The 144,179-nt window shown below is 36.7% G+C and overlaps 1 protein-coding gene across 2 annotated transcripts; it reads left to right on the plus strand.

Annotated features, from left to right (window-relative positions):
* Nucleotides 1–29,317: 29,317 nt before the first annotated feature.
* Nucleotides 29,318–117,487, plus strand: Gabrg2 (gamma-aminobutyric acid type A receptor subunit gamma2). 2 transcript variants are annotated; one of them, XM_052758482.1, is made up of 10 exons: nucleotides 29,319–29,741; nucleotides 54,637–54,788; nucleotides 56,407–56,474; nucleotides 59,314–59,534; nucleotides 61,926–62,008; nucleotides 64,435–64,572; nucleotides 105,836–105,988; nucleotides 111,274–111,479; nucleotides 113,678–113,701; nucleotides 115,071–117,487. In XM_052758482.1, exons 1-10 carry the CDS (start codon nucleotides 29,638–29,640, stop codon nucleotides 115,344–115,346), a joined length of 1,425 nt encoding a protein of 474 aa, XP_052614442.1. In that variant the 5' UTR covers nucleotides 29,319–29,637; the 3' UTR covers nucleotides 115,347–117,487. The 2 variants fall into 2 exon arrangements, with proteins under 2 accessions (XP_052614443.1, XP_052614442.1); XM_052758483.1 differs by lacking the exon at nucleotides 113,678–113,701 and having other exon boundaries at nucleotides 29,318–29,741.
* Nucleotides 117,488–144,179: the final 26,692 nt, after the last annotated feature.

Genomic DNA, 144,179 nt, shown 5'->3' on the forward strand with positions numbered 1-144,179 from the left:
ATGAGGATAGTTCAAAATGACAAAATAGAAGTCCTGTCTAACAATTTTGCTTGCATTTCTCTATCGGTTCATGTTAGTTTTGTCATCTGATGTTGTCACATAGGTTGTGGCTCTATTTTTCTTTTATAAATATTGCGTAGAAAAAGTTCAGTGTTCGATCCTGGATGCAGGCAAAAGTATAGCCTTAGCTAATCATTTCTAGGAGCTATTCAGAAAACAAGTGGAAGCAAGGGAGGGATCCCAGTGGTATGTACATTGTCGCTATACAAGTTGTTTTACTATTTTTTTTATAGAATACATTCAAAATTCAGACTCTTCATCACATTACCCAACCCATCTGGGAAGGTTAACTGCCACCCACCTTCAGAGACTGCACATACTATTTACCGCAAAATGTGTCAGTTTCAATCAGTTCCACCATTGGGACTGATTTGAATGATGTGAAATGTCTCTTGTGGCCCTTTCTTCCAGAATGTGCTAAGAGGAACGTTTTTTGATATAAACACAGTACGTGGATTAAATTAAGTCTTCAAAATGTGAACTTTTGATTTTAAGGGCACTTTAAGGATATAATGAATTCTTATGCAATGACATGTGCACACACACCTGCCAGATTCCTCCTTGGGCCTGGGATTTTCTCAAGAGGCATCAAACATCATTTCAGCTGTCATCATGTCATTTCCCAATGAAAGAGTCTAATTTTGGCAGTCATCTGTTAATAGGGGTCTAAATTAAATTTGGGTGACTACATTCTGTCATTGACTCCTCAAGGTTCAGTGGATTTGAGGCTGTCCTCAAGAGGGTCAACAATATGTTTAAAACACATTCCCATCTTTTATTTTTGTCCTAATTAAATGCAAATTCTATGTGTTACAAATGAGCTTGGATCTTTACATTTTTTTTCATTCCCTCTTTTCAGAAATCATTATATAAAAACTTATCATACCAAGTGTTTCCTGAGGAGAGTAACATGCTATTAATTTTATTAGTGTGTGTGTGTGTGTGTGTGTGTGTGTGTGTGTGTGTGTGTGTGTGTGTGTGTGGTGTGTGGTGTGTACTCGGTGTTTCCATTGTGTACTTATAAGAGAAAATCTAAATGCCAAGTCTGCTGTACTCTACATTCCCTCTAATTAGTTCAGTAGAAGGACTCAAACATAGTGAAGGAGAAGGTAGAAACAGGAGCAAATGATAAATAAAACCGTTAGTGGGATCTTTCATTGCACATTGGTTGGCAATAGGCAGAGGTGGTGGGCTGTCTCTCTACCTCAAATAGTGAACATCTGACCTCGCCGGGGTTCTTGCTTGAGACAGATTGTTCAGTCTGTGCCCTTTCATAGTTGATTTGCAGCAGTTTTCGAAGTACTGTGATTGGAGCGATTTATAAATACCATAGAGCAACGCATAAATAATTTGAAACATGTTTGAATTTAGAGATTCTCTGAGACATTCCACATTTCTATTAATATATATAACCAAGAAGGACACAGTTGGTAGATGCTATTATCTATTCTCATTTTTAATGCTTTCTGCAATATTTGGTTGTAGAGTTAAGTAATAGTGCCGTTTGAGGGACTGAAGATTAGCTCAGTGTTTAAAGAGGACTCTTTTCTCTTTCAGAAAATCTAAGGTTGTTTCCCAGCACTCAAGATAGTTTGTAACAACCAATAAATCTAGTTCCAGGTTGTCTGACATCCTCACAGGAGCCAGGCACAAATATGGTCCACATCCATATATGTAGGCAAGACAGATATACATATAAAATAAATAAATCTAAAAAAAATAAAAATTGTATTGTTTCAGAAGAAAAGTTACTTAACGTTTTAAATTAAAAGTTCAAATTTCTTAGAATGTAATTGTATTTCTCATGGATTCAGTTTTAACTCCAAAGAAATGAAAATATGTTATTCAGCTCAAGCACCTAAAGAGAACTGGGAAAAAAGAAAAGCACATGCAAAATGTATGTAGAGGGAAACCTTATAGTTGAATGTCACAGAGCAGTAGAATTCTGAACTTAATCCAGCTCCTATCCCTATCTGTACTCTACATTGATTTGTCAAGTGTTAAAAATAGTTGTCATTTGTGTTTACCAGCAACGTACTCATGAAGCCTGCTGCAAAGAAATGTCCTTGACCTGTCACTCACCTTCAGTGAGCTTATTCTGAGATGCAATAAATTGTACTAACTTGAGATAAAATTATATTCATTGGTGGAATTGTCCTGTGTATACTCATGTGGGAGAGGATTTGAAATAGTCCTGAAATTTGTTGAATAAAATGTCTCTAAAAAGAAAACAGTTAAGGCCTCCCTAGGCATGTTGGTAACTCCTTGCCTTTTACTAATGTAACAACTTTAAAATCTGAACTTGGACATGTGAAATTAAATTGTAAAGAACAGCCTGAAAACTTCCATTTCACATTTGTAGCAGGAGACAATGAACAGATATATTCACTTTAGGAAGGAGAAGTCACATGAATTCATGATCAAAATATTAAAATGTACCTTTTATTGAATGTGGTAGTTAATCTTTTTTTTTAATACACATGATCTTTATGTATTTATTATCTTCTCAATCCATTTTTTAAAACATTGAGATGCTGTGGGAAAATATCAAACAAAGGACCAAGTAATGAAAATGGAGTTGTATACCTGGTCAGAAGTTATACTTTCTAAAATGTACTTATTGCCATCTTATTCCAGGGTAGAACTTAAAAAAAAGTTTATTTATTTAGTATATATCCTGGCCAAAGTTTCCTCTCCCTCTCCTCCCAGTCCCTCCTCTCCACAATCCCCTATGTTCCCACCCCCAAATCCACTTCAGCTCTGTTTCTGCTTAGGAAAGGGCAGGTCTCCCATGAGTATCAACAAAACATGGCCTATCAAGTTGCAGTAAGACTAAGTACTTCCCGATGTATTAAGGCTGGGCAAGGGTCCCATCAGAGACAGCCTCTGTTTTCACTGTTAGGAGTCCCTCAAGAGGAGCAGACTGCTGTGGGATGTTCTGTATGGCAAATGTGTTGCTCTGATTTGTCAATAAATAAAATACTGATTGGCCAGTGGCTAGGCAGGAAGTATAGGCGGGACTAACAGAGAGGAGAAAAGAAAGAACAGGAAAGCAGAAGGAGTCACTGCCAGCCGCCACCAGGACAAGCAGCATGTGAAGATGCCGGTAAGCCACGAGCCACGTGGCAAGGTATAGATTTATAGAAATGGATTAATTTAAGATATCAGAACAGTTAGCACGAGGCCTGCCATAGCCATACAGTTTGTAAGCAATATAAGTCTCTGTGATTACTTGGTTGGGTCTGAGCGGCTGTGGGACTGGCGGGTGACAAAGATTTGTCCTGACTGTGGGCAAGGCAGGAAAACTCTAGCTACAGCAGACTACATAACTGTAACATATATGCAGACGGCCTAGGTCAGTCCCATGTAGGCTCCCTGATTGTTGGTTCAGTCTCTGTGAGCCCCTGTGAGTTTTCTTGTGGTGTCCTTGACCCCTCTGACTCCTTCAATCCTCTCTTCCCCTCTTCTACAACCAAGATTCTTAAAATAATGGATACATAACCTGAACTGTCCATCTCCTGTGGCCAGATTAGTGCCTAGCTCAATTGTGATAATTAATCTTGAGAGTCTTGAGAATCATCATGGAAACAGACTTCTGGGCCTGTCTGTGAAGGAGAATCTACACTGTGTTTTGTGAGGTGGGAAGATCTCTGGTTAGTCCTATCTGCAAGGCTGGGGTCTTGGACTGAATGAAACAGGAAAGGGAGCTGAGTGTTAATGCTCATCTTTCTGATTTCTGGCTGCAAGATGCACTGTGATGAGCTGCCTCTCCCTCCTGCAACTGTGTCTCCCTACTGTGACAGACTGTACCTTCCAATGGGGCCAGATAATCCCACCATCCCACAAAATATCTGTTTGTGTCAGATATTTTATCACAGCACCAAGAAAAGTAACCATTCCATGCAGCAATCTTTTAAAAATGTCAAATATTTCACAGAGGTGATTTGTTTTATTTTTTCCAAAGAATCATAAAAATGTTATCTGAATTTGAATGAAATGAAAAGGGGCCAGATATGGTCAGGTGGCTTATTACAATTTTCAAAGTTAGCCACTGTCAAGACAATACTTTGTGCTAGGTGTCTCTGGATCTGAAATTAATGATCTCATTACTTTTGCCATTTTGTATACAAGTTATTATAATGTTAATGTGAAACTAGTTAATTATAAGCTCAGGAAGTGTGAGAACACTTTTAATCAATTTCATTATTTTGTTTATGCATTTGTTATTCATTAATTCATTAAAAAAATTTTGATTACTGCAGTTCCTTTGGGCATTGGAAACTTCAAGAAAGACCCAAAACACCCTTGTCTTAATAAAAGTAGATTCTAGCTAGGAAAACTGTTAGTATCCTGACAAAATTAAAAATATAGTGGACATTATTAATAAGTTCTCTAAAATTATCATATATATGCACACACACAGACAGACAGACACACAGACACACACACACACACACACACACACATATATGTGGGTAGTGGGTATGGGTAGTAAAATGTATAGACATAGGATAAAATTTACAGAGTGGTCAAGAAAGACCACACTTTTTTTTGTGGAAGTAACACTGGAGTTTGATAATTGAACAATATACCAGCAAGAAGTCTGGAGTTTGCTGGACATTGGTGGCACATGCCTTTAATCCCAGCACTTGGGAGGCAGAGCCACGCAGATCTCTATAAGTTCAAGGCCAGCCTGGTCTACAGAGGGAGATCCAGGACAGAAACCAAAACTACACAGAGAAACTCTGTCTCATCAGGCCCTCTGGATAAGTTAGACAGTTGATTAGCTTGATCTGTTTGGGAGGCATCCAGGCAGTGGGACCGGGTCCTGTCCTCAGTTCATGAGCTGGCTGTTTGGAACCTGGGGCTTATGCAAGGACACTTGGCTCAGCCTGGGAGGAGGGGACTGGACCTGCCTGGACTGAATCTACCAGGTTGAACTCAATCCTCAGGGGAGTCTTTAACCTGGAGGAGATGGGAATGGGGGTTGGGCTGAGGGGAAGGCGAGGGTGGGAGCGGGAGTGGGGAGAACAAGGGAATCTGTGGCTGATATGTAATATTAAATTAAATTATAAAATAAAAAATAAAAACAAAACAAAAAGTCTGGAGTTCACTCTTGTTGAGCTTTAGTTGGGTTAATTCAAATTCATAATTTCTTTCTATTTCCCACAATGTTCCTCAGCTGCAAATGTGTCAATATGTTGCTAGTATTTTTCTTTTCAATAACCAACATTGATTTTTGGTAAGAATACTATTTTTGAAGACATAATTAGCTGCTGTTCCTCACTGAACGTAAGACCCACCTTTGCCATAGTTAGTCCTGATAAATGAGTGTCTCAACAGCACAAGCAAAATGACCTTATTTAGCTGAAATGGCATATTAATTCTAAGATAGTGTTTGGTTTCTTTCTTCCTTAATATGTCCAGTGAAAGAACACCTCAAACAAGACAAACAATAGAAGTGTAGCTAGGATATTTGATAATTATTTAGATACTGTCATAGTTTTCCTTTGTTGAATAACTGTCAGTACTTGTGTAAACCATTTTTTCTAGTGATGTTTGCATGGAAATAAAGTTAAAAGAATTCAGCATATTTTTAAAGAGATTTCCTTTATTTATGGTCTCACTGACTTACATTTTTGTAATGCTTTCTGAGAGCATACAAAAGCATCTAGTAAATACTCTAGGTATAGAGTCGTTTAGAAACGTGTCCAATACTGGAAAAATGATTCACTAAACAGAAAGATTGTATAATAGCCTTCATTTTGAGGACAAGATATCCAAAGCCTATTACAACTCAGAGAAAGCATTGTGAATTGTAATTATACATTGTTTGAATGTGTGCAAACTGTGATTACAATAATATTTATATTCTTATTAAACAGAAAGCATAGAGCAACTTTTCTTTTGCTTCCTAATTGAAGTGATACAATCTCTACGGGCTGGAATAGAGCCATCTGTTCTCTTTTCTTCCTTTAATTATTTCATGTTGGGTTTGACAAGGTGTTATTGAAGATTTATTACAAAGTATTTCACCTTATGAGAATTTAAGCCTGAGTGTCTGAACATGGCCAAGCCCTGTGGCTTCTGTACATGGTTTATAAAGTGATAGAATTTCTCAAGTGGAGCTTAACATCTGTAAAAGAGAAAAGACCTGACAGTGCCTTATGAAGTGTTGGATTCTTTGCTGAGGGCAAGATTTGGGAACCAGAATTCCTCTTCTGTTATTTTGTCTGAACAATCATTATGCCACCCTGAAGTTTCTGTCTCCAGATACCCAGCACCTTTCCTCTCGTCTTTCTCATGAGGACTGTTGTGGAGACTGTCTGGGATGTAGATATTTCTTGCTTTCCCCTTTTGTTGTCTCTTTAAAATGGTGTTAAGTAATAATGCCTTTCCCCAGAGAGGGTTCAAAGAATCAAAAATGACTTCAGTGGCCAGACATGTAACTTCAGTTAACTTACCACATTTTTTTTGTTCTGATCATTTATGAGAGATCTTCCTTGCTATCTCCTAAGTATCTCCCGCCACAACACACTCACAGGTGGGAGTGAGGAAAAAGCAATTAGGTATCTTGATAACCATGAATCTAATACATTAACTTCATATTCAAGTTACACCCCCAATTTTATACCTCCAGGCCTTGTAAGAAAAAAATTTGCAAAACACATGGTCAAAAGCAATACTGAATCAGACCCAATCCATTCCAATTCTGTAGATGTGTTGTTGTTGCAGTTAAAGTGAAGTACTTTTGCTCTTTTTTTCTTTTTAAAAAAAAACCTATCTTTTTTTCAATAATGAAAAGTTATGAATATTCTTAATGTTTAAATATATTGATATCAATATATTCTAGTAAGTTGAAGATTGAAATACGTTTCAAACATGATTAATAGCCACTGAAATTTCTATTATACTGTCTGTGAAAATTATATGTAAATAACCATAGAATTTAAAACATGATCAATACTAGAATCATCCTTCTATAATAAAATATTAAATTATGTATGTATACACACATACATATATGAGTATCTAGACATTTACAGCTAAATTTAGATATGAGTTTGTTATTACATGAAAGCTACAAGCTTCCTTTTAATTAATATCTTAATTTATTTGTGCTGCTATAACAAAGTTGTGACTAAATAATTTATAAACAATATAAACATATGCATTGCAGGTTTGGAGGTTGAATTCCAAGATCAGTGTTTTGTCCCACTGAGTAGCTAGTAAGGGATGATTTGCTTCCAGGACCACATCTTACTGCATGTTCCAGATGGGACAATTCCATGTACTTACAGGACAGAGGTGGCAAATTCATCCCCTCATGTCCTTTTAAGAGACAGTGATTAAAGGCTAGACTGATAGCTCAGTAAGAAAGAGTGAATACACACACACACACACACACACACACACACACACACACACACACACACACAAAATTTGGCTAAAAGATATAAGTGAATTTGATTAGTATGCGGGTTGAATAATCATTTTAAATGCATTTAAATGTGAATGTTTCAACAGCAAATATAAAGAAATATCAACAAATTGTAATCTTTCTGCATTAAGTATAAATGCTGGGTGACCTTCATTCAGTAATAAATAACTGAAATGACCTTGATTTTTATATGAATAAATAAATCAATAAATTAACTGAGGTTGTACATAAATCATAAGTAAATTAGTTACCTTACCCTCACAGTAACTGGGTTTTAATATTTTTTGAAATATGGTTTCTCTGTGTAGTTCTGGCTGTCCCGGAACTCACTATGAGAACAAGGCTGGCCTGCAACCCAGAGAACTTCCTGCCTCTGCCTCCCAAGTGCTAGGATTAAAGGCCCAGCTTGTTTGAATACTTTCAGATGTGAGTTCACAGATGTAAATATTTTCTAAAAGACAGAAGATGAGGATATGATTTCTAATCACTGATTAGAAATTATAAAGATTATGCACTTAATCATCAAGTAGAAATTACATACTTTTGTAAATATCCTAGATGGAAATACAAAACCACCATTAAACTACTGGTGGTAGTGTAAGGTGATAAAATAATATCAGAAAACAATTTTATATAATTATTATTTTTTTTTTACTCACCTAGCATTATCCTTATCAAGATTTCTAGGCACATTTAATTCTGTATTTCCTCATGGTAGACATTTACCTGGTGTGTTCAGGACCAATGAAAAGACACTGAAACTGAGTGAACACTTCCATCCAGGGAGAAATGACTAATTTTTTTCAGGAATGATGTGCAAAACTAATTATAATGAAATTGCTTGAGACACTGCCAGCCGCCACCATGACAAGCCGCATGTGAAGATCCCGGTAAGCCACGAGCCATGTAGCAAGGTATAGATTTATGGAAATGGATTAATTTAAGCTGTAAGAACAGTTAGCAAGAAGCCTGCCATGGCCATACAGTTTGTAGGCAATATAAGTCTCTGTGTTTACTTGGTCGAGTCTGAGTGGCTGTGGGACTGGCAGGTGAGAGAGATTTGTCCTGACTGTGGGCCAGGCAGGAAAACACTAGCTACAATGAATTTCCCACCACAAGGGAAGACAAATGTACCAATGTCCATAATAGAGGTGTGAAAATAGCATGTATGTACAATCAAGGGCATTTCCACCTTCTGGGACTGTATGTCCAATGTCCAAGGTCGACATCATGACTTCTTGCACAGCCTGTGTTGAGCTAAGGATAACAATTGACTAAGCACAGATCATTAACTGCTATGAAGCCGATTCTACCTGCTTATAATTCTGCAAAGATTTCCATGATCAAAGAAATCTGTGGACTTGAAAGTGCAACAAAGTCATTGGCTTCCTAACTTCAGAATAATTTAAAGGATGCAAAAGTATTTGCTGAATTTTGTCTCCACTAAGTAGGGATCATATACACACTGTTTCACAACCATTTGGTTATGATATTTTGTCTTTACAGAGCTTATATCTTAGGATCAGTGTGTTTTGAATTGACATGGAGAAAAATTTACATTTCATTCTAGTCTATTCTGTACCATTTCCTAAGAAGGCAAAGTTACTAGCCAACTTACAAACCTTTGTGATGCAGCATTTGAAAGTATTGTGTGGTGGCAGAAGGAGCAGATAAGCTGTCATGATTTGAATGCACATCCTAGGATTTCATGTGCTGCAAACTTAATCCAAGATGAAGATGTAGCCTGTTAGATGGTTTTCCCTTGTGATGTCTCTGCTTTCGTCAAGGGACTGCAGCAGTAATCAGTCAGGTTCAATTCTGCCTTGTACTCTTGCCATTCTGCCTTGTGTCCCACAATGTCACAGCAAGGTTATAGCCACCTCCGAGAGCCATGATCATGGTTTCCTAGGAAACAGAACTGAGAGCAAGTGGATGCTGTTTATTGTGTAGATCCCATTTTCTGGGATGCTATCATAGCAATACAAAAAGGCAATGTTAGAAGCAACGTGAAGACATAGTTGAAGTGTATTTTCATTGACAAATATTATAAAAATGACTTTCAAAGTATGTTTTTCTTCTTTGAGCTCTTCAGATGATATTAAATGTATCAATGAGCTGTAAAAATTAGTCTTGTATTCTTTGGATTCATTGGCTCAATTACATTTTCTTTGTATTCAAGACAAAGAATGTTTCCTTTAAATATAGAAATGTGTCTCTCTCAAGATTATCTACAAATGTTGTGAGATCCACATCCTATTTTGCTGATTTAGATTCCTAGTCTCCATAAAAGGACACCACTAAGATGTGAGAAAAGTCAGGTGAATGTCCTGAATGGAATTGAATTAAAATTAACTTTACACCCCATCTGAAACTAAGTTGAAGTGCGAAAATGGTAGAAAAATAGCCGATAGTGTTATTATTGCCTTATGGGATTTTAGAATTCTCAAAGTTGATTCTCACAGCAAACTTCCTCCATGATTTTAGCAAGGCTCTGAATATAGATACAGATGTAGACCATTGTTATTTCATTTTTATATAATGATGTGGAATGGGGAATGTTCAACATGCAAGGGAACAACTTATAAAGTGAGAGAGCTGAAGTAGATGCATATTGTAAGCAGATTGCTAATATAACACTATTGGGTTTTTCTGTGATCATGTTTTTCTAGTCACAGCTTTCTTCTGGTAATATCAAGAAGACTATACTATGCACACATAGGTCTTCTCTCAAGTGAATTTTTGAATCAGTCATTCACATTTATGTAAAATATGGTAGCAAGTGGTGGTTGACTTGGAGTATGATATTTCTGTTCCACTTGCTTAGATTTGAGTAGAGAGCTGTGTCAGCTGCACACATATGGACGAGTAAAGTCTGGGAAAGCTCCACATCATCAAATGAAACACTGAGTAGTGTTCATGATCCCTACACCATCCAGTATTGCATTACTCTCATTTACCATACATCTATTCTAAAGAATTTATATTGTTTTCAATGTTGTTTTTGTTTTCCTTTTGTTTTTACAAGATATATGTGTATATGTAAACAAGTACATATAATTCATATGTATATATGATATGATAGATAATAGAGCTCTACATATATACATACATACATATACATATATATGTAATTATGCTTTATTTAAACTGAATATGTTCCAAAGATTACTAGTGTTGGTATCTGAATTAAAAGAAATGAAAATTTTAAAATAAAGTTATTTACCAATAATTATCCACAAATGTTACAAAGATTGTTATTACTATGGGCAGTATTTGGGAGATGGTGTCAAACTATTTATTCTTAGGCTACAGAAAGTGTCAGTCACTTTTAGATGATTGGAACAAAAAGAAACTACTGTATGTCATATAATGTAACTGGGAGTTTACAGGGTAGAGAGGGCTGTTTTATCTACTTTTCTTCTCAAGCTTCTCCAGGATATCATTGCTGGCCACTATCACTCTTTCAGATGTTCATTTCAGACCAAACTCCATCCAAGAATAAAAATGGACTCTGGACCTGATGTTCAAGGCAGGCTAAATTTTATTTAAAATTTTAAATGCAGATTCCTCCTTGTTCATTGGCCTGCATTGTGATATCAATCCATGCTTAAGTCATATACAGGAACATGATCATATACCTCACCAGGATTCAGCCCTGGGGTGGGTTTTTCTACCAACATATTCTGTATTAAAGGCATATATTTAGAATAATTCAGAGGATCACAGAATCAGTGATTCTTAGGAATAATTAGGAAATTGATCCTAGCTAAGCAACCAACCCTTTCTATCAGAGATATTTTGATATCAATCTGAAGAGCATAATGGCATCACATTATTGTTTTAATATGCAATTCCTTGATTACTATTGTGGGTGATTATTGGTGAAATTATTAAGGCCACTCCACGTAGTTAAAAGGAGATTTATTTAATGGTGTAACTTACAAATTAAGGAATAGGTAGGTCACGGAGTCTGGGGAAGGTGTATCGCAGTCCAGCGGTGTTCTCTGGAGCTCTGCTCGGTCCACCTCTCCAGTCCAGGGTCCCGCAACAGAGAGAGCGCCCGCCGATCTAGCTCTCGGGTCCCCAGGCGCCTCCCTTGGCCCCGCCTTGTAGGCGTGACATTGCCGAAGTCTCAATGGGGGTTGGAACTTCCAGATCAAAGCTGGAATGGCTACCCACTACATCTCCCCCTTTTTGTCTAAATAAGAAAGTTCTGTGGCGCAAAGCTACACAGAGAAACCCTGTCTCGAAAAACCAAAAAAAAAAAAAAAAAAAAAAAAAAAAAAAAAAAAAAAAAAAAAAAAAAAAAAAAAAAACCGTGGCCCAGGGCTGGTGAGATGACTCAGTGGGTAAAGGTGCTCCTGTTGAGCCTGATGACCTGGGGAGAAAGAAAGGATTGACTCCCACAGGTTATTCTTGACACTCTCCGCCCCCTTCTCTAACAGTTTTGTTTTTTTTTTTAACCTGTGAAATTTTGCATTCAAGCCGGTTAGTTCCACTGCCATGCAAGGTGAGAGTGACCAGGTTTTCACCTCTGAAGCCTTGCACATCTTGTTCTAAACTGCTTTCAGGAATGGCTGTGTGGAAAGGAACAGGCGGACGAGCCCAGCCCCGGCACCCTAAGTGGAGAAGACCAGTCCAGAGCCTTCCGTGTAGGTGTTCCCTGGTTATAGGGAACTCTGCAGGCGGGTTTAGGTACCCGCCAGCCGGGGAGGAGGCTGAGGGCGGGAGCCATCCAGGCCTTTGGAACTTGCCCCACGTGAGCGCCAGATATTGGTGAAATTATTAAGGCCACTCCACGTAGTTAAAAGGAGATTTATTTAATGGTGTAACTTACAAATTAAGGAATAGGTAGGTCACGGAGTCTGGGGAAGGTGTATCGCAGTCCAGCGGTGTTCTCTGGAGCTCTGCTCGGTCCACCTCTCCAGTCCAGGGTCCCGCAACAGAGAGAGCGCCCGCCGATCTAGCTCTCGGGTCCCCAGGCGCCTCCCTTGGCCCCGCCTTGTAGGCGTGACATTGCCGAAGTCTCAATGGGGGTTGGAACTTCCAGATCAAAGCTGGAATGGCTACCCACTACAGGTGATTCTTTATTTTGTATATTTACTGGCCATTTGCAATTCATTTTTTGTTAGAAATCTGTTTGTATTCCTTTTCTTATCCTGTAAGAGAAACTCTTGGCAGAATAATTTAAAGAGTTGTATCAAATGCATTAAACATTGCACTTTTGAGTTAAAAATATGAATTTTTCTTAGATTACTTTCATATATTAAAATTTCTGTACTTACCAACTCTATGGATTTTTAATTAATTAATTTGTTTGTTTGTTTGTATGTGTGTGTTTGTGTTCTGTAGGTGTTCAGATACTTGTGAAAGCAAAAAAAGGGTGCTGGATTTGATGAAACTGGAGTTACAGGCTGTGGGTTGTCAGTTCTGGGAACCAATGGAGATAAATGCACTAAAATACTGTGCAAGTAGTTATATAATATATAAAGCTTATGCTTGTTATTGAACATGCACATTAAAAACTATAATGAAAAATGTATAATATTAAGAAATGAAGTATAATTCAAAACTTGAGTAATTGCATGTCTCCACTAAACTTTTTTTATATGTGCTAGAGAGTTAGTATATAACCCCCCATTTAATATGGCAGCAAATACCTAACTGAAAGATTTCACAAGTAGGTGCCCTTCCAAGGTGTATCTGTGTAATTTCAGGCAAAGTCTACAGATTCCCAAATGTAATTAGCACATAAAAAGATTGTTTGTGGTTCTGATAATCTTAAAAGCTCCCCTATTTAGTACATGGAAGCTGTGCTTTGATCAAATTAGAAAAAAATCTATTATTTTTTAACCTCAAGTTCTTCAAGGTATAACTCAAACCACAGCATGAAGGGTAAAGGAGAGTTAGAGGAAGGGAAACATGGCTTAGATGACAAAGATTCTGAAGTAATTCCTTTTAATAGCATGGAGTCATGCTTTAGGACACAGTCCTTGACATCAAGATGATCTGTTTTCCAGACAAAGTCCTACTACTTATTAGTTATATTATCTTGACAATGCAAATGACTTGATATTACTCCATATTCCAAGATATTTTTCTGAACAATGAGATAATGTGTGTGAAGTAGCTGGCCTAGGGCTTAGCATAAATCATCCTTTAGTGCTCTGTAGGGTCCATTCCAGTCCTTCTTCCTGTACCTATAAACCTGTTCTCTAACAGAAACCTAACTTTTACACATGCTGGGTCAATTACCCTCCCTCTCAGAAGTCAATTTTTTTTTTTTTTTTTTTGGTTTTTCGAGACAGGGTTTCTCTGTGTAGCTTTGCGCCTTTTCCTGGAACTCACTTGGTAGCCCAGGCTGGCCTCGAACTCACAGAGATCCACCTACCTCTGCCTCCCGAGTGCTGGGATTAAAGGCGTGCGCCACCACCGCCCGGCCCCAGAAGTCAATTTTTTAAGATACAGAGAAATAAAATGAAAGAAATCTGAAAGAATCACATCAAAGTCAGGGTACAGACCTGATTACGTGGTTTTAGGAGGTGGGCATGATCCATTTCTTTTCCACTTAGTTGTTCAAGTATGTATGTCCAGAAGTTGTGTGAAGAAATAACTAGTGTTTTGTTCTAGGAAAGTTAGCTTGAGTAAGTTCCTGCAGCTTGTAATGAAAAAAAAAAAAAAAAACTATCTCCACAGTAGAAGACAAGCAGTATTCCAGTTGTTGTATGAAAGTTCAATAACCCCTTCCTTTTTACAAGTTAAACATGAAAGAACATTTTCATAAATATGTCATTAAGGCCACAGTCTCTCTCTCTCTCTCTCTCTCTCTCTCTCTCTCTCTCTCTCTCTCTCTCTCTCCATATACATACATATATATACACACATATACGCACGTGTGTGTGTGTGTGTGTGTGTGTGTGTGTGTGTGTGTGTGTGTGTGTGTGTGTGTGTTTGTGTGTGAATCTAAGTGCTGAGAAGAGAATGAGTTCTTAGGCTGTAGTGGAATTCTTTTATCAATTCCCTACCAATACCAAGGAAAATCTCAGAAGAGGAGAGGGGAAGAACGGAAGAGCTGAAGAATGGGAAGGAATGCTGTGAAATTCTGTCTTCTGGACATAATATGACTGTTAAGCTCATAGATTCATGCCAACTGTGGTTACCTGAATAACACCTACACAAGATCAAGCCAGTCAAAATTTCTCCATAGTTGGGAGATATGATCTCTGAGCCCTCAACTCCTTAACAAGGAGTTACTGGCAGTTGATAACTTCTGGAGAAGGGAATATCATTCTTTATTGAAAATATGTCCAATGGTAGGTTTCCCATGCTTCAGCAAATGGCCCCACATACACACACAAATAGCACCGGTGCCTCCCTCCCTTATTGGTTACCCAGTACCTAGAAGTCAGTCCTAAAATTGTATGAAACATACAAGTAACATTGTATGAAATAAGAACATTATATTTATACATTTAGGGGTGGTGTGTGTGTGTGTGTGTGAGAGAGAGAGAGAGAGAGAGAGAGAGAGAGAGAGAGAGAGAGAGAATTAATGAAAAAGAGTCTATGAATTTGAAAGAGATCAAACTCTTCAAAGGTAAGGGAGAAATGATGTAATCCTATATTTATATCAAAATATTTTAAAAATTAAAAAGAAGAAAACATGACCTTAGGAGAGGAGTGTTGGGAAGATATTTACAAAATTCATGTGGGGAAAACAGGAATGCTCAGGAATCAATCTCATTGCTTACATGTATGAAAATTAAAATAATAAAATAATATGTGAATAAATAAAATTGAAAAAATATAGATTAGATTCCTTAGTATATTGCACACTATACATACTGCAATGTTACTATTGAATGAGTCCCCAAATCCTAATACTATCACACTGTGAGTTCAGGCTTCAGTGGATTTATTTCAAGGGGACACAAGAATTTGGGCTGTAACATTCCATCCCTTGCCTGCTGAAGAGCCATGTCTATCTCATTTGTAAAATATATGCACTGCATCCCAATAATCTCAGAAGGCTTACCTCATCTAGCATCAATTCTAAAATCTCTTGCTAGGGGATGACTTAAATCAGACACTGTCTGACACAGGTATGATTCACACTGATACAAAGGTCCCCTCCAGATAGAAACTTTTGAAAGCAGATAACTTATGAGCTTCCAAAATCCTAGGGGCATACACTATGATTTATCTCTAAAACCAACATTATGAACAGAGAAAACAGCATCCCTGAATTTGCTATAACCACAAGAAATTAAAGAATGTTGTATTGAGTATAGCCTGGAGCTATTGCAGAACCTTTCCTTATTCTGAGCCCCAGCTCAAGAAGAGTACAGTCTTGGATCTCTCAATAAGCAGAGCAGATTAACAGGCCCAAAGCAAATACATTGCCTCTTAAACCAAAAGACCTTCTGACTGAAAGAGGGGCCAGAGGCAGCAATTTATCCTCCATCTTCCAGAGGATCTTCAATTCAGCATTTCACCAAACATCTTGAAACTTCACTGATGTTAAGAGAACTGTGGGGGCTCAAATTACTCAAGGTCAGAGAATCTGAGCTTGCTTTACCCAGCAAGGCTGCATAATGGGATGATTTGGCCACAGGCGTCATTACCAGGTATTTTGAAGGGTCTACACTTGGCTGTACATTGTGCTTTGATCTTGCAAGGAGGAGGTCTTTTGCTTCTCCCTTTGGCATTGTATAAAAAGCCCTTTGGAATAAACCTCAGAGTGGCTGGGTATTGATCCAGGGCACTCCGGAAGCCATTCTGTGTGTCTCTGTCTTTCTTATTGTCTCTTTCTATCTTTCTATCATTTCCTCATTTTTCTCTCCTCTCCCCGAAGAACCCTTGGACAGGTCAGAGCTGGACTCCAGCAGACTTCCACATAGAACCCTAAAATTCTGTCTTATTTACCTTCACTTTCTGGCATGCTGCCGACTTACAAATTTGTAGAATAGTTGTACCTGTCTGGTAACTAGATCCTGTAAATGTAACCTTTTCCATATAATGGACATCATAGTAACCTGGAGAGAGAGGAGATGAACTAAGTTATGACATGAGGCTGGGGGGAGGGGGGTGCTGATGTACCTTTAAGGACTATAATTATCCTTGTCTTAAAATGGAACTGTGCATATAATTTCTAAAAACTCCAACCTGAGGATGTAGGAGATGATTTTCTCCTTCAGGACACACAGAGAAATGCTCATGTTATTTATCTAGCACAGAATCTGGGAGTTCAAACCCCTGAGCTCATCTCTGTCACCACTTTAATGAGGACAGGAGGAACATGGAGCCTATTACCTTACCATTTTTACTTTTTCCCATATTTTCAGGGTCCTAGTGAGTCACTTTACTACTTCCCTATAAGAAGTGACGAGTTAAGTATAACTGTCTGTACTTACTAATATTAAATTATGATTTTCAGGTTCTTTTGGTCCAATGTTCCCAGTTACGTGGTCATCATTGCTTCTACAGGTTATATAGCTGATGTCAGGGAGAGTGATACTGAAGTATTTCTCACAATTAACAATGTATTTACCTCCAGTAATATGTAAGTAAGCAAATGAACTGAGAGAATGAAGGAGGAGATCTATTCAGTTCCTGAAATAGTCAAGCCTTAAAAAAACAAAACATAAGACTTCAAATAAAAGTAGATACAATCTCTGTACTTGAGGATTTTACACATAAGACGAGAAGATGACAACTTTCATTGACATATTAACTATGTCTAACAAACATTTAAGTGTATTTAAGTTTCTCATGTCTATATTTATATGGACACATATGTACAAGCAAACAAATATGCATTTCTTTTTATCAGATATAGGTATTTTTTAGTAGTTACAAAGTTTTAAAGTTTTTTGATATTACTTTCTTTTTAAATAAACACAATTTCTTTATTGAATCTTTGGGAATTTTGCATCATGCACCCCAATTCTGCTCACCTCCCACCCTGTCCATATCATCCCCTTCTCCCTGCAGTGGCATCCAAAAATGGAAATTAAAAAAACAAAAACAAAAACAAACTAAACCAAACCAAACGAAAACAAGCAAACACAAAGGAAAAAAAACAAAAAAATAAAAAGGCAAAAGAACAAGCAACAACAACAAAACACTCTTCACTCCTCCGTCTTTCACACCTCTCCCAACACCTCTTCCTCCATCCTGGTGGCATTGGGAGCCACGATGGGTCACACAGTACACCCTTTTGTCCAACCAGCTTTACTTGTAAATGTTCATTGCAATGAATCACTGGTCTGTTTCTAGGTCTCTGGTTTCTGGTTCACTATCATCACTGGATCCTCACCAAAACTCCTCTTGAATGTCCTGCAGCTGCCCCAAGTCATGAAAATCCAGCGGACCAGACCCTTCACAAACTCCAACAGTTCCTAGATGGGATAGAAGTTAGAGTGGGCCAACCCCAGGCCCGACTGCGGGCCTGGCTGGTAGTTGAGCTGGGCAGTCCAGGCCACTAGGGCCACCCGCCCCCACCCTCAGGTGAGGGGTGGAACCAACTCCCCTATGCCCAAGCCAACATGGTCAGCTCTCCCCAACCTGTGGTGAGGGGCGGGGGACAGCTTTCCCATGAGAATCAGGGCCAGCTCTCTTGTTACAGCTTCCAACAAGAGGCAGGACCAGCTATCCCGGGGTCAGTGAAGGGCAGGGCTTGCTCAGCATGGCCATTCGATTCCATCATGAATGGTTTCCATGGCCCTATGAGGCAACACCGGACACATACATCAACACAGACCCCAGTTGCAGCAAGACCATGGACCTAGACATGCCTCTCGGCTCTGGATGGACAGTACTGGTCATTTGTAAAGACAGTAGATATGGGGGGGATGGTTACTACCTATTGGTTGTACTTTATAATTCCGAATTGCCACCAAAACAGGAGCTAAGAATCCATTATATATTATAACAATTCTTTGATGTTTATATATATACATATATATGTACATATATATGTATGTATTTTCTTTTCAGAGATCTACATATAATTTATATATTCTGCAATTACAAAAATCAAATTAAAAGTTTTAAAGGTTATATGTTTACAACAAGATTCAAGTGTGTAATATAAACATGTATACAAATTAAACTAATTACACAAAATCTATGTATATATGTTATTAGAACAATGCAACAAGGAGCCCTTACTGCTGTCAAAGGGCTGGTTATGTGCTCCACATGATTAAAATATTCTTTCCCTACCCCTTCTTCCCTTCCAAAGTGAAGACTTGATCAGATAGTTCCCAAAGTCAATTTTGGATGTAAAATTATATTCAACATTTTTTCAGTGAATTCTCAACTATACGTTGATTCATTGAAATTTGTAAAGGTATAAAAATTCTTAAAGCACCTAATTCCATGGGCAAACTCTAGAAATTTTAAAAAGTGTTACCTGGCATTATAATCAATATTAAAATCTCATAATCATTCATAAAAAATTGTTAAGGTCAACAAATATTTCATCTTAAATCTTTTTGCTTAAAATGTATATAAATAAATTTGATTATTCAGTAGCATACTAATAAACATGGTCAGGCTATGAGAGGAAAAATACAGTTTATACATAACTATACTTCCCAGCATCTAGTTGGTGGTGTGACACTGTGTTATTTACTGGATGAATCAATAAATGAATGATTTGGTAAAATGAGTTAATAGTATATCGTTACATATAACTATCTGGAGAATTAAGTTCTAAAATAACTTTTGGAGTTTACTTGAGCACAAAGGGTCAACTTTATCACTTGGTGAAGTTTGATAATACTATAAATCTAAGCACTAACCTCAAATGAATATTTATGATAGCAATTGCCCTTGGTTTCTTTAATGAAACTTTGGACTCAAATATGAAACACAAGGTCACTTGGAGTTCATGTGTTCCTGTGATGACTATCTTCATTGTCAGTTTGACTGGGATTGGGATCTGATCTCCTAGGGGGCACACTTTCATATATGAGGGATTTTGCAGGGAGATTTTTACGAAGAATTGAAGCTTCACCCTGAATATGGGTGGCACAGTGTGGACTGGAGCCTCAGAGTAGGTAAAAAGGGAAAGAGAAAGAAGGAATTGAACAGAACATCAGTTTTCATCTTCATCGTGGATTCATTGTGACTAGCCATCTCATGTTGCCATCACCCTGCATTCCCTATCATGATGGATTGCGTTCCTCTGAACTTTGAGATAAAATAAATGCTTCCTGGGGCCAGAGAGATTATTCAGTAGTTAAGAACACATGCTGTGATTGCAGAGGACCTGAGTTTGTTTCCCAGCACCCACAAGGTGCCTAACCATCATCTGTAACTACAGTCCCAGAGGAATAGACTCCATCTAGTCCTCACCAACATGTGCACACACAAGGTGCATATAAATCCATGTAGGCACACATACATACACATAAAATGAAAACCAAACAAACCAAAACCAAAACCTACCACTTTCCCCTTCAATCTATTTTTGTCAGTATTTCATTAGAGAGAGAAGTAAAGAGCACAGTCATCTTATGTAACAACACATAAATTACATAATATTTTGCATTAGCTTTTCAACCTAACCCATGGGAAGATTCTTTAATGTGCAAGTACTATATGAAACCCAAGGAATGGGGCGTAACATAAATAGTAGGATTTGTATGTAAAATAATCAGTCAGGTAACTTTTATTTCACAGTCCAAATAACGCTAGTCAAAATTTCTACCATCATGAAATGTATGACCAAACCGGGGAAAAATTAAAAAACAAAACAAAACAAAACACAAGCAATTGTGCAACTATGTATAGAAAATCATTTTTCTTTCAAATAATAGAAATTTTAAGATGAACTGGACATGTAGCTTCAGTGGTAGAACACTTTATTTTTTATTGTATTTTTAAATTTATAATTTAATTTAATTTTACATATCAGCCATGGATTCCCCTGTCCTCTCTTCTCCCGAGCCCCCACCCTCTCCCCAGCCCACCCCCCATTCCCATCTCCTCCAGGGCAAGGACTCCCCTGGGGATTGAGTTCAACCCGGTAGATTCAGTCCAGGCAGGTCCAGTCCCCTCCTCCCAGGCTGAGCAAAGTGTCCCTGCATAGGCTCCAGGTTCCAAACAGCCAGCTCATGCACTGAGGACAGGTCCCGGTCCCACTGCCTGGGGGCCTCCCAAACAGTTCAAGCTAATCAACTGTCTTACTTATCCAGAGGGCCTGATCCAGTTGGGGGCTCCTCAGCTGTTGGTTCATAGTTCATGTGTTTCCACTAGTTTGGCTATTTGTCCCTGTGCTTTTTCCCATCATGGTCTCAACAATTCTCACTCATAAGTAGGACACTTTCTAAACAAAGTCTAGCTCTGAGCTCACTCATGAGCCTAAGAAACCATATTTCTTAATGTGGAGACTAACTAAATTCATTAGTCAGGGAAGCAAATGTGTTTAAGATGGAATCTGCAAAGTAAGTAGGAAATAAATAGCGAGGAGAAGAAGATTATTATGCAGAGACAACAACATGCGTGAAAGCTCAAGGGTTGGGAAACAAAAATGTACTCTGCATACCGTGAAGCATTGCTGTGCTTTGAGTACAGACAGCACTTCTGAAAGTAGCCAGAGATGAAGCTAAATCAGGTGCATGAGGTTAGACCACACCCCGCTTGCTTAGGTTAGACTACACCCTGTTTGCTTATGTTCCCAGACCTCACAGTATTATCACATGCACTTGAACAAAGCCTTTCTCTGCCTCTAACCTACAAATGGGAATATGCACAGCCTGGAGCTTCTGTGTTTTGAATTAATTTCCTCATTTCCTTGTTTCTGAATTTGTATGCTTCGATCATTACTTTGAAGCTTTTCATCTTCTAAGTACTTATTGCAGTAAATTTTCCTCTGAAATCTGTTTTAACTTTGCAACATGAATATTGATATGCTTTGTTTTCATTTCATTTTACGTGACATGTGTCTGACTTTCAACTCTGAACCATGATATCAGAAGGACTTTGCTCAGTACTCAAATATTTTGGAATTATTTTTTATTGAGGATAGATTACTCAGTGAATTCTGATATAGTAATCTTATGCCTATTTGAAATTTACTGATTCTTATTTTATGAATGGCTTAAAGGAATGTATGGTTTGCACTCTATTCTTCAGTTACAGAGTGTGATCTAGAAAAGTCACTGCACGTGCATGTGTGCGTGCATGCGTTCGTGTGTGTGTGTGTGTGTGTGTGTGTGTGTGTGTGTGTGTGTCTGTCTGTCTATCTGTCTGTCTGTTTCTGTTTTTCTTTTTTTTTGTTTTTCGAGACAGGGTTTCTCTGTGTAGCTTTGCGCCTCTCCTGGAACTCACTTGGTAGCCCAGACTGGCCTCGAACTCACAGAGATCCGCCTGGCTCTGCCTCCCAAGTGCTGGGATTAAAGGCGTGCGCCACCATCGCCCTGCCTGACTCTGTTTTTCTATGCCTCCTTCTCCATCAGGCTTTGTGCCACTCACTTTGAAGTCTTGTTTTCAGTTGCATAAGTTTACGATTTTTATGTCTTCCTGGTTAATCAATTATTTTAACGTTATAAAGATGAACTGTCTCTCACTCTCTTAGCTACTGTACTATTGCTGTGCAGAAACACCACAAGCAAGGTGTTTCTGCACAGCAATAGTACAGCAACACTCATAAAAGAAATCATTTTAACTGTAAAAACATAGGTTTTACATTTGCTACAGTTATAGAGGGTTAGTCCATGATCATCGCAGCAAATAAATAGAGATGGCACTGGAGCAGTAGCTGGAAGTTTTACATCCTGACTCACAGACAACAGGGGAGAGAGAGAGAGAGAGAGAGAGAGAGAGAGAGAGAGAGAGAGAGAGAGAGAGAGAGAGAGAGAGAGAACCAGGCATGCTGGCATGGGCTTTTGAAACCTTGGAATCCACCATCTCTGACACTTTTCCTCCCACAAAGTCCCACTTATTTCAAAAAGGTCACACGTCCTAATTCTTTTAATCCAGTCTCTCTCCTTGGTGACTAAGCATTCAAATACATGAGCCTATGGGAGCCTTTCTCACTCATGCCACCCGCACTTGTGACGCTCCTAATATTCATAGGTACTTTCATGCCACATTTACCTATTATGTATGTTTGTTGCATTATAGTCCTCTTATATTCAGTATTTTCTTTTTAAATATCATTGTTTTTCATGTATGAATCATCTGCTTGCATGTATGTCTGTGGATCACATGACAGCCTGGTGCCCATAGAGACCAGAGAAGTGTGTGAATTCCACTGGAATTGGAGTTACAGAGAGTTGTGAGCCACCATATGGGCACTGGGAATCTCGAGAAACAATGGTGCTCTTAGCCACTGAGCCGCCTGTTAAACACTGTATTCAGCATTTTCTGGTTGTTTTGCCTTTATTCAATTATTTTTAGATTAGATTTTTAATTTAATGACATTTAGATATATCTTTCTTGTATCTTTTATTGTGGTGTTTAAGGATGAGAATTTTCATCTCTGTCTTTTCAAAGTCTATTTACAGACATGCTGTTATCTCTTCAAAGGATATGCAGGAAATGTGTCACACTATAATTTTATTTAACTCAATGTCTGGGCTTCTTTGCGATGCTGTTGCTTGCATATATTTTATGTGCATGTCTGTTATAAACTACAAAATACACAGCAATGTTTTTGTTTGCATTGTAGGGTTGGAGTTTTTATCGTAAAAACATAGCAAACTGAGTTTTAGGAAAATTCTGTTAAACTATATTACATTTTCTGTTATGTTAAGTATTTCTAGAGTTACTCTTTATGGATCTGTGTTTTTATCTGGCAGTTCTCTCAGCATGAGGTCCTTAGCATTAGTTTTAGTTCAGCTACATTGGTGACAAGGTCTCCCAGCCCTCACTTATCTAAAAATAAAGATTTTGTTTTTCTTTAATTTATGAACATTTTACCAAATTTTATGTGTGTATCCCATTTTAGTCATTTAAGCATGTCATAGCTGTCTCTTGGCTACAATTTAAAAATTCCTTCATTTTTTGAGAATATCATACATGTATACAGTGGAATACAATCATATCTACTTCTGTTTCCACATTCCAAATCCCCCTATGTCCCTCTGAAAGCCTCCCCCAATTTAGGTCTTTTTATTTTAGGGTGATGCATGTAGTCTGGTTAATTCCACGCTTTGTGCTCAACATCCCTTCCTGAAGTGCTTTGGACATTGCACAGTTGCTGGGGGAAAAGGATCATTCTTTTTTGAGTTTGTAGTTACTGGTAGGTTTCCAAGACTCCAGTGGGGAGCTGTAGTCATTTTTGTATGTCACCCATCATCATATTGCAGAGCTGTAATGTCATGGTTAACATTCTATATTTTATATGTGTGACTACGAAGATTTTTTCATTATGTTTATACTGCTTGGAATCGCTGTGTTTTGTGAATCCATATGCTAATATTTCTGGCTAGTTTGGGAAATTTGCAGCCACTATTGCCTTTGATATGTGTCTACCTAATTTCCTCTGCTCCATTCACAGCACTTCATAGGAAGCTTGCTATTCACTCACCATTCCTGGAACACTTATACTCTTATTTGTAGTATTTTTTTCTCATGTTTCTATAAAGTACATTTTTCATTGATCTTGTTTCATTCTCTTTAGTATTTCTCAATCACTGCCCCCCCATTGTCTATCTGCTACTATGTATATTTCTCTTTCCACGCACTGGAAAGTTTAGTTACAGATATTCTCTTTCATCCTCTTCAAACAATTTCCCCTTTCTGCTGGGATTCTATGCCATTCATTCATTTGTCCATATAAACATTTGTAGCTGGAGTTTTCCTGGTCCTGCCTGGCCCCTGGTCAGGACAAATCTCTCTCACCAGCTAGTCCTGCAGCCACTCAGACCCAACCAAGTAAACACACAGAGACTTATATTGCTTACAAACTGTATGGCCGTGGCAAGCTTCTTGTTATCTAGTTCTTCTATCTTAAATTAACCTATTTCTATTAATCTATACCTTGCCATATGGCTCTCGTGGCTTACTGGTACTTTACATCCTGCTCCTCATCTTGGTGGCTGGCAGCATCTCCTGACTCAGCCTTCCTGTTTCCAGAATTCTCTGCTTGTCCTGCCTATACTTCTTGCCTGGCTACTGGCCAACCAGCATTTTATTTATATAGAGTGATATCCACAGCAAACATATGACCATAGTTTTTATTAAGTCTTTGAATTACTTTTTATGGTTGAGTGGAGGTTATTATCTGCTAATTGCAAAATTTAGGTCATCTCACATTTATCTGCTTCTACAAACTGCAATTGCAATTGCTATGTCTTAATTCTCTGTACTGTGTACAGCTTATGATTTTACCATGTATCAGATGTCATACATAATGTGTGAAAAAGATTCTGGTATGTAGTGTTTCTCTGAAGAATGGTGGTTTTTGATGTAATAAGTGTTAAATTATTTACTAGTTAATAATTCAGTGTCAGTTTTGTTGTTACCCTCATGACAAATCAGTACTTCATTAGAACACAGAAAGGCCATGGTCCCAGAATTTGAGTGAACTGTGAGGTGCTGATGGAGAACCTTCCTTTGACAGGGTTCAGTTGCCAGACTGCATGGCAGAGAATGGTAGCTGATATGGATGCTACTTCTTCAGTCTTTCAGTTTGCATTCTCTGGTCTCTTTAACGCCCTTAACTTCTCACACAGAAACAAACATTGAGGGGGAGTTTCCCTTGACATGTGAAATATTATCTTTCTGTTGTCACATTCTGATTTCCTTGTCAATGTGTGCTTTTGTGTGAGTCCTCTGAGACCTATCAATGAGATTCTACTGTATCTAGCCATCCTGAATTTCTGGGGTTGAGGAATTTTCTTCAATATAGGACTACAAACAAGGAAATCCTAGGAATAATAGAGAACGGGTGGTAACTTTTTAAGTTTGCCAGAGAAAAGCCACAATCTTAGGACTAATTCAATTCTGCTTGCATTCTGCCTTAATTTCTTTATACTTTCACACCACTTTAGACATTTTCTAATACTTAGTATAGTTGTTTATTTAATATTTCCCAAATAGTTACAAATATTTTCCAAAGAAGGATCATCTACTGAGTTTTTGCCAGAACTAAAATCTGTATTGTCATTTCTCATGAGATACTATACAATCCAACTTATAATTTTAAAATTTATGTACTCATTTATTCTCTCTCTCTCTCTCTCTCTCTCTCTCTCTCTCTCTCTCTCTCTCTGTGCCATAGTACACTTGTGGTGATCAAAAGACAGTTTTTGGGAAAGGATAACTTTCAGAACTCAGTTCTTCTAGTCCACCTCATCAAGTTCATCTTTCTGGATGTTCCTGCCATTGCACAGCTTGCTCCAGGCTATCTGTCCCCACAAGCTTCTGGGAAATTCTTTTGTCTCTGTCTTATTTCCTGTTACAAATGCCTGGAATACAGAAGGGCACCATTGCATCTGGCTTTTGACGTGAGATTCCAGGGAGCAGCCTCAGATCATCAGGCTTGTACCAAGAGCACCTTTTAATACAGATAGATCGCACTGGCTCACAATATTGAATCTCATAACTTGCTTCTGGAGATAGTAGAGACCACAACAGCAAAACTATTACCACTGCTTCAAATTAAGGATAAAGCTGAGCTGGGCAATGGTGCTACACACCTTTGATCCCAGCACTTGGGAGGCAGAGGCAGTAGGATCTCTGTGAGTTTGAGGCCAATCTGGTCTACAAAGTGAGTTCCAGGACAGCCAGGGCTACACAGAGAAACCCCATCTCAAAAAAATAAAATAAACAAACAAACAAAATTAATAAAATTTGAAAATTTAATGCAAACACTAATGACAGCAGTCATAATCAATAAATACTCTCATTTAATTGCAATTCCTTATGGGTGAGAGGATGTGAGTGGTAGTTTTCTTCATTCTGCTGTCTATATTTTTCAAAGTTTAATATAATTTTATCTACATGTATGTATATATATACTTATAATTTACAATAAAATAAGCTTCATTTTATTAATATAAATAGCTAAGATGATTACAAAATGAATTATTAAATCATATATTTTATAAGTACTAGAGAATAAAATATGTATTGTGGAATATTACTTTAACTATGTAAAGATGCGTTATATTTGTTTCACCTTGTCTGTCTAAGGCACCTGATTGGTATAATAAAGAACTGAATGGCCAATAGCTGGGCAGTAGAGGGATAGGCAGGACTGGCAGGCAGAGAGGGTAAGTAGGAGGAGGAATCTAGTCTTGAGAGAGAAGATAATGAGGGGAAAAAGAGAGAGACACCTGGGGACAGACAACCAGGCAGCTGCCAGACAGACATACATGGAAGAAACAGGAAAAGTTAGAACATACACAATGAAAGAAGGGTAAAAAGCCCTGAGGCAAAATATAGATGAAGAGAAACAGGTTAAATTAATTTTTTAGAGCTAGTGGAACAGGTGGTCCAAGAAAGCCTGCTACAAATGTGAAAATATTAGAAAACATATCAAAATAGCTTAATTCAAGGACTACTCATCAGATAAGAAAATCCATTTAGGCCTACTAATCATAAATAGCACAATGCAAATTGTTCCCAGACACTAAATATAGCTAAATTTTCTATATGGAGTCTCTTTACATGTAAAAAAGGATTGTTACTGAAGTAGGTTATAATTTGTGGAGATTATTATGATTGTGCCGAAGGAGTTGTGTATGAAAATTTGTGAATGATAACAATCATTCCCGTGGGTTTCATTTTGTGAATGACTAACTGAATTTACCTGAGAGAGTACTTTGGAATTCCTGAAGTGCCGCATAGGAGAGAAGACAGATTCTTCCCACACAGATCTTTACATCATCTAGAAAAAAATTGCTGGTTAGTGGGCTACCTAAGTATTTGGTTTGGCCACTTAGAATATTCCACAAATTTTCTTACTTCAATTTCCTCTAGCAATTCTGACTTGAATTAAGTGACAGGTGTATTTCTATAGTCACTCCAGTGGGCATGGTTTCTAATATCTTTTTTGTTTGTTTGTTTGTTTTTCGAGACAGGGTTTCTCTATGTAGCTTTGTGCCTTTCCTGGATCTCACTCTGAAGACCAGGCTGGACTCGAACTCACAGAGATCCACCTGTCTCTGCCTCCCAAGTGCTGGGATTAAAAGTGTGTGCCACCACCGCTCGGCGGTTTCTAATATCTTAATGATCCATAACCAGCCTGTCCATTTAATTTATGTCATTTGCTTATTTTTTTGGTAGTCATTTAAAAATATGTTTATAGGCCGTATTCTACAAAACTATGGTCAGATTAGATATAATCACTAACAACATGTAATTATAGACTGCCTAGGCTCTTTTAAATTACAATTGTGGCTGTGAGGAGGAACTCTTGTCTTCCTGCTATAGCTAGGAGTGGGAACTATTTTAACCAAAAGGTACTTAAATTTACCCTATCTTCACTGAAATCACAGTGGAAAGAAATCTATTGACCTCATGTGAATGCTGTTATTTGTTTTAACTGGATTTTGTCCACATGCCATGAAATAATTATGCTTAAGGGTAGTATCGTGCAGGTTTCATTGATGTATCTGCCAGATGGCATCTCCTGGACCCATGTCATTGGCAGAAGCCAACATTATTTTTTTCTGCTTTTCTAAGGTGTAACTTTGAGGGTAATGATGGAACTGGGATCCTGTTATCTTATTTTCAATTCCCATCCACTGAACTTCTTGCTCAAATGTCATTGATGATCTTTATCAGAATAGGTTTTGGTTGAGAGATGGTGCACTGGCACTTTCCATGAAGACTTATGGCAATTATCTTACCTGTACTTTTTAGTGAGCATCTTCCATATGAGATCCTAACTCTACAGGAAGTGTGAAGCACTTGACACTTTTTTTCCCAGGATATGAGGGTAGGGACTTCCTGTGTGGCTGGTTAACTAAGTTGGAATAAGAGAGTTCCAGTGTCCTCACAGCTCATTTGGTCAAGAAAGAAACACTAGTTAATACAGGATTATTCCAAAACACCTAAAAATAAAATGAAGGAAACAAAGGCCAGAGAACACAGAAGAAATGGGAGTGTCTCAGAACTACTCAATCGCCCACTGTTTTTGCTCACTGGTACATACAGGCATAAGCAAATCAGGGCGGTATTTTGTGATCCTTACTCAAGCAGCTGTCTCCATGCAGCTGTGTTGGTCAGCATTCCAACAGATGGACGGCAGACAAGGGAGGACTAAGGTCCTGAGAAGCTTGGGACTTTCCCCATGCCTTATCCTATCAGTGTTTCCTGCTTTCATTCAATTTAAATTCACCAAACCTTTCTCCCAGGGTAGTTCACTGGACACAGCTACTCCTTCCTTTCTTATTGCCTGTTGCCCCTCCCCCAATGATGCAATCAGGGTTTAAGATTACATGATTTTAAGATAAGGATTGTTCTCAAATCTGGCCAAGCAAACCCTCTCTCTAGTAATTCTGTTTCTGGACATACTGATGCATTTCTTTTTTTAAACCCTCCATGAATGGAAACCCTAGCATATTGGTACAGGAAAGGGTTAAAAACTGCTGGCAAGAAATCATGCATGTGCTAATTCTTCTTGCTGCAGCCTCACATCTCTTACACTTTGACCTCAGAGTTAATCTGCAGGAGTTAATCACGAAGAGCCTCTAGTGATTTGTTTTCTATTTCTTTTAAATATCCACACAACAGAACCACGCAAACAGAGGACAGCCCCATTTAAAAAGAAAGAAAGAAATGAAAAGAGAGCAAATACATAAAACTAAAAGGACAGACCCCTGGGAGTTCATGAGAGCGCACAGGGCATGACTGTGAGCGCCTTTCTATTTCTCTCATTTGCCTCCGTATGCATCTCTGGGTGTACCATCCCCCCCTGCCTCAATTATATTATCCTCCCAGACTTGGAAGCTGCTGCCTGAGCTAACGCTTTGATGATATCTGCAAGCGTTTGTACTGATCTTTATTTCGGCCCCCTGAATATTAATTTTCGAAGCTGGTAGCAATACATCTCCTGAGTGACGGGACCTACTAGAGGCAGGTGGGGGGAGCCAGCATCAAATCATCAGCATAATAATAATACAAAGGGGAGGGATTCTTCTGCAACCCAGAGGCGAGAGGAAAAAAAAAAAGCGATGAGTTCGCCAAATACATGGAGCATTGGAAGCACAGTCTACTCTCCGGTATTTTCACAGAAAATGACGCTGTGGATTCTGCTCCTGCTATCGCTCTACCCGGGGTAAGATGGGCCGTTTTCAGCGTCGTTTGTCTCTAGAAAGATGTGGGGGAGAGATAGGGTTGTGGAAGAAGGGAGACCACCCAGATTTGAGACACTCTTTTGGGATTTAGGCTTTATCATTTAGGGAAGAGTGAATATATGGGGTGGGAGAGAGATGGATGAGAGAGGAAGGACATATTGACTTATTTGTTAATGAACTGGGTTTTATTTGTTTCTGTTTTGTTTCAGTGCGCTAAAGCTCACCTCATAGACTCTGTGTTCTGGGAATAGCATTTGAATTTGCTGCAATCTGATATCAAGTGGGCTGTGCTCGTACACGCCGGCATTTGAGGCCATATTGAAGGCATTTGGGTGGGGGTCTGGAGGAGAAAATTACAAATGGGGTCCTGGCAAATACCAGCGTGGTCTGTGTGAAGGAGTATTGGGAGCGGGGGCCGCGCTGTTTCTATTATACTCTATAGGCTTTTTTGGTCCTGCACCTGAGCTTTCCGTCAGCCAGGTTTTCTATCCAGCCCCATTGACCCGGCAGCTGAATCCCAGATGGGCAAACGCGATTCAGCACCAAGGACAGCGGTCCAGCTGAGGGCCCTGTGGAAAGAGGCTTGTCAAACCTATCTCTGAATCTACAAAGGACATCCATGTAGTCAGAAGGCCAGTGGGCCAAGGCACAGCACAGGAGCCTGGGGACCTCACACTGGTTATTACTACTCCCACCATCAGATGGGAGAGGGGATACTGCACATGAGGCAGTGAATATAGCTCAATGAATGTTTTGGGAGTATATCTGGAGCAGAGTTGGCCTGGCTGCAGTCTTGAAAACATGCTCAACCAAGTGAATGCAATGCCAAAATCGTGAAGCATGCACGAGTGCTTTACAGTCTTCCTGCACAAATAAAGTGGAGGAAGGACCTGTAAAATTCCTGAGCATGACAGCTCCCTGAAATGTGTTTCATCTAGATTATTTAGAACTTCTTTGAACTAAGCCTGTGAGAGTAGAATCCCTCCACCAAGCACAGTGTCCCATGCTTCTATCCATGGAAGTAGCTCTCACCACATTATGGTTTCCAACCAGAACAAACGACAGGCAATAAGTGCACTCTTGCCATAACAGCTCTGTCTGTATTTCCATTTTGAAACAAAACATTGTAAGAACTACATCTGTGGTTGTGCCATCCCCCACCTCCAATAAAGACATATATCTATGGAAGATTCAAGACACTACTCCAAAGTTTTCTTGGAAGTTGATGTAGTAGTTGTAATAGAGATAAACTGAAGTGTTTGACAGTTTAACTACAATAAACATTGAATATAGATAGTTTCGTTAAAACCACAAGCTGAAGAAGTGTCCCAGAAGAGGAGAGGAACACTTGCTGGAAAGAGTATCAGATGCCACATATCACAGAGTAGAACCATTAAAATATTTTTCTATTCAAAAATCATCACATGCTTTCCTATTACACATTTTATATAAGTTTGTAAAGTTTGTTTTTAGGAATCAGAGTACTCATAAATAGGTCATTTCTTCCTTGTATTTCTACAAACCATGAAACCTGTGGAATAAAATCTAGACCAGACACGGGGGAATGTGTCTTTCCTTCTTATTCCCATTCATTTTAGTAAAGAATTTGCAAATAACTGCTTGAGTATATTCTTATGTATCTCACCTCCAAATCACTGTATGTTACTCCAAAATATTATTTTAGTTTCGTTTATGATATGGCAGTATTTAAGATTTATGTGTTGTGAAAATGTTCTGACAGAAATATTTGTGTGTGTGTGTGTGTGTGTGTCCTCACATAATGATATAGCGAGTAGCCATTGCAGTTTGGTGCAGTGGATGTGATCAGAGTTTCATTTGCTGCAGTTCAGTAGATGATCTATCTAAATGGCTGAGTATGGGTGGAGGAAAAGAGAAGATTTGATTTCTAAATCTAGTGCAAAGGCGGGGGGGTACAATAAGTCTCTTGAAAAAAAATGGAATCCTAAGATTCTATGTTGTAAGCAATAATAGTAAGAGAAAGGTACTGAACATTGTAGGATCTTTAATGGACTTTATTTTTATCTGTTAAACTCCAAATAAGCTTTTCTTCCTATTATGACTAAACTCACCCAATTGTCTCCACATAAAAGCAAAATAAATCATAGAACAAGACACTAGAGTAAGCCTATTGAAAGCTTATAGCTCTCCTTTGAGTGAGAATTTCACAAACTTGGAATTTGCTCCACTCCCATGTATCTTGTTTACAACTTGTGAGAATCACTTGGGGACTCACTAAAATGGAAATTCCTAAACCACACACTGGATGACTCTGAGTCATGAGGCCTGAGTGAAGTCTAAGAATGTTGATTTTAACAAGTTCTCAGAGTTCCTTTAAGAAAAATAGGCCTGTTGTCTGTCTATTTAAAAAAGTTTATTTATTGCCGCAGTTAATAGTCACAAATATTTTGTTTCTTACAATTTTATTCACCTTGGCACAAAAAAATCAATTCCTTATCTATAAGCTTTCTAATTGTATATCAATCAAGTATGCCTATAAATCAAAATTGAAAACTGTAAAGGATGTTACTATATTTATAGCATGTGTAAAAGTTCTTTAAATATTTTAATACATGTACCTGCATAAATATCTGTTTACACATTCTATCTAACACAACTATGCCTATTGGCAAGAATGTTTTAAAACAATTTTTAAAACATTCTGTTACAGAGTTTGAAATGTAGCAAAATTTTAATATACAGCAGAAATAATTGGGTATAGCAGGAAATTGCTGTATAAAAAGAGACATTTATTTTGATTAGAACAAATTATCTTATACTATATTTAGACTGATAGATAATTATTTTCAAAGTATTAGATTGAGCAGAGATATATTAGATTGAATTTTTGATAATAAATTTCAATTCTTCATTAAAATAATAGTTTTAATATTTTTACTCTATATATTTTATAGATTATAATTTAATTAAATATTTCTCACGTCTCACCACTCCTTCTAAACCATCCCATATATTCCTCCTTGCTCTATGTCAAATTTATGGCCTCTTTTTAAATTAATTATTGTCAAATATATATATATATATATATGTATACACATATTTATTGAGCATCACTTCAATGCCTGTATTTATTTTCTCTCCTTGGCTATTGATAGATAAAAAAATGTTTCAGATAAAATATTGAGAGCTTTGAAAAATGTTTAATTCCATAATTCCATTTTATGCTGACTTTTACTTTTGCAGACCACAACCATAACCATAAAAGAAGATTTTTCAATATAACCGACTTGTTGACAGAGTTAATCTCCATGGGCGAGCTTGTTAGTCTATATCTTTACAAATGCTTTACCTTATTTTCTCTGGAAGACTACTTTGTTTTTCATAAGCACACACACAATTGCTTTGGTTGTCAACATAGGATTCCAGTTAGTCTGCCTTAAACACCTACCTGAAAGGGTAAAATAAGAGGCTGTAAATATGATTCAGAATTTCCAAGAATCCTTTTCCCACCACACTGTAAACCAAATACCTGGATAGCAGGCTAGGATTTCAAAGCTGTTTTCTGTTTTTTTGTTAATGTTTCACTTTGTGTTGATCAGGCTGGGCTACAGGTTAAGCTGTAGGCTGTGCTCCACGCCAGTTTAAAAATTAAGTTTTTGCTTAAACAATTAACCACATAAATGCTTTTCTGATATCCCAGATTCATTTTGAATTTAATCTAAAATAATTAATTCACAAAAATTTGATTTACTGGTAAAACTTATTTAGATATTTTGTAATTTCCACTCAAATTGGTAAGAAGTCAAGACTGATTGTAGGGACATCATTCCTGTGGTTCATATTGTGCTGCCAGTCCCATGGTTCCTTGTTGATTATAGCATCTTACTTAGTTTGTCAAGCATGGATGTTTAAAGTTTTAAGTACAATGTAAATATCTCACAAGTAATCTTGTCAAGATAATATACTTAGAAGAACAGAGGGTAGGTGAGTTGGAACCAATAATGCCACAGGTAATTAGTGATTGATTTAAAAATAAAACCAGCTATGTTATGTGTGCACACATGCTTATGCACTTACTATGTACATGCTACATGTTTACTTATTACAAAGCGCACATATCTTGCTATATGAATCCACAAAGATTCTCATATTGTTAATTCTTATCTGTTGTTCTTAGGCAAAGCACTTAGTCTGTCTGTAATTCTATTTCTAGTCTGTCAACCCTGGGTGATAATGACTGTTTCACCAATCCATAGTGAAGATTAGATATAGTTGGCACACATATATGTAGTTCACTCTATCCACATATATGACAGAAGTAGATTTGAAAGTATGTCTATTTATTTCTGTTTTTGAAGATGCCTTATTTTCCTCTAATTCTGCACAACATGCATCATGCTGGGGGTTGTTTCTAGAATATGGACATGCTAAGCACTCACATCCCGGTCAGATGGTTCCTTTTCTTGACATCAACCTGAAACAAACAAACAAACAAACAACAACAACAACAAAATCATGGAATATTCATCCAAATTGAAATACTGTTTTGACACCTATACTGGTTGAGTTTTCAGACTGTTTAATTAAGAATTAATCAGTCTTCTGTGATCAATTTGGTAAAATTGTTTTTGAAATATCACAAGCACATGCCATTTCAATAAAGCCCAACTGTACTATATCAGGTATGACATATTCTAGAAAAGCTTAGCTTCAAATGCCTCTTGGATAAATTACAATATTTAATCTAAATTTTTCTGAGGATTCCTTGAGACCTTAGTATTTACCAATTATATCACCATTAAAAGCTATCACATTGTACTCTCTGGACAGACATGCTTAGACACATCTTGTTATTCACTGGCTTTTACATTTAAGGATATACTAAATGCAATGGTCGAAACCCTAAATTAGAGTTGTATTTGGGAAAATACATTTTCCTTATGGTCATGTATGTCGAAGAAAGGGATAGCTTACTTTGCAATTCTTTGACTATGCAGGAACTACTACTATGGCACATCACCAGTGTTTAAAAAGTCTTTGTCCTCCATCGAGCAAACTCAGGAAAATTTGCCTAATACTGTTCTTCAGTTTTCTAACAAAATTCTTAGAAAAGTGGATGATGAAAAGATGATATTGAATTAACAACACTGAATATTAAAGCAGAAATAACATCATTTTATCAATGTCTGGAAACTTAAATATTCAAATACATAGATATTAAAGGACGATTTTTTTAAAAATCACTCCCATCATATTAAAGCTTACTTGAGTAGCCATGCTATGGGATCTCCTAATATCAAAGTGCTGGTGTTTTTATTTCTGGAGGAAAAAGTAGTTTGTGTTTCTAGGAATTGATTATAGTTTTTAGTTTTTACTATCTTGCTTATATTGGTGTTCTTATACCCTTGATAGGTTTGTTAGTTATATGACAAAGATATCACTTTTTCTTTTAAAGAACTGTCATAACTGAGAAACAAGGCGATTAAGGGGTATATCTAGAATTCTTAAATATCAGCTTCAGGGAAGACCCATATTCCTCCTGTTTCATTCCTAGTATACACAACACACTGTATAAGTATAGCCACCTAAAAACAATTGTTAGTGCTGGAAAACACACAGGTTGTTTTGAAATGCAAGAGGCCTCTTCACATTGCATTCCTGGGGGAGTTGTTCCGTGTTCAATTTACCATATACTAGAGATTGAATGTCCTTTAAAAGAAAATGAAAAAGCCTCTTTTAAGTTACATATTAGTGGCATAGGGTAAAAATAAAACTTAACTCCAAATCATATTAATCCTTGTAGCATTATATTACGAGAGCATAAATATGGTAATAATTCTATATTATTATAAGATCACTGTACAGCTGTGCACAGATAAAGCACCACGTAAATGGTAAATACGTAGCACTGACATTACACTCTCCACCCATTCATAAAGAAAACCACAAGAACAGAAAATAACATAGCAGTTGGCAAAACAAGGGATGTTTTTTAAAAGCAAAGATCCTTTATAGTAATTGAAACCCTGCTATGAATACAAGTTCAGCTACAGAAACAAGTCCATGCAGTAGGGCATATAGAAAGTAAATTCTGTAATTTATTCAGGCAATTTTATGGTAAAATGTCTCAAATAAACTAAATATATGATGTCAAATGTCAATGTATGTATTTGTTGTAGGAAAAATTAATGATAGATGGTCTTCTGTATTGGTAGCTATCAGTCTTTTTCATAAGTTGATTTGGGAAATGTACTTAAATGGATGGTGAGCACTCTTCACACAAAATTTGGTATAAATGAGTCAGGCATAGTGGTGCACACCTTTAATCCCAGCACTCAGGGGTCAAAAGCAGGAGGAACTCCTAGAGTTCAAGGCCCCCTGGTCTGCATAGTGAGTTTCAGGACAGCCCAGGCTAAACAGAGAGACACTATCTCAAAAACAAAAGCAAAAAAAAATTATAAATAAATAAAACATTTTCTTAATTTAAAAAGGGACAGTATTTGAGTTAGTTTTACTGTAGTGTCGGAGTATGCAATTACAAAGCAGCAGAAGCCACAAGTTCGGTTCTCTTAGAGTTTTCAATCTAACGCATTTGTATACAGGTTATGAACAGAAAGGTATACAAATAATTATTAAACTTTAACCAGATAAATGTTTTACATGAGAGCCACATGATGCTACAAGAGAGCAGGGTGGAATTCTCGTGATGTCAAAGCACAGGATAGAGAACCCGAGATTCACAAACATCTGAAGTTCATCTACGAATATCTAGTTGCACAGTTTTAGTATTTGATGTTATCTTCTTTTCTTGTTCTTCACAGTTTTAAGTATAATTCTGTAGGGATCTTTCATATGTATAACAAAACTACAAGTTAATGATATTTATTTTTTGAAGAAGTATACATTTTGGGGAATGTCTTAAGCCTATTTTTCCTCTCAGTATTTAGAAAATAACTATTTAAAAGACACACACGCAAAAAATACAAAGGGCAGTGATAAGAGCCACACTGTGCTCTATGGCACTGACTTTGCCATATATATATTTGGTGAGCACTCTCCATACAAAATTTGGTATAAATGAGTCAGGTATAGTACTATTAATATATTATATTAATTATATATGTATATAATTGTATATGTATAACATAATATAATATATTTTAATATAAAACAAGGCCTTGTGGTTCATACTTTGCAGTGGATATATAATTTTTTTTCTTAATTTTTTTAAATTAATTTTACATACCAGCGACAGATATCCCCTCATACCTCATCCCAATCCCCACTCCATCTTCCCCCCCTCCCTGATCCACCCCTCATCCCCTCCTCCAAAAGGTTAAGTTTTCCCATGGGGGAACAACTAAGCCTGGTACATTCAGTTGAGGCATGACCAAGCCCCTCCCTGCTGCATCAAGGGTGAGCAAAGTGTCTGACCATACGTAATGGGATCCAGAAAGCCAGCTCATGCATCAGTTTTAGATCCTGATCACACTGCCAGGGGTCCCTCAAACAGACCCAACTACATATCTCTCTCCTGTATGCAGGGAATCTAGTCCAGTCCGATGCAGGTTCCATAGCTGTCGGTCTAATGTTCCTGAGTTCCTATGAGCTTGGTTCAGTTATCTCTGTATTTTTCCCCATCATGATCTTGACCTCCCCAACCCTTGCTCATATAATCCCTCTTTCCTCTTTTCCACTGGACTCTCAGAGCTCTGCCTAGTGCTTGGTTGTGGATCTGCTTCCATCAGATACTGGATGAAGGCTCTATGATGACAGTTAAGGTATTCACCAATCTGCTTACCAGGGTAGACCAGTTCAGGCACCCTCACCTCTATTGTTAGTAGTCTTGTGGGGTCGCCATTGTGGATTCCTGGGAATTTCCCTAGCACCAAGTTTCTCCCTTATCCCATAATGTCTCCCTCTATCAAGTTATCTCTTTCATTGCACTCCCCTAGCTTGACTATCCTTCTCCCTCATGTTCTCACCCCCAATCTCTTCCCCTCTATTGCCCATCCCCCCATCCCCAGTTTAATATAAAACAAGGTCTTATGGTTATATACTTGGTAGTGGATATATTTTTAACTATTATCTCCTATTGGTATATCTTCTTTGAGCCTTTGTTAATTCAATATAAATGGTCAAATACAGTCATAAAAGATGCCATGGACATCTGTATTCTACAAATAACTCTAGAAATATTGAAGCAAGATCGTTTGGATACATCAGAACCAAAACTACATGGATGGAGGCATTCAGATTTTAAATGTAAAAGAAAGTGTGTCATGTAACAGTACACATAAGGAGCTTTTAGTTCTTTTGGAGGTTTTTATTTTATTTTAGCATTTTAAAAAAATAATATTTTGGTAAAAGTGATGCTAGTACTTACGGTAATAAATTAACTGCCTTATAACTCATTTTCTTCAACTTTCCCTCTCTAACAATTAAGAAAATAATTGCTATACTGCAAGGGTAGACTCATCTATAGTGGGCAGACATATCCACAGAAATGCAAATTTAAGATTTTGTCTCTTTATTTACAAATGATATGGAAAAGCTTTAAAAATTATTCCTTTTGACTTTCTATCTATCTCAGGAAAGATAATTTTAATAAAGCTATTCCCCCCCAAGTATATGCCCAATAACAATTTAATTACATAATGGAAGGAAAAATATGTTGAGCTTTCCCATAGTCTCTTCCCCTAAACTTTGAAATTCATCAACTGTGGCTACAAACCAAGAGAAAACTAGCAACAACAAAATAACACTTAAGCAATACATCCTAGGGTATGGTGTTGTCTTTAAGAGGACCAGCTACTCTATAATAGGCCAGAGACTCATTTATACGTAGTCATTTACTTACATAATGAGCCTCAGTCACCTTACATAATTTCTCTTTGCCACATTCACTTTTATGTAAAAAGGAATGTTATCATTCCTCATATGTTTACTTTGAGCAGTGAATGGTAAATATACTTGTGCTTATTACTTCTCTTACTAGTGCAGGGTCATTGTGTATTTCCTGGTCTATGCTCTTCCATATCTGCCAGTTCCTATACCAATGTAATATCTTGTCTTCCCCCGTTAAACTCCAAATTTTGTGAGCATGCAAAAGATACATTTCTTATTTTTCTAATTATTTTGTTTATAAATTTCTCATCCCTCGCCTGCCCCCCCCCTTTTAACCTGGAATGAGGTAAGAAAACTGGGGGAAAGATTGTAATTTCTAGAATGCCTGCACTATTGACTTTAAGTATATTGTTTCTGTGAACGAGACTATAAGGATATGGACAAAATTCTAGTAAGAATGTATGTCACTTCATGGAACTCCTTCTTAAATGTAACATCCCCAAATAAAACTAAATAGGTATTTACTTTCCAGTAGATAGTATCAAACTACTGACTTTCCTTTGTTAAACAATATCACTGGATTAGTTCTTGAGAACAAACTTGGTTTGCTTATCCTGACAGTCAAGTCTCTTTGTATCAGAACAGATGCATTTAATGGTTGGAGGTTATTGAGAAAGATAAAAATGTAAGCTGATATTTTGTTATTTGTGGTCATGACTAACTCTTCCATTTCTTTGCGCCTCATAGATGTGATCACAGGTAGGAAATCATATCACCTAGGTTACAGCATTAGCACCAAAACTACCTTTCTGACACCGTGTCTCCTCTCCACCAACTCATTCATGACACAAAAGAAAGAACCCCCAAGCTAATTCTTCTCAATAACAATCTAGTATTATCAGTAAATTTTTTTAGGATTCAATGTATAGCTAGATGAGTTTTTATTGATAGCATTTCTTCTGATTTATGTGGCCATAGATTCTTTTCCTACTTGTGAAATGAGTATTAGTAAAATTAAATGTCTATGTATATTCTTAGATGCTTTTTTATTGTTCAAAAAGATGCTTTGGGATACAATGATGTTGCTTTTTATTGCTGAGTTTTAATATATCTAGTTATTTTCATGGTGTGTCTGGATTGATGTTGTCATCTGAGTTATTATATAAGTGTTTTTGAGAGCATGCTTTAATTTCTCTTCATGAACATTTTTAGATGAAAAATAGCTGTGGTATGATACTATAATAAATTAGCAGAAGAGTCTTCTAGTGTACAACAATGAAAATTTCCTCAAATTTCGCAGCTTTAGATTGTATCAGTTTGCAATAGCCACGTGTCTATATAACCAATTATCCCAAAAGTTAGCAGTATAAAATAGATATGTCGTTCTCAGATTTCCTAAGAACCAAAGCTATGGACAGCTTAGCTGAGAAGCTGTAGTTCAGAGTTTCTCATGAGGTTACAGTCAAGTTGTGCCACAGGGTTCTACCAATATCCAAATGAACTAACCTATCTGTTTTCAAACTCTTAAAATTATTCATACCTTATACTGTCAGTAACCCAGACCAACTCAGACATTGTGGCAGTGTTCAAAGGAAAAGGGTTGTCTTAGTTTGTTGGGAATTCTATAAAAAAAAGTGTCATAGACCGTGGCTAAAATAATATCAACAAAAACTTATTTCTCATAGGCCTGTAGAACTAAAATTCTGAGATTAGAAGGGTGAGCTTCTCATGAGAGCATTCCTCTGCATGGCAGAATTTTTTGTATGCCACACTGAATTTAATTAGATGTCTTTAAACACCAGGTTCATTTTCTATTTTCTCTACATTTGCTGTATCAGAGTTTATTATCTATTTCCCATTTTCTTTGAGCCTAGCTATCTTCCACATGAAATTTTCATGAAAGAGTTACTTCTGATTTTTAGAGTTGTTCACAAACTTCTTTCATATTTCATAGTTTAAAATGGAGGTTTTAAGTAGAATAATATTTACAAAACTAATTATAATTTTGAAAACAAGAGTGAATAAAGTGCCAATATTGTAGAAAGGAGTACAGCTTCTCAGTCATACTGCAAGTCACACAGATACAGACACACACATGCACACACCATTCACGGACTTAAATAAATAGTAAATAAAATTATCAATGTCCTAAAACCACAGATATGCAAGCATTCAGATATTCTTCAAAATATCCATTTTATAGTTTTTGAAAGTTTTTCAGGTGCTTCTATAGCAAGTAGATCCAAGAGAGAAGTCCTTCCTAAAGCTCAATGTTGTCCCCCCTCGCAGCACAATTTCTCTGATAGACAAGCATCCAAGACACCCATGCAGATGCACACGGAGTAAGAACACTTTATTCAATTAATTCTCTCTGACTTCTGATTTTAACTAATTTCCTAAGCAAACTCTTAGCAGATGCTGTCGCTTAAGTCTCAGTAAAGTACATCAAAAAACTTCAAGTGCATTTAAGGCAGAATGTTGGAAATAAAAGGTCCATACTTATTCCAGTGAACCAAAATATGACCTCCTGGTTTTCTATTTACTTTCAAGATGACTTATCTGCCCTGTTCCTAGTACCATGACAGGTGCTAAAGACAGAGCTGACCAAGTTAAGAACTTGTTCTTATGGTATTCATATTACAGAATAAAAACATACCTTAAATATAGTGGTATATTGCATATAATGACATTATAGGCCTACCTTTATAATTTTACTCATAACCAATGGTATACCTATGTACCATCCTGTTTCACTTACTTCTCCTGACCCAAGGAAGTTGTATAATTAAGACATATTTTCTCATCAATAATTTTTTGAACAACTATATCCCCAATATTCCACTCATGTTCCTCTGGGCTGACATGGCCAAATATGTGTTATGAGTTGATGAACTGAATATAAACTTCATGAGTTCTGAAGTGCTCTGTTGAATATGGATCAGTCCATTCCACCATTCCATGTCCTGACTTCTCTGCCTTTAATAAATATTTACTGCACTTCTAGTACTTGCTTGCTCCTATCTTATCCTTGGCATAGCACACACACACATACACACACACACACACACACACACACACAAACTGGACAACTACTCCTCACAATAGAAGGCAGACAGGAAACAGATAAACAGCAAAACGACAAAACTTTAACATTATAATAGGTGTTAAAAATAAATGGACTAAAGTTTGTGATATGATTGAAAATAAAACAATAGAAATTTACATTTCATAAGATGGTGAGGAGATACCATTCTGGGCAATAAATAACAAGTTACAGTGATTTTTTTTAATTAAGAAAAGTTGAAACTATTAGGGGATTGAGAAAACACCATACTTACGATAAGAATGATTTAGAATAATAGGAAATACTAAGACCTTATGGGAATAGAATTTTGACATAATTTGAGCACTAAACTAAATCCAGATGTTCAGCACTATGGCCAAAGGTTAAAAAAAAAAAAAAACTAGAAGAAAGGATTTGGGAAGCTGGAAGCTGTTTCTTAGTGCATAACCTTACAGCCACAATATGAATTCAAACTGTAGCTCTGGTAAAGGCTTCAGAACATCAGTCTCATTCTTAAAGAAGACACATGCAAATCCTCTAGAAAATGATGAATTTTGTAGTTCACACACCAATATTCCATAATGGAAATTAACATTAACTGTTGGACTTCCAGCTACAGTTGGCTTCTTTCTTGCTCAGAAATCTCATCTTTTTTTATTTCCAAATAATGCCAAGAATCACTTGTTAATTCTCATGGTAGTCCAGTTATTTCAAACACAATTGTATATAGCGGTTATAAAATTATCTCTCTATATTTAACTGATCTGTTTACACACATTTAGTTTTGTGATGCTAAAATTGTATCATTGAAAATGACAAATATTTCCTTTTGCTTATACAAATTAAAAATTTTTATTAGTTGATTGATTTAAATGTTCTAGAGAACTGTCACAGAGAAGATTAGAAAGTATGTTTTAATTTCTTAGCCTTAAAGTTTACTGGTGTGAATTGAAGTTAACAGAAGTAAGGTCCAGCTATGCTGAAGACTGATTGATTAAGGCTTTGTGATTTGGACAGGTCACAGTTTTTACAAACCAAGATTCAAAATTTTCTTAGGTTATTTTAGGCCTTTACTAGTCATTCATTGCCTGCTGCCTCTTGACTGTGAAGGTAATACTTCTAGTGTGTTTTGATTCAACAGGCCACTAGCTTCCACATACCCTGAAGCTAAAGATGTCAGCAAATGGAACCTAAAGCCTCCAGCAGAAATTCTCCTGCTTTGCTACCACCAGCTCATGTGATGATCTTAACCAAAGTATTTTCAGATGCCATGATTTATGGCTTTCTTTTGCTTTGTAACTATACAACACCAGTAATTCACAAGGACTCAATGTCTCTAATCTTATGACATAAAGTTATTAATATATTAATCTATGAACTGTAGAAACTGTCTTTTCTTATGATATAAACTTGTATTTTCCAATGAAACCAACACGGTGACTTAAAATATGTTGAAACTCAAACTCCATAAAACATTAGAATAGGCTATTTGGGGAAACTGTGCTCAGGATGTCACTCATATTTAGCTCATACTAGTTCTTTCTTGTTGTTGAAGAGTTCTTGGGTTCTGTGTTAACATTGCAGAAATTATCCTGCACACAGAAGTACTAGAGAATGTAATGTCCTATCTAAACTCCAAAAATAAATACTTAAATGTTCAATAAATTCACAAGAAACCAAGTACTATTTCAGTAATAAAATATTCATCATTGTAACCTCAGAAACTGAGATAAAATTTAAGGGCAAATATGATTCTTGGAAAGTCATCTAAATATGTGAAATATCCATCACACAAAAATTTAACACTCTGAGCTAGTAGTCATTAGATAAATGCACATTTTAACCACAGCAGACTAACACTATGAAGTTTTTAGATGGGGGACATCAAAGTAATCAGATAGTACATGAAATAACATGCTGACCATCATTTTCATACACCTACTTTCAGTGACCATCAGTTTCGCTAAACCTAGGACAGTTTTGGCTTTCACTCACAGACTGGCTGGGAGAACACAGAGGTCATCCTGTCTATCTGTGGATCTGTTGTAAACACACGAAATTTGTACCTGTGTATATGAACAAATTTATTGCCATTTTATTTTTGGTAGAAAAAGAAACAAAAGTTTTATCAGATTCTTAAAATGTGTGTGTTCTGGCAGAAACTGCTCATTTTCTCACAAAATACCAAGATTTTGAAAGTGAAGAGAGAAGTACTTCAGTAGGTTTAACCTTCATGTCAAGTTGGATGCCCTGGGAGACAGATTAGTCATGTTCTAGCTCAGAGAACACTTTAGGGTTGTCTTTCATATTAAGTGTTGCCTTTCTCTACTTGTTCAAGATTTGTCTCCACAAATAGAAGAGAGGTGTTTGATACCAGCATTGCACTTAACACTTCCTTTTGCCTAACTACAGCTGTGTCTTGTGTATGAGTTTTAAATGCAAGCTGATTAACTGCAGGATTAGAAGATCTAAACCTATAAAGCATCATTTTCAAACTTCAGCCACTCTCATGGGTTTCTTGACTAAGTGATACCTAGTAATTTATATATTGAATATGTATTTTGATATTTTAGGTTTATTTTATTGCAATTATAGTGTGTGTGTGTGTACGCTTACATGTAAGCACAGGTGGCTTTGATGTCAGAAGTTTTACAGTTCCCTGGAGTTATAGACAGTTGTGAGCTGGTTGATGTGGGTGTTGTAATCCAACTCAGGTCTTCTGGAAGAGTACTATGTCCCCATAACCACTAAACTATATCGCCATCCCATTATTTACTGAATATTTTTCAAAAAGAAAGCCAAGCACTAGTAATTCAATATAATCTCAGTAAATTCATTTAAAAATATTAAAACTAGAAAATTAGCATCACTTTTCATAATAGAAGACAGCTACAAAATAATTGCAATAAAACCAGAACAATGTTGTTAAGCTTTTATTACATGTTTTTTGTCTATCAGACAAGTTGATTTTGTTACTGCTCTTTTACAAAATAGATTAGCAAACTAAAAACAATGATAAAATACCAATTAAAGACAAGAGTTTTACCAAATACGATTAGATATGCTGAAAGTAAATTAAAACCAGTAAACTTTCTAAATATGTGTTTTAATGACTTTTAGTACTATGTCTATGTGATATTTCAAGTGGTTCTCTCAGAATGACTTCAGGAATTTAGGTCAAATAGGGGCTGTCTTAATAGGACACAAATATTTCAGGCAATTTTTTAAATTGTCAATGTACTTGGAGTTGCATAACAAAATTCTCAAATGATTATTTACTCCGAAAATGAAAGTAAATAAAAGATGTTTAAAATGATAATACAAGAGTATCCATGTAGTCATGTCTTATTTCTTTCTATAGCTCTTAATTTTCTCACACCTCAAAATCACTTGAATACCTGCGTTTTGACTTCATCTTTTATCAGTTAAGCCAGTATCTAAAAAGATTGTTCTTCAGCATTTGTATTTTATAAAGAACTCCAAATAATTTTAGTATGCAGGATTAAAAAAATGAATTGTCTAGATCCTGTTTGAACATTTAATGTGGAGCAAGTGGCATTATGCAGTCTTAATTACCATAGATATTATGTATAAAAAATACAAATTATTTCTTCCTTGGAGTAATTCTTGGTGGTGTATATAATCATACCCCTTTCTGACATCAACTTTTATGTTTTGTATATCTTCTGCTGTTAAAATTGACCTTTGACTTCCACAGCCAGAAGAGAGAAAGTAATGCAGAATCTGAGGATAGAATATAGCTGAACTGGTAGAGTGCTTGCTTAGCTTGCAGAACACCCTGGCTTTCTTATAAAAAAATGGTTAAGTAAAACCATGCCTCATTAGTAACTATCCACTTATATTTCTTCCTAACTATATTTAATACTAACATTTTTCTTTCCATTTTATGAGATAACTACAATGGTTGAGATGACTTTAGAGTTTGCTTGTTGTAGTCTTAAGCTTGTGTTGTTGGCACTTAAAACCTATTTCTAGTGTATGTCATGTACATCATTTGCATATTCACACAAAGGAGTGGTTGACATTTAATGAAGAAATCAGTGGCTGACAGAGACCATTCATCTACAAATTAGCCTTAATTGTTCATAAAAACACTAAGAGGAAATTAACTTACGATTTTTTTGCTAATTTTACAAATAGTACATGCTCTTCTTCATCCTTTCAATGTTTTAAGACAATGTTAATTGGACATCTTAACAAACGCCAGGTACTTGGATGATTTTGGAAAATGCTACTAAGGTCAGCAACAGCTCATGGGAGTCTAATTTTCCTATCTCTAACTTTTGTGGTGAAATTTGGTTATTTTAAGCTTTGTTTAGTGAAATAAAATGTAAATAAGAACACAAGGCACAAGTAGAGATAGATGGAGCATAACACAATGAAATAAAAATGTCTTTACCAAGCATCTTTGGAAAGAAAATATTGTCCAGAACCCAGGAAATAGCTTCATCTATTTACCCATCTCTGTCTTCTCTCCCTTGCCTCCAATTAACTGCCATTCTCACTTTAACACCATAGTGACTTTATCCTGAAATTACATTTTATATCACATTTGCATGTCTATGTTTGTATGTGCTGCAGGTTTTGTTTAGATTTTTATTTTTCAAATTTATTTTGTTGCATGTAATTACAGCTTGTTAACTTCATTGATATCTAGCACTTAATTGCATGGAGATGCCATATTTTATCTACCAATTCTGTTGTCAGTTTGAGTTATACTCTTTTCTATTTATCAACACAGTAATGGGTCTATGAATATCCTTATGTATATATTTTTTAGAAGATATGTGCATGCATATTTTTCTGGAATAAAATTACAAATGGAATGGCTGCATTATAGAATATACAGATACCCATCACAGATAGATAATAGAAAAAATATTTTCTTTCTAAAGCTATTTGAAAATGTCATTCCATGTCACCCCACAAGTTTTGAGAAGTATTAAAGCAAAATAACAACAAATCATGACAAGAAGTTTGTCCCAGAGTAAATGGACTTTGTAGTAATCCTAGAACACAAGCTGATTGTTCTTTGCCTGCAAAAACTATTTTGTTCTCTGCAAGTATTGTGGTTGCCTCCATGCTTTACTTCATAACCTCATGCATCCCAATCTTCCTTTGCTATAGGTGAAACACATACCTTGTGGGAATCTAATTCTGATTTTGATTTTAGTGAGTAATTTAAAATTTAGTAAATTAAAATCTTAGGCATAATTCACCCTTTAGCTGGAGATACTGGCTTCCTGTACATCATCCTCCTTTATACACACACCATGAGACTTTCTGTGAGCTTTGGAAAAGAAGTAACCTCTCTTATTAAAGCAAAATTTTTATAAATGTTTATCTCTCTGTTGAATTTAAACAAGGAAGGAGGAAAAGGAAGAGATGTCAGCAACTTGTGACCCTATAATCAAAGCAAGTATTTGTTTTGACAGTATGCAGGGCAATAGGAAGAGACAAACAGAAAGGGTCTGGTTTTGTGTTATTGTTTCATTTTTAATTTTTGAGACAAGTTTTCATTATGTAACCCACATAGTCTAGAATTCTTACAAAGTCAGGATTTGCTTCATACTCATGGCAATCTTTCCTGCATGGATTTTGAGTGCTGGGAATACAGGCATGAGCATGGTTGTTGTTGTTTGAGTTTTAATTCACAATTTAAAAATTGCATCAGCTCATGTTGAAGTCTACCCTGCCTCTGTCATTATTACTTGTGCTCATGTTTTTCAAACTAATTTGGAGATTCTGACAGTTGTAGTCAAGATTCATTTCAGCTAATGAAACATTATTTGTGATGGATTGCTAATAAATATTTTGCATTTTATGTACTGGAATACATGTCTGATATTTGATTCAGTCAAAGCGAAACACTTATTAACAGATACAAACCTAATGCAAAGAACTGAGCTATGAGTGAGCTAAGAAAGTCATTCCAGCTGGGCAATCTGCTCTCAGAATGATCTGCACGCATGCATGATACATACCCATTCATTAAGTCAGTTACACGTCCTTCCAGGAGAGAGAATCATGCATGAGCTACTGAAGGTCCTACAACTAGAACTACCATTGTCTCAAGTCCACTGTTCACAAAAGCCAAGACATCCTTCAAGAGCTCTTAATCTAGAAAACAGGATGTTTCCCCTGCACCCTCAAAGGGTCTACATGCATCTACTCTACCTGCTCATGAACCTTCTATAAATCCTCCCTTTTCAGATACATCCTCTAGAAGGAACTGACTCATAGATCTGTCTTGTTTCTCTGAGTGTGTTGCTTTCCACACTCAACTGCAACTCAAAATTTGGCAGCTGAACACATCCATTACCTTAAATTGCAAGCTTTTTTTGCTGTTATTTCTCAGTATGGGCAGATAAAGTCATTGTTGTCTACAATGTCAAGCTTATGAAATTTGAACGTTATTAATTTTGTGGTAAAGGTGCCATATTATTCACTGGGCTCAGTTATAAACTCATTTATCCTCCTTAGGGAAAATGAGCTGGAACCACCATTTATTGTATGTACTATTTTTGTTGTCTTATAGAACAGTAGTTCTCATCCTGTGGTTCATGACTTCTTTGGGGGCTGAAAGACCCTTACACAAGGGTTACCTAAGACCATCAGAAAGCACAGATATTTACATTACAATTCATAACAGTAGTAAAATTATAAAAATGAAGAAACAATGAAAATAATTTTATGGTTGGGGGTCACCACAACATCAGGAACTGTATTAAAGGGTCGCAGCATTAAGAAGATTGAGGACCACTGACACAGAGGATTTTTTTGGTCCCAATTCTTTTGCCTTGCAGCATAAAGCTTACATGATGTGATTTTGCCATTCCAAAGTGCCTACTGATAATTGTAAATGCGTATATTGATTTCTAAAAGACGGCAATTATAGGGTCAGCTATGTTGACACAACAAAAGAGAGACGCATTGAAGTTCTTAAAGTTTTTTTTCCCTATAACACAATGAATATGCAATAGTATCTATATTTGCTATTGTTACTTCTAGAGGAAAACCAAGTGTGTACTCCCCCCACCTCAGCACAAACCATTTACTCCTGGGCTAAGGAGACGGCTCAGAGGATCAGTTAATTACCTCAATTGAGATCTCAAGCACCTGTGCAAAGTCAGATGTGGTGGTGCGTGGCTGAGGTAGTTCTCCATCTCCGAAGATAAAATTCAGAGAGCAAAACTTCCCATGTACAAGAATTTTTTAATAGAAGTGATTCAAGGGTATCACTTCTCTGATAGATATGACCTGAGGGAGATATAATGACATGTAAAATATTGTTCATGTGAATCATTTTGTCTGTAAAATAATAACCCTGCTACCAGTACCGACATAGCGGTAGTGCAACTAATTTTTAAACCACCCTAGCAGTTTAAACTTATTTCAAACATAAAAATAAATGATATTCTCCTTATTTTTTTATTTCACTACCTTACCTATTTTAGAGAAAGAAAAATATAAAGTGTATTTATGAGGAAGTGAGTATCAATGGATTTACAGACAACTCAATGAAGCAACAAATAGTTTTGAATTCTTGTCCAACTCTTTGCTCTTTTATGTTGAGAGTGTATAATAAAGAACTCCCCTATTTAATCTGGAGCTTAGTAGTTTGATTAGAATATGACCTAGATGAAAATATAAAACTCTATAAAATAACTAACTAGTTTTTCACAGCAAACACCCAAAATATATACCAATATCAAGTGTTTAGAATCTTTTATGTAATTGTACTTTTTTTTCTTACAAGCTCTGCCTTTTCCTAAATAACTCATTTATTAGTTTTAAGAAGAGTTAATGCTTATAGATATGGCTTAGTTCAAAGCACATATAAATGTGTAAAGACAGAAATAAAATGAAGATGGTGATTTACAACACAAAGATATAGATTCAAATGACTAAGGCAAACCGGGAACATGAATTTATTAAAGAAATCCCAATGCTTATGGAGTTTGTTAAAGAGCCTGACTTATGACTATAGATGGATCATAGAGTTCAGCGTTTCTAGAAAATCCCCTGAGAATCTTTAGACTACTAGTCCAAACTCTTGGCCAGATGGCCTGTGGCAACCTCTTTAAGCTTTTAGAAACGAGAAGACTGAAGGTTTGTGGACACTGTTCCTTGGATATATTCATTCAAGTGGAGCTTTTTAAATTATAATCAATTAACTTAAAAATAATTTTGATTGCATTCTATTTCCTCTATGAGGAAGTCTTTTTGAACTAAAAAGTACTACAAAAATAATAACTCTAAATACTCCCCAGGGGACTCTAACTGGTTCCTGAACTCAGATTTTCAGGTTTGTTTACTTTCAAGACACACAGCAGTTAAATGGATTTTCTTAAATCATTATCAGCCTGTTTGTACCCAGGCATGCTCACAGTTCCACAGGATGCCTCATTTATTGGTCAGACATTATCATCCTTACATAGTCCTCTGTAAATACAGAAGCCCCACCTCTAAAGACCAGAAGAAACAGCCTACCATGAATGAGGGAAGTTTTTTTTGCTTTTTTTAGACAAATCTGGAAATGATCCCAGATTATGCATCATCCCCTTTAATTTAGATCTCAGCTGGGAGAGCTGTGGAGGAGCTAAACTTCATTTATTTATAATATAGGGGCTCATTATTTTTCTTCCTGGAAAACATCTGTTTTTGGTTCTTCTTAAGTAATGTTAGGTAAATGAATCTACCAGTATAGGATTTTAGTTACATGTTTGGAGCCATTATGTTAAACCTAGCAATGGTCACCTCATCATAATAATTATGATGGACTTAGACACTAAATAAGCATCTTATTCTTATACAGTGTAATATGAGCATGCTTAAAGATGAAAACTTGTGGTTTTCTAAGTTTGAGTAAATTTTCCTAGGTGATAAAGCAAGAATGAATATAGAAGGTAAATCAGATTTACCTGTCTCCTGAATATATGCTCTTCGTTTTCTTGTTGTATTTTAACTTTTCTTAGTGTCTATTTGGGCATTCTGAAGTGTGGAGAGAAAACCACCACTGGTGTATTTATTTTTAATGATCAGTTAGATTTTTGTTTCATAAATTGGTAGGAAAGTGATGACATTGAGAAAATCTTTAGTTAAGTTCAGGAAAGTTTCTTTCTTTCTAAGCTAGTCTATTTTATTTCTACATTAACTGAATTTTTGATTCTAGTTGCCAGACAGTAAAAATAATAGCAGTGTGGTACCACTGTGCTTGGAATATATATTTATCCACATGAGAAGTTTCCATAAGTAAATTAGGTCACCTAATCAGCATCTTCTTATATTTAAGAAAATAGAATCAAATAGAATCCATATGTCTGACAGGAAAGGAAGGAGGAGAGGAGAGGAGTGGAGAGAGAGAGAGAGAGAGAGAGAGAGAGAGAGAGAGAGAGAGAGAGAGAGATTTAAAAGAAACGCATGAATGATTAAGTTAATAAAATACTATCATGATTACATTTGATGGACTAACCATATTCTTTCTTCATGAACTAAATAACTTGAACATTTTTCCGCTCGAACCCCACCCCCTCACACTGGTAAGATCTGGGTCATAGGATTAGAACTCCATTAGGCAGTACTCAGCAGTACTTTGGTGAAATGAGGAATTGAGCCCCAGAGGCAGTTTCCTAGCAGAAAGCTAGTCTAGGCTACAGTGAGGCCTTTCTTTGGAGAGGTGGTTGAAATTTTGCCAGCCCACCCTATGCAGTATAGGTGCTCTGGAAGGGATGCATATATGGAGCTTCTATGCTCATTAAAATACAAGACATAAAATGGTGTCTTTGGTAGATGCTTTGTCCATGTACTTTATTTTATTTTTTTATAAATTTTTGTTTAAGAATTTTGTGCATGAATATATTCTAGTTATATCATTTCCATACTTTCAAAAATTTATTGCTTGAGACTTTTACATATGTATGCTATAATATGTGATAATATCTACCCAATATTCCCTCCTTTTTCTCACCCTGGAACTCGCCCCACACATATATTCCCCTATCAACTTCATGTTCTGTTCTTTTTTTTTAAAAGAGCTGCCTACTAAGTCTAATTAGTTTTACTCTTATGCCCATGGATAAGAGGGCAACTATTGGAGCATAGACAAGCTACCAGTGGTCACATCACCAAACCATAATGATTCTTCCTCAGCAGGTATCAATTGTCCATAACATCGCAGTTAGAAGTGTGGCTTCGTGAGACCTTCCCCTGTCTATGCTAGCAGTTTGGCTGCTTGATCTTCCATAGACAACCACAGCTGCTGGGAGCTCAGGGTAGCCATAGCCACGTCATTTCCAGAAGATATTTTATAGCTTCCCATCTTCCAGCTTTCACATTTGTTCCACCTCATCTTTTTAATCTCCTCTTCTGTGACATTATACCTTGGCCTCTTATCCAATGGTATCTGTTGGGAAGGTTGTTGACAAGCATGTTGTGCTCAGAGCCACACACTCAGAACCACTTCCTCCATTTTTTGACCTGTTGTGAGCCTTGGCACTAACTACTGCTAAACTTCTCTGACCAAAATTGAGCGCAGCCCAGTTCTGAGGGTGTAAATACAATCTTTAAGAAACAGTTGGACAATTTAGGAAAATAACAATAACAGGTTCCACTCTAGAGCCTGTAACTTCCCCAGCAACGGGCCTTGGACCAGGATTATGGTGCCAATCATGAACTCCCCCCTGGAGGAAGAGGCCACAAATCCATCGGAAGGCATGTAGGTACCCAGTAAGAGTAACTAATCAACATAGGTACATTATATATTGCTCCAGTAGTCATACCTTGCGTGGCAGATCAGTATTGCAGTATGCAATACTCAGTGACAGGTAAGGCCCTCGATGTGTTTTCTTCTTTAACAGACTACATAGCCCTTTCTGACACTATAAAAGTTAGCCAGCAGGAAGGAATTTTCCCGTTTGGTTTGACATAGATTTCTCTATGTCTTACAGGCAAAATGTGTAGTATCTTTAGCCATAAGAGTCTTTATCATGTGGCTATGGTGGGTAACCAAGATAGCCTTTGTTGTTTTTGGAGAACTCAGAAGTATCCCTGACCAGTAATGTGTAAGGAAATATCCTATGGCTTATATTACGATTTTCATTTAATAACTTGTGTCTTCTGTGAGAATCATTGTCTACTCAATCAAGTACATCATGTGAACTACACACACACACACACACACACACACACACACACACACACACACTAGTTTACTAACTAATGCACTCTTATAAGGCTTTTCATACATACTTAATTTTAGATATTATTTTCTAAAAAAGCTATAAAAATAGCAAAATGACTGTTCTTACTTTCTAAGCTAATCTAACTAGTTAGTATTCACTCTTAAAACATCACCTTCTATCTTCTTTACTTCCAACATTAACAACTCAGTCACCATTCTTCTACAGTTTTGGACATTTACATACTGATCATCTATTTCTCTCTATCTGTTTATGTGCCTATACACTTCTGCAATTATACATACTATGTACAAATATATATATATATATATATATATACACATATATACATATACATATATATTTAAACTACATATGTATTTACTGTTTCCACATTGTATGTATAAATATTTCAGTAATTGATATGATTGAGGAAAGGTGAAATTTGGCATGAGGAAAAAATACATGTCTCAGTAGGTACAGACTTCTGCCACCCAGCCTCAGGACCCTAGCTTGACCCCTGGGAACCACATGGTAGAAGGAGAGAGCAGAGTACCATGCATTGTTTTTTGACCTTCTCATAACCACTGGCCTCCACTGGTGTGTCATAGCACTCTTTCTGTCTCTGAAGTAAATAACTCCAAATAAATAAATGTAATAAAAATTCCTAAAAACTATATATACATTCAAGGCAAAGTGGCAATCTGCTATCCAATAATACCCATTCTGCAACATAATTAGGAAAATAAAACTAAAGCTGAGGATGGGGTGTGAACCCTTAAGTGTTAATTTTTCACAGTCCTCAGATTTCATCTTGACTACAGATTTCTGGAGCCCTGATGAAAGTGAAAGGGGGAGGTTTGGCAAGAACGTACATTTTATAGACCTGGAAAACTGTAGTAATTTTGCATGTGATGGGGAGGGGCTGGAACTTGGAGCAAGGGAAGATATAAATCATGGAGTTTAATTCATTTTCCAAATCCATTCCTCATTTCTACACCAATTGCTAGGGATTTACCAACTGGTTTCACCAAATAATACTGACTGTCAGGATATCCTGAGTCTATTTGATGAGTCTAAGCAATTAATTTTATTCCTATGACTACAGTACACCCAGCTTAGTTAATATTGCTGTGGCAAAGGGTGAATTAAAGTCAGTAACTACATTTTTCTTCATAGTACCAGTTTCTTAACAACCAAAGATAAATGAACAACTCTAACCTTCAGTGCAAGAAAGTGGAGAAAATACACATCATGTAGCCTGGGGGAAGAGAAGACAGCAAGCCTGACCTCTCTTTAGTGGCTCAGTTGGGGGAGGAGGGGCCTATCTGAGGACTGTGGGAGAGACTCTAATTATCACTCTCTTACTTTCATTAATAGGTTGGAGTAAGTTAACTTCTCTAAGGAGCAAGGAGACATTATGGCTGAATTATAAGGCTGCCTTACAATAGTTAAAATATCACGTTCACAATTTTTTTTAAATGTCCTTTATGAGACTGGGCAGGTGGGTGAGAAGAACATCAAATATGGAAAGGCAAAAATAAAAGATAACACATGGCTTATTTATAGACTGGAGGGCAAAGCACTCTGGAAAACTGGCAGAAACATTTTAATACATTTAAATCTCCATCTGCACAGTTTAATTGGTTCGATTAACCATTAGGTAAACTTTTTTCTACACTCCCACAGTCCTGCTTTATCCCTCCTTTGCTCTGGTTGGTTTGTGGTAGAAGTCAGCTCAGGTGTAATCTATGTGTTTAGTGACCAATATTTTTCTTTTCTTAGCTTGACTAGCCAAAAATCAGATGATGACTATGAAGACTATGCTTCTAATAAAACATGGGTGTTGACTCCAAAAGTTCCTGAGGGTGACGTCACTGTCATCTTAAACAACCTACTGGAAGGGTATGACAACAAACTTCGTCCTGATATAGGAGGTATGAGGAAGCTTTGGATTCTGTGCTGAAGAGGGGATACACCAGCCCTAGTTACTTAATTAGAGTAACACATCATTATATTTCAAGAGCCAGGAAGATTTAAATTATAATCCTATAATTTTAAATATAAAGAAAGGGTATATAAATAGCATGCAAGCCTGGGGGTAGCAATGATGAAGCTATGAACCTGCTAGATATTTTCCTGGATATTTCAAAGACTATTTTTTAAAAAAGTTGTTGTTATTTTATAAAAATTTCTGATGAAGAATAGCAGAGAGGATATTGGGTACACACAATTATGTAACAACAAGCTAAAATTTCAGTGACATTAGCAATAAGTAGTATATGGCACCATAGTGGGGGATGGGCTAACCTAGGCTAAGCCAACTAGGTCTGATAGTCTCTCATTCTACTATAGAATCAGCATGTGAGCTGTGAGAATCCTTTCCATGGAAATAAAAAAGAACAAGAGAGGTGAAACATCATGAGGCTTAATGTTTGGGCTTAAGATTGTCACATTCACTTTTGTCTAGATAGTATTTGTCCAAGTAAGATTCACCAACCCCAAAGTCAAGAGACAACAAAGTAACCTCCCTTACAGGAAGGAAAGGGTGTGGATATCAGTGCTGATGAAGAATTCCATCTGCCACAGAGCATTTGGGCATGGTACTTTCAAGGAAAATGAATAAGGATGAGACAAGTATGCTTGAATTAAAGCCCAGAAAGATCTCATGTATCTTCTGCTCATTAAATGCTACATTAAAATAGATCACATTCATTTGATCTTGACTGTTACACCACCTATTTTTGTTTTTGTTTTTTTTTTTCGAGACAGGGTTTCTCTGTGTAGCTTTGCGCCTTTCCTGGAACTCGCTTGGTAGCCCAGGCTGGCCTTGAACTCACAGAGATCCGCCTGGCTCTGCCTCCCGAGTGCTGGGATTAAAGGCGTGCGCCACCACCGCCCGGCAGCACCACCTATTTTTAATATTAGTTCTGTTTGACAGATTGGTGTATAATGGGCTTCTTGATGGTTTCCCTTTTACTATCCACACAGTTACAGTATCCAGTAGGTCATTAGTGAAGATTTTGATTTGATGTTGGTTGGAGATGCTTGAGGGAAAAGTGGTGATAAAAGAATCAGCAAGAGCAATGTTGCATTATTGTTGTTTATGTCTACTGTGAACTTCTAATACATAGTTCCTCAATTGTTCATTAATTATGTTTCTATACACATTAATCAAATGGGGTCAGCAGGCACAAATGGATTCTAGATCTTGGAGGGGAAAAATGATAAAATTCAGGACATCTGAGAGAACGCTATAGAAATGCAAACCGGAAGAACATTTTTTGATTTCTTCCCTTTTGTTTTTGGAAAAGCCAAAAACTATCACACTTGCATTTTGAAACAACATGCTTAAAAAAGAGATATGTCTTTGAAAAAATTATGAAAATCTGAAGTATCGACTAGTAGTAAATTAGTCCCGAGTAAACCATTTCTAGCGCAGCTAAAGGAGCATAGGCTAAGAAAGAGACTGAAAAAATATATAATTTTGTTCCTGGTTAAAACAATCAAACAAAAAAACCAAACAAACACCTATTCCTATAATTTTCTTTGCAGTGAAACCAACATTAATTCACACAGATATGTATGTGAACAGTATTGGCCCAGTGAATGCTATCAATATGGTAAGTTTCATAATTTAATTTCTATTTTTAGCTTAGAAATAATAAGGAATATATTTTTTTAAAAGGAAACAAGGGTTTGCAAAGAAAAGTCAACCCTAAAGACCTATTTTTTTCATGTAACTTGAAGCTGTTAAAAATTTAAGGATTTTTGTCATAAAAATCACACATGGTTAGAAATGAAATTAATGAGCATAATTGTAATATCATATTGATCCAACAATTACTGTATACCTGTTAAGTACCACCTACAACAAAATATGAAACTTTTTTGAAGATTAATGCTATAGGAACAATACTTTGATTCAAATTAGAAATATTTCTCAGAGAAATATTCATATTTATAATATTTTCAGTCTAAATCTATTTTGGAAAACTTCATTTAGTTTATAATACAACAATATAAGGGAATAAACTTATAGTATATTTTAATGTAAATAATATGGTAAAATAAAATAAACATAAATTCCATTAAAATACATAGCAGAAAAATACTGTTTCAATACAAGCAAAATATTGTATAACAATATAATAATTTATGGTAATATAATGATTGATAATTGGTATTTGCTGTGCTAGAAAAAATTTATTCTATGCATATATATATACACACAGAATGATATAAAACTTCAATTATGTAAAACTTACATAATCATAAAAATAATTCCCAGTTGTTACATTCTTAATATTCTGACACAAACTCTTAGTATTTAATGACTGTGTGAGTAACAATTTACGTTGTCTTTGCTGGCAGTGCATTCAGAGTTAGAGCTTAGCTTTGTATCTGAATGATGGTTTCTGGGAACTGTCCCTTCGTTTTGTAACAAGCTGTTTCTACACCTTTGCATTTTTATTTTTATTTTGTTCGGTACTAAAGTATGTCCACATTTATTGTGTCATTTTATTTCTAAGCTCAGCATTAATTAGTTAAAATATAGTTCATAAAATTATTTGTTCTCTCATTTAAAAAAAAGCTTCAAGCAGAGAACTAAACTGTGTACAAGGTGGCAGGGCATAAACAGTGGACAGACAAGGAGAGTCCAGAACACTGTCGAAGCAGCCAGAGAAGTGTATCCTGATGATGCGTGTAGTCCTGAACAAACAATGCTTCCTCTGCTGTCTCCTGCTTTTCAACATAAAATGAAGTATAGGATGCTGGATAAGGGAGGGGCCCTTCTGAGTGAATCTTCCCTAGTCCAAGAACTCTAAGTTGATTCTATTTGTTCTGCTTTTCCTATTTCGAACCAATCTGATTGAAATCAAGATATAAAGTAATGCGTGGATCAGAGATGGTTATTTGGAACCATGAGGATACTATATAATTTAAGATATTACTTACTGTTATAAGACTTGCTTCTTTGGCGTATTGATATAAAGTGGTTTATAAATCATTTGACAAGTGAAAAGCATTTAGTCAGAGGACTGATCCAGAGTAAAAAAATGTTGAAGAGTCACACACACACACACACACACACACACACACACACACACACACACGGACACACACACACACACGGACACACACACACACACACACACACGGACACACACACATACGGACACAGACACGGACACATACACACACACAGACACACACACACAGAGACACACACACACACAGACACACACAGAGACATACAGGTATACACACACACACACAAACACAGACACACACGGACACACACACACAGACAGAAACACACAAAAGACACACACACAGACACACACACTCGTACACACAATGGCAGCAGGATTTTTTTTTTTATCATCCACTGTCATACTGATGGCAAATTCAAAGTGCAAAAAAATCCAAGTATTGAAGTATTTTGAAGTATACATTGAAGGTATAACCATGTATTAGGAGTAATTTTTCATTTTTAAAATGTGGATAACAAAGCTCAAATAATAAAGAAGTATTTTTTTTCTCAAGACTACCTGTGAATGTGGTAGCAGTACTAGATCAGTATTCTGATTCCAGGCCTGCAGGTCTGAATTTCTACAGTAGTTGCTTACCTTTGGCTGAAGTCACCCACCCTCCCTATAGTTGATAGGCTCTTGAGGTGAATCAATGCATTCATTTGTTGTTATTACATTTAATAACTAACATATTTCATGGGAGAGATTAATTCAGCATATGCATTACTAATATTTTAATAAAATTACTTTATTCTAATTAACTCACAAGTAAAAGCATTGTGTAGCTAATTAAGTATGATATTTATTTTTATCTCCTTCAGAGAAAATGAAATAAGTAACCGTAAATTCTAGGAAGTTGTCTTTTATGTTTGCTCTTTGTCAGGGGCAAAGCATTCTGCATATCTTGTATTTTTACAAAAGTAACCATTTGAGATCTTTAGAACCCTTCTTTTATTATGAAGCAGCTGCACCTACAAATCTCCATTTAAGTGCCCCTTGAATGCTCAAGACTTTGGTTTACTCTGCAATAGCAAACCTGGAACACTTAAGTCTCTTAGGAGACATTTAGAGATACCTGGTAAGGGTTTGGGTGGGACAGAAGGTTTGCTACTGGTATCCAGGACAAAGAAGCAGAGATAATGATGGCCAGGGCACCACCTTCCTTCACCCCTCACCAACAAATAATGAGCTGCCTCCCTGCTTTACATGGGTGTGAAGGAAGGCATTTATCAGGGATTGGCTATCTGGCCAGAAATCAAAACCATATACAACTGGTGTCTAAGACAGATATGGTAGTGACCTCATCAGCAAAGCTGCTTCTTCCTTTTGGACTATTCAAAACTCAGACAACATTGTCATCTCATTCTGGCAATAAGCACAGGACTGAGCAGCACAAACACTAAATCCTCTGTTCTTTTTAAAACAGGAATATACAATTGATATTTTTTTTGCCCAAACCTGGTATGACAGACGTTTGAAATTTAACAGTACCATTAAAGTTCTCCGGTTGAATAGCAATATGGTGGGGAAAATCTGGATTCCAGACACTTTCTTCAGGAACTCCAAAAAGGCTGATGCTCACTGGATCACTACTCCCAACAGGATGCTGAGAATTTGGAATGATGGTCGAGTTCTCTACACCTTAAGGTATTATTTGGGGGAAAGGAGTGCTTGGTGGAAATAAAAGAACGCAATGAACCCTATGCTTTTAGGAAGGAAGGAAGGAAGGAAGTATGGGTGGAAAGTGAAGTGTGTGGCTCTTTGTTTTTTAGCTTGCTATCACATGAACTAGGGCAACTGTAAAATTCCTATGTGCAGAACTTATTGGATGGTGTATGAGAAAGGACTTGGTCCTAGAATTCATATCAATGTTCTTTTCTACGTAGCAAGCGTGATGTTTCCCTTGTTGTATTTTCTATTTGGATGAATTAAGTGAGCACAGATATAAATTATCAGGAAAGATGGAGCCACTACTTCCTGGACTGTGTACACTTCTCCCTACCTCCCACTAACTTATCTCCCATTCTTTAATGTTTTTGAACTATAGCTAGTAATTCTTAGCTGTCAGGTAAGAATCTTACCCCACATGTTTGTCAGAAGTGAAAAGAGTGATGGGTAAAATGCTAACCAGAGGGCATGATATGGAAGTATGCCAGATGTAAAATTTGCTTGTATATTAGCAAAAATTTAAATAATATGCCTCTAGATTTTAGCATGTAATAGGTACCAGTAAAATATATTTATGCTTTATAATTCTTAATAATATATATATATATATATATATATATATATATATATATATATATATATATACCATAATATTTTACAAGGGCCTGAACTTTTACCAGAGTTAGGTCAGATGATGTGAAAAATAGCTCCAACTGCAAAAGTAACCCATTGTGTTGATTTTAAAGTCATTGGGAATTTATTAAGTTACTGATAAGGTAATGACTAGAATGAGAAATGTGAAAATCAAAGTCTGTATTATAAATCAGAGCTCATTCTGGATTTTGAAATATGCAATCATTCAGCCTACCTCAGGTCTTGTTATCATTTTATAATGTAGTCATTTTTGAGTTTTATTAATTTGAGGAAGCACTACAGTGTTTAATTATGGAAACATCCTAAAAGTGCCAATTATTATCTGCTTAAGGCTTGAGATAATGTATGAATATAGAGAAAGAAAGATGATTTTAGCTTAGTTGCTTATCTGAGCTATAAGTGTCTATACATTTATGTGCACATGTCTATAGAGCTATATATTTCTGAGTCTATATCTATATCTGCAATCTATCTGTATTGTCTTTTTTAATAATATCATTTAATTTTGAGAGACAATTCTAATAAAAATAAAATTTAATTAAAATCTCATTTGTGAATAAAGCCAAGCTTTTCTTTGAAGAAAAATCATAAAGAGACAATGATTAACGCCTCCTGCTGTGAGGAGTGATAAGCCTAAGTACAAGTCCTGTGACTTGTCCCTGGTCATGTGACCTTGACTAAGTTCAAATACAACAGAGCAGTACCAGCACTTTCTTAGTAAGGAATAGTTCACTTGATCCAAGCTTTATGGGCAATTAAAGATGCACAGGAAAAATCATTAATAGCTTTATTATACTACAAAAAGTTTAAACGTCCCCAATTAAAAGTTACGCTAATTGGAAAGTCTTTTAAATTAAATTTTTATAAAATAACAATTTTATCACTTAAGCAGTGATATTGTAGGTTGTAAGAAATACAGCTCACAGACGTGAACATTCTGAAAACTACTAATCATCACCATTACAGTGTGACCTTTTTCCATGCATCTCCAAAAGTGGTCAGAGCATTTGGATTCCTTTAGATTTAGACTCCTGGAGTCTCAGTCCAGGGCTTGAAACTCTGCATCTTGAGGCTTTAATTGTGTATAATCTGAGACTCACTGGTTAAGGCTTTCCCAATCTCTCAGTGTATGTGCATTTATTATCTCTTTTTTGTGTCTTTAGATAGCCCACTACTCTATAATATCCTATTTGATGGCTTCATAGTGTTCTGTTGTATAAGTGCACACAATTCCATTGTATGACAGAGGTATTTTAAAACCCACCTATGGCAATTTAAAAACAGCAAGTTCTTGCCAACAGAAGGCTTCGTGTTAATTAGCTGATAAGATCAGAGAACTGTCAGCATTCATTTCGATGCAAACATTAAATGTGCTTAAGTTCCTAAAACAGTTTGTTCTCTTAAATAAGTTAAATATATTCACTGAGAAATCTCCAGTGTGTGCAATTAATTTGTAAAAATAAATAAGATAAAATACAAAACAAGGAATCACATATTTTGAATAAATAGAGTTGAGGTGAATTAAATGGTTCTACTTGCTATGTGAAAATATTTGCTTAGAAATAATTTTTACCTGGAACTTAGAAAAATTTTTTTCACTGAGGATCATGCTGCATTACCAATCAGAATGTCAGATTGTTCTAGAACGGACGCCCGTGTGGATTTTAGAAATGACGTTAGTGCTTTTCTCTGTGTGTTTATTGTCATTCTAATTAGGCTGACAATTGATGCCGAGTGCCAGTTGCAGTTACACAACTTCCCGATGGATGAACACTCCTGCCCCCTGGAGTTCTCCAGTTGTAAGTAATAGTCTCTCTGTACTGTGCCCTGTCACCTGTGGTCATTCTGATTGTCTCGTCAATTAATAAAATGAACCATAGACGCTGCATAGTGGCATCAGGCTATGTTATTGATTTTGAAATCTTCTTCATTGTAATTACAAATTGTGGCAATTAAGACAATCTCTGCAGAAGAACTCAATGAGTGGGAAACTTTGAGAAAATAAACAATGGATGTCCATAGTCACTCTTGAGAGGACTTTAAGATCAGGTCTGGACTCAATAGAAATGGCACAATGGTTGATTCTATACCTCCAATTCCCTGATTCAGTGGACTCAGAAGAGTGTGATAATACAATCTTAGGCAAAGTGTACCCCACATTAACCTTGCTCTATTAGTATAATATATGAAAAAATGTATGGCATACCAGCACAATAAAAGCATGACTTATTAGTATTTTTTCATCAGATAATATAACATACCAAGAGGATGTTTGACAATTCTACCACCAATTAAACATGAACACTTCTGCAGATATTTGAAACCAAACAGGCATCAGTTTTCTAAATGTTTTCCTATTTGTTAATCACCCATGTTAGTTTATCCATCTCTGCTTTATTTTTCATATGGCAGTTGGACATATTTGGGTGCATGAAAAATCAATTATGGATTTTAAACATGCATTTTCATCAACATAATTTCTCTGCTAGGGAGTCAGGGAAACTCCTAAGATCAATAAAGTCATATCCATAGTTAATTTTACAAGAGCAATGATAAGAGAAGCAATCATCAGTTTATCACGTCATCAATTCCAGGGATATAAATGTACATAATACATATTTAGAAAACATTCCATTATATTCTAATTTCATGCTGATCTATTTGAGTAAAATATATTCAGTTATAAAGTTGATACTTCCTTCAATTGTAGGGAGAATAACCTTACTGTTTGTTACTAACCAGAGTTGTTATTCTTTTGAGTTAGTTTAAACTCAAAAACAGGAAATAATTTTGCCACAAGCTTGCAATTGACAATTTTTCTCTGAACACACATACTGTGTAATGCCACTTACTGCTACAAGAAAATCCGTCACCGCTACACTCCACAGAGTGTACCCCTATGACACCATTCTTTGCCTGTTCTCAGTGTTGCTACACACGCCCTCAGTTTTTTTGTAGATGTCGTCTATTGACTCTTACAAAAGTAAATAAAGATTCAACCTAAAATAAAACAAAAGTACAAAGCAAAGACTATTGTATTCAAATGGAAAAATCATACTTCATAGTCAAGGGTTATCTTCACTTAACGTTACTAATATACAAACAGTTGAAGTAATGTTTATCTCTTACATCTTCATTCATATGTCCATTCATTTGGGGCCATATGAGAGAGTGAAACCAGGTCCTTGTTCCATGCTAGACAAACATCCTACCACTGAGCTTTATTGCCAGCCTTGGTTTTAATTATATTCATATTTTGCTGAGAAAAGGACAGTCCACAGTTAATTCATAAAAATATTGTCCACTCAGGAAATATTCACTGCCAATCAGTTCTATGATATAGGAATTGTAGTAACCACTATTAAGAATTAATTTACAAAATAGTTAAGAAAATTCCTATGACTGCTATGAAAATCATACTCAGTTACTACTTTGCCCTGATTGCCAATGTAATACTGTTTTTGGTGAAGATCTTCTATTTCTCTATGCTCTTTGGTGTGTTCCCATTGGCATTTCTACATACTAATTTTCATTTTAAATTTCTATGTATCTTAAAACTGAGTTGAAACTGCATCCTAATACCATCCTATATTACCTCTTCTTCTTGTTTTTTGCCACACACTAGCCCTGCAATCCTAGTAACCAGATAGGTGCAGATGACAGATTCAAGGCCAACATGATATACTTATTTAGCAATCCTTATTTCCAAAAGCCAGATCAAAAGAGGCGGGGAGGGAGGATACTGAACGGTTTGATATCTGTTAGTGTAAGTGGTCATGATATTAGGAACTGGAGAAATATCTTTATTGCATCTTTCTCATAGCTTCCTATGTCTACATGACTCTCATAATCTTGAACTATTGGCAACCCTTCGCTATGAAACACCACCTTACATTTCTATTCTTCATTTTGTACTGGACACTTGTATTATTTCAGGTGATATAAAGTACAGAAACAACATTTAGAACATCATTTATTGTTTACATTCCACACAATTAAAAGTGATTTTTTTAAAGGCATGTTTGACTTTGTTACTTTCAGTCTTTTCCAGGAAGGTGTGATAAGGATTCTGTTAATTTTCCACAAAGCAGTACCTTCCAGTCCAGGTGCTTATATGACTTACAGTGCAGCCTCTCTTAGAATCTACAACTTGTTCAAAGAAAGTAGTTGCTGTCTGTGGCCATCCACGGTTGCATTTAATGAGAGTGTTCTCATCTCATGATAGATGGTTATCCACGTGAAGAAATTGTTTATCAATGGAAGCGCAGTTCTGTGGAAGTGGGTGACACAAGATCATGGAGGCTGTATCAGTTTTCATTTGTTGGATTGAGGAATACCACTGAAGTAGTGAAGACAACTTCTGGTGAGATGCTCTTGAAAAGAATTTTAAGTGATTCATGTAGTGTGCAAAGCTTTTTGATGCACATCAGAAAGACCATGAAGCATATTAATTTCCTAGACCAAAATGATACTTGGTATTCTAGTAGCATGGATGAATATACATGTATCCTATCAATTTAAAGCAAATTGGATTTAAAACAGTTTAGTAGTTTATTTACTAATTTCTTAAAATGAATTGCAATTTTTCATAAAAAGAAAATGTTTATTAGATATAAATTAATTTATTCCTTTTAGGTCTTACGTTTCTTAGTATATTGAAATTGAAACATTTTCAATAACAACAAAAATAAATAAAGTAGATGAGGACTCATTCACTTTCTAGTAATTCAATATTTTAAAAATCCTTTTATTAAGTCTTTGAAACCTTCATGCAATGTATTTTTAACACACTTACCCTCTTCAAATCCCACCCTTACAACACTTTCATCTCTTCCCACCCAACTTGGTGATTACTATTTTTTTCTTCCTTTTGCATCCAGTTTCTGTCGCACAACTAGTGTTGGAATTGTGCCTGTTCTGATGTATAAAGATGATGTCTATCAGAGGTCCCATCACAAAGCAAACAAACAAAAAACAAAACCCGAATCTTCCTCTACCAGAGGTTACCAAATGCTAATAGCTCTTCAGCTAAAGGATTATGTATTTACCTTCTTCTGGCTGAAGTTTGCATAGTCCTTATGCATGTTGTCACTGTCAGAATTGCTTTGAGTTTATATGTGATTCTGGATTGCTGTTTCTGGAAATCACTGTTCAATTTAATAATTCTATATTGGCTCTAAAATGGGATAAGATAATGTGCATTGCATTGCATAATGTGACCTGTCTCAAGTCACGACTGCATCTGTCATCGGCTATAGATAGTGTAACATTATCTGAAATTGATAGGTCCAACTTTCCAAATTGCTTCATATATACTAAAAGAACTACTCACTGAGAGTCTGTGTATATTCTATACACATATATTTATACATATTATACATAAAATGATACTGGCATTTAGAGAACTGCCAATCATTAAGTGCTGCTAAAACTACATTTGTTAAGTACACATAGCCAGGACATTAATTAGTAAGAGAAGCTGAAGGTCATTATTTTTATATGAAGTATCATGACTTTTAGTGGTAAGTAGTGTGGTCTAAATGAGAATGGCTACCATAGACTCATGTTTGAATATTTGGTCCCCAGTTGGTTGAAGTGTTTCAGAAAGATTGAGATTTAAGAAGGTGGACTTGTTGGAGGAAGTATGTGCTGGTTTTATGTCAATGTGACACAAGCTAAAGCCATCTGTGGGGAGGGAATCTTAACTGAGAAAATGCTTTAATACGATTGGGCTGTAAGTAAGACTGTAGGAAATTTTCTTAATAAGTGATAGATTTGGGAGGGCCCAGCCCAATATGGCTGGTACCATTCTTAGGCTGGTTGTCCTGTGTGCTATACAAAAGCGTGCTAAAAAAGTCATGGCAAGTAGGCCAGTAAGCAGCACTTTTCCTGTCCACTTCTGCCTCCAGGTTCCAGCCTGGTTTGATTTCTTCTCTCTGCTTTCCTCAAGGGACTACGATTCAGGATATGTGAGCTAAATGAACCCTTTCCTCCTCAACTTGTTTTTGGTCATGGTGTTTTGTCACATCAGTAGTAACCCTAACTAATGCAAGCTGTGTCATTGTGGGTAGGCTTTCAGCTTTCAAAAGCCTACAGCATTCCCAGTTAGCTTTACCTCATGGTTGTGTTTCAATATTCAAACTCTCAGTTACTATTCCAGTATCCTGCCTGTGTGCTTGCTCCCACACTCCCCATGACAGTCACAGACTCACCCTCTAAATCTATAAGTCCTCAAGAAACTCTTCGATAAGATGTGTTGGTCACAGTGTCTTAGCACACTAATATAAAAGTAACTAATATAAATGGTATGATTTATTGTTTCAAAACTCTCTGTGGGAGAAAATTAGACATATTTTGAGATGAGGAATATTTTGTATGTGTAGCCAGTTTGAACTCTGAAAAGCTGAATGTGTGTTCTGTGCAGAGTATTCTAACAACTCAATGTTATTATACCAACATAAATATGTCCCAATTAAGGCAAATCATTGAAATATATACCTAAGTGTCAATCAGATTTCCAATGGTTCTTTTTTATAAAATTCATAGTACATAATTTTTTAATTTTTTTTATTTAAAATTTTTTTCATTCATTTTACATACCAACCACAGATCCCCCTTTCATCCCTCCCCTTGCTCCTTCCCAGGTTCACTTTCCCCTGGCCCATGCCCCCATCCTCTCCTCCAAAAGGGTAAGGCCTCCCCTAGGGACTCAGCAAAGCATGGTACATTCAGTTGAGGCAGGACTGAGTCTCTCCCTACTGCAACAAGGGTGAGCAAAGTGTCCAACCATAGGTAATGAACTCCAGAAAGCCAGCTCATGCACCAGGATAGGTTCTGATCCCACTGCCAGGGGCCCCTCAAACAGACCAAGCTACATACACAACTGTCTCCCATATGCAGAGGGATGTTGGGGGATGTGGAGCAAGTGGAACACTCCTCCACTGTTGGCAGGAGTGCAAACTTGTACAGCTACTTTGGAAATCAATATGGCAGTTTCTCAGAAAATTGGGAATCAGTCTACCTCAAGTCCCAGTGACACCACTCTTGGGCATACACCCAAAAGATGCTCAACCATATCAAAAGGATACTTGCTCAACTATGTCCCTAGCAGCAGTATTCATAATAGCCAGAACCTGGAAACAACCTAAATGCCCCTCAACCAAAGAATGGATAAAGAAAATGTGGTGCAAAAAAAAAAAAAAAAAAAAAAAAAGAAAATGTGGTGCATACATATAATGAAGTATTACTCAGCTGTTAGAAAACAATGACATCATGAAATTTGCAGGCAAATGGATGGAACTAGAAAATATCATCCTGAGTGAGGTAACCCAGACTCAGAAAGACAAACATGGTATGTACTCACTCATAAGTGGATACTAGATGTAAAGCAAAGGATAACTTTTGTATTGAGTTATTTGGAAGGTATCATATCTGTTGCTCAGAGATGAGAAGAACCAGGAACTAAGTGAAACTGAAATCTCGAAATCAGCCTTCAGCACACCATTCTCCAAACTATAGAAGTATCCTATACTTGCACCTCTTTTATCACTCACACTTTCTTCAAAAGATTCCTTTGTTTTGGGAAAACAAACGAGGTTGAAGCAGTGCTTGAATGCATAGAGAAAGGTGTCCTTTTGTTCCTTCATTCACAGGGCTCCTGATCATCATGTACTAGAACATTTTTTCCATTTGGTTCAAGCAGGGTAAAAAAATCTCAAGATTACCTTGGCACTAAAGCCTCCCATATATAAAAGTAATATAAAAATAATCTCCAGTGGCTATCTCTTCCAGAAAGAGAAACTGGAATCAAGTTCTGCTGTACATTCATTTTTCTGTATTTGTACCAGCACCCTAAAACAGCATCCACAAACTCATGACTAGCACACTTTTTGTTTATTCATTTTGCTCCAGCAAGATGTTCAGCACAAATGGTAGCAGAGGAAGGATGATGCTGCATTGTAAGTCCCTAGTATAACTGTCCCTCCCTCCCCATGTCACTTGGAGACTGCCTATGGGCATTTGTTAAGACAAATGTACAGAAGAGAATGATCCAATCACTATAAACATGATAAGAGTTACTAAAGCCCCATGATAATATTAACTCTCTCTACGCAAATTACAGTGAAGCTATAAGGGAAGGAGAATGCTAGATTTAATACAATAACTTCTCGTAATGAAACTCAACTTCATTATAATTTTAGTGTGTTGGCTAGATTTAACATTTACCATTTCTTTCTATTTCTTATTCTCTCTCCTTTTTTTTTTTTTTTAAAAAAAAAGTGTTTCCTGAGCATTTCTATTTCAATGGCCTCATTGAAAACAAGCCTGAATTGAAAACTAACATCAATACCAATAGGGCAGCTTGATACTTGTGTCAATTTGATTCCTTAAAATTCTAGAAAATCCATGGAAGAACTGATAGAAGGTGCTTGTACCCCTCCTTTTTATAAACAAGATGAAGAACTTTGTACAGGAAGGAATTTCTCACTAGTGAAGTCACTGCTTCTTCATAGTTCTCACATTTACTTTCCCTAGTCATCTTATTTACTCTCAGGACCTCGGTGCCATCCCTTGAAGAAAACATTTTCCAGGTGGTAAATGAGTGTAGCACTTAGTGAGTATCTTCAGCCCCGTTACTTTATCATCACGAATCCTGATGGAACAATCCTCCTTCCAAACCCCATCTCTTCTTGATGGTTCATTATCTGACAGCAGCACTACCATGGCCCCCGTGAGCCAGGCATGAACACTCAGAGTCATGTCTCTGCCTCCCACACCTAATGAATCATGAAGGCTCCTGTGCCTCTGAAATGTCTTGTGTAACTGCCCTCTTTTCTGTTGCTGCTGCCACCGTCCTAGTTCACAAATTTGTCTGTTCTTATCTGGACTATGTCGGCAGCTTATTAAGGCATGTCCCTGCTGTCAGCCTCTCTCCTCTAAGGTGTGTGCCTTGTAAATTAAACAAAAGCAGCAGAACATCTTGAACACGACCAACCAGAATTCCCTCTCTGTGCAAACAGCTTATAGCAATCTACCAAATCACACTACTCTAACTACAATTATCAACAATGCTGATATCACAGTCAGTGATTTGAGGGTTTTAATTATTTGTGAGGATCGAGTGCATGTATAGGGCATAAATTTAATGGGCCTTCTCCCCGACACATGATTTTTATTCCTTATTACACTATTTTGTGCCCCAGATGGTGCACAAAGCCCAGCATACATCAAGAATGAAGAAAATTCATTCAAACTCACACTATTGTCTCTAATATTTAAGACACCAGTGCCATGCCACTTTCAGCATTGTTTTCTGTGGTTTCTCAGTTTGTCACAAAACTCACCTGTTTATACATGCCTGAAATGATCTTGCCTATTCTATATTCATATTCAATCTCAGTTTTCTTTCTCTCTAACAGAACTTTTTAATTCATAAACATTATTTCAGAAAACACATTTCATTTATCCACTTAGTGTGGGTGCATGTGCTATAGTGTGCATGTTGTAATCAATTCAAGCCCATGGGAGTTGGTTCTCTCTTTTTCACCCTGTAGGTCCTGAGGGTTAAATTCTCACAGTACTGAGCATCATCTCACAGGCCTCACCCACAACATCTTATTTCCATGACTCTAAAATTTAAACAAATGCCTGATTCTCCTTAATACTTTAATGGTGTCTACACCAGAACAACCTGGAACCTTCATTGACAGTGTGCACACTCCTAGGTCTTGGCCACTCATAACCTAAAGCAGCTTCACCTCTTAGTATTCATGTGGTTTTCTTAGAAATCATTCAACATAACTGAACACTGTCATGGGATTACTGTAGGCATGAAGTTGGATGTCTACTTAACATTAAAAATCAAGAAACAAAAATAAAACAAAATGAAAAACTGGGGCACTGGGGAGATGATTCAGTGGGTAAGAATGCTTTCTGTGTGAGCACAGGGACATGAATTTGAATTCCCAGAACTCACATGTAAAAGAAAGCCAAGTGAAAAATGCTTAAAGTGTTCTGGTTTATGGGAAGCCCTTGTAAAATGGAAAGAAATTCTATCACTGTTAGTATGATCACCATAACTAATTATTAAAATCCCATCAGGAATTCTATTATCCTCTGAGAACCTAACTTCTGCCTCTTTTACATAGGGCCTTTTATACTCAACCCCTGACTCCTCAGGTCACCAAATGTGACAACTACATTGATAAAGCTATACCAGTTTCATCACAGTTAAAATAAATAATGCTGAATTCAATGATGTATAGCCCCCCCTTGGTCAATGTTTAAACCAGCAATTGTTTCTTTGTGATCATATTAGTTTTACTCATAGAATTTGGTCATTAAATTCTCCATATTTTTTGTGTGTGTGTGTGTAGCGAGCAGAACTTTTTTCTCCCATATTCACACTCTGAGATGGAAACATGAGCAAAGGGTTTTATAGAGGACATTATTCTTGGGACCTAAATGTCTTCATAGTGAACCAAAAAGAAAATCATCACATCCCTCCTATCCACTGACCATTCCATACTGCTGTTCTCAATGCATTTAAAACACCTGTATTCATGAAGCACCTTCATGATTTTTTGTCAAAAATTACAAATTAGTGATTATTTCCTTCCTTTGCTGTCCTTCACCTACATTTTGAGCTCAGACTTAGAGTTATCTACAGTGAGAAGGCCAAGATGTGAGTGGCATCATCCTGTGGCCTAGGGTCTTGAACTGAATAATAATAAAAACAACAACAGTAATCATAATGATGATGATGATGATAATGATGATGATGATGATGATGCAACTCACCTGAGCACCAGCATTCATCACACTCTGTTTCCTGACAGTGGATGAATGCGATCAGATGCCTAAAGCTCCTGCAACCAACACTTCCCCATCATTTTCCGGGCCCAAATAAATTCTTTCCTAGCTAATTTCATTTTCTCTGGCACTTTATCACAGTAATTAGAAAAATGACTAGCATATTGATATAATTATTTCTTAATTTCTATTGCAATAAATACATACAAACAAAAATTTAAAAAATCAGTATCATTAAACATGTCTTCATTTTTGCCAGTTATAATAATACATAGACCCCATTTTAGAAGTCAGGGTTTTGGATAAAGTTCATGTTCATTGCTTGTTATCTAGAATTATCTGCTATTTATTCTCAGTCCTCAGACTTTGCACATCACCCTCTACCATACATTACTGTTCTCTGTGAGCTGACATGTGTGTTGACCTACTCTGCTATCTCTGCTTATTTTATCTTCATTACTTGATAAGAAGTTCAAATGCAACCTTTTATACATATATTTATTTAAATAAACAGGTGAAACAATCTCTGAATACAAACCAAAGTTCCCAACTTAAGGCTAATTTAAATTGCTAAAGAAACTAAAGAGATCAAAGGATCACTAAAGTGAACTAAATATTGAGTGGAGATGCAAGAAATAAAATGCAAAGACAAAAGTCAGCAAGATTTTCTTTCATTAATTAAGTTAAAAGAGGAGAGAAAACTGAATGGAAAATCAGCTTCAGTAACATTGGTCCTGGAGTCTTTGTACTTTTGAGATTTTTGTGAGTCATGGTTCTATTTTAATCAATACTAAAATTTCCAAAGTACTTGAAGTAGTAACATGCTATCTTAAAATAAGTTGCTGTAACCAAGGATACTCCCCAGATGTGTAAATGTAGCAGTTATTTTCTTCATGGGTGGAATTTTTAAAAGAATGTTTCTCCTTTTCAGAGTTTTCTGTATGACTTCGAAAACAAATCAAATGCAAACAAACTTATAGATATGCAGGTGTTGAGTTTAATGTAAATGGAAGTCTCCCCCTCTTTTAAAAGTTGGTATCAAAATGATAATTAATTTTGTATTAGATATAATTCTGGACTATTCATGTTACATTTAAATACTATGTGTTTGAGTTTTAAATTCCAATGTTGTTCTAATATTATTTGGAACCTTTCTGGAAATGGATTTCCAGGGGTGAAGGGAAAGTGCTTCTAGAAGTCTTATGAAATCCAAAGACAATTGTTTGGTTTCAAGTTGGCATGTGTGATTTCTGCCTGTACTCCCTTGGCACAAAGGAGTTGCATGCTCCCAGGAAGACAAAACATGACCAGAAACTATCATTTGCATGTTGGCTAGGAAGAGACAACAAGTCTTATAATGGTCTAACAGCTGGAAATTATGCACAATACAGTTTTATTTCCACGAGTCTCTAAGGGTGATAATTACTTTTTTTCTATTTGATCAATGTAGACAGAAACTTACAAGCTTATGTATTCTGCTCAAGGATATTCAATGTAGTTATTTCCCAGACCAATAGCTTTTCATTATGCCACTTATTAGTATATTCCATAAAAAGATAGATTGATTTAAAAAAAAGTTCATTGCTCAGTTTACAATGGCTAGCATTACAGGTACATGCATGAGTGACAGAAATACTTCCTATGACCACTTAGGGTCATTAGTAACATGTTAAGCTGTCACCTTCTACTTCAGGGTAGTAACTGTGTTTAGAAAAAGGAAGTATTGTCATACATTTAATTTAATGATTTTCTATTAGTTCTGGAAATGTATTTACAGCTAATGTTATATATTATTTACTAGCTAAAGAAATCTATGCATTATTTACTAGCTAAGGAAATCTTATCCACCATAAAAAATCCTGGAATCTAGTATATTTATACAAATTTGTTCCTTGAAGAAAAATATAGTTTCAGTAAATACAATAAAACATTTTTCACGATTACTATTTAAAGTAAATATAAGAATTAATCTCTTGTTTTGACAGTAGGTGGAAACCAACCAGGTTGGGGTATAAAAAATTTATTCACATTTTTTTCTAAGTCTGTTGAAATCTTAAGGACACATTATTATAAGTATATAAAACTAATAGATGTTTTCTGGACATCTGTTGCTGTGAAATAAATATAAACCTCAAATGATTTTTAAAATTCAAAATATAAATGAAAAAATGGAGTCTGGGTGTACACAGTCAGTACTTTATCCACAAATGACTCTATTTCTTTTTATTCTATTTTCTGGGAAGGGATGATTCCTTTGTCTTATGTCTGTATTTATAGAATTTGCTGTTCAATACTGTGAATGTAAAATTTTAAGCATATAACACACCAAAAAGAACAAATACTTGATGAAAACAGTATTTCTCCTTTTTCATTAAAAGGAGATTACTATGAAGGTCAGAACATGTTGCCTTTCATAAGATCTTGGAAAAAATTTTCTTTGTCTTGTGTGTGTGTGTGTGTGTGTGTGTGTGTGTGTGTGTGTGTGTGTGTGTGAGAGAGAGAGAGAGAGAGAGAGAGAGAGAGAGAGAGAGAGAGAGAGAGAGAGAGATGTGGTTCTGCATTTGCTTTTCATTGCTATGACTTCAGAAGATCAACTTAAAAGAAGAAAACTTTCAATTTCACTCACTTTCAGACTCTTCAATCCATGACCACTTACTTCTGTTGTCTTGAGTGTGTATTTAGGGAGAATGTCATAGTGGGAGCACAGGCTGGAATATAGTACTCTCTTCTCTTCATGGCATCTGGGAAGAAGAGAAGTGGCCAGGTTCAAATGTCCCTTCAAGGGCACACCCACTTGACCCGGTTCCCTTACAGTAGGTATCATCTCTTTAAGGTCCCTTCACTCACCAATAGTACCATAAGACTGGGCTTTGGGGAGAAACTATGATGCAAATACACTAAATTGACAGCAATTCCAATAAGCATAGACATTGAACATAGGTGTACATTATTTTTCATCTTCCAATTCACCCTCTATCTACTCCAAATTTACCTGCTGATTGAAGTACATTCTCGGAATGATACAAGGATACACTAGGATGTACCATCTCCTTAAATTTCACTTTTTAACACATGCTCAACATACAAACTTTTGCCCATTAGTATTCTACCAGAAGATTTAAGAAGTGACACTTGCATTTATGAATGATAGACTATAAGAAAAAGTGACATTTCCAATACGATACGACAATTTCAAATTATATATCTGAGTTTGTAGCTTCCAAACACAATTTCTAATCTGCCCACGCTCATGTGACTAGCAGAGTCAAATGCTTTCATTTTCTTCAATTATGTCTCTTGCTCACTGCTGAGTGGTGAGGAGCTCTGAAACATGAGAGATGCTATGTAACTCATGAGCTGTGTAATAGAGCCTCGTTAAAGGGAGAGCAGACAAGGGGAAACAGTTGTAATGCCAAACAATCACAGTTCCATGGATGATTTTTCTGGCTAGCATATTCGTGACTAAGAGTTAAATTAGATTACTCTAAAACATAACATTTTAAGGATCAGTAGAAATTGTAGTTTCACTCACAAAGAAATTAATACAAAGAGGTAAAGTCAGAGAGGTTGAGAAGTGGCAACCAATTAGCTCCTATCTAAAACTGTGTAGGTCTGAATGGAGTACCATGTTGTTTATTTCAGCGAACCTTGTAAGAAGAGAAAGTGTGTAGGAAAGTTAAACATTCCTACGTCTTAAATATCTGCGCCCCATGGGCACACTGTTGGGTAGAGAGGAGTCATCAACTGCCTCAACATGAAGAGCATAAAAAATCCATTTTACCCAGTTCCATGGCATGCCTTACCCTTGTCTCTCAAGGGTATTGACTTCCTTTCTGATCTAATGTCCCTGATTTTGGAAAACAATATCAACCCATACTATTATTTAAAGCAGGGGAAATTAAATATAATAAATCCCCAAGTGACAGCACATACATTTTTAAAGAGGTTAAAAGACAAAGAGAATTATTTTACAGAACAACATTTTGGAAATAAACGTGAAAACCACACAAACATGATTCGCCTGAGAATAGGCATTGAAAGAGATCACAAGGAAATGCTGGAGTATATTCATTTTATGTATCATGTCATTTTCACCTTCATGCTTGGAATTACTTATCATAAGCATCTAACATCAACAACTAAATTGATTTTAATTTCAGTAGACTTACTTTTGCTATCCACATTCATGGGAGATGGAGGTTAGATAAAAATAGGGCCAGGCAGTTCTATGCACAGCCATCTGTGCCCACAGGCAATTGTGTTGTCTTCCCAGCTCCCATGTAAGCAGCTCAAAGCTTTGTTGCTGTTTTTCTGCATATTACTGATCAGCAGTCTTGCGTACCCAATTAACAAGGTCTTCTTGTAGTGTTCGGAAGATCTACAGCATCTGCAACAAAATCCTATTATTTATTTTCTACAATGCAGTGCGACAGCTGGTATAGGGCAAAACAATATAATTTCTATTTAAGGCTTGTCGTTTTAATCATACCACCATATGGTTGAACGACCTTGAACAAGTCACTTTCTGTTTAAGGCGAAGAAATTGTTGAACTTCTGTTTGCAGAAAGATGTGTCTATTTCTTTACCTGTCTTGTAATTTGTTTTCTTGTTATTATTCTGGCATATTTCTGTATCTATTTATAAATCTGTCTCTGTAAGTCTCCAGGTCTTATTCTCTCTCTCTCTCTCTCTCTCTCTCTCTCTCTCTCTCTCTCTCTCTCTCTCCCGCTCTCTCTCTCTTTCTGAATGTAATATGATAATATCAGTCTGCACTGCTAAGCCTAAACCAGACTAGATCATAAATAGCAAATCGTACTCAAAAATTTTGTAGCTTAAAGACAAAACATACGATGTTAATTTTTCTTTATCTTTCTATGACATGGCATTTTTATTGCCAGAGAGGAATATTATGAAATAAAGTAAGTGTGAAAGGTTCTACTTTGAAAGGTATAAAACAGTTTGACTGATAGTCTGTTGGCTAAAGAAGAGCCCCATGGCAAGACTGATGAGCATGAGATGAGATGTGTAAGCTGTGTACATAAAGGACCACTAGGCAGACTATTCTGGGATGGACTTTGGGGAAATGGGCATAAGATATTTTGAGTTACAGAAAATAAGCAAACATTATAGTGATAAATCTTAGAGCTATAAATGGCCCCTGCACAGGCCATGTATGTAGGTCTAGGGCATCAGAAACTTCATTCATCCCTTCTCCTGGAGTCCTCATTAGAAGAATTTGTCCATTCAGGAGACACTGCGCTTTTCTGAAGATTCCTTCTACTCGGAATGGACTAGAGGAATCCTCAAAATATGTTGGAGGAATCAAGTCATTTGTGGGTAACTTCTTATTTTCAGTTTCTGTTTGACTTCAAATCTTAAGGTCACGTGTTAGTATTGATTATCCTTGAGAAAAGGAAATTATAAGTTACTATGAGAGCAAATAGCATACATGACTAAAAATGTCTCTTAGACTCAGAGTCATCCCCTTGCAAAGAGATAATTTGGGGTCAAGAAATCTCACTTGGTTGAGGACATCTTATTTATATAAAATCAGCTTCAGACAGAGCAAGTAGAAATATATGATGCTAACATGAACATCATTACACAGTGGTGAGAATGGTCACATGTTATGAACATGGGTAGGCAATCCATGCTGAACTGTAAAGACAGTTTTATTAATTACAACAAAAATCAAGTTTATAAGTATCATACTGTGATGAGTTCAATTTTACAGTTATTAATCAGTGGTAACGTGAAAAAATAAACTAGAATTATTTTCTTGTCAGTAGGAGGGAATAATTGAATGTAATCTTTTATTTAATAGTCAAAAACAATGAAAAGGCCAGGTTATCTTGGTGGTGATGTAACTGTAGTAACTGAAATGGATAAAATATTTCAAATATCCTAAAGACAGATAACCATATGATCAGAGTTATATTTTTTTCACCATTTATCCCTTAAAATTGTTTTTGTGTGAAAATTCCTGAAAATTGTCTGGCATATTTAATGACTCCAAGAAAAGAAACGTGATTCATAATTTATTGAGAATGTATGGGGGTAATTGATCAATACAGTGGTCTAACGCTGCTTGCTTGGTGAGTCTCCATTGAGACAGCAGACAGAAAGGTTGTGTTGGGGATGCTCCTTTAGTAGCTGTCCCATAAAGAAGCTTTGAGAGTGGTGGTTGAGAAATTGTCAGAATGAGTGGAAGTGTTGGGTTTTGTGTTTGTTTGCTTGATTTTATTTTGTTTATTTTTCTTTTTTAGAAAGGATATGTCTCACTGTGTATCCCTGCCTATCCTGTAGACCAGGCTGGACTTGAACTTGTAGAGATCCTCCTGTCTCTGTTTCCTGAGTACTGGGATTAAAGATGTGTACTACAACGTCCAGCTTAAATTGATTTTTTATTAGCTCTGACTAGCTTTGGGTATCTAATATACCCGATTTAATATCTGATTTTATTTTCTGTTTCACATGATTAATGTGAACTATGAACTGGTCATATAATACAAACAAAAATGTGCAAATCAGAAGGAGTCTTGACTTTCCTAACTGAATTCCTTTATTTACTATAATTTTAAAAATTTATTTTTAATTTATGTTTATGATGATGGTTACTGTGTGGATGACATGTATGTATAGGAAGGCAGGCACTGCCAGGGGACACTCCCAGAAGTTAGAGGATTCCTTTGTGACACCAGTTCTCCCCTTCCATCTTTGTTTTTCTGTTACTATCATGACCAAAACCAACTAGGGTGGTAAGGTATTTGGCTTACATTTCTACCTAAAATCCATCACCGAGGGAAGCCAGGAAAGGAACTGAAGATGGAACCTGGGGGCAGAAACTGAGACAGAGACCACAGAGGAATAATGTTTACTGGCTTCCTTCCTCTGACTTGCTCAGCTATATTTCCTACATAGCCTATGGGTAGCATATCACAGTGGGCTGGACCTCCTCTACCTCAGCCAGAGATAAAGAAAATACTCTGAGACCTACCCATAGGCCAATCAGATAGAGGCAATTCCTCAAATTCCCCTTTCCAGGTGACTATACTTTGGTCTTCAACAAACACTATGGCACATGGGCTCCTAGATCAAATTCTGGGCACCAGACTTGTAGGAGATGCACATTTACCTGATGAGTCATCTTTGCTACAATTTTAGAGATGAAGTGTGGATAAATGCATTGATTTGCATATGGCCTTCCTAATAGCTTGTTGAAAAGGTAGCATATAAAAATTAATTCCCAGATTCTAGTCCAATAAATCTCCTTCTGCCCTCCCTGCCCAGTTCTTGAACTGAAAGATTCCCTTTGTTAGGTCTCTGTTTTGTGAGAAAGAGGAGACAAATCATAACAATGAAAAACAAAATTTAAGAGTGCAAACAATGACAAGTACAGCCTAGTAATTGCATTGATTGGAAGGTCTGGGTATTGATTGCTTTCTGGAGGATATTACAAGCAGTTTAGACTTCTGGGCAGTGTTTGTAATTATTAATTATTCATGTAGTATTGACAGAAAAAAAAAAACTAGTGTGAAAAGTGTTAACCCTAGCTTCTAGACCAAGGATGCCTGTAACTCCGGTCAACTGTAGCAAATCTCTTTATCTCTTTTTGTGTTGGATTTTCACATGCCAGATATGATTTCATTGATAGCATTCCTTCCTCAGAAAGCCGTAGAGAAATTCCAGTGAACTAATGATGTAAGAACTTTATATAGCATAGTTAGAGTGCTCTGCAGATGAAAAGCAACATCACCATTTTTGTTCTCATCATTATCTGTAAGATCTGACAGTTTGATGTTCTGAACTCATACTTTGTGGTTAAGATTCCAAAAGTACATATACTTCAGACCGGTGAGAACTTGTGGTATGAAAATAACAACGACAACAACAAAACAAACAAGCAAACATAAAAATAATGAATCATTGTTGAAACTCCAGGGGAAGGAAGCTGAGAGCGACTGATGTGGCAAATGGTGTTTCTTACTCCTGGAGTCCTGCAACCAGATTTTGTCATCAGGACTTCAGGGCAATGATAAGCAAAAACTGCCCATTTGTTATCAAAGTCACTCAAAAGGCACAGTTCAGGCCTTGCCTCACACATTGGGAATTGTTGCTGTTAAATGATAAAGACTAAATGTGGATAGGAAAAGGAGAGGAGTTACATTAAAAGAATCCTATAGGAAGATAGGGTTTGGATAGCCCTGGGGTTACTGCCTTTTTACCTAAAACCAATAATCGATCTGCCACCTTACCCAGTTTTGAAGTCTCCAGTGGTATGAGAAAGAGTTATCTATGCCTCTTTAAAAGCAATCTTATACCTCTTTTGGGAATCAAAATTAAAATTTCAATGAAGAATGTAGGATGGAAGGAAATGAGAAATTAGCCTCTTCAGAGAAGTGTAGAAACAGATTTAAAGCATTATCCTTTTATCTCAAAACAACCATGACAGGATCTAGTCTCTAAGTGTTGTGCAAGGGAAATCACAAAACTTGGCATGGGTGCTAGTCCATATTCTGTCTGCAACTGAGAGAGACAATGCCTATTTCTTCTTGAAAAATGAAAATCTAGTTATATACCTCTCCATGGATAATTGCTATTTATTTTCAAACTTCATAGTTAGCCATTGTGGTAGTAATTAATATTATAGCTCATTTCTGGAATGAATAAAAAATACAGTGAACTGTCATGGCAATTTCCTGGAGGAGGCTCCCTTGATTCACACAATAACCTTAAAGTAGATATTAGTACTGTCCACCTTTCATAGATAAGGATACTGTGACTCAAGAAAATTTGGTAACTGGTCCAACCCCTTAACAACAATTAGGAAAAATAAAAAATTTGAAATCATAGAGAGCCCTTCACAAAGGCCAAGTTCATAGAAGTTTTACTCTACAGGACTTCTTTGTGAGGATTATGGACTCCTGTGAAGTTGTGTCCAGAGGGATAAAGAATGAAGATAAAAAGGAGGGCATACAGAATTCTCCCAAAAACTATTTGCTGTAGAAACATTGTATGTTCACACAGTCATTTCTGGGAGGTGCTTGCTTGTCAAGCTTCAGGTGACTTGATACAGACTGCCCAGCAGGCGATTTCACACCCATAATTCTCCCCAGGTGTTAGTGGAGGAAAAGGAAAATAAATTAAAGGTCAGCTAACAGATATTTCCATGCACTCACTTTCTTATTCCCTAAAGTCTTGTTGACTATAGAATTTCACGAACGTGAGGAATAGTCGGCAATTTTATATATGTGAAGAATTTCTGGGAATTAGTGGGTGAACACATGCAAATCATCTCACATAGAAAGACTGATTCTCTACTCTTTTAGCTTCCTGCCATCTGAAGCAAATTAGCACAATTTTGAATTAGTACAAGTTCTTTGGGGGGAAAATTAAAAAATTCAAAAGAAATATCCCCTGTTGCTATTTAAATAATAGAATCACAGTGTCAATTATAACTGTCTGCAATTATGCCATGCATGGAGCTGTCATACAGCACCCTTCTGTAGATGGAAAGCATAGGGCAAAGAAACAAAACATGACTGGCCCAAGTAGCATAGCTGAGGAGAAAAGATTAGAATTCTAGATCCTTCAAAGCCTGCTTGTATACACATGGAGGATGCTGCAAAGTGTCCTTGACAGTGGACCAAGGCTCGAGTCAGCTCACCTCAGCACCTTGGTTACCTAGCTAGGACTTTCTATGTTCATATCACTAATAAGCTCATGAGGATAAATTTCCCTAGAGAAGACCATTGTTCAGTGGAATAAATACAAATACGAGGCAGATCTAATTGAATTTTACATAGTTTTTATATGGGTCTATGATGTGATGTATCTACAAAGCACTGACTATACATATCTGTATAATTTTCTGACAGCAGAGCATCTCAGTTCAAATCTGCTTCCAGAGTATGCCATCTTCACTTTTACTTTTCTGAATGAAAGAATCATTATCCTAAAAATACCATGAATTCTTATAATACCTCAGTATATATTTGAAATATAATTTGAAGGTATCAGAATAGTCATTATCTTGTTTAAGAGCTATTGTAGTTAATTATGACTACAGGGCTCATTTTAGGAAGTTGCCTACCTCCGCCTACCTTTATTCCCAGCAGTTGGGAGTCTCACGTCCTTGCTTACAATGACTAATATCTCCCAGGTTCAGCTGGAACATTATCTGAGGGTACAGTTGCCACCCCAGAACTCCAGTAATAGGTGTTCCCTTGAAGGGGCTTCGCTTACACAGAGAATAATGACTAAAGCAGGTTTTCCATCTAATTTAACGCTAAGTTAGATGCTCTGGGGTTTCTGTTTGCCTTTTCCCTGCCTTTGCCTTACAATTTCTGACCTGTTGGAGTACCAAAGAAAGATTGAAATGGCCTACCCAAAAAGAGGGAGAAGAGAGAGAAAGAACAGAGAGAGAGAGAGAGAGAGAGAGAGAGAGAGAGAGAGAGAGAGAGAGAAAGAGAGAGAGAGAAAGAGAAAGAGAGAGAGAGGCAACTTAATGGGATTTATGTTATGGATTTATTTTTATTATTCTTTATTTTTATATTAATATAGTTACATAATTTCTCCCTTCCCTTTCCTCTCTCTAGATCCTCCAATATATACTTACTTGCTCTCTTTCTAATTCATGGCCTTTTTTCACTGATGGTTATTACATGGATATGTATTTACATATCTATTACTACATAAAGCTTGCTCACTCTGTACAATGTTACTTTTAAGTATGTTTTCACAGAAGGGATGTATGGGAGGGTGTGGAGGGAGGAAAGAAAATGTGATAATGATATAATTTTATTATAGCCTCAAAAAATAAAAGATATAAAAAAGAAAAATTATTAAAATTAATGATCCTCTCAATTAGTATTCAAAGTTATTCTATAAACATCTGTATGTATATAAAGGTCTGCCTCTGCTGCTTCTGCTCAGAATCCTCCTTCTTAGCCAACATTATCTCTGGACACATGTGAACTTCCTTATACAGACACTTGGCAGTGTGTTCCAGACTCCCTAGCATGAGCAGCTCCCTGAATTGCGGAGAGGGAATTGAGAAAGTCAGAAGAGCAATGTAGGAAGAGTTCACAGAGCAGAAGTTTAGAAAGGAGGAAATGCACAGAAAAAGAACTGGACAGCAGTCCAAAGGTTCTAAGTGACCATTTAGTAGCATAGCATTGTATTCTGCAAAAATTTAAGTCATGAGGAATCAATTCCTAATCGACACACATATTACGCTTTTCAGAGACGGTCATTAAGGCAGTTGTACCTATGTGGCTTGTATCTTCAACTTTAAAGAACAAATCAAACTTCTCCACATTAAAAATATATGAAGCCAGGCAATGGTAGCTCACGCTTTTAATCTCAGGTGGATCTCTGTGAGTCCAAGGCCAGTCTGGGCTACAGAGTGAGCTCCAGGACAGGAACAAAAACTACACTGAGAAACTTCATCTCAAAATAAATAAATAAAAAAAAATAAAACAACAACAAAAACAACAACAACAAAAAACCCAAAGAACAAATAAAGTTATATGAAAACTTTATATATATTGTGGTATAATTAATCGAGGATTAGACACTGTAGAAGAGAAGATTAGTGAATCTAAGCAATAATAACGGAAATGTTTCAAAATAAAACACAGAAAAAAGAATGTGAGAGAAATGGAGGAAGCACACAGAGCTATTGAACAAATGTTGCCAGTTACAACCAATGGGGCCCAGCCTGTTTTGAAGCCTCCGCAAAGACAGAAGAAACAAGCAGGGCTAGGAAAAATAGGAGGAAATAATCTAACAACATAAATTAAGAGAAAAACATTAACCCAAAAACTCAATCTCATCAATTCTGATCAGAGGAAAGAGAACAAAAACTGTATAAATTACATCATATTAAAATTAGTGATGAAATTACCTTTTAAAAACCAGTTAAGGCCTGAAGAGATAGCACAGGTAAAAGCAATTGCTACCCTCATAGAGGATCCAGTTATGTTTCCCAGTACTGACATAATGGTTCAGAATTACCTGCCCTAATTCTCGGGGTTCCAAAACCCTCCCTGGTTTCTGTGGTTACATGCACACATGTGTTCCATGGACGTACATTAGACAATCAAGCATACATAAAAATGAAATAAAATAAATACAATGAATCTTTAAGCAAGTCTTATTTGTGGATATCAGAACCAGTATTTAGAGTATAGTTAGGGGTTGTAATGGTTTAGTTAGAGATGTGATGGTTTAGTAGGTTCTCCCCCAAGATCTCCGCCTTCAGTAGCTCTGGGGAGTGGGCTAGTTTTCCAGTACCAAACATGACTTTCCACTTATTGAGAGGTCTTATGTCCAGTTACAGAGCTGTTCATTACCACCAAGGAATGGATGCAACTCTTGCACATTTGGGGTTATTGTATCATGCTGGTCCTTGCTGTGATTTACAAGTGTTTTAGCTGAGTAGTGTGTGCATATGTATATATGTATATACATATGTATATATAAACAATTAATGAAAAAAGAGGCCATGAATCTGAAAGAGAACAGGTGTGGGTATATGGAAGGGTTTGGAAATGGGAAAAGGAAGAGGGGAGAATGACATAATTCTATTATAATCTCAAAAAATAAAATAAATATTTTAAAAGTGAAAGAAAAGACATATCAGTATGACTTTCTAATAATGTTTAAACATATTCAATCTAGACAGTACATATAAATAAAAAAACTCCATGACATAAAATATATAACAGAGAAATAAACTTCTTTTCTCTTATTTACTGCATCCATAAAAAAACAAATTATGTTTTATTTGAATTAAAATTCCTTCATTTTAAAATACAACGAGATGGAAAAGGCAATCTACACCCACTTGGCAAAATATTTGCAAAATTTGTTGGGCAAAGGGCTCTTTTGAGGGTATTACAAGGCTTTCAAAATCCATTCATCATAAAACGCAATTTAATGAACCTGGTAGAAGATTCAAGCTTGCTTCCCCCAAAATACAAGTAGCTGGGGACTAGGGATGTAGCCAGAGACACAGTATTTGTCCTGGCACGCTCATGCCCTGGGTTTGATTCCCTCATACCACAGAGAAAAATGGGGTGACTAGCAAACTAGTACATGAAAAAAAAATACTCAAAATAATTAGCAATTAGAGAAATGAAATCTAAAGCTAGCCTATGATTCTTCATTGCATTCATCAGAATGATTAAAATTAAAATAGCTAGATACCAAAATTAAAAAATGTAGATACCAAACTAAATGAATTGCATGTTTTAAATCTATATAGCCTATTATACATTAATCATGACTCAATATAGATGTTTGAAAGACAAACGTGATCACTTAACCTACTCTCTTCAAAAAGGTGCTGCACATGCATGCCTGTACGTAGGTGCCCATCGAATGATAACTTAATTCAGTTGCTGAAGACTTTTGATGGAGTGAGTACATGCTGAGCTCTTCTGCTTCATTTAGTACATTGTGCTGTATATTTCTGCTCAGAAATTAGAAGGCTCACCTGCAGAGGAAGCATGTTGGTTTTCTCTCTTTATCCAGAGTTCTTTACAATTCTTCCTGCACTCCATTTCCCAGCTTTGCAGAGAGAGCAAAGTCAAGAGCACACAGTTGCTTTCAACTCCTGTAAGAAAGAAAAACAAAACAACAACAACAAAAACAAACAAATTGATTTTGCCTATGATGCCTTACAGTGCCCATTGTTGTCTTGATCTTTGCTACATTTTAATACTAAAAAGATAGCTGTAAAGTGTGTGTGAGCTGATGGGAAGAATCTTTCCTATACTGCTATAGCAATCAGCAAATTGCATGCTAAGAGATGAATAAAATTAGGAGCATTTATTTTTCAAATCAAATTATATGACTTTTCATTTATATCCAAGGAAAATTTGGAAGAATAAAAGGCCATAGACTGTGGAGAAACAAACAAACAAACAACAACTTGGATTGCAATAAAATTCAAAAGGGGGCAGGGATGCAAAGAACTGAAAAGCTAAGACAATTTAAAGACATTATTATTAAAATTTCTATTTTTAATCTACTATTAACCCCAGGCGTTGACAATAATGAAGACACTGATCTCAAGATGAGTTCCATGCATTTCTTTTAAACCAGAGAAATGGCCCAATGTGAGAAACAGTATTATTCTTACAAAGCATGATTAACTAATGCTTACTTTATTAAATTTAATGATTTAAATAAAATCTAATAATATAAATGCAAATTAATAAGTGTGGAAAACCGCAGATGTTGGCAGCTGTTGGTGGTGGCTGGTGGTGTGGTGTGAGGGTGTTTTCTAACCAGAGTCCAGAAAGTAAGGAAACTGGGAGTATTTATCTATTCTACTAAGGATTAGACAAGTCAGTAAGGGTCATTAGACTATATTCAGGATCAATGAGATGGGATTTTAAAGTTTTGTTAATGTTGCTATGGAAGCATTTTTTCTTTAGTTGTAAATAATAAGATTCCTGAGCAAGGTGATATATTATTGTGTAAAGAATACAATGACTAAAGTTAGATCCGCTATGAACACGTACTGGTTCTGTAACCTGCTGGAGTGTCTTTTAACAAATACTTCTATTTCATGAGCTTCAGTTCCTTCACCTTTCTAGAATTGATATTTTCTCAGGAAAATAATTAGACAGAAAAAGATTAAAACTGGATTATTAACCTTGTCACAGAGAGTAAAAGGGGAATTACTATATAGCAGGACTAATCCTTTTTCTTTTTCTTTCTTATTTATTTATCTTTATTTTTATCCTGGTGTGACTGGACACCGGAGAGCCTGGGAATTGAATCTGGGTCCTCTGGACCATCAGTCAGCTCCCTGAACGGCTGAGCCATCTCTCTCCTCTTCTAGAGCAGGACTAATCCTAAGGCTTTGTAGGACCATAGAATTTGGGGCATTGCTAGTATGTGGAGTTCAACCATCGCTGACATGATCTATCAATGTAAACAATTGTGATAGCTAATTGTGCATCAGAATGAATCTTGTTAGCTTATGGTTGTAGAGGCTCTGAATATGCTTCTATCTGTAACATGAATTGCTAAATGGTCTTATTAATAAAAAACCCAGAGCCAGATATTGGAGTAAAAGCTGAAAGATCAGAGAGGCAGATCAGCCAGCCACTAGTTCTTACCCTTATGAAATCCTCCTGCAAAAAAGAGAGCTCCTCTCTCCACCCCAACTTATCTCTTCCTATCTCTGCCCAGCTCTACCACTTCCTGTCTGTCTGTACAGACCTCCAGACCTCTATGGTTAACTCATGGCTAGCTCCTCCTTCTGGTTATCAGGCAAGCTTTATTTGTTAAAGCACGAATAAAATATCACCAGATCTATCCTACTTTATTCCATGATACCAGAACACATACAGGGAAGAAATTGTCCAGGTAGTTCAAAACATTGTCTCTCAAGGAATCCTCCATAAAATAGAAATGCCTAGGAAAAGCAATTATTACATATATTCCCCATAAGATCAGCCTGGGGGTGGGTAATGCCATACAATAGTAGTTGAACTTAGCTACAGAGCTGACTTTCTAAACAGTTAAGTGAACATTGTCTACTTAGCAGGAACTAAAATGCAAATTCAATTTCAATTTCCACACTTTTTTTTTTTTTTTAATGAACTGACATGGTAAGAGCTCAGGCATTGTTCAGGTAAACAGGCTATCTGTGAAGCTAGATAGGAGATACGAGGGAAATCTGTGTTTCAAGGGACAGAGGTCATTAAGCAAGAGAAAAAAATAATTGGGGAAATGGGAAAATGACATACAAATTTGGCTGTCATGGTTTACTATGTTGTGAATTAACCAGAAATGGTAAAGTCCACTTTTCTTTAAGTATTAGTCCAATTGCCTGAATGTCCTTGGTGGAACAGAGAGCACAGAACCTGGCCAAAAGCCAAGCCAAGCATCTCCTCTGATTAGTGTCCCACGCCTGTTCTTTGGTGGAGATATAGTGAGAGAGTGTATTGATTTCATCTCAGATTCTCATCTGGGCCATTCAACCCACATTCAGCAAGTGCAGTTCTTTCACTTGAAGTGGCAGCGACTGAGAGACACTGTCAGTCTCTCCCATGAGGAGGGCTGACTAAGTGTAGTAACACTGTTTGCTGGCTTCTCTTTGCTTGTCTGGGTTTGTTTTACATAATCACATACCGCAACTCTTCAGGGAACAATGCTAGAAGCTGCCCTGGCTTGCCTTCTCCTCACAACAGGGAGAGAAACACGAGCAATTGCAAAATGATCCTTGCCCCAAGCTCCATTCTCAGCAGGTACATAGTCACCATCTTCCAATGCCAAACCGTAGTGGCTCCTCTGTCTTCTCTCTCTTCCAGTTATACACTGTGTGCTTAGAAACAGGAGCACTTGCATTTCTAATTCTCCAGGATGCAGGCTAGACAGAAGGAAGTCAAGTTTTCATTTACACTTTGAAAGAATTAAATGACTTTGTAGGAAAATCCCAACTTCTAGAATCATAGGTGCTGTGTGTTACTTGAACTGTATGGTCAAGTACATTGCCCCTATAAAAATATGTACAGTGCCTTTTTGAAATCTCACAACTGGAAAATATTAAGTTCAGAAGCAGCAAGTGAAATTCAGTGGTACAGATCTAAGACTAATTACTTTAGTGACTCTGCGTATACCCTTTAAACTCTGCTTTTTTGTTGTTTATTTCTTGTTTGGAGACAGTGTGTTACTATGCAAGGGTAGCCTTTTGGCTTGGAGCTCAAAATACTGCTGCTTTAGTTTAGCTCCATTTTAGTATTTAGCTCAAAATACTCCTGAATTCTGTGATTACCCAATGTACCCCCAAGTTTGGCTTATTTCAACTCTCCACTTTTTCAATTATAGCTATGTTATATTTTCCTTGATATTCTTTTTAATGAAAATAGTCTAAATTGAATCCTTTCTCTTTTTTAATTTGCATATATTTTTAATTTACTTTACAGTGAGGGTAGTTTAAATAAATTATTTCACAATGGGGGGGTGTTTTGTTGATCAGTGTTTACCTAACATAGCTATGGAGGCCTAGGAAATTTTATGTGAACAGAGTCTCCTCCTTCACTCACGTGTATGTGTGTGTGTGTGTGTGTGTGTGTGTGTGTGTGTGTGTGTGTGTGTACAGAACTCAGACCTTGAACTTGCTGCTAATTAGATACTCTTCCACAGCCCAGCCTCTCTAATGAGAATTCTTTTTCCTTTAATAAAAGATGAATCCTGCAAAGCTGGTGAGTCTGGGTGTGACAGTGAGGCAGGTTAAAAATACAAATTGTCCACAGAAGCTGATACATGGCAAACATAAGCAGAAAGGGCTTTTGCTTTGGTCAGGATCTAAGTATTGGACAGAATTGTCTGTATCTCGCCTATTAGAGGAAATTATTCTACAGTAAAATCTAATTGAACCAGCTATTTTCCTTTCTGCAGTGTCTCATAGCAAGCTTACAGATTTTCACAAATATCCTGTGATTAACCTCTTACAACTGAATTCTATATGCTGTCAAGAAATAGGTTGGTAAAAGGAGCTTCATTAGCATATAAACCTTACAATATGCACACATGCTGGAAAAGAGGGAGATTTTTCCTTTTCTGAAAGACTGCAGAAAGGAAGACAGAAACTTCAATTCCTCCATTACTGAAAAATCAAATTTCAAGTAGGCTTCAAATTCATTAACATGGGCCTCAAATCTTTCTAGAGGGATCTCTCCCAATCAGCAAACTGTTGTCACTGTACCGAGACATCAATACCTCAAAGCTAATGCAGTTCTTTCAAATTTAGAAGCTATCCTTTGCCTTATTACTTGCAAATCATATAAGCAGTTATTCCACATCGAGGATTCATTGAATCTGAAATTAATTCAGCAACTTGGGCAGAGGAAAGACAAGATAAGATCTATTAATGTTTTAATGCATGAATATTGGTTCAACTTTATAGTCCAAATATTATTTACTTAAATGATAATATTAGGAAAAGCAAGCTCTTTGGATGAAATGAAACACCTGGTTTTAGATATATAGTTTGTAGTGTGATCAATGAATGCTAGCAGGTCTCTGTCTCCTTTAGGACTCCTCTGCCTAACCTGTCAAATGAAGGGAATATTCTCATCTCTACATTTCCTTTACACTTGACATTGCTATAGGATGAAGTCTAAACTCTAATATCATCAAAGAAAGCATGGATGATTTTCAACATAATGAGGTTTCATGTAGATGAGCAGAACATTATCCCTTTGTTCTTGATGATAAGGTGAAACAGAATGGCATCCGTATCAAAACAAACAGACAAACAAGTACCAACTCCACAGACATGGGTGAATGGATGGCCTCTGATGATCCTCTACATGAATCCTGTGTCGGTAGAAACAAGATGTGGCCATGAGTCACAGGACCCTTCTCTTGAGAAGTTGCGCTTGGAGTGAATTCTGCTTAAAACAAAACAAAACAAAAAAACTGTTACCCAAATATCCTCTGGAGGAAAGAGCTTGATAATAACACTTTTCCAGACCTGCTCTTTTGATAATGACAGACACATAACACCCATGAGACAAACAGATTGACACTATAATTTAACCTTTGACATGTGAATTGAAAACACAAACAACATGATGTTCTGAAAATCAAATGTGATTTGAAAATGTATGAGGCCACATATTTTTCTCAGTCTCTGCATTATTTCATTTAATTTCAAGAAAAATTAAAATTCCTTAAAATCAAGTGCAGCAAAGATATTCAGTGGGCAGAAGGAGATGATTGTGTCTAACAGAGTGAAGGAATGACAGATGCAATCTCATGCATCAAGTCAGCCTGCAAAGTTGCACCTGCAAATCCTCCCTCCCCTCACAAGAAACTTCCTCAAGCCAGGGCTAGGATATGACCTTGTAATTTTACATCTGGAATGGAATCTTGTCTGTGATTCCAAGCGTGCATTGCAGTATAACAAAGAAGGTCCTAACCAGGTCTTTAACAAGTTTTAGCTTGGATCACAAATAAACTTGACTATGATTTATTTTTGTTATATGTCCTGTCAGAATACGTAAAAATGCAAAGATGTTTGTCCTATGTGTACGTCTAAAGAAGAAGACATAATCCACAACTTCGTTTTAAGATAAAAAATACTTTTAAGGTTGTAGGTAAACATAAATAAAGGAAAACTTTAGATGGTAAAATTCAGTTTCATTCATTAACACTGCTCTACCTCAACAACATTCTGCCATTCCATGGAAATTGCTATCTGTAATATTTGCCACAACTCTATGTGGTAAGGATGGCTACTATTACTATTTTCCATATGAGAACTCTCCAATATTAAACTTAAAAAGGTAAACAAAAATAAGTAAATAAATTAAAAGCTAGTTTATATTTTTTCTGCCAAGTGGTTTATTTATTTCTGCATTTAAAAAATAAACATTTTTAGAGGTTTCATTGGTGAAATTTGACTTGTTTTCCAAAGACACAGACTTAAATATCAAAATGACACAGAAGTACTAAGTTTATAATCCATATTTATGCAGTATTTTCACCAATTCTATCATCTAACTGAATTTGTGATATTTAATAGAGAACAAGAGGGGAGAAGATATTTACCCAGGAACACATAGTAAGTTGGAATTAGATTCTACTACTTCTGATATTGAGTTCTGTATTTTCTTCAAAAAATGGTTTCCTTAAAGAGAGAAGTTAAGCTTTATGGAATCAACTGCCTAAAATATGGCATAATTTATACAGCACAGTGTATGTGTGAAATTATTTTTTCTTGTTTATTTTAATGTAATTACAAAATTTCACCCTTCCCTTTCCTCCATCCAACCCATCCCATATACCCCTTCTTGCTCTCTTTTAAATCCATGGCCTCTTTTTTCAATAATTGCTATTATGCTCATGTGTATGCACACACACATGTGCACAAAACCTGCTTGGCCTATATAATGTTAGTTGTATGCATGTTTTCAGGGCAAACCATTTGGTATTAGATAACAAATTGGTGTATTCCTCCCCGGGGAAAACTATGTCTTTAACAGCTATCTTAAATATATCCCAAATAATAAGCCAAAAAATTTCTGGAGTGAAAGAATTCCACTGAGTTGGGGAGAATTTAAAAATTAAATGCTGAGGACTAAAGGCCAAGTGAGGTCAAGTTTTTAAGCCTATAATGTTGCTGAACATCCTGAAAAATAATTTGACATCTTGGGGTCCGAGTTGTTATTTGACCTTTTGCAGGATTTGAACACTCATGCCTTTTTTTTTTTCTAGCTGCTTTTAAAGTCATTTTAGAAAGGTTGGTATTTTGCTAACGTTGGGTTCTTCAAGTTCAGCAGAACCTTTTTTTAGGAAAATAGCAGTGCCTGGGTGACACCAATCAGTCCAGCTTCAAATGAAAAGTTCTAAGAGACTTAGTGAAAGAGAGACAGAAAAAAAAAAGAACAATAAAGCATTTTTACTAACATGCTTATTTCTCCAGGAAACAGTTTTTGGTTGCAGGGGTATAATCATTAAGAATATTTCGCTCTTGTGACTGATTTCAGGTGTCATCTCACTGCTGATTCCACTGTTTTATAAAATTAACCAAATCAAAGATGGGCTGCTTAATGTCTCCTTAAAGCCTCATCTTTGTTCTTAACTGACTCAAGAAAGAAGCAGACAAGATTAATATGCTCGCTAAGAGTGATTATCTGATATCAGGGACAGAATAGATTCTAACCATGAGAGAAATCTCTTCACATTATTCTGTGGTTCACACACACAGTCTCTCTAATGGTGGCAAACACCAGAACAACTGGATCCATGTAGTAGGGAAGACCTAAATAGCTCTTGACCAATAAGATAGAAGATGGGGAAAATGGAAGAGATTGAGACTCATTCCAGTTACTGAAAATAATCCTTTATCATCATAAAATGGTACCTAATTTAGGACAAGAACTCAGTTTTTGTTTTTGTTTTTTTTTTTTTTGGTTTTTCGAGACAGGGTTTCTCTGTGTAGCTTTGCGCCTTTCCTGGAACTCACTTGGTAGTCCAGGCTGGCCTCGAACTCACAGAGATCTGCCTGCCTCTGCCTCCCGAGTGCTGGGATTAAAGGCGTGCGCCACCACCGCCCGGCTAAGAACTCAGTTCTTAATGTAGATTTTCTTGGTTTTACAAAGTAATGGACAATAAATAGCTTCCTTGAAGAAGCAGCCTATATCCTAAGAGGATGGGTTAAGTGGATGCCGATGGCTACAGATGTTCTCCAGCATGGGCCTGTGGGGTGTGTTCTTTCCCATTCATTTTCTCCATCTTGTGCCATCTGTTATTCCTATGTCAGCATGACTCCATGTGATGTGCTCAGTCCTTCATTGCGTTTCTTGGTTAACAACTGACAAATGAATCATGATGTTTAACTTAACAGTGCATAGAGCCCTCCCTCGGTTAGTAATTGTTTAACACGAAGTTAATGACTGCATGCTTTCTCAGATCTTCAATACCTCCTTAGATCCTCCTTTCTTTAATAGCATCTAGTTTTCTTTAAGAAGTCAATTTTAGTACTTTTTTTAACTATTTAAAACAATTCCCTTATACTGTTAGATTTAATAGCAGACTAAGACTTTACAATTCAAAATTACTTTTGAATAGGGCTTCTGTTAGAGTAAATTAGGAGGCTCATTTGTATCACACCTTATGCAAAACAATGAATAAGTATACATTAAAGATTATTTTACGATCTGTCATTAATCTGCCATTTAAAATCCGAGCTGAACGAACAAATATTTTACTAGTTCAAATCCTCCATTTATATTAAGGTGGAAATGTATTTAATGGTGCTCACGGATGCTTTTTATAGTGCTATAAACAAGAACAACAGGAGAGATTACTATATTATTATTCCTGAGAACTACATTCTGTGTTTTAACAATGGCTGAAAATCATGCTATCATCAAAAAGAGTACCTACTAATGTCATAAAAGTTATTTCTCCAAATATTTATCCTCAGGGAGCTGCACTTTATTTGGACAATGATTTGAAAGATTCCAAAATCCTTCCCTTTCAGCAGCAAATACAATCTACACAATACTCTCAATAGCAGCCTATGTCTCCTTATTATTTTGCTGTGGGTATTTCCATGATTTAGTCAAGTCTAGGTCCCTTTTTATCCTTATTTCTTGCTACCTTTGTTCCTTGTACTTGGATCCTGGGACTAGATTTGCTTCTGAGAACTCCTCTATACTTATGTAAAACATGTTTTAATATCTAGTCAGATGTTTGTAGGAGTTGGGTTTAATTAGCTGGTAAATTGTCTCCCCTTCTGATAGATAACAGTGACAAACATATTCATTTGAAGCGACAACTTCAGACATAAGAGCCAGAGTTATTTTATTTAAATAGATCCCAGGATGAGTTTTCTTTGGCTGCATTTCTGGAATTTGATGGCAGACTCAAAATAATGAATTTTGCTACAAAGGTCTACGTTGGACTAGGCAACTGTGGAGGGCTTTTACAACATGAGAAATAAGCTATTGTGTTAATGAGAAAATTTTTGAGTAAAAGAATACAGAGAACCGATATTAGCAAATCTTTCACAGTGTGACCCTCTGGAAAACTATTGTGCTGAGGATTTTTTCAGCACTGAGTTCTTTGCATCTAAATTTTTTTTTCTAAATGGAAAACTACACAGTTATTGACTCATACTACCTTCTTAACATAGAATGTTCATTACAGAAGCCTCAACAGTAAATGAAGATGACTATTCTTGGCAGTCAGGAGCTCCAGTGACCCAAGTTAGCTTCATAAATGAACTGCACATTTAACTAATATGCAGCTTTTTCTCCTCTGTGTCTCTACATTACTAACCACTGGTGGAAAATGAAGAGACCATTTTATTTTTGCAGTAAACATTAGGATTCAGGAAACAAGAGTCTTGGGTTTGCCAATGGTAACTTCTGTCTTTCTTCATGCACAGGCTTTAACAAGTTGAGTCTTCATGGTGGTAGAGACACCTCCTGAGGTGCCTATTATGGCTTGGAATGGTGTTTAATAATGTTAAAAAGGTTACCCTACCTCAAAATAACTAGCACCTATGAATCTTCCATTATGTGTTTGAAAGTTGTCAAGAACTATATATGTATGAGCTCTTTTTGTGTTCTCACTAACCCAATTATTATTCTCATTTTATAGATAAGGATGTTGAGTTTCATGGAATTAAAGAAGCTGTCAGAAGTTGCATACCAGTTAATGACATGACTAAATTTTTCACCCTAGCTGACCTGATGGGTCTCTTGTAGTAGCCATCACTGATGTCACTGCCAGTTTTTCAATTTCCTTGTTTTCAGGGACCCAGCTTCCAGATGCTTAATAGTTTACTATTAATAGCTCAGAATTGTTCCTTTCTCTGGCCAAAACAATTGTCACATCTGGAGAGTAAGACTACCCTGCATTATTGTACCAGAAACAGCCTTGTCTCCAGTTGAGGACAAGGCTGTAGCAAATTTTGTTCCTGAACCTCCAGGGTCTTTCTGTGAACTGAAGCAAATCCATACTTGCCTTTTCTCTCCATTCTTTCTGGTTTTCCTCATTTCCATGCTCTGAGAGTCAAACTTCAACAAATCACTTATAAGAGTCATGGGCTCGGCTCTTTTGGAAAGCCTGGATTTAAGCAGGCCTGCTTCCACTATCCCTCCGCACTCCTGTCTTCATGAGAGACTCCAATAGAGTCTTGAAAGGATAGGCTTAACCCTGAAAACTTACATTAATTATATTTTTAATTTTCAATTTTTCTTCTGTAGTTTCTTTTTGTTCTTTTGCTTCAACATTAGAAGCTAAATAGAAGACAAATAAGATCAGTCTACCAGATACACACACCTACACACTAAAACAAACAAACAAACTAGAAAACCTAAAACACACCTATCAGATTTACCATGGAACACTGGTAGTTTCAGCAACCTAATTTGGTTGCTATCTTCTCCACTAAATAGATCCAACCAACAAGCTGAATAGTGCAGTCTTTGCTTAGAGTCTATGTCTCTGCCCTTCTTTTATTCTTGGCAAGCAGATAACATTACTAAAGCTCACTGTGACCTTGTATCTACATCACAGGCGATTAAATCTAGCAGCCTATACAGAAAATGCATTTACTATACTTTTTTGCAAATTAAAATTTAGTATTTTAAAAGCTCTATGTGGCTGTAAAGATTTTCTAAACTAAAGCATTTATTTATTTACAAATAATATTTTCTTGCTTCTATAAAACACTTGTTGATTTTGCAAAAGAATAAATTGCAGGGCAAAATAGATACAACTACATCTCCCACTGACTTCATAGACAAATTTTAACCATGAAATAGTTTATGGAATATTAGTTTAAGATGTGTTACATTTGTTTAATGCTGTGGAATGTTGGTTTAATAATACAAAGATGTGTTGTATTCTTTTATGTTGCATTTGTTTAACTCTGCAAAGTTGTGTTACTTTGCCCTTCTAAAACACTTGATTGGTCTAATAAAGATCTGAGTGGCCAATAGCTTGGCGGGAAAGAGAAAAAGACAGGGATGCCAGGCAGAGAGAATAAATAGGAGGAGAAAGCTAGGCTCCCAAGAAGAAGAGGATGCCAGGTGCCAGCCACCCAGTCACCCAGCTAGCCACAGAGGAAGAAGGAAAGAAAGATATTTAAAATAAAGAAAGGTAAAAGCCCAGAATCAAACTATAGTTAAAGGGAAGTGAAATAATTTCATTTGAGTTAGAAAAGCTGTTTCTAATTTAAGTTAGAAACAAGCCAAGCTAAGGTTGGGCATTCATAAGTAAGAATAAATCTCCATGTGTTTATTTGGGAGCTGGGTGGCTGGCCCCCAAATAAAAGTGTAAAAGAGTAAAACAACAACAACAAAAAAACACCAACAAAAACACCAAAAAAACCCTAACTACAGATACATAGAGTAACATAGAATTTATACTAATAAGATTCTCCTCATTTCAATCTTACTCATGTATTATTTTGAGAACTTTCTGAGGACATTCAAATCTATAAGGACTCTTGCAGCTGACAAGATAAATTAATCATCTATTGATAAGTGGGAGGATTTATTTCCATAAGGATGGAGACATTAGAGATGTATCAAAACATTCTTAAGACCAGTCCTTAATATGAGAAGCCCCAGAATGGATGATGTATTTAACAAATTGCAAAAACTCTAATTAGAGATGAAACGCTATTCAAATGAGGCTAGAGTAAGAGCTAATACAATATGAAGTCTTAAAATCTAAAGTAAAGACTTTCAGTGTGTTCTGATATCAGTGGGTGACTATTTATCATGTCCAAGATATGTATATGTATGTGACATGATCAGAGGGCAAACAACCCTTCTAGAAGTACAATGTAACATGAATTGTTAAATGGTTTTATTAATAAAAATATCTCAAAGTCAGATATTGGGGTGAAAACTGAAAGATCAGAGAAACAGAACAAGTCAGCCACGTTCTTACCTCTATGAAATCCTTAGCCTCAAGAACAAGTGTTCCTGTTTCCTCATGCCTTACATACCCTTCTCTGCCTGGACATCACTTCCTGGGATTAAAGGCATGTGTGCTTCTGAGTACTGGGATTAAAGGTGTGTGTCACCACAGCCTGGCTCTCTTCCCAGTGTTACCTTGAACTCACAGAGATCCAGATCAATCTCTGTCTCTTGAGTGATAGGATTAAGGGTGTGTGCCACCATTATCTGGCCTCTATGTCTAATCTAGTGGCTGGCTCTGTCCTCTGTTGCCAAGATAAGTTTATTAGGGCACACAATATATCACCATATTTCCCCCTTTTTGTCTAAAATAATAAAAGAAGGTTATAACTAATATAAGAAAAATGATATACATTAAATACAATAAGTATATACAATATATACAATCAAGAATTACATTAATAATGTCCAATCCATTAACATTTGACAGATTCAGACAAAAACCTCCATTGTTTATTCTATCTTGGTGAGTCCAAAGTGTGTACATATTCACTTTCTACCTTAACTTGTGTTACCAACCAAAAATATCTTTTGATGTCTTTCAATCTTATAGACTTTACACCTCTTAGTGAGTTTTTTTCCGAATTTGTTAACAAGGAAAACTATAATTTTCTAATCTTCAACACCCTCAGAGACCAGAGAAGGAAATAATATTAGTGAGTAAGCAGGAAGTATAAACAAACAACTTCCAAAAATTGTGAGAAATGGCAGAAGCAGCTGGCTACCTGAACCCAAGATTCCTCTGCAACTTTGGGGCATCCATCTTCGGCCTACAGGCCTAGCATATCTGACGGACTTATCTCTGAGGCAGGATTTTCTAAAGGACCTTCCTAACTTATCTTGGCAAGGATCATCAGTCCTTTCTTTTGTGTCCTACTTGTGTATTTTGGACAGCATATTGTTAGCAGTCAAGGCAAGAGCATTTTCTTGCATATTGGCTAACTTTCGCCATAAAGAAAGTAAACTCCATAAGGAGTTTCTTCAGTGCCCATCATCTTCTCTGAAGTAGATTGGTGCTGCTAGGAGCCGACATGTCTCATAGTCATAAAAAAAGAATCTATGTCATTAAAATATCTTAAATGACATATTCTGTAGATCTCTGAAGTGTTTGAAGATGACCTGTCTATCTAAAATATATTTCTACTTGTCCTTGAAAATCTGTAGATCTCAGCTGGGTGGTGGTGGTACATGCCTTTAATTCCAGCACTCAGGAGGCAGAACCAGGAGGATCTCTGTGAGTTTGAGGCCAGCCTGGGCTACCAAGTGAGTTCCAGGAAAGGTACAAAGCTACACAGAGAAACCCTGTCTTGAAAAAAACAAACAAACAAACAAACAAAAAAGAAAATCTGTAGATCTCTAAAGTATTTGAAGATGACCTGTACATCTAAGATATATCTCTGTTTGACCTTGAAAACATACCTAATATGAGTACAAGTTTGATTGCAATGACTACTAACTTGCATTTCTTATATCCTAATTAGTTGGTGGTAATAACTGTCAAAGATTAGCAATTTGCATCACATTGTTAAATGAGCTGTATAGATACAATACCTTGAACAATATTAGAAATATATGCACAGTATTTTCTAACAAAATAAATCTCAAATTTGTATTAATATACAAAATTTGCATACAATATACAAAAATCCAATCCAATGTAAAATACATTTAAAACAAGTAGATTGAATAATTTACTTTTTTGTCTTATCATATCTATATCCTCTCTTTTTTCTTTTCAGAGTAGATTCAATAATCTACCTCTTACCTATATCCTCTTTTTTAAAAATAAGAACCCTGAATCTAATCTACTGTATTTAGCTTTTTTCCTGACAATTATCAATTAACAACTTGTAACCAATCATCCTAAACAATGACAATTATCTATAACCCATTGAATAACCAAAAACCACCCACCCCACCTCTTGGGAATATGGGTGTTGTGTTCTTAAAATTACTTCCTGCTGTCTGGGGGTGACAGCATCTTTAAGGAATCCTGAAAAGAAAAAAATTGGGGTTAATTGTCAAATCCTGGGAGACGTAGTTGTATCATTTGTTGTCCAGTCTCTGCATAATGGGAAAATGCTGGGCTTGTCTCAAGTCCTTGCTCGAGTAGTCTGTGATGCTGGATCATCTCAGCTAGTCATCTCAAAATTGTCCTGAGCAGTATGTAGTCCAAAACCGATCTTTAGGTGGTGTTTGTCATCTTAGTGAAATTATCATCATCCTGATAGAATCATCATTGTGGGGCCCCATCATCTTTTTGGAGACTTCAAAGTTGCTGTTTGGTGTGGTCATGGTTCCCTGAAGAAAACTTTTAGTGCCTACTCTGTGGTTTGAAGCAATATCACTTATGTCTGTGGCAGAATCTTGTCTCACAGGCAGTCCCAAGCTTGCAATACAATAGGTTCCATTATTCTTCATCAAGATATTCTTTGAATTCAAATCTCTATGAGCAATACCTGGATATCCTTGGGTACCAACAATCTTCATGAGAAGATGGGCAAGACCACTTGCCATGGACCAAGCCTGTTTGATCATCCCTTCAACTGTAACAGTGTATCTATTCAAGTAATCAAAAAAGGATCCAGGCTCATGGCAATCGGACAGAAGCCACAGCTGAATCCATCTGCAATTGTCTTTGTTGTCGGCTGCTATAAATCCTAGGATGTCTTCATGGTGTAACATCCCAGTCTGATAAATCTCTGTCTCTCAGAACCATGAACATTCTTCCCTGATGGATGATATCACTCTGTATGAATATGTGTTGCTCTGACTGGTTGATAAATAAAGCTGTGTTGGCCAATGGCAAGGTAGCTTAGAGGTAGGCAGCAAATACAAGCAGACAGACAAGAAGAAGAAAGGGAGAAGACTAAGGAGACACTGCTAGTCACTGCCATGAGAAGCAAGCTGTAAAGTATGAGTAAGCTACAAGCCATGTGGAAAAGAATAGATTTATAGAAATGAGTTAATTTAAAATAAAAGAGCTAACTAGCAAGAAGCCTGAGCCATTAGGCCATACAGTTTATAATTAATATAAGCCTCTGTGTGTTTATTTGGGTTTGAGTGGCTGCTGACTGGGCTGCTGACAGGAAAACTTCTGGCTACACTTCCATAGAAGAGAATATCTTCACAGCAATTTCTTCTCTCCACCACTTGCCTTGCCAAACTTCTCCAAACCAACCTTTGCCAATGCTTTCTTATAACATGATGGCCCTGGCAATTGTTCTCTGAACAATCAGCAATAAACCTTTTGTCCCTGGTAGCAGCATAGCTGTCACCATCAACAGTATAAGAAGCAGCTGGCAACCCAGAGCAGCAGCCACTGCCTCCCTGGTCCCTCTGCCACCATTTGTGGCCCAGCCCCCACTGCAACTTCTTCTCAGAAAGCCTCCCAGGCTGGCCTTCAACTTGGGATTCTCCTGCCTCCAACTCCTTCAGCAAATCCTTCTGGTGTGTGCCACCACAACTGCCGTGTTCAGCTCAGGTCTCAACTGGGGACTGCAAGGCCACAGGCAATTGGCTTTTTCATGAATTTGTGGCACCAATATTGGGTGCCAGATGTAACATGAATTGCTAAACAGTCTTATTAATAAAAAAACAAAAACCTAGAGCCAGATCAAGGGGAGAAAGCTGAAAGATCAGAGAAACAGAACAAGCCACAGCCAACTTCACTTCCACAACTCCTCAGCCAATCCTGTTTCAATGAATCCTCAGACTGGAAGCCTCTGAGTCCTCACCCATGAGAGTCTCAGTTGAACTGCTACTTAGTTCCAGTCTTCTCATGCCTTATATACCATTCTCCACCCAGCCACATCACTTCCTGAGATTAAAGGTGTGTGTGCTTTCCAAGCAAAGGCATGAGATTTCAAGTGCTGGGATTAAAAGTGTGTGCCCCCACTGCCTGACCTCTATGTCTAATTTAGTGGCTTGCTTTGTCCTCTGATCTTTAGGCAAATTTATTAGGGTAACAATATATCACCACAGTACAATATATAACAAACAGTAACAATGGGTAGAAAAGTATTCCCTTGGGAAAGTATAAAGTACATTTAGCTAGCTGATCATAAAACGAGAGAGTATAAATAGTATGAGACAAGTTGTACTGGGTCAAGATGAACTAGAACTTGCTACAGTAAAGAAACTATTCTACAAGTTTCACAGTGCAGAGCATTCCCTGATTGCTAGCCATTTGTAGGATGGAGCTTTTGAACTGTGCTTCAGATAACTGATAGAATAGATAGATAATCTTTTCATTTAACTCAAATTTAAGTTAAAATTTTTATGACCACCATTCTAGAAAGCCCAGGTCTAAACCTGCTATGGAGTGTGTGTGTGTGTGTGTGTGTGTGTGTGTGTGTGTGTGTGTGTGAGAGAGAGAGAGAGAGAGAGAGAGAGAGAGAGAGAGAGAGAGAGAGAGAGAGAGAGAGAGGTGGTGGTTTGTGCATGATCAGAAGGTTGAAATGAGTAAATGTATAAGAGGTGATTACTTAGGTATCTAGAAGGGAGCTGATGGAAAGGTAGAGAAATTACAAAAGCATGAAATAAAAATATTTAACTTTATTTAGCTGGGGTTTGGAGAGCACAAAAGGGATTATTAAGGATAAATACATAGCTTAAAATCAAGTTATATATTTGAGAAAAATAGAGATATATGAAAAGTTTCTTTCCTCAATGACTATTGGGGATTCTGTATATATTAAAGATATTACTCTTGATATCTTCTTTATTTAGAAAATAGTCTATTCAAGGGTGGCATTTTGCATTTCACAAAAATTATAGAATTCATTGTAATCAGAAGTTCTAAGTTTTAAAGAGTACAGTTGTTTCTATTTCTTTATGTCCTCTATATTTCATGCTTCATCCTCAGGCTTTTCTAGATTAGGTTACAAAGGTAGTCTATCTATTTTGTCTGTGTGTTATGAAGGTAGCCTATTTATTATGTTTCATCTAGGTTCACTCATGGATTTATACATGTAGTGTGTATGGGGTTTGTGGTTAAGGTCAGCAACAGATTTATTTTCAAAAACCAATTTTTCTAACACAAATTCATCAGTCAGCTCTCTTACCATGGAGTTATGCCTTGAATCTCAGTGTTGAAGGAGGTGATCAACGCAGGTTGAATGAGTCTCATCACACCTTTCACTGGCTTCTAGAAAGGTAATGATTTTCCTTCAATCTAATCCTTTTAACATAAGACCAGGTGTGAGATCACACATGTCTTTATTTTCTGGATAGCTAACTGAGGACTCTTTGAGGAACAGCAATGGAAAATAGTTGTTGGCAAGGATAGCAGAGTAAAATATCACTTGCCAGTACTGTGAACCTAGAAGCATATGGTCAGTTCCATTACATGTAAACATATTAAATACTATGAGAGAAGGAGAAGGAGAAGGTCTATTTGAAGTTCCTTGTTTTGTTTTTATTTTTTCACCATCATGCAGAGTATTTAGAATATTTTCGTTAAACATGTCCTAACCATTCAAAGCAGTGCTTGCGTGAAGCAAAAACCTCACTACCAGCAACTTGAAAGTAACTTCTCTTATTACATCAGAGCTTCCAAAGAGGTAAAGTCTCTTCCTGAAATCACTAAGATTTTCAGAATAGACATATCATAGTTCCGCCTGTAAAAGGTCAGGCAAGCTGGGCAGTGATGGCACAAGCCTTTAATCCCAGCACTTGGGAGGCAGAGTGGATCTGCCTGTGATCTCTGTGAGTTCGGGGCCAGCCTGGGCTACCAAGTGAGTTCCAGGAAAGGCACAAAGCTACACAGAGAAACCCTGTCTCAAAAAACCAATAAATAAATAAATAAATAGATAGATAGATAGATAGATAAATAAATAAATAAATAAATAAATAAATAAATAAATAAATAAATGGACAGGCAAAACATCTACTAAATATGGAATTCTAATGCTTTTATCTAACTGTTTATTACCACAGGTAAACAGTAAAAAAAGCATCATTTTTCACTGACCTTGAGGATTTGCCTCCTTAAATCAGTCCTTATTTCTAAGAAATAAGAAAAAGGATTAATGCTTGTGTTTATTAATTCAAATGATATGTTTTATTCCTTTGATTATAGTCTGTGTCTTTCCATGATGAGTATAAGCAAGGTTGGGACTAATTTACCGAATGTTATGACTTCAGACATCATGTGTTGGGACTTATTAAGGGAACAGTTTGATTTGAAGTGTCTGAAGTCCCCATCTTTGACTTGCTTAGCATTTGGGGGCTTGGGGAGTCACCGGTGCAGCACTTTAAGAGGATTAGATTTTTCTGGCTCCTCAGCATAAGCGTTTTTAAGCATATAAATAGTGATGTGGTCTTGGTGATAAGACAGGCAGGGAGCTGCTTTGCTTTCAAATGGCTTGGTCTGGAGGTTGAATCCATAATTCACTGGTGGAAAAGCTTTAGCATCTGCAGGCAAGGAATGAAGGCATTCAGAATCCATCACCTTATAATAGAGGCTAGTAGATAAGCAGACTATGAGAGGTTAGACCCTGGCCTAAAGGGAAATGGAGAATCAAATCAAGATATCAATCTTGCCAATGCTGAACAAAATTCAAGTTCACTTATGAGGAGTCAGACCATTAATGGAAAAGCATAAGCTCTCCTTTGCTTATACAATATGAAAAAAAGCTACCAAACTTTTGTGCAGATTTATCTAAAATCTTACAATTTATAAATTTTAATTAAAATATGTTTAAATTTAGTGAAAACTTATGGGAGAAAAGCTATCTTCAAATATTATTTTTATATAATTTCTCTTTCAGCTTTCCATACGAAATAAAGGAGCTTACATTTGTTTTGTTATGATTATAAAAATGAGAATGAAAAAGAAATACCTGTGTCTATTATGCTAAAAGTCAGGACAAAAACAGAGAATGAATTAATTTATGGGATGTTATTTCAAATAGCTTTATATTCAGATAAATCAACACAGAGAACTATAATGTTAGGAAATTATGCAAAAGCTAGTTATCAGAATTGAAAGGTTTTCTACCTCTGGAGCTTTGTGCATAATTCTTAGATAATTATTACTGACTACTAACTGAGAGGGTACTGGTGTTCCCACTGAAAGTCAGCTGAGCTGTTCTTCAGCCAGGATTAAAGGAGACAAGGGAGAATTTATGAAGGTACCAACATGCAGTGCTGAGAGTTATCTAAAATTTTGATAATGAGAATTGCCAGAGGATGGGGGGTAGGTGTGTCTTTAGTCTCTTCAAGAGTAACCAAAGAAAGATTGTGTATTCCAGCAGTTTGTAAAAATAGGAGCTAAGGCCTGAGACTGCTGAAGAGTCAGACTGAGTTGTTACACCCTGCTGAATTGGTCTTTGTATGAGGCTTTTTACATTAGTTTCTTATTTTCACATCAGCTTGAATAAGCCTTGAGTAAAGAAAACCAGACATAAAGCCAAACTACCCAGCTGCCACATATGATCACAATTTAACTGTGTACACGTGTTAGAACAAAATATAATACAGTAAAGCAAAAACAGATATTTTAAAATAGACTCCATATATTAATCTCACATTTGACTAAAGATGTAGTCTTTAAAAGTCTCTACTGTGGGAGGTATAAATGTGTCATAGGTGAGAGATGAACCGTGGTACAATTTGTAATTTTGAAAAGTGTAATGGTTTGTTTTATAGGCATTGAACAAACTGGTGACAAGGGGTTTTACAAACAATTTATGCATAATCACTTCTCAAATTCAGTGACTTTAGATAACCATATGTATATTATTCCCATGAATAGCTATATGGCTATTCTTTGATTCCTTAGAGACTTTTAATATATTCCTTGCATTTTTTATATAAATTCTTGGGAGGGGTTAGTTTTTCTGTTTTATTTTTGTTTTTGGTTTTGTTTCCATCTTTGTTTGAGATACGGTATCACTATATAGCACAAGCTGGCTGGGAACTCATTATGTAGCCCAGGCTGCTAGGCAGGCTTTAAACTAGGCAATTGTTCTGTCTCATGCTGGGATTATAGACAAGTTCCAGAATACATTAAAAATAATAAATTCGCCGGGCGGTGGTGGCGCACGCCTTTAATCCCAGCACTCGGGAGGCAGAGCCAGGCGGATCTTTGTGAGTTCGAGGCCAGCCTGGTCTCCAAAGCGAGTTCCAGGAAAGGCGCAAAGCTACACAGAGAAACCCTGTCTCGAAAAACAAAACAAAAAAAAAAAAAAAAAAAAAAAAAAAAAAAAAAAAATAATAAATTCACTTAAAAAGACAAAATCAGTTTATTGCAAGGAACCCACAAATATGTATACCATACACTTAGAGTAAGGTAACCAACCACTCAAATACATACTTGCGCTAGAATGGCCATTCAGAATCAATGGGGCTTTACTTCAGGTTTTACATTTTCACTATCAATTGCATTTGTATGCACTTACTTACCACAAAAAGTGAAAAAAAAGATACTGTAACAGTAGAAACCAGAAAAACAAAACAAAACAAAAAAAAAAAAAAAACGACAGTGGTGTATGCTCTTTCATGCTTCATGTGACATTCTGCCTACTTTCCATTCTTCTTCATCTCCTAATATTACCCTTTCTTGATCTGAACGTCACGTTACACCCACTCTAATTTTTAAAACCCAATTGTCTCATAATATACTTCTAAAGTATTGATTTTAGTTTATGAATGTGTCCATTAGATATTAGTGACTGCCCATTTCCACTCACGCGGTATGCTAACAACTGACGGTGAGAGAGTGGAGGGAAGAGGCGAGGGTCAGGGATTCCCACAGGTAAAACTTAACGACAGCACCTCTACTATCAGCACCCAAATCGTGGAAGAAAGCAATTGCTGTGAAACTACCATAAGATTCAGTGAAAGCATGAGGAAATATCTCATCGTGGAAAAGGAACTACCATTTTGAGCAAAATAAAACTCTTTGAGTGTCAATCACCTAGATATTTCCCAGTGGTTTGTATATACAGAAGTAATAAGGGAAAATTGATACAGAGTGTACAATGCATGGCAATCAAGCAAGGCTTTGTGCATAAAGGATATCCCTCCCGTTCACACCAAAGAAGATCTTATACATTGTTGCTACATATGGAAGGCAAGATCCTGAGTCATCTGAAAGAAGAAATATTTTTAAGACTCAAAAACACTACTTTCTCACTGATAGTATCATTTCTGCTAGGAGGCCTAGACTCCAGTTCCAGCTGTGTTGTGTTTTACAATTTTGTTATTGTGTTTTGTCCAAGTGGCTAGAAAAGAGCTTTCAAAGAAGCCCCAAGTCAATTCTGAAAGGAAGTCTGTAAGAGAGTTGACTATGTGTTTGATGAGCTTTCCCATAACTCTGTCTTTCTGTTCCAGGTGACTATGTGGTCATGTCTGTGTATTTTGATCTAAGCAGAAGAATGGGGTATTTTACCATCCAGACCTACATCCCCTGCACACTCATCGTGGTCCTATCCTGGGTGTCCTTCTGGATCAATAAGGATGCTGTTCCTGCAAGAACATCTTTAGGTGAGATGTACTTCTAGGTGCTCTGTTCTCTCAAGATAAATGCCTGAGAAAATCATTAGTATTTCTCCTTTACAGTGGATTCACTTGGAATTCAAAAGCTAAATGAAAAATGTATTTTTTATTATTTTAAAGAAACTCAATATGGTTATTTATCTATTTGTTATATTTAAGGTTTACTAATTCTATACCTCTGTCTTCTTTAATTGTCACAGGATTTCTTTAGTGCAATTAAATAATAAATTTAACTAAATATAAAAACCCAACAAAAACTTAATTTCAAGAGAATTTTGTCCCCTCCCCAACTCTTTAGCCTCTCCACACACATTCATGAGAGCTGACCACATTTATCCTTTCTCAATCATTTGCTTAGTGATGTCACAGCAGAATTTTAAATCTGCTCAGGTGGAAGTTGAAGTTTCAGCATCTTGGGAAATGGAAGCACAGTAAACAGGGCACTGTTGTTTCCAGAATCAACTGTTACCCTTTTCCCATCACACCACTCCTGGTTAATTCCAAGATGAATAATTATGAATAACTAAATTGATTCTTTCCAGAAGATCCATCTAAATGATTAAAAAGTGGGAAACACTTATTGACAAATCTAGGGAACAATATTATTGCATGATCATTTGCAATTTAGTCAAAATTTTAGATATGGTGACGCCTGTCTTTGATTTTCATCTTTTTCTTATAGATGAAAGAAGACTTCCACAAACCAAACCAAAGTTTACTGACGCACAGGAACATTACAGCCTGTCTCTACAGAATGAATGATCATTCTATGCAAAACTCATTCATTAGCTATGTGCAACCTGGTACTACACACCTTTGCTAACCCCTGATGGGGAAGCAGTAGCAGAACATGGGTTTTGATGTTCAGTGATCTTTATTTCCAGCCATACATACAATAGGCTGTGCAATAAACTTCATTCTCTCTGAGCCTTGGTTTCATCACATGCAAAACAGATATCATTCCTGCTTTCTAACTTGGAGGGTTTTATTGGGCTAAAGCAACATATTCTATGCAAAGCACATTGAGCAGAGAAAAGTCTTAAAAATGATGGTGACTCTCCTCATTTCTGATAAAATGATCTGTACCAGGTTATTAAACTGAGGGCAGAAGCGATTACTGAGAAAAAGACAACATTTGCATATCTGTCCTCTTCCAAACCCAATTTAGTTTTCCATCTGTTTCAAAATGAAGTTCTTTTGATTTTTTTCTGATATATGCAGTACTTTGTGTTACAAATCCTATTCAACAATTCAAACATCCTGTCTGATGCCACATACTGAAGCAAACTCCAAATCTGTTAAGCCTAACACTGCAGGGTGTTACTTGTTAGTGCGTCACTATCTCTCAGGAGAAACCCTAGATATGTTGCTCATCTCTGGCAGAGAGCTTCCAACATGCTACTGCCTCAGTAACTCTTCAGTTAATTGATATGTTTATGATTAGATGTAACAAATGCTCTGATATAGTCTAATATACCATCTTACCAAAATTATTTTAAAGAAAACATTTCAATCAGTATTTCCCTTTGAAGGCTGGATTCTTTTGACCAATATGTCTTTTATGACCACATGATCAATTTATTTCAATCACTCAGTAACAAGAGTTCTCTAGCAGCAAACCATTTGAAAAGAAAGAGACGAAGGGGGGTTGAGTAAAGGCCCTTGATAAGACCAGAAGCAGCTTCTCCATTGATCATTTATAGGTCAGTGATGCTCTATGTTTCTGGTGCTGTTACTGTTTTGCAACCATCACAGAAAGAAGTTGTGATAATACAAATTATCATATTTTAGAGCTGAGATAAGCATGCAAATGTGCTGAAAGTTAAGCAATATCCACAAAGTTATACAGTCAGTTGTTAACAAGCCTGCACCTTGGAAAATTGGACATGGGTTTGTCCTAGCTGGGAAGACTTGTTGAGTTCTACTTGTCATCCAAGGAGAGAAGCCAAGCTGAGCATATATTTATTTGAACTTTGTTCTCAGTTCTCTAGGTCAGTGCTTCTTAAATGTAACAGTACCTTTCTATCACTAAAAATATTTTGGAAGTACGGGAACCTTATTCCCACCCTGTGGATGGATTTTTCTTTGGGCTGTCAGCTCACAAAAAATTACAGGGAGACTTATAATTCATTATGAAAACTTGGCATGTAGCTTAGGCTTGTCCCACAAGCTCTTATAACTTGAATTAATCCATTTCTATTCATCTACATGTTGCCACATGACTCCTCCTGAATATCTTGCTCTCTCTCTCTCTCTCTGTGTCTGTCTGGTGACCTGCCTTTATTCTTCCCAGAGCTCTCTCTGCCCAGAAGTCCCTGCTATACCTCCTGCTTAGCTATTGGCCATTTTTTTTATTAAACCAAACACAGTGACACTTCTTCAAGCAGTGTAAAGGAATATTCCAAAATACCATCCCATGATGTGCATATTTTTTGTAGTTTTTAAAATTTATTTTATAATTTAATTTAATTTTACATATCAGCCACGGATTCTCCTGTCCTCCCTCCTCCAACCCCCCCCCCCCCCCCCCCCCCGCCCTCTCCCCAGCCCACCCTCCATTCCCATCTCCTCCAGGGCAAGGACATCCCTGGAGATTCAGCATATTTTATTTACCTCAAGCCTAGTCCACATTTGGGCTTTTGTTTTTTAATTCCAAGTGAATCAAGTGTTCAGTCACTTTTCAGAACATGCCTGTACATTTGTGAAGTTCCATGATCTTTTCAGGCATTTATAGTCAAAATGTAAATGAGATTACCTTGAGCACCTACAGATTTTGAATTTCTTGTCATGGAACAGATACAGCTGACTTTTATGATGGCAGAGTCACTGACAACACTTGGAAATATTGGGAGATATTGGCTGCTTTCTGAGGACATATTTCTGGATCTTGTAACTCATGAATTTGGTGTGGTACACAGCTGGTAGCTGGTGAAAGTTAATCATGCTATAGTGAGAGGGGTGATGAAAACACATGTTGGTATTTTTCACTCAAGTATTCTGAGGTGAAAAGGCATCCCTGAGAAGTTCACTTCATGCCAGGACCGGAGTAATTAGCAAAAACTGTGTATCTCATTTCTTCTGCCAAGGCAAGAGAATTTTAATCTTTTCAGTTAGTAAAACTGGGTGTCAAGAGGACATCAAGTTACCTTGCTAATGAATCAGGGCAAACCAAGACTTCCCTATTTTTTTTTTTTTTTTTTTTTTTTTTTTTTTTTTGGTTTTTCGAGACAGGGTTTCTCTTGTAGCTTTGCGCCTTTCCTGGGACTCGCTTGGTAGCCCAGGCTGGCCTCGAACTCACAGAGATCCGCCTGGCTCTGCCTCCCGAGTGCTGGGATTAAAGGCGTGCGCCACCACCGCCCGGCGACTTCCCTATTTTTTAACATCATAGTTTTTCTCTTTTCTGTGACCCCAGGAAGCACCCTGGAAAAATGATAGGCAGTTCCTCAAGATACACATTGCATAGCTATGATGAACTTCCTTGTGTCCTGAATAGCGTCTTTCACTTTTGCAAGAGCAGTATTTAAGTAATGTGTCAGAATTGGTTTTGATTTAAGTGTCACATGCCAGGTCTTCTAAAATGAACTCATCTGTGGTATCTACCAAAAGTAGTCATGTTTTCACATTTTCAAAGTTCAAGTATAGCTTCAGGCCTGATTGTGAAAATGAGGGCCCAGTTTCCAATTCAGTATTTTACATTCTCTACAAAAATATAAGATGCAATTAGGTACAATCAAGAAGTTCAATTTGAATTAATGTGTACCCAACCTAATTAGTTTCTTTTAGCTTAGGAAGTAGATCATCTCCAAAATAAACAACACGAACATCTAACCATGCTTGAGACTTTATTCGATGTCAGTTCTCTGTGTTAGTCAGTTTTCCATTGGTGTCACAAGCATATGAAATAAAACAATATGAGTGGAAGAGGGATTTATTTTGGTTCAAAGTTTCAAAGGTTTCATAATGTGGTCACTTGACTTTCTTCTTCTGAGCCATGGGACATCACGGTTGAAGTTCATAAAGGAAGAAGCTTCTTATGTCATATAGATAGGAATTGGGGAGAGGGAATAGGGCTGGCATCTTAATATCTCTTCATATGTGCACCTCCAATGTTCTAACTTCCTCCCCTGTCAAATGTTGCACCATGCCCCCAAAATGTCAAGCTGAAGACTGCTAACACATGAACTCTTGAATGACAGTCCAAATCCTCCAATGAGTGCTATCTACATACATTAGTACACTATTTAATGTTTACAAAGACTTAAGATTCACCACTATTTTCCATGCTGAACTCTAACCCTAACACTATCAAAACCAATGGGATCCTAAGAAGGGCCTCCCTCTAAAAACCAGGGGTGGAGACTCCCAGAACTGCATCACTTCCCAAATCAGGATGATTCAATAGCTCCCAGCTTCCTGAGCTTTCATTCTATGTATTTCCCTGTATTTTCAAATATGTATATGGAAATTAAAAATGTAGTACAGAGTAAATCAGTTGATGTCAGGCTATCCACATTTTTATTTCATCTGTACTATATACTAGCCTGGACAGAATATCATTCCTTTGTGCTCTGCATGTTTTGGTAAATTCTGAGGTAGTTATTTTCTTTGTGCAAACCTTAATTAGATGATGTCACTTTCAAATTCACCCATTTCTCCTGTTCAGTAATTTTGCATGATTTCTCCTTGTTTAAGAAAAACTATGTCCTACACTACATGTTTACTGTGTGATTAATACAGCTTCTATTTCATCAATATCCCCTTGATCTCCTTGCTTCTTCACAGATGGCAGGCACTCTAAATTTTTATAAATAGACACGAATGTTTTTGCTCCAACCTTGCCCATTACTTTATTAATAGCCAAAAAACTGATTTCACTTTACCTACTATCCTCAGTTTAAGTGTGGATGCCTCTAAATTTCTCCTATGTGAACTCTGTCTAAGGAGTTTTCCTCCATCCCTGCCATTTCCATGGTATATACCAGAAATTGATATCAGGATTTTCTTTCCTAACTTCATTCATACTGTTTCCTCTCATTAAAACACACAGCACCAAGAACTACATCTATTATATTTGCCATTATGTACTCAGTGCCAATCAACATAATTGATACATGAAAGTCAGAGTATTTTGGACAGAGTGAATTAACTCCAGTTTTCCAGTTTTTCCTCCCTTCCAGAGGCTATTGAATAGAAGGGATATCACCAGTATTGCGCTTCAGACACTCACCTTACTGATGACATCATGTCATTTCTTTTATTGTACTTCTCTGCAGGTATCACTACTGTCCTGACCATGACTACTCTCAGCACCATAGCCCGGAAATCTCTGCCCAAGGTCTCCTATGTTACAGCAATGGATCTCTTCGTATCTGTTTGCTTCATCTTTGTGTTTTCTGCTTTGGTGGAGTATGGCACCCTGCACTATTTTGTCAGCAATCGGAAACCAAGCAAGGACAAAGACAAAAAGAAGAAAAACCCTGTATGTATCATTTCCCGTCAAGACAAATGAACTCTTTATGAGGAAGGATCATTGGGTTTGGTGTGGGTTTGGATTGGTTAACTTACCTGCACAGTGAGACTCAGCATTTTGTATTCCATGATAAAAAAGAGAGTAAGTAAGTTTTTGTCCAGAACATACAGGTTTATTTATGATCATTAGTTAGGTCATAGTTCCAAGATACTCTAAGTCAGACTCTTTATGCAAATACAGTTGTACATTGTCTTCAATATGGGAGGTTAAAGCAGTGTTCAGGGATGCATTCATGTTTGAGTTATTATCCTACGTATCATTGACTTTCATCTTTCTGCCCAACTTACTATAACATTTTTAAATTACTATGTTTTTAATTAAAATGCACACCAAAGGTATTCCAAACATTAGGTTCTTGTATTAGTTTACCAGTCATACCAATTTGTAAATAACTTAGTGTGTATATGCACATGAGTAGGGGTGTGTATGTGTGTGTGTGTATGTCTCTATACACATATGCATTTTTCAACTAGAAGACTTCTACTCATTGTATATATACGTGTATCTTTTTTTTTAAACTAATGGCTTAATAGTCCATGGGCAAGTTACTTAGCCTTCCGTCTTTGATTTCTGATATAAAATAAGATAGATATATTAAAAAATGTCAAATAAGGTTGGTGTGAAAAATAAATGTTATAGTGAAGATCAACAAACCAAGAAAATATTAAAAAAATTACAAAAAAGTCACATGAGGGTTCTAACTCATGATGAATGGTAATGAAAGTTGATACTGATTGTACAGTTGACATGAATTTTTATTTTCGGTGACTGCTTGATTTGGAAACAGGTAAGACGACTTCTGCTTGTGCTAAACCATGAAAGGAGAGAATGAGTCATAAGTATAAATAAGTAAAGCCATTACCTTTTTTCATGAGAATTGAGGACAGCATGTAGATTCCCACTTACCCACTTGAGCATAGTGTCTGGGTCACAGAAGCCCCACCTGAAATGGAAAGTTCATTTCCTTTTGGGAGGATGACCAAGTTAATGGCCCTACCCTCCTGGATTAACACCCTGCCCTGGTTTTCTGCTCTGAGAGGTATGAGCAACATCACAGTGGCTACCTATCTGGCTGTGAACTGTGGGGTGACTAGAGAACTCTAGCTGGATCTGACTCATATCCTGATGCACCTCCAGAAATACTGAAGATATTTTATGAATGACACATGTTTGTTTGAAAGTAAGATTTTGTGGAAGGTAAATAAGATAGCATCATTGTTACTGGTTAATGAAAACAGGAAATTTGCTTTCTTTTATTGTCCCAAATATTTATTGTACTGTGTGTGGTCCTTCCTTTCCCTGTCTGTTCTTATGTCTCTCCCTCTCCACTTTTTCCTATTCTTGTTTGAATTTTCTTGCTTTAAATTTTGTTTCTCTACTTAAGCCCTCTCCTTCATTTCCTAATCCATTTTCCCTCAAAGAAGATGGCTGTACTGATACTCATCTGTGATGAGAATGGGAGGCAGGCTTTTAGGCAAAGTCAGAAGTCCTTTACAAAACCCCTCTGACTTTCCTTATCACTTTAGCGTGGAAATTGCTACAGAGACAGAAATAGTTGGATTCCTCAACCCAGGTTCATGGAATAGAAGAAGAAAAACTGAAGGCAGACAGGAAAAGAAACCAGAGAAAGCAAGAAAATGTAATTCCTGGACAATCTTATGCATTTTCTCCTTTGGAGCCAATTTGTCTATTTATCAAAACTACTAGCAGTCTAGATGGTGAAGGTCTAAGAAGCTGAAAATTTATTTCTTTATTTAATGTGCCCTTCACTCCTCCTTGTCAGAACTCACGTACGAGCTCCTTTTTAATGACAATTACATAATTCATGTTATTTTTCTACAGGCAAAGTATTCACTAGGATGTATCCTTGCAACTGATCAGCATTGGCCTTTGTGGTCATGTACTTGTGGGTTAATTTGTTAAGGATTTGATCACCAATCAGAAAATGTCATTTTCTAAGTTTAGATATGCAAATTATGCCAATCTCAGAGCCCACCTTCTATGTTTATGCTTTCAGTTCATTTTACTTACTGCGTTTTCAAAATGTATTTTTAATTTGTCTTATTTTGTTTCTCTTTCTCTTTTTTTCCTTTTCCTTCTTTTTATTAAAAAAAATGCAATTCTCTTTTCTGTCTACAAATCCAAAGCTTCTTCGGATGTTTTCCTTCAAGGTATAATGTTTTGGAATGGAAATTTCACTGCATGCAACTGCTGAGTTAACTATTAATGCTTTCCATGGTGCTTTATTTTTTTATGAGTAAACATTTAAGTAGTCTACTAAATGGTGACACACTCAAGGTGGAGAAAATTCTATAGACCTCTAGAACTGATTCATCAACTAGACACTATTTACACAGGTTTCAGCTCAAAACAAGGCCAATAGTAATCACAGTTAACAAGGCTTCTATAATGCCAAAGCACAAATGGGCTGTGTTTCCTCAGATGTAAATGATATACATTTCACTGTATATAATTTACATATATACTTCATATATATATATTAAAAGTATACGTATATACTTTTAAAGCTAAAATTTAACTCTGTAAACACTAATTAAAATAAGGTGTTAAAAGATGTTTTATTAACTTAATCTCTATGTACTTGAGAATTTTATAATAAGAAAACTGTCTTTATCAGACTTGAAGTTAAAAATCTCCTTCCTTGCCTGCCAGTGCGATCACTAGGCCTATTGGCTCTGTGAAATACAAAATGAGATTTTTATTCTCTCCAATAACTAATTTAGAAACTGTAGTTTATATTTATACACCCCAAAAGCTAAAACTAAGCCTTGAGTTTTGCTTTAATTGTATTATTGGTCAAACATTAAACACTAGATTACTATGTTGTTAATTGCAGTTCATCTTGCTAAAAAACTTGACAAGCAATGACATTCCTTTTGAATTCTCAATCCCATTTGATGTATGTAAACACTGATGACAGTTTTAAGCTTGAAGTTGGTGAGTGTTAGACAAACTAGATTGTCTTAATACATAAATTAAATCTTTGTGGTATAAAATCAATGAACTTCTGTATTTCTCCATGCGTATTATCATTTGCTATTAAAATCATTTAGTATATTTATTCAATATGATAGGTTCCTATCTGCCTCTAAGTTAGCATGACATGCAATTTGATTTGAAAATCAATGCATTTTTATTTCTCTATTTTACTCACTTGCAGTACCATTAACCAGCTTCATGTAACCAGCTTCACATCTAATAATTAATAGAATGAAACTCCATGTAGTTTGATTTAAATACTTATACTTTGAGTTCTTTTGGTATTCAATATTCTTGCTGTAGCTATTAGCTTGATGATATTATTTCCAGCTGCACCGCTTAAGCTCAAAATCTGAAACCTGCAACTGTGCTATCTTTCTGAGTTCAATTTTACCATCGTAGATCACGATGTCATAAGCAATTCCCTGAGTACTCATTTTCAGATTCATCATCTCATTGGTGACATTGTGGAGAAACTGTACAGTATATACCTCCAGTGTTAACTAACTTGAATCTCTCTCCTTACCTACCTTGTCTCAGGCCCCAACCATTGATATCCGTCCCAGATCAGCAACCATCCAAATGAACAATGCCACACATCTTCAAGAGAGGGATGAAGAATATGGCTATGAGTGTCTGGATGGCAAGGACTGTGCCAGTTTCTTCTGTTGCTTTGAAGATTGCCGAACAGGAGCCTGGAGACACGGGAGGATACATATTCGCATTGCCAAAATGGACTCCTATGCTCGGATCTTCTTCCCCACCGCCTTCTGTTTGTTCAATCTGGTTTACTGGGTCTCCTATCTTTATCTGTGAGGAGGTATGGGTTTCATTGATAGGGGTCTTATTCACTGAATCTCATGGAAAGAAAATGTCCTTTCTAAGTCTAATGAAATAATCCCCTATGTGGTCATTGAATTTGTTTCTCTGTCTCAACCTAGTAATACGTATAATGTCATCTTATCTGTGCCCAACTCTCCTTTGGTTATTGTAATTCGAACTTTGGTGTGCACTGTTTTTCAAACCTGCAAGGCAAAGTAAAGTTAGAACAAGGACTGTTACACCAAGTATGATGTCTTGGAGCAACAGCAATGAAAACAATGAAAGTGGTGAGTGTTCAGATTGGTGGAGTCGGTCTTTGATTCCCATATGGTTTAGTACAAAGGAGGCAAAGCCGTGTGCTCTGTTCACTTGGGGTCAAGTTATGGTAAACTGGAACAAATTAGAATACCTCCCTCATTTGTGAAGAATCACAATAGAAAAGCCTAGAGTAGAATTCTATTAATAAGTTATTCCAAGGTAAGAAGAAAATTTCCTGCATATCCTATGTACAATGATGTAAATATTTCAGTAATGTAGAATGCTTCAAGTTTAATGCATGCATCTCTTTAGAGCCAAAATAAATGAGCTAAATGATCATCATACAGTATTGTCTTTTATTTTGTGTCTTTGGGCTATAAAAGAATATATTAATATAATTACAAGGATTTGGGCTTGAAATTGGAGGGGGTTCACTGTCTTCTCCCTCATGCATGAAAATTCAGGTTGTAAAATTATATTAGTCTTGTATGACATTAAAACTTTGAGTAAAATTTAGGCTGATTGACATTTGACAGCTCTAAATATGCCCAGTTTCATCACTAGCATATAAAGTAAATGTATGTGCTTGCTGTTGTTTTGCCTTTCTTTGAGGATGTGAGTCCTTAATAGAACTCTTTCTCCATCTCAATATCTGCTTCTAGTGATGGCTAATGCCTTGTGGGCAGAGTCCTTATCATTTCTTCTTTGGGTTCTCAACATCTTACACTGTGCCTAGCACACAGTCAGTGCTCATTAAATATGGCTGAAAGCAACACACCCTCCTGTAGTCTGGTGAATATCGTTTTCTGACCCAGAACAAGCGACTCATCTTTTCACATTGCTTTCAGCAAGTGATGCTTTATCTGTAGAAATAACCAGAGAATCTCAAGAACTGCAGCTTTTAAGCCCATCTTCAAAAATTTGTTTTAGGCAGCGTCTGTATTTGTTTTAAAATAATATCTACTTTCTACACCTATGTATGCAATTGATGACTTGAGCATAAGAATTTCTTGATTATTTATCCAGTTTTTTTAAAGGAATCAATTTAATCTTTTAAAAAACTTCTGCTTGTGCACCTATGAAAGTATGAGCAAAATTCATACCTGACTGGTAAGCAGTATGTAGTGTTCTGTGCTTGGAAACAATGTACTGAAGGTTGAATTAAAAACTGAAACAACACCGAGTGACTTGCATGGAGGATCCTGAGCCTCTGACTGTAGGCTCATTTTGCTCCATAACAATTAAATGGAGTGATTGCCTGACTTCATACATGAGTTAGATTTTAATGTGATCATCTTGAATCCTCATTTTTTTTTTAAAAAAATAAAACCATACAGTCAGTTCTTCTTTTAAGGAAAAACAATGATTTAAATCAAAGTTAAATCATAGTAAGCTTAACTTTATGATTTATGATGAAAAGACAATTAAAGAGAGTGTCTTTGTTAATATAAAACCACATGAAGTCATTATAATTAATCTGGATGAATCTTGAAAATATTCAGCTGCTGGTTTTGCAAACCTTTAATATACCAGTGCTTTAGTATTTAACCTCAAACAGATGTAAATAGATGGTTATTTTCTTGTTTTAAATTGTTAAAATAGTCAATGTTGACTCTTTGGGAGAGTTGTTGGCAAATTCCAGTTGTGAGGAATCACGATATTATTGTCAACTTGAAATGTATTCTTCAGTAGAGATACTGAGAAAAAAATAAAGCTAACTTTCCAATGTGTGTATAATATTGGCAATATGGATATATATTATACATCATCCAATTCTTAATCATCAGCTGCTCCCTGTCTATGTATTTGCAAACCTTTTCACAAGAAAATTGCCTAACATATGGACTTTTCCAATAAAAATGCTGCATTCTAATCCATGGTGGCATCTTAGTTGTCTGTTTGGACTGTTTTCTTGTTTCTCTTTAGAGCTATCTTCTCTTTCCAATTTCATTTCCATAAATACAATTTCAATGAGCTTTACTTGTGAACTCTGTTTTCAGGATTGAGCAAGTGATTCTCTTCACTGAAAAAAAAAATGAGATAAGCATTTCTGGGTAGAGTGGAGCAGGTATACAGAGATGTTAATGAAGTTGGTAAAGCTCGTCTCCTCCACGGCAAGACTTTCGATGTAAAAAACTGTCCTCCACGTTGGGATTAAAGAGTCAGTAGTATACTGCTTCATAAGGCAGCCTTTAGAAGCCTCTGTTTGATACAGTATAAATTAGACATAATAATGTCACCCCAATTAATGATATCTAATGGGGGTGTCAAACGTTTACACTCACTTCCAGTGTATCCATGTAGTTCGGTTATCCCTGCTCCAATCAAATCAGCCCTCTTCCAAGAGAGAGATATCCTATTTGCCTTAAGGTGATGCTGTGTAGTGTGGTACTTTTTAAGGGGGACTTGATATAAAATTCTTTTTATTAAACTATACATTGGGGGCGAGGAAGAAAACTGAGTGGGGAAAGCATCTGCCTTGAGCACCTGAATTCATAGCTCTAGAATCCACGTAAAGACAGATGCAGTAATTTGCATGTCTCTTATCCCAGTGCTCCGATTGTGAGACAGAAGTTAGAGACAGAATACCTGGAAAGTTATGGACCAGTTAGTCTGGCATTTGCAGTGGTAGTGAAAAGAGATTCTGTCTCAAAGAAAATTGAACATTGGGACTGAAATGAAAGTGTGATCTCTGGCTTCAGCATGTGCACCTTCGTACATGTGTCCCTCCCGCACCCCTACACACAGGAATACACACATAGGAGCACACACACACACACACACACACACACACACACACGCGCGCGCGCGCGCGCGCACGCGAGAGAGAGAGAGAGAGAGAGAGAGAGAGAGAGAGAGAGAGAGAGATGAAATATGCGATGAAAATTCAAGTTTGTCAGAAACAAAACAAAACAAAGCAAAAATCAATCATAAACCAAAAACTCTCAGGTAACCCCCAAAGAATAAAAGTTCCAAATTTTAAAAGATAGCTCCCTGATGATCTGTGATTCAGTGACTGATAGTGTCCTATTTTCTCAGAGGTCTTCGAAATTCTCCTGAGAATGAAGTAATGGAAGCAGTCACTGACAAATCTCTGCCAGCCTCCTCTGCATATCATTGCCCTGCCCTGCTGTGTCTTCCCGAATCTGATTTAAGCATCTGTTTCTCATGTTTGAGTCAGATCAGTTTTCATGGAGAGCTTCGCTGCTGTTTACTCAATGCCTTATCTTCAGCGAAGGGCGTATTCCTTTGTAAAGTCTGCATTTCTCTTTCGTCTCACTCAGTGTTATCCTGACTACCAGCAGCAAACTTCGTGACAAAGGTCAAATTAAATTAACCATGTCATGTGGTCTGTGGGAAATATGTAAAAACAAATAAATAAATAAAAGAAAGAATGAAAGAAAGAGAGAGAGAGAGAGAGAGAGAGAGAGAGAGAGAGAGAGAGAGAGAGAGAGAGAGAGAGAGAAAGGAGTGCTGCCTCTATGCCCTGTCACTATGGATTTTTGTCAAAGGTGTAGAGGGGAGGGTAATGACCTATACCATGGCCACCTCAGGATTTTCAGTGAACTACTGAAGATCACATGGCTTGCTCTTAACACTGTCTCTTAGTGTTTCTGAATTTGGAAGTAAAATTCTGGTGTATCTTTCTGTAAATCCATTAGGATCTGTCATGCTTGAATCTTCCTTTTATAAGCCTTTCCTTGACTCTATTTATTACAAAAATAGCAAATTTTTAGAATATTTAGTAATTGAGATTTTACATTTTGTTTATTCTCCACCATATAGGATACTATTCACCACTGAATATTTCTTATACTGCTTTCAGAATTCTCTTTCGAAGAGGAAGGAACTTGAAATCATCTAAAAAAAGAATCCAGATCTAGAGCTGGCTTTGTCCCTAAGGCATGGGGCAAGGAATGCCTGTCTAAGAGTTCTCACAGCTCTTCTCTGGAGAGTCTTCTACCATTACTGCAATGCAACTGTGCAGTGTATTATAGTCAGCAGTGTCTGGCCATTATGATTCTTTCAACAGCTACAGAGTATAAGGCAATTGCATAATCAATTAAAGTTTCTGTTGTAATACTTTGGTTTACAAAAATGGAGAGTCAGAGGCTCTTGTTTCGTATTTCATGTGTGCAAAGCTTGACCCTGATATTGCATGTTATAACAGTTAGTTTATTTTTAATATGGTTTCTTTATGTAGCCCAGGGTAGCCTTGAACTCTTGGCCCTTCAGTCTCAGTGTCTCAAGTGCTAGGATTACAGATATGGGACTCCCCACCTGCTCAGTGTTGTGAAATTCTTATGCCTCAGTTTCCTCATCTCAAAACATAGAGACAACATTGGCGTATATCATATACTTTCGTTATAAATAATAACTGAGCCAATGCTATAAAATAAACCAGTGTTAGCTTTCCTCGGCATAGAAATGAAATTTCCAAAGGAATATGTGTTTGAACCGTGTCTATATTGTTTATAATTAACAGTTATCATCTATAAGAATATTGTTTGATCATTAAAATGAGAAAGAAACAAATCATTGGTCCACTAATAGCAGAAGAACTTGCCTAAAGTACTCCTTTATTGATAAGACTAGTTGTGCATAGTTAAATGAGGGGGTTTGAGTCCTCCTCTTTCCAATAGGCTTTTATTCTACATTCCCCGCCATTTACTGGGAGCTGGTGTTATTGGTTTCAACTGAACATTCTGAGTCCATCAAACCATATAATTTCCATGCAGCTACACTGGCCTATTTGTTGTTTTGCATCATGCATCCTCTCAAAAGACTTCTCAAGAGACTTTCCCACTTCTGAATATTCTACTGGATCTAGAATACTCTTATGGGTTTACTAACATACAGTGAGATATTTCCTTTTATTTATTCCACTATTTGGTATGATTTAGAATGACCTAATCCTAATGTTTACTTCATCAAAGTACTGAACATTCATCCAACCCTCCTAGTAAACAAAATTTAAATGAACAATGCTGTAACAAGAATATGGCATGCATAATTCAGTCTTCATTTGCATCCTAAATCAGGGTGTTTATCTTTATGTCTACCTCCCTGTTATATAAATTTGCCTCATATTTTTTTCTGAACCTTGTGTGTATTGTGGTTCTGAGATGAACTCTTTTATCAAAGAAATCTTGATTAAGCATCTATAAAGTGAATTCACCAGAAAGCTTTTAGTAAATTCATTACCACAAGTTTCATGCCAGGCATTGTGAGGTCAGGAAGAGAACAATTACAGGCATGCCTTGCCTTCAAACATCAAGAATGTGACAGAGGGAATAAATAGAAACACAAATAACCCTAATGGGACTATACACAGGAGTTGTAGTAGAAGAAGCCACTATTCTATCCGTGAGTAAATCCAGGAAAGCATTTGTTGTACAAAGCTCTGCTATATGTGAGACGTTATCACCGATTTTAGAACTTCCTTTCTGATTACTAGTGAGAAGTTATAGAAAATTTACAAAATGTGAAGAAATGTAACTAATTCACCAGCTACAGGTAACCACTCCAAAGAACACATGTCTTTTTTCTCCTCTCCACATGCATTTAAACACATAGACTAAATAGACAGATGGGGAAATCTATGAAATCACAGATACAGATAAGACTATAAGTATTGGGGAAGATATTATGCATATCTGTATTTTTATGCTATTTTACGTATATTAGAGGATTTATTAAGGCAACTCCATGTAGTTAGAAGGGAGGTTTATTTTGGGGTAAATTACAACAAGTAAAGGGATAGGTTACAGAATCTGGGAGAGGTGAAGTGCAATCCAGCGGTGTTCTCTGGAGAACTCTGCTCGGTCTACAACCAGCATCCAGGATCACCAGGAACCAAGGACACATCTGGATATTGGGTCTTAAGGGCTCCAGTCTCGGTCCTGCCTCAAGGGCAGGCCATAGGTAGCCGTGACAGTTACTTGGAGCCTCAATGGGGGTAGTACTTCCAGGTCAAAGCTGAACAGCTACCTATTATATGTATGAGTTTATATAAGAGATAGTTTCTGGATTTCTGTTGTTATTTTTCAGTTCTACCATGGGAAATTTGGCATATTTATTTGTTGCTGTAATTGAATAATGCTACAGGAAACACATTTGTCACACATTATATGTGCCTCCCATAGATTCTATTTAACAGAATGCACTTATGAACATGACTTTTGTTGAATAAAATGTATGATCATTTCTTAATTACAGAACTGACAGAAAATAGATAATATGCTCCAATGGATATTAAGAAAATTAATGAAGGAATAACTTACTAAGCTGAAGCCTACCAATAAAGAGACAGTATGTTATTATGAGTCCAGTTGTGGAAAGCCATTTTTATCTACAGTGATTGCCTAAAACTATTGTTTCAAATTACCTAAACTTAGTGACTTGGACAATTCAAGTGGTCATGTTTCATAGTTAGCAGTCTCATTGGCTAATGTGGAGATGTGTGCACAGGGCTGTGTTTCTTCTGGAAGCTCTCTTTCCTTTCTCTAGGACCTATAGTTTTCTCTGAAGTCAGAGAAAAAAAAGCCCATCACAAACATTACCTTTGTTTTGTCCCTCGACCTGACATCATGGCTCCCACTTGGAAGAATCCTTGTAAATACACAAGCTCATGCTGAGAATCCAGAATAATTTCCTCTGTCCCAAATTCTTACTTGTACTTAAAAACTGAAATTTTAGCAGACATAGTATCATATCTACTATTTTCAGAGATTTGAATGTCTACAGTCATTCTTCTGTCCATCATAACACCCCAGTGATGAAAGATCAGGAGAAAGGAATACATACATGTGCCAGTGAAATGACTCAGTGGGTAAAGTCTCCTGCTGCCAAACTTGACAACCTGAGTTCAAACCCCAGACCTACTTGATGGAAGGAGAAAACTAAATTGTGTAAGTTTTCCTATGACATCTCCATATTTTTCCATACACATACACACAAATGTGACCACATACACACAAATTAATAATAATGAATAAATGTTAAAAACTTATATAAAAGAGAAAGGAGTTCCAGATGGCATTAAAAAGAGCAGAAGCCATGCACTAGGTGCATTAGCTCTAGATAAAGGCAGCCATTTTAAAGCAGGAAAACAATTCCCAGAGGGGTCAGACTCCTCACTGCTACATGGTGAGGGTTGGTATGAGGTGGATCCAAACAAGGAAACAGAAGTTACCCTGCAAACCTCTCCAAAACTTACCCTCTTGTAATATAAAAAAGAGATTATTTTTGTTTGCACTATCTGGCTATTATACATTTTTGAAAAAAATAAGATATTTGGCCTTTTTAATTTTACTGTTATAGTGTCAAAACCGGGCCCTGAAAAAGTATTTCATGATTACACACTCTTCAAAACTCCACAAAGAAATAAAAAAGGGAATTGCCAAGGATCTCAGAGTAATAACACTTTAAAAGTTTGATACAGATGGGCAGGCAAAGGTGAGGCCCTCCGTGTTGCACAATAAATCTCAAAAGTTTAAAAAACAAACAAAAATTGCTGGAGTTCTGTAGTTAAGAGTACTGGCTGCTCTTCCAGAATCCCCCTGGGTTACATTCCCAGCATTCCTATGGCAGCTCAGAACCATCTGTAACTCCAGTTCCAGGGTATCTGACGCCCTCTTCTGGCCTCACTGGGCACCAAGCACCCGATGCACGGACACATATGCCCACAAAATGCCATACCTATAAAATAAAAATAAAGAAATGTAGCATGAATTTTAAAAGGTCTTATTAATAAAAACAAACCTGGAGATGGGTATGGGGTGAACACTGAAAGATCAGAGAAGCAGAACAAGTCACAGTCACCTCACCTTGCCTCACCAATTCCTCAGCTGATCCTTTTTCCTCAGACTGGAAACTTCTGAGTCCTCATCCAGAATGAATCTCAACTGAATTGCTGCTAAAAGCCTAAAAGCTTAACCAGCCTAGCTCCTGGTCTTCACACCTTATATACCTTTCTGCCTCCTGCCATTACTTCCTGGGATTAAAGGCTCACTTCCTGGGATTAAAGGTGTGAGTCACCATGCCTGACTGTTTCCAGTGTGGCCTTGAACTCACAGAGATCCAGACAGATTTCTGCCTCCCAAGTGACAGGATTAAAGGTGTGAGTGCCACCATTTTCTGGCCTCTGTACCTAGTGGCAGTCCTGTTCTCTGACCCCAGATAAGTTTATTAGGGTGCACAATATTTTGGGGAACACAATATCACCACAAAGAAATCTTTAAGAAAAAATATTGTATTAGAGATCCATATGTTTTATTTTGAGTTATCTGTTCAACATGGAAAAGCTTCCAATTGGCTGCATAAAGGTCAAGTAAATGTCTTTAATGTGGGTTAATAGCCACAGTGCTCTGGCTAGTCCCACAGCAAGGCAGCCAAGTCAGTCAGAGGTTTGCAGGCCAAGACAGCCTTAAGCTGTTTTATCCAAGAGTGGACCTTTTGAGCCAACTTTTCTCATCTGTTATCACAAGGCTTAAGCAAGACAGAGCTTCTGAGTTATTGCGAGCCCAGGAGCACAATTCTATATGAGTTCAAGGCTAAAAATAACAAAGGCAAATTCCTATTTTCACAAATGCAATGATTACAAAGACAATTACATTTTAATTGGCACAGCTTAACTTAAAGTGACAACAGCTGAATCGTTTGAAGTGAACAGCTTGTTCTGTGTCTTTAATATTTTCAGAGTGAGGCTGACAGGATAAATGTAAACCATACACAATATATACAATATGAATAGGAACCAACACTTTCTTACAAGGCTATAAGCTTCTTAAAGGTAAGGCTGCAGAGTTTACCTGTCAATCATTATTTCCTACAACAGTAATTGATATTCTAATATATGATCATATATATTCATCACCAAAACCTTCCAAGGCACATATTCACAAACTTTTCTCAGAAAAATGTATTAAAGTTTATTAAAAGAACCAAAATCATGCAATGCTAAATCAAGAACATCATCAAAGACAGTATCTGCTGAAAAAATGAAATTCCAGAAGATGTATTAAATTTTTATTCATCGATTGTCTGTCAGTGGCAGTCAACTGACTCAGTTAGTTTTGGGGATACACACACACAAACACATACATTTCCTTAAGTGAGATAGTTCAAGACAGAATTAGTCCAAGAGGATCAAAGCTAAAAATACTATTTTTTGATAAGACAGCTATTATTTATAACTCTGTTAATTGATTTCTTTCAAATGTCACAAAAAACGATTTTGAGAAGTTTTCATTAATTCTCTATTTTGTGTCCTTATACCAATCAGCATCAAATAAAGGGATGATAAAGTTATTGATGTTTGTGTGTTCTATGCATATTTCTGAATACAAAAGCATAACATTGCACAATATGTTGGAAAATTTTTAAGAAGATTACTCAAGACAAAATTTATATACTCAGCATGTTTCAGTCCTCTAAAAGGATAAATATGACCACAAAAATAGTTACAAGGGACAGTGCATTTCTTTTTAATAATCCAAATCATAAGGAACTTTCAAATGCCTACTATTTTTGCACAAAATATTTTAAAATATTTAACACTGGTGCTTACCATTAATTCCAGCACTTGGGAGGCAAAGGCAGACAGACATCTGTGAATTGGGGCCTAGACTGATCTGAATATTGAGTTCCAAGTCAGTAAAGGCCACATAGTGAGACTTTGTTTCAAAATAAATAAATTAAATAAATAAATAAATAAATAAATAAATAAATAAATAAATTGTGGCATATTGTCATGGTAACATTCTAAAACACAGAATCCTATGAATAATTCATAGTACAATGAATAACGATGTGGGTGGATATGTCACTGTTAATGTACAGCAAGATGTCAAGCAACGTTTTAAAATGTTTATTTGTATTAGTGTGTGTATTTATGTAAATGTAGAACACATGTGTGTTCATGGAGGCACGTTCATTAATACATTTTTCTATACCAATCTTAGAAGTACAAATTTATTAAATATATGTATATTTATTTGTTTTTTCATATATAGGACATAAGGCATACTATAAAAGATCTTACAGTAGTAAATCAAGCAATTTTATTATACTTTCTTTTTGCAACTAACCATCATCATGGTTCTGGAAAAAAGAAAATGTGTTTTACCTAGAAATTTCTCATGAGACCTTTGAGTCATATTAATTCTGGTTTTACCTCTCATATCTTGAAATTTGTAAGCTATTTAAGGACTTTCACATAAACCTCTCAGGTACTGATACTATCACAAAGAGAGAGAAAAGCAAAATTCATTCAGTTATTTGAGCATAAACAACATCCTGCTATATTAATTTTTACTTGTAGCAGTTGATATTGCATTCACTGGGTGCACACAAGTTTTAATTGTAAGTAAGAATAATCAAAATACTGATGGGTTAACTAGAAAGGTACAATTTTTATCAATTGAATAACCTTAATATCATAAAAAATGTACCACTAGTACAGCCCTCTTCGATTGTGTATTGCATTTCTTTGTTTGAGAAAATCGTTTGTCCTCACCAAATGAGGAATCTTTCAATGCTATGTATGCTCAAGAATGGCAGGAACATTTTGCCAATTCAGAATTAGGCATGTAAAAATCGATTGTCCTTGTGACTGGTGGTAAGAATCTGCAGACTCTATCCAGAGTTTCAAGACCTACAGGCCTGACTCTGTTGATCAGAATCTCATCTCTTCTACGTGTGGCTGATCTTAGCTGTCAGTTCCAGCTCTCAAAGAAACTTGCTCAAAAAAAAATTATCAAAGCTTTAGCAATTCATGTGAAAATGAGCTATTAATTGTCTCCCATGTTCGAAATCCTAGGAGCGATTGCCAAGTTTTAGGAGCCTTACCACATCTCTTCCAAAATAAATTTGGGGTGAATTAATGAGTGCATTTTAAATCAGAAAGTCATGGATGGTCAGACCTAAAAGCAGACTGCACAGGCCATATTTAGGAATATATATGATTATGTACATATATATACATATATGTATGTAAATATAGAAAGAGAGAGAGAGGGCGGGGTGGGATGGGGTGGCTAGAGAGAAATAGATACATATATGCATGCATGTGACTATTAATGAAAAAAGAGTCTATCAATTAGAAAGAGACCAAAGAAAGTTAGATGGAAGAATGTAGAGAAAGGAATGAGAAGGGAAAATTGTGTAATTGTTATAATATCAGTAATAAAATACATTTAAAAATGAAGATAATTCAAGATTTTCTAGGTAGATGGATGATAAAAAAAAGAATGTTAACACTTACACTGATTGGAATGTTACAGATTTTGTTCTAATTAAAGAAAATCTCCTAATGGCTAAGGATATTGAGCATTTCTTTACTTGTTTCTTGGCCACTTGAGATTGCTCCATTGAGACTTCTCTGTTTAGATCTGTACTCCATTTTTTAATTGGATTATTTGGTTTGTGGATGTCTAAGTTCTTGAGTTCTTTATATATTTTAGAAATCAGCCCTCTGTCAGATGTGGGGTTGGTGAAGATCTTTTCCCATTCTTTGACTGCTATTTTGTGTTGTTGGGGGGTCTGCCACCCAGCTCCCAAATAAATCATACAAGGACTTTTATTCTTAGTTATGAAAGCTCAGCCTTAGCTTGGCTTGTTTATTGCCAGATTTCCGTAACTTATCCCTTCTATCTTTTGCCTTTGGGCTTTTCCTGTTCTGTAAATCTCACGCTTAACTCTGCTGCTTGCTGTGTAGCTGGGTGGCTGGCCCCTGGAGTCCTCCTCCTTCTCTGGCTACTTCTTTTTTCCCCCAGATTTCTCCTTCTATCTATCCTCTCTGCCTGAAAGCTCACCTATTCTTTCTCCTGCCTTGCTATTGGCTGTTCAGTTCTTTATTAGACCACGAGGTGTTTTAGAGAGGCACAGTAACACAGCTTCACAGAGTTAAACAAATGCAACACAAACAAAAGTAACACACCTTAAAATAATATTCTACAACAGTTTTGTCCTTTGGATGGTGACTTTTGCCTTAGAGATTCTTTTCAGTTTCATGGGGTCCCATTTATTAATTGTTTATCTTAGTGCTTGTGCAATTGATGTTCTGTTTAGGAAGCTGTCTCTTCTGTCAATATGTTCAAGGCTATTTCCCACTTTCTCTTCTATCAGGGATATGCAAATCAAAATGACTCTGAGATTCCCTTACACTTGTCAGAATGGCTAAGATCAAAAACACAAGTGACAGCTCATACTGGAGAGGATGTGGAGCAAGGGGAACACTCCTTCATTGCTGGTGGGAGTACAAACTTGTACAGTAACTTTGGAAATCAATATGGACATTTCTCAGTAAATTGGGAATCAATCTACCTCAAGACCAGCTCTACTACTCCTGGGCGTATACCCAAAGGATACTTTACCATGTCACAAGGACACTTGCTAAACTATGTTCATAGCAGCTTTATTTGTAATAACCAGAAAATGGAAACAACCTAAATGTCCATCAACCAAAGAATGGAAAAAGAAAATTTGGTATATTTATGCAATGAAGTATTACTCAGCTGTTAAAAACAATAGCATCATGAAATTTGAAGGCAAATGGATGGAAATAGCAAAGATCATCCTAAGTGATGTAACCCAGACCTCAAAAGACAAATATGGTATGTACCCACTTACAGATAGATAGATGTAAAGTAAAGGATAACCATGCTACAATCCACAGATCCAAAGAAGCTAAGTATCAAGGAAGACTCAAGGGGAACACATGAATCTCATTGTGAAGGGGAAATAAAATAGACATCACAGGTGGAAGAGGGGAGGGCTCTGGTTGGGTTGGTGGGAATAGGAACAGGAGGGATCAGGTTGGTGGGGATGGAGAGAGAGTGCTGGGAAAGACACTGACTCGGGTATCACAGGGATGATCTAGAAATCTAATGCACTGGAAATTGTCAGGAAACTTTGAAGGTGACCTTAGCTGAGACTCTTAGCAATGTGGGATATGGAGCCTGAACCAGCCACCTTCTGTAAACAGGCAAGATTTCCAGAGGTATTTGGACTTTAACCCAGCCACATAATCTCTGACATACAATTTGCCCTGCCTGTAAGATATGCTGGGACAAAGGCGGTGCAGAAATTATGAGAATGGCCAACCAATGCCTGGTCCAACTTGAGTCCCATTCTATGAGAGGGAATCTACCCCTGACACTGCCTGGAGGGTGAGGACACAGAGGCTGGACAGCCCAGAGACCTAGAATAGATCCCAATATGTTTGGAAATAAAGAAAAAATTTAATGAAATGATTCCTAATGATATTCTGCTATATTCATAGATTGTTGACTAGCCCAAATGTTATCAGAGAGGCTTCACCCAGCAACTGATGGAAACAGATACAGAGACCCATAGCCCACATTAAGCAGACCTCAGGAATCCTGTGGAAGAGAGGCAGGAAGGATTGTGTAAGCCAGAGGGGTCAAGGACATCACAAGAAAACCCACAGAATCAACCAACCTGGACTTGTGGGGGCTGCCAGAGACTGAACTGACACTCAGTAACCTTTCATGGAATTGACCTAGACCCTCTGCACACATGTTACGGTTGTGTAGCTTGGTCTTCTTGAAGGATTCTTAACAGAGGGAGCAGGGGATATTTCTCACTCTGTTATTTGTTTTGGGGACCCTTTCCTCCTATTGGGTTGTCTCATCTAGCGTTAATAGGAGAGGAGGTGCCTAATTTTACTGCAACTTGATATGGCTGGCTGATATACATGGAAGGCCTGTACTTTTCTGAAGAGAAAGGAGGAGTGGATGGGGTCTAGATTGGGAGATGAGAGGTTGGGGGAAGGGGTTGGGAGAAGAGGAAGGAGGTAGGGGAAACTGTGATTGGACTGGGAAAATTAATTAATAAAAAATTATCCAATGAGATCTGAGGCACCAGATCAAAAAAAAAAAAAAAAAAAAGGAACAGAGACAGAAACAGACAGACAGAGATACAGAGAGAGAGAGAGACAGACAGAGAAAGAGAGAAACAGAGAGGCAGAGAGAGAGAGAGAGAGAGAGAGAGAGAGAGAGAGAGAGAGAGAGGGAGGGAGGGAGGGAGAAAGAAAGTCCTATCCTAGCTGGGTGTGATTCATAACTTTAATCCCAGCACTTAGGAGGAAGAAGCAGGTTGGCCTCTGTGAGGAACTGTCTATTCTGGTCTACACTGTAAATTCCCGACCAGACAGGCTAGATAGTGGGACATTTTCTCAGAAAAAAAGAAATCTTTCTGAATTTTAAAAATTCTTTAATTAGATATACTTCAAATAAAAATTTTTAAGAAGAATATTATTATTTGAGACTGTATCTTACGTTAGGCTGCATCTAATCAGGCTGAGTGAGCCTTAAAGGCACTGGAGTTTACAGATATGTATTAGTATGATTAATAGAAATTAATTTTATCTATAAAAAAACAGGTTTGAAACCAGGTAAGAAATTCCTAAGATAGAAAAATATTTTAAAATATGTTATATGAATGGTCAATATAGAAATAAATTTTAGAGAAATAGAAATTCTACCAAAAGAATCAGAACTAAAAAACTAGACCGCATATAAATTCACCAAAGTAAGAAAAATCAAATATTTTCTGTTTTGGTTTCGACAAATGTTTTAAAACTTTCAAGTTGCATGCATTCAGTTTCTACGGATGTTTGAACACATCCCCTTTGTCCTACCCCAGGAGGTCTTCTCCTTTTACATGACATTTCAAGAAACTATTTGAAGACTCAACTTCTCCCACATCCAAATCTCTATTTTTAGTTCTCATTCTTTTTAAAAACACAGAAAGAGTTCTTGGGAATACAGAGAGCAATGGCTCTGGAGACTTGGAGTTGTGCTTCATTTTCATCATTGGTCAATCCCATGTGGCAACAGTTGATCTGTGCTCCACCACCTCACAGTGTGATTTTCATTGTTCCTAAGTGACAGGGCCCCCAAACCCCATTATGGTAGTCCTCTTGCAATTATTCACATCCACTTTGCTGTAAGCTGAGGAAAGAAGGCTATGAAAGTGCTCTTCACTAATGTGGGCTGGCTAAGAAGGATTAAATCCTGTGCTTTGCTCACCAAAGCCTCTGGGAGATGATAAAGCCATGTGTTTGAGAAGGATACTCTGGAAGGAGTGTGTGTTTGTGTGTATGTGTGTGTGTATATATATATATGTGTGTGTGTGTGTATTATAAATATATATTAAACGTATATATATATTTGATATGATATATATATATATATATAAAACAGTATATATGAACCTTTAAGTTTATCTACTTTACTCAATGATGCTGTTACTCAGTTATTCACTTGAAGATATCTATATAGCATCAGGTGCCAGAAATTATGCTTGCTAGTGAGAATAATAATGAGAAAATCATAAAATTTTGTTTTACTTTTTTTCTTTAAGTTTTGACTTATTTAGTAAGTAGTTTTGAATGCCTATAAGGTCACAGACTAGCACAGTGAGCAAGCCTACTGCTAACACAACAGGAGCTCATATCTATCTGCTGTTAGATATCCTAAGCTCAAAATGTTCAGGAGTTAATAACTATTTACCTCCACAGTTAACCTGTTTTCAACAAGTAAGCTAAGGGAGCTGGTATTAGGTGCAGAAAGTTGTTCAAACAGGTTATTTTGTAAGTTTTAACCCTTCCTAAGCTGGGGTGACTCTGAGGCACAGATTTGATATGTACTCCTATCCTGCTCCAATATACTAAGTTTCATATACCTGGAGCTGCCACACATCCAAACACTTCTTTATTGGCAACTATCCCTCTCTGTCTCTATACTCTTGCTGGTGTTTCCTGTAATCACATTCAAAATTATTTACATCAAACCCACCCCTTAGATTTTCATTCTAAAAAAAATCAAGCTAAAAGAAAGTCAGGTTATCTATCTTTGAAAGGCTATAAACTGTGGTTATGAAATCAATCAAGAAAGCTTCCAGTGCATTCCATGATCATGAAAATGCCCGTGTTCTCTTGAACAAAAGACCAGGAACTTCACGATGGAGGAGAAGGTCACAGAAAGAACTTACCTCCTCTGAGCTAAATTGTGAAAGATGAGATTAAGTGTGGGAAGAAAGTAAAATTGCTAGGCAGGAGAAAATTACCTGCTTGCCTCTCTCCACTCCTCTCAATCCACTCTTCACTTCTGCTCTTCTCCGGATACACTGCTCCTCTATTTCCCTTCAGAAAAGAGAAGGATTCCAAAGGATACCAATCTAACACAGCCTAACAGGATGCACTACAACTAGGCACAAACCATCATATCCAGGTTGGACAAGGAAGCTAGTAGGAGGGAAAGGGTCCCAAGAGCATAGAACAAAGTCAGAAACACTTCCACTCCCACTGTTAGGAGTCCCACAGAAATCTCAACATAAGCAAGCACAATGTATTTGCAGAGCACCTAGCACAGACTCGTGTAGGCTCCTTGGTTGCCACTTCAGTCTCTGTGAGTCTCTATGAGTCCTGCTTAATTGACTCGGTGGGCTGTGTTCTCTTGGTATTCATGACTTCACTGGCTCCTAGTATCCTTTATCCCCTTCTTCTCTTGGGTTCTCCAAGCTCTGCCTAATATTTGGCTGTGAGACTCTGTGTCTGCTTCCATCAGTTGTCAGAGGAAGCCTCTCTGTTGATGATTGGGCTAGGCGTTGATGTAGGAGTATAGCAGAATAACATAATGAATCATTTCATTGGTTCCACCCCCCTCTCTCACAAGTTGTGTTTGGTTCTACCTTATCTAGGTCTCTGGGCTGTCCAACTTTTGGTTCCTTGACATCCATGCAGTGTTGGACATGAGCATCCTCTCATGTGATATGGGCCTCAAGTTAGAACAGTCATTAGTTGTTCACTCCCACATGTTCTGTACCATTACCCCAGCACATCTTACAGGCAGGACAGGTTGTAGGTTGAAGGTTTGAGGACTGAGTTGACATCCCAGTTCCATCACTAGAAGTCTTTCCTGGTTATAAAAGATGGCTGCTTCAGGCTCCATATCACTCATTACTAAGAGTTCTAGCTGGGGTCACCCTGGTAGATTCCAGGGAGTTTCAACTGCACTAGGTTTCCATATTGTACCCCAAGTGCTCCCCAATTCTAGTAGGCTCTCCCAGTGATCCATCCTTTGGTTCCCTCAATCTCTCCTGTCCTAGTCCCTCTATCCACCCCCAGTGCAATGCTATGTGCTCTCTTATAAGTAGATATTAAGTGTTAAGTGAACATTAATCATGCTACAATCCACAGACCCTAAGAGGCTAAGCAACAAGAGGATTCAAAGTAGGGGAAGGGGAATACATGTATCTCCCTATGAAGGAGATAGCAAAGCAATAGAATAGAAAAATTAACTTCTATAAAAAATATTTTTAAAATCCTGAAATAAAATGCAGCATGATTGGGGACCTCAAGTATCCTGTCTTTGGAGCTTAGAATGAAGTGAAATCCTTTTGATAGAAGCAGCCAGGAATTTAAGCAGGTTCAATGTCATGAGTGACCTTGCATGCCCTGATAAGGAGTAGGACTTTATCCTCAAGGCAGCAGAATGATATTGACAGGTTTTAAATAAGCCAAAATGTGACATGATCAGATTTGACTTCTGAGATTCACTGAGACTGAATTGTGAAAAACGGATTGGAGAGGCCATGACCTGAAACAGGAACACCAGTTAAGAAAAGTGCTACAGGCAATCAAAGGAGAGTTGCTGTTGTGAACATTAGACAGCAGGGAGAAAGAATTTGACTTTTGTGGATATTAAAAGGCAGAAGGTACAAGAACTGGGATTGATTGCAGAGAGTTGGCAAAAGAAAATGCCCAAGGTTTTCAGTGAGTATCACTCCAGAACTGGAAGATCATCCAGTAGCAAATCAGAAAGGGGATTTCAGTTGAACACTTTTTATTTCAACTTTTGAAGTGAAGCTTCTGCTTGTTTATTAGTTGCAGCTGTAGTGTATAGTAGGTGGTTGACTACCTGGAACTGGGTTTTAGCCATTTGGCTTCTAATTGGATATATTGAATGATTTCTTAAAAGTATTAAACCTCAGGTTACTTATCATTTTTTAGATATTGTATTTCTAACTATATGCATGTGTGTGAAAAGAAAAAACAAAATTGACAAAACCTTGATTAAATTAACCAAAAGACAGAGAAAACTCAGACTGATAAAATTAGAGATGAAAAGAGAGACATTACAACAGACACTGAGGAAATTCATAATCATAAGGACATACCTTAAAATTTAATATTCTACTAAGTTGGTACATCTGAAGAAAATTGAATTTATATGTACATACAACTTACCAAAGCTAAGTCAAGATGAAGTACATATTTTAACAGACCCATAACAAACAAAAAGACAGAAACAGTAATAAAAAATTTCCCAACTATAAAAGCTCGTTGCCAGATGGACTTAGCACAAAATTCTCTTAGATCTTCAGAGAAGAAATAACACTCAAATCATGGAAAGGCTAGGCTAGAGGGATGTACCTCTATCTATATAAAGATTACCGCTATATATGAGGAATTACCCAATTTAATAAGGCTATCTATGACAAACCAATACCCATCATGATGTTAAATGGAGAAAAGAAAAATAAACCCGAAGATGGGGAGGTCCACTCTCACCACTCATATTCAGTTATAGTGCTTGAAGTCTTATCTAGAGCAACAAGATGGGAAAATTAAAGGGATACAAACAGGAAAGAGAAAAACCAAAGCATCTCTGTTTACTGATAACGTGTGGAGGTTTGAATAGGTATGAACCCCATATACCCATGTGTTTGAATGCTTGGCCTATAGGGAGTGGCACTATTAGGAGATGTGGCCTGGTTAGAGTAGGAGTGGTCTTGTTGGAGGAAGTGTGTCACTGGGGGGTGGGCTTTAAGGTCTCATATATGCTCAAGCTATGCCCAGTGTTCAGTACACTCTCTGTTACCTGCAGAACAAGACATAGAACTCTCAGCTCCTTCTTTAGCACAGTGCCTGCCTGCAGGCCACCATTTTTCCCACCATGATGATAATGGACTAAACCTCCAAAACTGTAAACCAGTGCCAATTAAATTTTTTTCCTGAATTAGAGCTGCCATAGTCATGGGGTCTCTTCACAGCAATAAAAACCCTAAGATAACATGATTCTACACATGAAATACCCGCAAAGACTCTACCACAAAACATCTAGAACTGATAAAAACTCTCAGCAAAGTGACAGGTCACAAAATTAACACACCAAATCAATAACCTTTTTATATACCAAAACCAAATAGACCTAGAAATAAGTAAAAGAAACAGTCTCACTCACAATAGCCTCAAGCTTAAACAAAAACTGTGGAATAAACCTAACCAAGGGAGTGAAAGAACTATACAATGAAATTCCTGACTGAAAGTGGGCCAAGAACCCAGAGGTACAGAACTCAGAGGCTCTAGGTGTAAGTCTACTACCATTGTTTTGCTAAATGGACATAGTATCATACAGCTGTCTGAATTTGTGTATTTATACCCATAGATTAGTTCAGCTCAAAAACCTCACCAGAGAAGTTTCTTTGTGCAGTAGACTGTGGGTAATGTTGGGACTTAGGAGTGATCAAGTGCAGAGAAAAGGTGACTGTGTCCTACTCAGCCACAAATGAGACATCTGTATCACCCCTCTTCTCACAGATGCTCAGGGTCCCTTGAATAAGGGGGCTCAGATTGAAAGAGCCAGATGTCCAGGAAGAGTGGATTGAAAAAATCTCTTCTAGACATACTGCTACTGCTGCAGTCAAGAACTCAGCAGCTGGGGGTGCCTGAACAAAATGAAGCTAGTCAGCATTCACACATGAAAGGGGCAGCATTCTCAAGCCCTGAATCCTTACCAAAGCTGTTGACATTGGTGGCTTTGGGGGGTGAGATAGTCAGATTTCTTTAAGGGTACAGCCACAGGATGGTCAACCTCAACCATTCTTTGGTGGGTGGCCCTATAACTATGACCTAGGAGTAGATGGGCAGCACAAGCAAAACGTGATGAGTTATTAAAAAAATTAAGAAGAGGACACAAAGTTGGGAGAAGATGAGGTGGTGGTGGGTGGATCTGGAAGGAGGTAGCAAGAGGAGATGGGGTGAACATTGTCAAAATACTTTGTATGGCTGGGCATGGTGGCACATGCCTTTAATTCCAGTACTCAGAGGCAGAGGCAGGCGGATCTTTGTGAGTTCAAGGCCAGCCTGGTCTACAGAGTGACTTCTAGGATAGGCTCCAAAGCTACAAAGAGAAACCCTGTCTCAAAATAAAAACCACAAAAAATACTTTGTATGAAATTATTAAAGAATTAATAGCCGGGCGGTGGTGGCGCACGCCTTTAATCCCAGTACTCGGGAGGCAGAGCCAGGCGGATCTCTGTGAGTTCGAGGCCAACCTGGGCTACCAAGTGAGTTCTAGGAGAGGCGCAAAGTTACAAAGAGAAACCCTGTCTCAAAAAACAAAAAAAAACAAAAAAAAGAATTAATAGTAAAATTATATTTAACAAAAAGAATTAAGATATTAAAAGGCTCAAGTTATGCTATTCAATGAGTGCTCTACAAAAATATCAATAACTGATATTCATTATAAGACTTAGGGTTAAGAAAAAGATTATGTGTAAGATGCTTAATTATTTTGTAAATGAGCACCAGGACTATATGCAGAAGTCATCAAGGAGTAGAGGCAAATTTAAGCAGTGAATTTCTTGTTTCTCAAATAAATGGGAATTAACAATACGGTTTTAATTGTTCCCACAGACTATACTTCCGACTCTTCACAGGAACTTCTAATCAACTCCCCCAAAACAATCAGTGTTCTGAATTTTTAAGCATAGGTAAGTGTAATCTACTCTAGAATGTCCTCCCAAATGGAAACATGAATTCTTTGTTAACAAATTTCCTTTCACGAGGTAAATACATCTTATATTTGACCATATTGTTATATACATTTCCCTTTACACTTCTGAATAAAATGCTCAAATATAAACAAAATTCTGTTTGTTTATCCATGCTGCTATGATGGCTATCTAGACTTTTTTTTTCTGTTTTAAGGCAATTACTATCAAATCTGTTAGTATTGATTTTTGTGTCATTTTGGGGCATATCATTTCAAGTATCTTGGGTAGATAGCTAATGATGGAACTTTAGGTCATAAAATAGAGGCGTGTTTAGTTTTACAGTAAACACTAGAACTTAGCTTATTACACTATAGAATTTTACAGCCCAAAAAAGAATGTGTAATCACCCCAGTTGCTATATATTCACAAAACAGTTTCCATTCTTATTTCTGTTTATTTTAGTCACTTAGATGAATTCCACTGTGCTTGGTTTCAATTGTTTTTCTTTTAACAATGCCTAAATGGAATTGAAATTCGTGTGAGAATATGGTATGACTACCTGTTTTTTGTGTTTTTAAGTTGGTACAGTCTGCATGAACCACCTACTTAAGAAAACTATTCTTTTTATTGAGACTGTTGCACCAAATGTTATCTGCTGGATGATGACTGAATTTGTTCTAGTACAAATAATGCAATATCAGATGGTCCAAGCCATCAAACTGTCGATTAAATTTAATTCCACTGAGTAAAGCCATTTCAGAGAAGAGGTCAGGAGTGAAATTATACTTCATCTGCTTTCATCACAGTTAATGTTATTGGTTTTAATTTAACCAGAACACGTGTCTTTATCTCTTATTAATAAACCTGGATATATTGACAATTTTAGATAAATAAGCTTAAGAATGTTTCTGCTTATTAGTCTGCCTTTTCATTTTCTTAACACTATATTGAATGAGTTATTTTAGCTGGGATTATAACTCATGCCATAACATGATTCAGTTGCCTAAGAATTCCTAAGTTGTACGTTTTAAAATTGTAACACTCATGTTGCCCAATTTTGAATAAATTATTAAATATACCTCCGCTTTTTCAAAGATTTCCTGCCTGTGCCATTACTAAATGCCTTCCAATGATGTACCTGTTTAAGAAATATAGACATGCATATATATACATATATATCTAAATATATAAATATAAGCTGCTTATTATGTACCTTACTTGTACGTCAATTATTTCAGGGCTGACTGACTACTTAGCAAAAATTAAATAATGGAGACTATAAATTTGAGAGAGAGCAAGAGGGAGTAAACATGGAAATGTTGAAGGGAGACAAAGGAAGGGGAAATTGTGTAAATTTCATGTTGATTTAAAAAATTTAGCAACAACCATTGTATAGCAGGGAAGGGTCGTGCATGCCTTCAATTTCAGTGTTTAGGAAGCAGATGCAAGCAGATCTCTGTGCGGTCAGTTCAGCCTGGTCTGTATACAGAATTCTAGGCCAGTTGTGGCTATATAATGAGACCCTATGTAGCACTGTATAATTTCTGTGTACATAATAATTTCCTGAATGGTTTTTTTTAAGTAGCATAAGGATATAACACTTTTCTTTCTAAAGAGTGTTTTCATGTAGAGTCTCAATGAAAAGAAAAATACTGCAATAAATAGTTTTCAAAACAAAACCTAAGAGTAACTGGAGTTTTAAAGAGTAGTTCTATGTCAAGAACTCCTGTAATGCTGAATGTGTGGGCACATTATAAAACCTTTCTGCTATTTTAGCTTCACCTCTTTCTGCCAGTCTTAATCTTGGTATCATTTCTGGGCTCTTTGCCATGAGATTTGAAGGTCAGTGTTTGTATCTGCTGTATCACTACCTATCACTTTAAAGAAAAAGCAAAAATGCACAGCTGTTAGGTCCTATTATTTGCTCATCAGGTTCTCTAAAGATTTAGTGCATTTTTTTTGTTTTTTAACAATTTATTACTACAAGAACATCACCTGGAGTTATGGAAAACCAAAGGAAGTCCATGAACCTTCTCAGTGAAAAATGTGGTATTTAACTAATGCACCAACTATTTCCAAATTCTTAATTTACATCTTAGCAAACTTTCCAAAATCATATTATTACTTCTATTTTAAGTGTCCTGGGGATCCCTTACTCACAATAAATAAGAATAAAAATATCACAGAAAAATGCATTTTCATGAATGTTATCTAAGGATATGGGTACTCAGTGTGCATGTGTCATCTCCTTCTAGGTCTTCACTTCTGGACTCCAAAAGTTCAAAGTAGACACACTTAAGCAGAATGTAAAGATTATGCAGCAAAGAGTATATCTACAACAAGATGCCAATGTTGATATTAATTCTGATCATGACATCATTGTAATACTTTATTTCAGTATGACTCAGATGCTGCCAAAGGCTTCATAGAATTTCATCTTTTTGGTATATTTACATGAAGAAATATGTGGTTTTACAAAGACTGTCACTACTCTAATCAATCCCAAACTGAAATTTCCAATAACTATCATGGATTTAATATACATAGTAGGTGTTACTTTATTAAGCATGTGGTCACAAATACACTAATACATGCCCACTCCCCCAACACACATAAACACATACAATTACACACACCATGATCAAATTTTGGATCAATATATTATTAGAATTTAATTTATAATTATATAGAACTTAGTTCTAAAAGAAAGCTTAAACTTTAACTAACTCATTCATTTAACAAATGAGATAAAAGAAGCAGCATGTTAGCCAAACCAGCAAGTTCCAGACAACAGGGGAACAGAACACCAACACTGTACAGAAACTCAGACAGCATCACTACGCATCACACATGGTGGCAACACCTTTGGAGGGTTAGGTTGATCCACTGAGAGGCTTATGAGCTCATACTTAAATCAATGAGAGGTTTCTCACAAATTCTAATTCACCGTACTTCATAGTACTGATGCTGGAGTTGAAAATCATAAATTACGTGCTGTGTTTGCTGTCTGAAATCCAGTGTACATACAGGTTGCCACTGCCAATCAAACACTAATGATCACTGCGATCATTCTAATACTGTTAGTATCATATGTTCATATTTGAGACAATATAAAGACAGTTTTTCTTCTTCCTAGCTTCATACTGTCGCAGGATACACCGACTATAAAACGAAAAGTCTGAAGGACATCCTGAGATACATCAAGAATCTTTTTTCACATCACACTACCACTTGCTTAAAACTTGGGAGGAAGATGTGCTGGAGAGGATGGGGAAGGAGTTGGTAGTGAGAAATGAGGGGGGATAAGATACTTATATATGTAATTCTCAAGAATAAAGAAAGAATATTTTTGTAACAGAACCCATTTTTTTCTGTGTCATCTTTCTACCACTCTTAATATTGGTGACATTTCTGGGCCCTTTGACATAGGATACCGGTCAATATTTTATATCTGACAGATCACCATTTAAAAAATCAAAGTTCTTTAACCTCTACACTACCAGTATTTTGAACTGAATAATCTTGCTGAGTGGCTGCCCTGCATTGATGTTTGTTCAGCAATAGAAGTCCCCTTTGTTATTTCCCCTGTTATGAAACCTGAAACAGCTCTAGGCATTGACAAATAGCCTGTGACTGGGGAGGGTGTGTGTGGGCCAGTAGCTAAGAACCACTGTTTCTGTGGAATGCAAGAGAATTACCTCTATTTCTAGTTGTTCAGCATGAGTCATGTCTATTACTTTAGAGTCTGCAGTGGATCTCACACACGTGAAAGGAAGCAAGATGCCCACTGATCACATCAGTATGGGGATGACAAACAGAAGACCACTGTAATAAGAAAGTGATATGCTATCTTCCACTTATACTAGAGTAATTAATGTTTGATCCTAAACTCTAAATTCCATATCTCCTTCTCCTGAAGTCTCTTATGGGCAGTGGGCCTTTTCCCATGTCTTACAATTTTGCCAGTCAGAACGTGGATAGAGAGAGTAAACACTCTATTTGTCTTTGAACTTTTTGTTTTGAGCCAATTTCAAACTTACAGGAAAACTGAAAAATTCATGGAGTTCCCCTTTTATTCTTTGGTAGCTTTGTACCCTCAGCATTATGGAGAAGTTACTGTGGCATGGTATTATCAATTAAAGGATGTATTAGAAAAATACCAACTTGGTCAATGATGCACGTTGCTATAACTCCCTTGGATAGAAGCTAATACATCTCCATCTCAGAATTATAAAGGAGAATATAAAATGAGGTGAGACTGTGAATGTGTGTTGAGAACAAATGACATCTACCTATAAGTTTTTAGATGGTTATAATAAAATTAATTGCTTCAGGGTGTCCATGTATTAATATTTTATGAATCTGTGTAACATAGGTGTAGGTGTCCCTATACTTGGGTGCTGGTCATTTCATCTTTCTTTATCCACTGAGAATTCAGCTCATTGAGACTTTGTGAGATGATGCTCATTTGCATTATTTTCTCTGGTCATTATTCTTCATGATAATGAAGCACATTGCTTTGCTTCTATAACCCAAAGACATGTGTTCATAACTAACTGCTTGTCTTGTAAATGACTAGTTTCCTGAGACCAATTTATTTAATATAAATTTAAGTGAGATGTTTTCTTTGAGACATGTTCTGCACTTCTGCAGAGTTAACATTTTATATGTTGAGTGTGTTATATGTAGTAATGTATATAAAATGAGTTAAATCTTTGAGCCACATACACATTGTAATGAGTGAGAAATGTTGACAGGATTAGTAAAGCAGTATTGCCTTGAATCACAAATGATAGTCATTAGTTATAAATGGTGATTATGCTGGATTAGGTGAAGAGATCCAATTTGCACATTATCAGCCATATAACATTTGATTTGCATTGGAGTGTGGTGTGTAAATGTGGGCAAAACTGAGTGAATACTACTTATTTCTTAGACAATATTCTATATTTTGAATACAATAGCATTCAAAGAGAAAACAAGTCATTCAGGATTCAGTTCTCTGAGATTCTGTGTCTCTTTGTGTTTCTTTATGTTGACATTTTTTTCCTTTCCAGCAATAAATTACACTTGCTTCTATAATATGTTTTCTCACACACTCCTCAGAGAATTCAAAAACTGTGATATTTTTAATATACACTCTTTATTTCTCTAAAAATTGGGCTAAAAGAAGGTGTGAATCAAAGTTGGTAGAGCAGAAAATCCTGCTGATAAGTGATCTCTCTGAGCATGTGTAGTGGACACATGCCTGAGATATTCTAAAACTGTCAAATCAGACATAAGCATGATTAGAATAGGTTTTCTCTGTGTCAAAGCCTTTCTTAAATAAAAGTGACAAGTTCTGACAGATGTTCTGCTGGGTACAGATGAGTGACTGAGCAAGTAGTACTGAGATGATCTCTGAAATAGCTTCTTGGCAAGTAAACACTGGGGAGTCAAAGTTTTCCTGCTGTATGTCACCTGTAAACAACATCATTGAAATGAAATGCACCACGTAGTCTCAGAAGACACACATATGCGGCTCCAAAGGTCTGGAATTCCTCTCCCTGAATTCCCAGCATGCTTCTAGTAAGAGGATGCTATGCTTTGTAATGCTACCAGTGAAATCTGAGGCAACAGTGCAGTTCCATTCCTGTCCCCAGAGTCTGTTTGCTCTATGAGTGCATTTCCCTGGAATCCACTGTATCTTCTCAAAGGCAACATGTTCCTTCTCATAGAAGTGGTAAAGGGATTATAATGGTTCTTGTTATCGTGTCTATTAAAAACCAAGGATAGTAAGCTATTTTCTTTCTCTTTGAATTATGTTACTCCGTATGTATAAGCAATGTTGTTTTCTACTCGTCTCAGAGCCATTTTGTGTACCGAGTTAGTTGTCAGGCAATTGTGGAAATTGCAAAAGTCTGTCTCTGTGAGAGTGCTGCATTCAGTGAATCTGTGGATATATGACTATGATGGAATGATTTCTGATTGCTTACTTTATTGTGACTTTAACATAGACAACCATATACTGATGACAAGATCTTTTTAATGATCTCTGTTTCTACATAAAATATTTTCCCCAAAACATAGTCATTTAATTCAGGAATCTTAAAAATCCCACAAGTTTCTGAGCACTAGCAGTCTAGAGTTAGCTTATGGAAACGGTTCTCGTTCACGGCTGCTCTCCACACTGGGCTGGGCTGCACTCATCTTGTGCACACAGTCTTGTTCTCTTTTCATCCTGGACGCTTTAGTTCTTTACCATGTGACTCTTACAAGCTTGATTATATCCTGGATACTTATTTTTTCAGAGTAAGTGAGAGAGAGGGCTGTGTAGGAGGAGGAAGAAGAGGGAAGGAAGGAGGAGAGAGGGAGGAAGAGAAGGAGGAAGAGAGAACAGTCACAGTGCATTAATGAAACATGTGAGAGTCGCATCCCATTAATTCCATTTTGTCCTATTTATTAGAAGTAAAGCAATCTCTATACTGTCTATTCATCTCCAATAAGGACTATCAGAGAACTAGAAAATGGACCTTTTGCCTCATCGCAAGTGGACTCAACTGTCATCTAGCTGTAAAAGCCATTTACCTGTTCCTATCATCAGGTCCAAGATACTCCATTCTGGCTCAGCTGATAATACCAAACTATCTCCATGGATGCCTCTGTGAAGCCCCTGCTGAATGCAGAGTTAGTCTATGGGCCTGTAGAGATGAGTTTCCATTTTATGGATGGTTTCAATAACATTCATGAAATTTATAAATATGATGTTATCCTCAAGCCCTCTATTTGTCCATCCCTGCTTTTTCCAACTAATGTTTTGAATGACCCTGAGAAAACTAACACATACAAGAAAATATATTTTCACACTAAATACTTGTCAAAGTTTTAGCTTTCATAGCCAGTGGGAAATCTAAATATGTTGGGTAAGAAAAAAAATGCCCAGGTTTTGTTTGTTAGTTCCGTATTTTTTTGTATTCATTTGAACATGCTATTTCCTCATTCTCTTCTCTGCTAGTATGTGAAAATAATCACAGTAAAACTATTATTTAACAAGGTTGCTTTATCAAAATGACATGTGAATTAATCAAGTACAAACTGTGCTTCCTGAATTCTAAAACAGTCTAGGTTAGAATGATGCTATTGCTATCTGGTCTTGTGATTGCACGTCATAGTTTATAAATAACCTTGCACTTATGATTTCATTTGATCTTCATAAAGAAACTCCAGAAGAAGTAAAATTGGCAGTAATCTCTTCATTGTAGATATGAATGGAGACACACAGAGGTTTTATAATGCTATTCTAGTCATATAATTATACACGTGAATTAAGTTTTAGAGGAGAGAAAGAAAGAGGAGGAGAGAAGGCAAGAGAAATTCAGAATAGGGGGCCAGGATTCAAAGCACATACCATCACATCACACAGCAGGTACCTCTAGAAACCAGACTTCTGAGGACACACAGCTGACTCTCAATGTTAATAACAACACAAAGAAATCAGGAAGACATTTCAAGTTTGGTGAGTCACAGCGCTGTGGAAAAAAATTGAACATTAAAACTTTCATTTCATCCTGTGTTTGCTGTGAAGCCAATCGTTCTTTATCACAGGGGAAAAAAGCATTGCAAAAGCAAACCAAAGGCAGGAAGAGGGGCAAGGAATCCAGTGACCAGCAATTTCTCCAAGTTTAGTGCAGGAATTTTGTCAGCGACTCTCAAGTTAGGAAAGCTTCAACTGACCTGGAGCTTCCTTAAATACAAAATGCAGACCCTCTTCTTTTCCAGACT

This window comes from Peromyscus californicus, unplaced genomic scaffold, assembly GCF_007827085.1.
Source record: "Peromyscus californicus insignis strain IS unplaced genomic scaffold, ASM782708v3 Scaffold_3__1_contigs__length_106647218, whole genome shotgun sequence".
Taxonomy (NCBI): Eukaryota; Metazoa; Chordata; class Mammalia; order Rodentia; family Cricetidae; genus Peromyscus; species Peromyscus californicus.

What these genes read in the sequence shown, in the direction of transcription:
- Gabrg2 (XM_052758482.1), top strand. Translation starts at nt 29,638, where the DNA reads ATGAGTTCGCCAAATACATGGAGCATTGGAAGCACAGTCTACTCTCCG. An exon ending in CAGTGAATGCTATCAATATG is followed by an intron (nt 56,475 to 59,313) that starts GTAAGTTTCATA and finishes TTTTTAAAACAG; the next exon opens with GAATATACAATTGATATTTT. An exon ending in ACAAAAAGAAGAAAAACCCT is followed by an intron (nt 111,480 to 113,677) that starts GTATGTATCATT and finishes ACAAATCCAAAG; the next exon opens with CTTCTTCGGATGTTTTCCTT.